This window comes from Urocitellus parryii, chromosome 6 (genome assembly GCF_045843805.1).
Source record: "Urocitellus parryii isolate mUroPar1 chromosome 6, mUroPar1.hap1, whole genome shotgun sequence".
NCBI lineage: Eukaryota > Metazoa > Chordata > Mammalia > Rodentia > Sciuridae > Urocitellus > Urocitellus parryii.
Window position 1 is genome coordinate 3,543,672 of NC_135536.1, and position 122,618 is coordinate 3,666,289.

General features: G+C 42.2%; 2 protein-coding genes and 1 pseudogene across 12 annotated transcripts; 1 reads left to right on the forward strand and 2 right to left on the reverse strand.

Annotated features, from left to right (window-relative positions):
• The first annotated feature begins 699 nt into the window (after positions 1–699).
• On the forward strand, positions 700–4,102 carry Ckb (creatine kinase B). The gene is made up of 8 exons (XM_026405505.2): positions 700–761; positions 1,040–1,247; positions 1,447–1,601; positions 1,727–1,859; positions 2,196–2,367; positions 3,116–3,239; positions 3,437–3,626; positions 3,713–4,102. The coding sequence occupies exons 2-8, from the start codon at positions 1,055–1,057 to the stop codon at positions 3,889–3,891; spliced, it is 1,146 nt and encodes a 381-aa protein (XP_026261290.1). The 5' UTR covers positions 700–761; positions 1,040–1,054; the 3' UTR covers positions 3,892–4,102.
• Positions 4,103–15,824: 11,722 nt separating this feature from the next.
• Mark3 (microtubule affinity regulating kinase 3) lies at positions 15,825–117,287 on the reverse strand. Of its 11 annotated transcripts, none has more exons than XM_026405464.2 (18): positions 117,063–117,287; positions 98,749–98,940; positions 81,576–81,629; positions 63,216–63,264; positions 60,395–60,460; positions 55,715–55,785; positions 49,124–49,180; positions 46,735–46,971; positions 46,441–46,560; positions 45,878–45,977; positions 45,450–45,562; positions 44,811–44,916; positions 40,603–40,820; positions 33,602–33,705; positions 24,693–24,950; positions 19,659–19,685; positions 18,314–18,358; positions 15,825–16,368 (listed from the first exon to the last, which is right to left on the reverse strand). In XM_026405464.2, the coding sequence occupies exons 1-18, from the start codon at positions 117,111–117,113 to the stop codon at positions 16,023–16,025; spliced, it is 2,214 nt and encodes a 737-aa protein (XP_026261249.1). In that variant the 5' UTR covers positions 117,114–117,287; the 3' UTR covers positions 15,825–16,022. The 11 variants fall into 11 exon arrangements, with proteins under 11 accessions (XP_026261249.1, XP_026261247.1, XP_077656427.1 ...); XM_026405462.2 differs by having other exon boundaries at positions 44,811–44,964; positions 117,063–117,286; XM_077800301.1 differs by lacking the exon at positions 117,063–117,287 and adding an exon at positions 86,122–86,255 and having other exon boundaries at positions 44,811–44,964; positions 98,749–98,832.
• On the reverse strand, positions 38,135–38,747 carry LOC113194405 (AFG2-interacting ribosome maturation factor pseudogene; annotated as a pseudogene).
• Positions 117,288–122,618: the final 5,331 nt, after the last annotated feature.

The window sequence follows — 122,618 nt, forward strand, 5'->3', positions numbered from 1 at the left end:
GGGTTCGGTTCTGGAAACTCACCAGCATTCTCTCAAGACATAGGGTCCTTTATCTATCAGAAGGAGTTTGGCCCAAGGGTCTGCAGCTCGGTTCTCTGGGAGCCCTGAGACATGCCCAAGGTCAGGGCATCGAATGTGCAGCTCAGCTGGGCCACAGCCAGACTGCACCTCCCTCTGCAACAAGAACAACCAGGAGATACCTCGGGCACCTTGAGGAAGGTCGGAGGCTCCTGGCCAGCTCTGGGTTGGGGTAGGGGATCTGCTGCAGAGCCCTGGATTCTTTCGCCGGACCCCTGGCCGCAGCCACCCACTGGGGGATTAGCAGGACAATGGAAGACAGGAATCTGGGTGAGCATGAGCCCGAGAGTCCTAAAGTGCTTGGTGGCTTTCCAGACTCAGTTTCCCACCCGCAGGCACTGTGTAGGAGATGTGGGGTGTGTTTCAGAATGTCCAAGGGCCTGTGGTTCCAGTTTCGGTGTCCTGGGCGGGCGCTTGGCTGGGTGGCCTGGCTGCACTGGGTCCCTGCGACTTCGTGCTGTGGTGGGCGGCTTGGGGACTTCGGGGGCTACCCAGCGACGGACAAAGCGGAGGCACCACCCCGAAGCACGGGCCAATGGAATGAATGGGCTATAAATAGCGGCCAATGGGCGGCCCGCAAGGCGCCCCTTAAGAGCCCGGGGAGCGCCGAGCGGCCGCTGTTCGCCTGCGCCGCACTCGGAGCTGCTGACTGACTGAGCGCTCCCGCCCCTCCAGGCCGCCCGGTGAGCGGGCCCGAGGGCTGGGGGTGGCCGCACCGGGTGTGGGGCGGGGACGCTACAAGGAGGGGTGCGGGACCGCGGCATCACGCGCACGGGGCGCGCCTCCTGGAGCGCGCACTGGACCAACGGGGGTCCTGGGCTACGCGGGCGTCCCCCCACCCCGCGCGCCGCAGACCCCTCTGACCTTGGCTGCGTCCCCGGAGCACCGTGGAGCCCTGAGCGGTCTGCTTGACCCTGGAGGTCGGGTGCACCGGGCCCCGCTGACCCTCGCTTCCCCGCAGCCCACCGCCGCCGTCATGCCCTTCTCCAATGGCCACAACGCGTTGAAGCTGCGCTTCCCTGCCGAGGATGAGTTCCCCGACCTGAGCGTCCACAACAACCACATGGCCAAAGTGCTGACCCCCGAGCTGTACGCAGAGCTGCGCGCCAAGAGCACGCCAAGCGGCTTCACGCTGGACGACGTCATTCAGACTGGCGTGGACAACCCGGGTACGCGCATCTCTTATCATGGTCAGACTTCCAGAGTCCCCCCCCCCAAAGACCCCCTTGTGGTCAGGGCTCTCCGCCCTTTCCCTACCTTCTCCCGGGCCGGGGTCCCGGCGCCCCCTGCCCGCGTACAGCCACAGGGTCCTCAGCAGCCCTCTCCAGCCTGGCGGTGACGTCACTGTCCCCCGCACCCCTCCCCCAGGCCACCCGTACATCATGACCGTGGGCTGCGTGGCGGGCGACGAGGAGTCGTACGAGGTGTTCAAGGCACTTTTCGACCCCATCATCGAGGACCGGCACGGCGGCTACCAGCCCAGCGATGAACACAAGACCGACCTAAACCCGGACAACCTGCAGGTGTGGGGCGGCCGGGGGCCGGGCGGCCGGGGGCCGGGGGCCGGGCGGCCGGGCGGCCGGGCGGCCGGGCGGCCGGGGGAGGGTCTCCCGCCGCTCACTCCCTTCCCATTCTGCCGCGTGCCCAGGGCGGCGATGACCTGGACCCCAACTACGTGCTGAGCTCGCGGGTGCGCACGGGCCGCAGCATCCGCGGCTTCTGCCTTCCCCCGCACTGCAGCCGCGGGGAGCGCCGGGCCATCGAGAAGCTCGCGGTGGAAGGTAGCGGTCGGGGCGGGCCGGAGCGCGGTTCCCCGTCTGGGTCTCCGCTGGGCTTGTTTACCAGCCGAGCTGCTGCGCTCTTATCGGCGCGCGCCTGTGTCCAGTTTCCCCAAGAGACCCAGGGACCAAGGCCCAGACCAGCGCCCCCAGCGGCCTGAGGCCCAGGGAGGGCGGGTCCTGGCCCTGGGTCCCCGCCAGGGACCGCCGCCTGCTCTGCTCCGGCGCCCCCTCAGGGGCGGGCGTCGGAGACGGGGGAGGGGCATGCAGCACGGGGCTGGGGGCCCGGAGAGGTGGGGCTGTGAAGCCCCCGGATGTCCTGAGCGCGCCCCTCCGCAGCCCTGTCGAGCCTAGACGGCGACCTGGCGGGCAGGTACTACGCGCTCAAGAGCATGACCGAGGCGGAGCAGCAGCAACTCATCGACGACCACTTCCTCTTCGACAAGCCGGTGTCGCCCCTGCTGCTGGCCTCGGGCATGGCCCGCGACTGGCCGGACGCCCGCGGCATCTGGTATGAGACCCCTTCCTCCTCCCGCGGATTCCTTCCCTCCCCCCGCCCCCCCCGCAGATTCCCTCTCCTCCCCTCCCCCTCCCGCGGATTCCCTCCCCTCCCCCTCCCCCCAGAGGTGGGGCCCTCTGGGCAAAGTAGGAAGAGGGAGGGGCGGAGCTCCTGGTCCGTGTGGGGCCGCCCCAGACCTGAGCAGGTGACCTTGGCCGCGCAGGTGTGTGAAGGGCCAAGTCTGCTAGAGGCCTCAGTCTCCGGAGATTTTCAGGGTGGGGACGGGTCTCGTTGGCGTCTCTCCTCCACCCTCTTGGGAGCCAGAGCTTCTTGTTTTCTTCTTTCTCACCCTCTCCCCCGCCGGGATTCTGCCAGGTGCTTGTGACGCAGAAGCCTCCTCAGGAGTCTTGGCAGGGCTCCTACCCCGCTGTCTGCGCAATGTCTGCGCAGGGCGGGCGCTGCGTGGAGCTGGCTTACCCCTGGTGGGCTGGCCTGGCTGCCCCTGCCCCTTGCTTCTTAGGTGGGGAACTGTCCTCATAAGAAGGGATCAGCACTTGACCGACAGGTTGGGGCACACTCTATGAGATGTCCTGTGGCCCTGCCACCGTCTAGTGTTGTTGGGGCTGGGCAGCCCACATTCCCGGGCATAGCTGGAAAGAGCACCTAAAGATTTTGAAGTTCTTTTTGTCTGAGGACGCCAGGAAGGTTTTTCTGGTTGTCTTAAGACCACCAGCCTTGGCCTGACTGTGCCTTCTCCCAGGCACAATGACAATAAGACTTTCCTGGTGTGGATCAATGAGGAGGACCACCTGAGGGTCATCTCAATGCAGAAGGGGGGCAACATGAAGGAGGTGTTCACTCGCTTCTGCACTGGCCTCACCCAGGTCAGGCCTGGCTGCCTCCACCCTGGGCCTGCATGCTGGGTGGGGGCTTGGGGCTTGGTGCCAGGGAGGAGGCAGGCTGGGATGTGACTCCCCTCGGAAAACCCAGGTCTCCTAGGGTTCCAGCCCCACCTGCGCTGGTCCCTTGGGGCTCTCTGTCTGGCCTCCCCTCCCATGTCCCCTTCCTTCTCCACCTCCAGATTGAAACTCTCTTCAAGTCCAAGAACTACGAGTTCATGTGGAACCCTCACCTGGGCTACATCCTTACCTGCCCTTCCAACCTGGGCACAGGGCTGAGGGCAGGTGTGCACATCAAGCTGCCCCACCTGGGCAAGCATGAGAAGTTCTCTGAGGTGCTCAAGCGGCTGCGGCTTCAGAAGCGGGGCACAGGTGAGAGGCAGGTGTCACAGGCATCCATCCCTCCTAGGCAGACATCTTTTTCTGCCTTACTGACCTGGCTGTCTCCCCATCCCCAGGTGGTGTGGACACAGCTGCTGTGGGTGGGGTTTTTGACGTCTCCAATGCAGACCGCCTGGGCTTCTCAGAGGTAGAGCTGGTGCAGATGGTGGTGGATGGAGTGAAGCTGCTCATCGAGATGGAGCAGCGGCTGGAGCAGGGCCAGGCCATTGACGACCTCATGCCTGCCCAGAAGTGAAGCCTGGCCCATGCCACCACCAGCCTGCTGCTTCCTAACTTATTGCCCCTGGCAGTGCCCGCCATGCACCCCTGATGTTCACGGCCTGGCGGCTGAGCCCTTAGCCTCTCCGTAGAGACTTTTCTGTCGCCCTGGGTAGAGTTTATTTTTTTGATGGCTGAGCTGTTGCTGATGCTGAAATAAACTAGGGTTTTGGCCTGCCCTGCCTCGAGTCCTGCCTCTTGTTTCCCTGGGAAGCCAGTGGTTGGGGTCTGAGGCCCAGTTGCCTTTTCTGCTTCATCTTCTGAAGGCAGGACTGGAGCTTGCTCCTCCCTGGATCCCTCTTTGCCCTCCCCTTGGCTTCTGCGGGAGGGTGGGGGTGGAGTGGGGGAGAAGAAGGGAGGAGCTTGGAGGCCAGAGCCTCAGTCTGAGCATCTAAGGGCATGTGGGCCTGGGGGTGGAGCCTGGCACTTTCCTCAGCCCCATTCTGGGAGGGGGGTAGGGGTATGATGACTGGCAGGAGTCCAGAAACTTGATACATTTCCAGTCCCTCCCTGTTCCTTCTCTTTTCCTAGCAGTCTTGGGATCCAGGCATCTTCTTGCCTCTACCCCCAACACCTACTCAATTTCCTAAATAAACTTCCATCCTGCTTCCTTCCCTCTCAGTCTCCCCCCTCAGGCTGGACTGCCCCCTTCCTGCAGGCAGGTCCAGTTCTCTGGCCCCTTCCCAGCACTGTGTCCCTTGGGTTCTGTGCCCTTCACTTGCACCTCCACTGCAGGGCCCTCCTGGTAAGCACTCAGTCCCTTGGCCTCCATGACAGGTCCCATAATGCAATAGGGACACTGGAGCAAGAAGGCCCTGGGCTATCAAGGGCAAGATCTCCCTGGACTGTTTTCACAATCTCTGGTTCTGGTGACTTGTGGTTGGACGCCCTGAGCGCTTGGTCAGGGTCTGGGGCTAAGAGGCTGCCAATGGCAGCCAGGGCTGGGACCCCTGTCCCCTATCCCCTCCAGTGCCTCCTTTCTGACTAGTCTGTGATGCCACCTGCTGGCCAGGGCCTCCTCACACCTGGGGAGCGGGGACTGGGGGCACCCCTACCCCTTGTTCTTGAGCTTTGTGGGCTCACAAGCCCCATGTCCACCTTTCCTGGCCCACTGGACTGTGGGTTAAGCCTGCTTCTCATCTCCTGGGGCACAGGGGCATGTTGACCCAGAAATTGGGCTGATCAGCAGGTTTGTAGTTGGTGGGCAGTAGTGGGGTATATACACTGCAGGGGACATCCTGGCAACCATCTCCACTACCAGTGTCCAGTGAGAGGTCCCTTCAGGTGGTGTTGGGCTGAGGAGGAAAGGGGCATGGACCCAGATAATGGACTTTGTGTCTGGGGGGCCCTCAGGGCTAGACTTAGAGGGGCATCCCTTTCACTGAGAGAACACCTGGGGGGCGCTGGGCACCTGGGGGATCTCTGCATCCATCCTTTAGACCCTAGGTTGGCACCCCCACCCTCCCTGGGAGTCCAGGCCTGTTCCCAGCTTGCCCTTTTGCTAGGAAGTCCCTGGACCAGACCTGGATGGAGGCTGCCTCTCTTCTTCTGGCCAGGGAACTGCTGGGCTAGGCCACATTGTGGACTTCTGTCTGGTGACTCAGGGAAAAAGGGTTATGACAAGAGTTAGCCCCAAGAGCCAACCCAGGTGAGCATAGTCCCTCTGGAGGGGAGCTGTGGGCAGGGAGGGTAGAAAGCTGGCACAGGGGCTGGGGATGTGGCTCAAGTGGTAGTGCGCTCGCCTGGCATGCGTGCAGCCCGGGTTCGATCCTCAGCAACACATACAAAGATGTTGTGTCCGCCGAGAACTAAAAAATAAATATTAAAAAAAAAAAGAAAAGAAAAGAAAGCTGGCACAGTGGGAATATGGCTTTCCTGTCTTGCTGTCCCTGCCACACAAGGCTACCTGTGAACCACAATGGGTGGCACTGTCAGGACAGAAGGGATGGGGATGTGGGCTGGGGTGGGGGGATGGCGCCTCTGCAGTGAGATGAAGGCTTCCTGGCTGCCTGTCACAGGAGGCCGCGCCCACACTGCCCTCCCACCTGGGACCACCCTTCCCCACACCCTGGACTTTGGAATCCTGTGGAGAGTGAAAGGCCCTCCTGCTGCCTCAGCACTGGGGTGGTGCAGATCCCACCCTGACCAAGGTGGGCACAGCACCAAGGGGCCTGGCCAGGCAGGCCTGGCACTTCATGGCGGATGCTGTCAGGCAGGGAGTCCTGGGAACACAAGGTGCAGGAGCTGGATCCTCCAGCCCCCATCCCCCCAGCGGCCTTGGCCATTCCCAGGCAGTGAGTGCAGGAGGCCCAGCCTGCATTCCCTGACTGGTTGGGCAGGTGCAGAGCCCGGCTTGCTGGGGAGCCAGGGCGGGGCCTGGGGAGACTGCCACTCCTGGGCACCAGGGAGGTGTTTTCTCTGGAAGTTCTCCTTTGCCTCCCTTTTGTTTCTTTTTTTTACTTTGCTGCGTTAATGTTTGGGACAAGCCCCAACACACCTCTGTCAGGCAGCTTCAGTCCCACCACCAGTGCTCCAGGGGACTCCCTCACACCATCCAGGAAGCCCCCTTCCTTCCTCTATTCCAGAGGGCTGAGTGGGTATGGTCAAGTCTCCTTCAGATCATGATTAAGGCCCTGAGGGGCGGCTGCTGCCACAGCACCGGCACCTGCAACGCCAGGAATTTGGCATTGGTTTGGAGTGATCCCACACAGGTTCTGTGGTGGAGGTGTCCTGCATGAGCACGACAGGCCAGAAGTCTTACCCACACCTGGGGACCCTCTGGATGTTTGTAGACATTGACATATGAGTACCGTGGCCAAAGAAATAATAGGAAATGCGATTACTAAGAACAGGGAAGAATGGGTCAGCATTCTGTGTCAACAACAAGGGTGGCAACTCTGCTGTCCAGGGGGCCCAGGCAGACATCGCACCCGTGTGGAGAAGTCAGGGAGGTGTTGGCAGACCGGGACAGAGGCCAGTGAAAGCAGGTTATAAAACAGCTCGTGCCCTGAGATCCCACTCAGAGTATGTGGAAAAACCCCGCGACAGTTGTCGGCTGTGGGTGGTGGGGTAACAGGTGATTTCCTTCTTTATACTTCATTTTCCAAATTTTCTGCAGTGAACATGTATCCTTATATAAGCCAAGATAAAATTTTCTTTGGCAGTGCTGGGGACTGAACCCAGGGCCTTGTGCATGCTAACCAAGTGCTCTGCCACTGAGCTCCACCCCCAGCCCTCAAAATAGATTCTAAAATGGTATTTTAAAAAAAATAGTTGCCATGTGTCACAGCCCATGGGAGCTTACTGAGGCAGCAGCCACAGGACTTCACTATGCCCCCCAGCCTGGGAGACTGAAGCTCAGAGAGGAGAAGAGACTGGCTCTGGGTCCTCAGTGAGACAACTGGCTCCAAGTCCTGGGCTCATTTTGCTGCTCTATGACTTTTGAACATTCCAGACTTCTCATGGGTGGGACCCCTTCTCCTAACAGCAGCTTGGAAGGCTGCAATTGCCTGGTCTGCTCCTCATTCTGCTCTTCTATTTCTGGGCCAACCAGGTACTTACCATGTCTCCTAGAGTGCCCTGAGGGGGTGGGTGTGTACTCACACGCACTCCAACTGCATTTCCATCCATAGGTAAAAAGGAAACAATCTTCTGATGGATAGCAAGTCCTCCTCAGGCTGTGGGGTTTCTAACTCCAGGGAGGGCATTTCAGCTTAGAGAACAGGGCTTTTTATCTGTGGCCCAGACACCAAAGTACTGGTTTGCAAGTGTGGTCACAGTGACTGGCCTGGGCATCTCCTCCCCACGTCTTGGCCCTGCATACCCGGCTCTGCCTTGCTGAAGGGAGGAGAAGAGGAGGAGGAGGTCTTGCCTGGGTCCAGACGAGCTGACCACCACCCAAAACTTAACCCTAAGACCCAGCCAGACAGGGTCAAATTATGACTATCAGCAACTCACTCTTCTGGCACTGTTGGCTGATGTTCTGTGGCCACTCTGCCCTCTGCATTAGTCACAAAGCCCTAGTGCTTAGCCACCCTCGTTCCCAACACCTGGCCAGGTGGTGAAACCTCCAACAGCTTGAGAATTAGGATGAGGGGATATTATGAGCAGCAGGGTGCCCTGCCTGGTGGAACTCATAAGATGCCTGCACCACTCCTGGGGGGGGGGGTGTGAGGGACTGGGGCTGTGATCCTGCTCTGCCACTGGAAAGAGTGGGGCCTAGTTCTGGATCCTGTAGGGCAGGGAGGGGAATCTTGTCAGGAATTTAGGTGGAGCAGAGACCCAAGGCTCCAGAAGCACAGGCCAGCTCAGCATGGCTCCAGAGTCCCAGCCCAGCCCATCCCCTTGCAGGATGGCTTGGATGGCTGATGGCTCCAAGGTCAGGCTTGGTTTCCTTGGCCTTGTGTCTAACCTGGGCAGGACTCCATGTCAGCTCTCTCCTTCCCACAGTCTGCCCAAAAGCCCTCCGGGAAAGACTGCCCTGTTTGCCCCAAGCTCGCTGTCCTTGAGCTGTGTGCACTGTCAATTCTTCCTGCTTTTGAGACACTCTTACACTGCTGATCTCAGTTGGGCAGGAATTAGGTTCTCCTTCACTGCCCTGGCCTACCAAACTAAACTGCACCCATCATTGGTACAGGTGGTTGGTGTCAGCACTGCCAAGGTTTGTCCACAAAATCCAAACAGCAAATCCAAACCAACCCTTGCACACCTGCAGCCCTGGCTACTTAGGAGGCTGAGGCAGGAGACTGCAAATTCCAGGCAAGAATGGGCAACACAGGGAGACTGTCCCAAAACAAAAAAATAAAAAGGGTCGGGGATGTAGCTCAAGGGTAAAGGACTTGCCTAGCATGTGTAAGGTACTGGGTTCCATCCCCAGCACCACAAAAACTAACAAAAGTGAAGTCTAAAGTCTAGTTTTGTTCATACTTTTTTTTTTTTTTTTTTGTGGGAACTGAACTCGGGGGGTATTCGACCACTGAGCCACAGCCTCAGTACTATTTTTGTATTTTATTTAGAGACAGGGTCTCACTGAGTTCCTTAGTGCCTCACTTTTTGCTGAAGCGGGCTTTGAGCTTGAGATTCTCCTGCCTCAGCCTCCTGAGCTACTGGGATTACTGGTGTGAGCCTGGCAGCTCCTTAGTACTTTTGACTCATCAACTGCCCCAAACATTGAATAACACTTCAGATGTTTGACTCTCTCAGGAAGAAAGAACGTGGGGACTCATCCAGACCTGAAGCGCTGGCTTGACAGGGACCAGCTAAGCAACTGCCCCAAAGTCACAGCAACAAGGGTCCATCTTGGAGCAGCAGGAGGGGCCAGTAGTTAGCCCCTCTCCTGGAGACCAGGAAGGAGGAACAAGGCGCTACCTGCTTTCCTTTGTCCCCCTGGACTAGTGGAGGATTATATACAGGACTTTGTTTTTTCACCAAAGTCGGAGTTTGGTTCACCTGCAAGACACACCCTCCATAAACACTGGGACAAAGGATGGGCAGTGTGGCTGTCCTGGACCACAGGAACTCCCAGCACTCTGACTGGCGTGCACCTCCTCCCCATGTCTTGGTCCTCCAAAGTGCACAGAATGAGCAAGGACCCAGGCACACAGGGCAGTGGGCAGCAGGCTGGGGCTGAGGCCTGGGCCACGGGAGCTCTGTATAAAAAGCCTGGCCCAAGGAGGGAGGGGAGCAGGGTGAGGGATCCCGGAGTGCACAGCCCAGGACGCCGTGCTGTGTCTGCAGGCATGACTGCACATGCTCCTTCCCAGCTCAGTTCCATGCAGAACTTGGCTGCTGGGAGAATGAGCTCGCACCACCCACATGGGCAGCAGCTCCCTTGAGGAAGCGGGGATGAGGCACGCCCCTGCAGCCCCTGCTCCAGGAGGTGCCGTGGTATAGGTGAGACCCAGGACCCACCTATTCCACGCTGCGGGGTCTGTCCTGTACTGGCAGGGCCAAAGCCCTGCTCCCTAGATATTGGGTCGCTTCCTGGTGAGGTAATAGGGACTGAAGCCCCCAGCAGAAGTGCACTGTCTCGAACATGTTCTGTTGGGATGGCGACAAGATGGAGCTGCCTGGGAACTCAAGGTGTCACTGCCCACACAGCCCAAGTGGGACATGAGACAGGCCCTTGGCACTGCCTTCCACCTGCTGTTCCTGCCCTTTCCACTGTGCACCTGTCTCCTCTCCCCTGTCCCCACCTAGCAGGCCTCCCCCACAGCCCCCTGCTGCCCATGGTGCTCTGTGTTCCCCTGCCTTGGGTGACTGGGTGTCTCAATGATAGGGTTTTATACCTTGTTTATTTTTGTACTCCTAGCCAGCACAGGGTCCGCCAGAGTAGCAGTTAGCTTGGAGAAACTAAATTTCAGGGAGGGGATGAGCATCTTATTTTGGATCCTGGGATCAAACACAGAGCCTCCTGCATGTTGGGCAAGCACTACCCACTGAGCCCCGCCCCAGCCTCAAGGAGCACAATTTAACCTTCAAATACCTGAACCTCGACCAGTTAAAGCCCCCAGGATCAGAAGACCTCCAAGGGTAGTCCAGGAAGTGCAGTGCTTCAGGAAAATGCAGAACCAGCCCAACTTCCCAGGTCCCTGGGGTGCTGCTGAGTACCAAATAAGCTAAAGAGGGCCAGCTGGAGACTTCCCTTCTGCTTGGGGGAGGATCTGGAAGGCTGACTTAAAAACTCCTGGGTGGGTTCAGAGGATGGGGTATGAAGTAACAGGAAGTTGCAAAAGGCAGGGGTTTCTCACGATCAAGGATCATGTGACTTTCCTTTTCCATAAGTCTCAATCTGGTTCACTGACACCCCTCGATTCTTCTACTCACTGGGTAAGAAGACATTTATTTCCCCACAGCTGGGATTCATTGGTATAAACACCCAGGCTGCTTAAGTGCTTGCCAACCAAGCACTTAAGGTAGGCCACAGTCGGTCAGCAGAGCATCCAGCCAGGTTGACATCCACGTCCCAAGGTGAACCTCAGGGCCACCTTTCTGGTCTCTGGCAGGTGGTGGGAGGCATGCACAGGCTCCCCGACATAGCTTGGTTTATCCGAGAAAGTACTCAGAAGCAAGGCCACTGTGGGAGACCGCGGCCTGTTGGGCCCAAAGAGGCTGGCTGCTATTCTGTTCTTGGGTTGAAATCCAAACGCCACATGACAGTGACCCTCTGCAGTATGGGGCATAGACTAAAGTGCTAAGCCAAATGTTCTTAACCCCCAGAGGACTGCTGATGGCAAATGTCATCCCAAGGCAGGATCAACTACTCTATATCCACAGAAGTCACCGTTGGGACTTGGGTGGTGTGACTGACCTGGGCGGAAGGACTGTGGGCATCAGCGATACTGGCAGCTGGATGTACCCTGCTTAGTTCCTGTCCTGGCCTCAAGGCCTCAGCCTGTTACCAGACAGGAAGGGCTGGTGGAGATGGTGGCTGGGCCAGAAGCCAGACCTAATCCCCCACAGTTGGCGGCAGGGGCAGCTCTGACTGCCAGTCACCAAAGCTGTCCTGTGCTCTCCAGATATCTCTTGGGCCTGGTGAAGACTTCTGCAAACACAGTTGCTCATTTTATACTCAGGGCCAGGGTGCTACTCGAGGTACTCAGGATACAGAAGAGCTGAAGACCTGCCTCCCAGGGCTTCCTGATCCTGTGTTAGCCAGGGCTGGGGAGGGCGGTAGGCAGTCTCTAAGTTTACAAACAAAGGTGACTGCTTGTGGAAGCAAAGCAGCAGACAGCCCAGGAATCTTTGCCTGTCTTCACTCCTGCCCAGGCTCACTCTTTAACTGACCTGGGGCAGGGAGGGCAGCACAGTCCTGTTAGCAGGTTCAGACAGCAGGACTGTCCACCTTAGACACAGGGACATTCCTCATCAAGACTCCTCTCTGGCAGTCTTCCCCTGAAAGCCACAAGTGTGCCGCTCAAGACCTCAGTGCCTTGGCTGGGCTAGGAGGGAAGAGGTTGGCATGGGTCCCTGTTTCATGATCCGTGCAGTAGGAGATACTGTGGGAGCCTACTATCATCTGCCAGGAACTCTGCACAGCACATGCCACCTGCCTGGTGGACTGCCCAGCGGCCCTGGGTCAAATGTGATTAGTGTCATCCTGACTTTTAGAGCTGTACCTAGGGGGTTTCAGTCATGTAGGTGGTCTCCAAGTGGGCATCAGGAAACCAGGCTACCAAGGCCCAAGGCACACACCCCAATCACTAGGCCATTCTAATTCATTTGACTTTTGTGGTACCGGGACTGAACCCAGGGTAAACCCATTCACTTTAACAGGGTGAAGCATGTTAGTAGTGGTCCTGCTGCAGAATGGAATCACTGTCTGTGGCTTTCCTGCCACCCAGACCTAGCCACAGCAGCTGAGCAGAGAGGCATGGTGCCTCTGCTGGGCTGGGTCTCACCTCCTGCCAAGAGTGCCTTCCTGCTTTGAATTCACAGTAGCATCTGTGCAACATCCACTTTGCTGTCTCTTTTTTTTAAATTGATATTTTTTTAATAGCAGATGGACACAATACCTTTATTTTATTTTTATTTGGTACTGAGGATCGAACCTAGTACCTCATGCGCTTTAGGCAAGCGCTCCACCAACTATGTTACAGCCCCAGCCCCTCTGGTTTCCCTTCTGCCTCAAGCTGCCCTGAACACCCGCCTCCTCCCAGTAGTCCTCTGCATACTCCCAGGAAGCGCAACAACTTCCCCCACTTAAAGGTGGGCCCTGTGGTCTAAGGGACCCTGGATTGTCAAACTGTAAAACCAACAACTGACAGACAGAAAACACTAAAAAAAATGACAAGAGCAGCATATTGCGAGCCCTTCCTCCAGTCTGAAATGCGAGCTTGTGGGCTGCCAAGGGTCATTGGGTGGCCATTCACCAGGCAGCAACAGCCCAGGGCGAATTCCACAGCCATGGTCACTGTTCACACACTCCCCATGGAGACTTCACTGCTATCCACACCTTCTGGGCTTCTAGGCACAGGCTTTGAATGCTCACAGCAAGGGCCCCTCAGGTTTGCCTCAGGGTTCTGCCATCACCCCTAGTGGTGAGAGGAAGAGGCCCTAGAGCCCCACTTCACTCCCTTGCAAGAAAGCCATTTTGGCTCCTCTGGCTCACCTCACCTGGAGAGGAAGTCTGCATTCACTGGCCAGTGAGCACTGTTCTCAGGACTAGGACAGCACTCTGCTTGCTGGGTCAACAGAATCAGGACTATGGCTTGCTAGGTACCTTACTGCTGAGATTCCAGGGGAGGGGTCAACAAAGAAATGTGGCATTGTCTAAGTCTCAAATGACTTTTAATTTATTCAAGAATATTCTCTTGGGGCTGGGGTTGTGCCAGTGGTGGGAGCCACTGGGTTCAATCCTTAGCACCACATAAAAAAATAAAGTTATTGTGTCCATCTACAACTAAAAATATATTTAAAAAAATAAAATGCCATATTCTGATGTGCAATCTTAAGGCAAGCCTGGGCTCCTCGGTGATGCCAAAGGTGAAGGCCATAACCACCCTTAAAATCACACCAACACCAACTGGTAACAGACTTCAAGCAAGCTACAGACAGCCGAGGACTCCTCATGTGAGCAGCAACATACTGAAATGCAGCCACAAGGACAAGCAACCAAAGGCCGTGGAACACCTGCGTGCATGTGAGGAGGGGACACTTCACCAGGGCACATGGTGAGCACACTTCCTTCAAGTCTAGCTTCCAGTGTTCCACTGGCCCTGTGAATGGTAAGATGAAAACCATTCCAAACAAGCCCATTTCCACAAGTGTCCGTAGGGTGACTTCAGTGTTTTGGGGGGCCAGCCCCACAGTGCTGGATTTCAGAGTGGCTCAGAAGCCTCTGCCCTGAGGAAGTGATTTATGGCTGCCTGCCCAGAGGAAGGATAGTGATCAAGAAAGACTGCAGGGGGTGCACACTGCACGTGGACCTCCCAATGAGGCCCTGTGTACCTGGACAGCACCCTGTCCTCTTATCCAGTAAGTCAGTAGAATATATAAACATAGCACCAGGCCATGGTGGATAGTCCTTAGGTCAGAGCACTGAGCTGCTGCTTAACTTTACTGTAAAAGAGCAAATCTGGGGAAGGGCTTGGCATTCTCCATTAAGCAGGCTAGATAGTTCTGGAGACATGACACATTTGACCACTAGGTCATGGGTGAGTGGCTGGCCGGTTCAGCTTCTTCTTCCCATCGACCTGCAGAGGCCCTGGGTGTTCCTGGCTGGTTCACACAATTGCCTGCTTGATGTCTCTGAAGGCTCCACAAACTCCAGTGTGCAGACCTGCTGTCCTGAGACTCTTCCCTTCCTCCAGGCTCCCTCCAGTCACCTTCCCCCTTTACACTCACAGCAGCACTCTTCCTTCCTCTAGCTACTCAGACCAAAACCCACACGGGCACCCTTGTTCTTCCCTCTCACTGACCTCAGATCCAATCCAAGAGAAATGCAGTTGTCTCTTATTTCAAAGCACAGTGAGCGTCTGCAGCGGGCCCACGCTTGCCTGGACCAGCATGACCTCCCGCCCATTACTGCCAACAACCTCCGCAGGGCTTTCCTGGCTCTTCCTCGCTTGCCCATGATGAATTCCAAACATAGCTCCAGAGCAGTCCCTCCACCCTGAAGGCATGCCACTCTGGCTGGAATCCCCAGCAGCTTCCATGTAAGAGCATCTACAATGGCCCACAAAGCCCACTGACATCCTGGTGCTGTCCCAACATCTCTGCTCCAGGCCATGAGGGTTCTGGCTATTGGGCTCTGCAGTGCTCTCTGCCTTAGCCTGGACAAGCTGCTGTTCAAGGAGCCCTGCACCTACCCTTGGAGCTACTCATCACACGACAGCCTGAATGCGGGGCCCTCAGGAGCCTCCGGCCTGCTCTATGGTGTCCTTCTTTGCATTTTTGTTCCGCACTAAGTAGCTCATTACTTCTTGTTTGTTGACCAGCTGTTGGAATATATGTTGCAGTCCAACAGAGGTCTGTGTTTTCTGTTCACAGATGGGTCCAGCACAACAGTGCCCTGTCTGTGGCAGACAGTAAGTACCTGTGACCCAAGGGCCGTCCAGACTTTCATACTCCTGGCCACAACTAACCCAGGATATGAAACAGCACCCTGATTAAAGTGACAATTTCCCCAAGACACTAAAGCATTAAACTAAGTGACAAGTTCATTACCTCCTCTCCATGACCATGTAGGTGTTATAAAAAAGCTGTAGGACGGATGTGTGATCCATGAGGAAGGAAAGAGGGACATCATACACTGTACGACAATCAACCCAGGGCTGCCTGAGCCAGCCTCTCTCCACTGCGGGGTGTGCTCAAGTGCCCTCCCTCTCAGCGCATAGGGAAGGCTGGGGAGAAAAGGGGTTCAATGCCAGGATCCACGATGAGGACAAAGTGGCCCTGAGCCTGCAGATCTGTTCCTTGGCTTTTACCCACCTTGGTGATGGGGGCAAGGAATGTGATTTAGGGGCTACCTTAATCTAAGTCTTAAATACAGTATTAGGAGACAATGCAAGTTTTACTGAGAAAAAGTGAATTTTTAATTATCGTGAATCTACTTAGAAAAACACACACAAGCAATGTTCACAACTATAAATTTAAACCTTTTTGCACTAAAAAAAAAAAACAAACAAACAACAAACACAAAACCACAGGCATGAACTGTAAACCTGTATTAATATCAACTAGTCTTAAGGTTAACTCTTAGCAGTATTTCAGTATTTTCCTCCTTGGCAATTGTAATGTTTTAGCACCAAATGATCTCCCACAGAGGTACTAGTAACAACACTGGCTGCCAGTGTAAGGAGATGTTTCCACACACACTCCTTGTACACACACCTTCCACTCACACCAACAAGGAGACATGTGCAGATGGTGTCACACGCTGACTCCAGGGCAATGGAAACAAGACAGAGGCACGGGGTCACACGACTTTAATGTAGTGCATTTGTAGAAAAGGCCAGCCTCCGCTCCCAGGCGTGCGCTTGTCCTCAGACTTTAATGTCATGATTTAGAAGATGCAGACGTTATTGCCTAAATATTATTCTATACATTTCCATCAGTGTTCAGGAAAACACTTTAAATTGCTACTTAATTTACACCATAGTGACCGGGTTACAGCTTTAGCTCATTGGCAATTTTGGAAGCAATATTTTTGAAAGCTATGGATGTCCCCGATATCCGCTTGAACCGGACCCCATTCAGAGACAGTCTCGGCAGCTTACACACCTCCATCTCCCACTGCACCATGTTCTCTGCGTGCCCGTCGCCCTGGACACAGAAGAGCAGGAAGCGCTCCCTCTGCTCATAGTCGCAGTTATTGGCGTCCAGCACTTTGCGGATTTCCCGCATCATGTCACTGGGATCCATAGAACTAGTGGTTTTCATGCTCCAGGTGAAGCGCAGGGAGCGAGGCTTTGCTTCTTTGTTCTCATCCTTCGGCTCAGCATGGACGTTGCGACTGGAATGCACAGGGGCAGGGTCATTCTCTACTGTACAGGACAGTGAGCCCTTTCTACCATCAACACAAAATGACAATGACCTCCACCCTTTGCCTGTGCAGACTTGCATTTGCTAGGAAGTGTTCATCTGTTCCCATCATCCCAACCAGAAGCCATATGCACAAGAATCTACCTGGCTGAAAAGTCTTCACCAGCCCCTCTACTGACTAAAACTAAGAGAGTGATTTACTCAGCAGAGTCCTTGGAATCAGCACAATGAAGACAAGGCCCAGGCCTTTGCCTGGGAAGTACTGGTGGCCTGACTCCCACTCTGCCTAACCCACTGTTGCGCTGCTAATCTAGTCCTGCTCACCATGACTGTGGCAGAAACTGGTACTCAGGATTACCAGGGGACTCCACGCCTACAGCTCACAATCACTCTTCCCTGTCAACAGCCCCAGATGCTGAGAGCACGGCCAGGTTGGCCATCCTTATGGTCACTTCCATTCCAATGTTTTTCCTTCTCTCCATTTTGCTAAACTTCCAATTTCATAGTTAAAAACAAAAACAACATCTGGTGGCATGTGCCTGCAAGTCCCAGCTACTTGGAAGCCTGAGGCAGGAGAGTTACCTGAGCTCTGAGTTCTAGACCAGCCTGGGCAATACAGAGAGATCTCATCTCCTTATCCCCAAAGAAAAAAGAAGGAAGAATTCTTAGATGTCACAATCTTATTAATGGAAAAGATGGAAAAATGAAAAATTTCAGCTCAATCTGTGCCACACAGGAATGACCTACCCAGTGAGTGGATTATTCAGATCACAAGCTAAAATTCTGTGTTGAGATATTTGAAAGGTCATAAAAGAGAGCCCCAGCTCTCACAATTTGGGACTGTGATTGAGGAAACAGCACCAGCTCAGGTGAGGGAGGGCAAGATGCTGGAGGGTCACAGGAGGGGAGTCCAGCCTGGCAAGACAGTGAGACCAGGCAGGACAAGAAGAAAGGGCCTTCTGGGGGCAGCCTGAGCGCTCTGAAGAGCCCCTAAATGGGATTTCAACAAAATACCATTCAGCCAAGGATGAGTTTTGTTTTGAGCAGAAAAACCCAAGGTATGGAGGCAGGACGTATAGGATGTGTTCCTGGGGCAGAGTGCACAGGTTGCCTGCAACAGGCACAGTGGTACACCAGGACAGCTCGAGGCCCTTGCTCAGCAGTTGCCATGGTGGGCCTCATCTTGCTTGGCATAGGAGGCTGGTCCCATCACCCCCTTCCTATTGAGGATAGGCAATGAATTTGTACAGCAAGAATCTGATCCAGTCTGGGACAGCAGGCCCGGGGGAGGCTGTCTGGCGCTCACCCTAACTCTCTTCAACAGGATAGCCGCACCAGCACTCAGGGCCTGGAATTCTGTCACCAGAGCTCACCCTGGAAAGACCAGGAGGAGCAAAGGGGTTAAGGAGGTCCTGACATAGCATGGTGGTGACTGGTGTGAAGCAGGCCAAGTGGAGGAGACCTACAACTACAGAGACAGTCCTAGGCCCATCTGTGACTCCATATCCACGTAATGATAGCCACATAAAACCAAAAAGCAAAATATGACTTCTATAATCATCTTAAAAGAGGAAAATGGAAAAACGAAAATTCTACTCAGTGTTCTATATTTGTTCCTTGAGAAGAGAACCATGTGAGGAGCCAGGGAGGAGTCCAGGGCCACCCCCACACTCCCCACCAGGCACAGGGCCTGAACACAGCCATGCACTCAATACACAAGCAAATTCAAAAGGGGCTGGGAAGGCTTCTGCAGCACGCCAGCGCCCTCGTGTGGCTCTGCACCAGGCCCACCTCACAAGTCCTCTCCAAGGACCAGCAGGATTAGGCTGCAAAGCATTCAGAAAAGGTCACCTTTGCCACAGAAATGAGGCAAACACTAGAAAAAGTTTTAAGTAGATAGAAATCATTTCCCTCACCTTGAGCCCTCATATCGCCCGTTCCTCTCATACTCAGTTGGAAGCCTCAACGAACAGAGTGTGGAAGCAAAGAGAAGTGGGGAAGAGAAGAGAGATCTTACATAGTAGCACAACACTGTCCTGAACACACACATCATGCAGCGAACACATCTGAATACTTTCTAATCACCAGTGTGCCTTCGGCAGTGCTGTGTGCTTCTCTGGGAGGACACGGGCATGCACAGGGCTGGGCAGCATGCCACACTGTCCTCCCACCTCTTCACCTGGGCACCTCCATGCCTTGGACCAGAGTGGCTCTGGCTTTTGTACCTCACCCACAGAAGAATGGGTTTCCAATTGAAAGGAAATAAGGCTATCAGTTGAACTCTGCATTCAATTATAACATTTTCTGTCCAAGGGAAAATTTGACAACGAGGAAGATCAACTGAGAAATAGTCAAGGAGTGGAATTCCCAGCAGGAAGAAAGCACTTTTCCCACAGTTAAAAGAGCCTTCCAGTGACCAATCAGTTTTGTAAACACAAAAACTGGCAGCCTGGCCTTCCTGCTCTGAATAAGCACAGGCACACTGTGGTCCTTAAAGGCAGACTTCCTGCCTCATAAGTATGGATTCCAAAGGCAGCAGTATTTTTGGCCTCTTGATTGTCAACACCAAAAAACTTAATGAAATCAGAATGCCTCTTATTGCAGTGCTCTAGGGAAAACAGTGAGAGGTGCTTCTTCAGTGCTAGTAGGAAGTGGCTTTAGATAGAACACTGTTTACTCTTCAATTCTCCAAAAATATTAAAACACTTCTGTTCTGCAGCTGCTCACATCTTAATATCTGAAAAAGTCAAACGTAATGAGGCTGTAGGTTTGGATTATATGCTTGTCTCCTATATTGGAGTATTAGCCAATTTCTGTCATTTTTAAAGCCTTTCGCCAATCCAATCCTTAGTAAAATAAAAACAATGACTAACTCAATTACCACTTACCTTTTGCATGCTTGTGGCTAATCATTAATTGTACATTCATGTTACTGAACATCCCGTTCTTCAAACAGGAGCATGCTAAGTGTTATTAGTATAAAGACAGAATTATTTGGATGCTAAATAATTCTACCAAAGACAGGAAACGCAGAGCATGCACAGGCCTTTCGCTGCAGGGGTGCCACAATTCTTTCAAAATGTCTGACAGAGTTAATCTATTTCTTTCCAGTTTCCCCTTGAGGAAATAAGTATTTAGTTCTCAGCAGAAAGTTTAGTTTTTAAGGAAAAAACAGGGCCAGAAAGCCAAACCTGATGTTAATTGCAGGAGCCATTTGGTGGGATGAGGATTGAAAAATAAGTGTGCATATATAAATCCTACCTTTTGATAAACCTGAATGACATGTTTCTAAAAGAAATTAAGCCAAAAAAAAAATTAATAGAAAGGACTCGCACAATTTATATAGAAAATCTAATCAATTGTAGAGAAAAAAGAAAACAAAAACCAAAAACCTAAATAGGGCTCCTCTTCCAGCCAATAATCAATGAGACAATGACATTCATTGAAAAAGTAAAAAGTATTACAGGTAATTAAAGGAGTATGTTATCTTTTAATTAGAAATATATTAAAAAAAACTACTTGTAAGAAAAAGTTTAGAAGTAAATATTGACATTGGCTGTAATTAAATTTACTTAAAGTTGTTCAGATGGATAAACTTTTAAGAAAGAATTCAATGTCTTAGGTTCAAGAAATGATATGTCACTTGTAACATACTCGTAATAACATTTCTAAATTTTCTTCAGAACGTTATGAACAAAAATCTTGCTTTCTCATACATAAACACAAAAATCTCACTACAAAAGATTTAACTATCAAGAGCATCATTAATTATTTCAGGTAGATGACTTAACAGAAAGTTTGTTACAGTGGTATGATATAAATTGCTTTTTAGGCTACTGAGAGATTTAGATCTCAAAATGAAAATAAACTACCAAGATAAAACTGTATGGATTTATCTAATACACTGGAAGAACTGTATTTAAAAGGGGTCACACTAAGGTCACTGAAAGAAATTTAAGGAGATACTCAGGTTATGCTGAATAGATTCTGACAATACATTTTTCAAGCTATGGATCAGGTTCTCCTAGTCACATGATCAGCTGCCTTAGGCTCAGCTCAGATCCAACAGGACAGAGAGGCACTCAGGTGTATCTGCTAGAGACTGAAGTAATGAAATCCCTGTTTTTTTTTTTTTTTTTTTTGGGTACCAGGGATTGAATTGACCATGGAGCCCCATCCCCGGTCCTATTTTGTATTTTATTTAGAGACAGGGTCTCACTGAGTTGCTAAGTGCCCCGCTTTTGCTGAGGCTGGCTTTTTTTTTTTTTAAAGAGAGAGAGAGAGAGAGAGAGAGAGAGAGAGAGAGAGAGAGAGAGAGAGAGAATGAATATGAGAATTTTTTAATATTCGGCAGACACACATCTTTGTTTGTATGTGGTGCTGAGGTGAGGCTGGCTTTGAACTTGTGATCCTCTTGCCTCAGCCTCCCGAGCCACCATGCCCGGCAAATCCCTTGATTTTTTTTTTTCCCTTCTAATTTGGATTTAATGCTGGCATTGCTTCAGAGATTAACTGACAAAAATTGAACAATGTTTAACTACTATAGACAACTGCAAATCACCATCAAATGTGGCACACTGTAGGCTGTCTACTTTAAAGAAACACATGTGAAATATTTTAAAAATAACACTACATAACTATTAAGGTGGCATTACCTGAAAGATTATTTTAGTTGAAAAAATTGAAGATTAAAAAGAGCTTTTAAAATACATTTTCATATCTAAGTCTTCTGTCTGGGAAGTCAGAATTATTTTTCTGACCCGCAAGAAAGGTGAAAGGTGCTGGTTCCCTGAGGGGGAACAATTTTGTTCTGGACCACTGTAAATGGTCCCCAACTCTCCAAAGCCATGCACTTTTCACACCCGACCAGTGTGTTAAAGTGCCAGGGTCCACTGTTTTAGCTCTCCAGGCACTGCAACTTGAATCCTAGCAATTTTTGCCAAGAGGAGAAACAGCTTCAACTGCAGCGGCAAGGATTTTAACTATTTTTAAGAACAAGCTGTCTGTAACCGAAGTATAGTACTAAAGAAGATGACAGCCCTCAATTTGTGAACTTTCACACATTAGGATAAAGAACTTCCTGCAAAAATTTGGGGGTGAAAATAGCCTGGAAATTCTAAAATAAGAAGACTACTTAGTTTGTCTTTTTTTTTTTTTTTTAATAAGAAACTTTGATCTTTAATTTCAATTCAAATACTGTGTCATATGAAATAAATGTAATTAGAGGGCTGAGGTTGTGGCTCAGTGGCAGAGTGCTCACCTAGCACATGTGAGGCCCTGGGTTCGATCCTCAGCACCAAATAAAAATAAATAAATAAAAATAAAAGGTATTGTATCCAACTACAACTAAAAAAGAAAAAAAAAAAAGAAAAAGAAATAAATGTAATTAGAAAATAAGCAAGCACCAAGAATTCATGCCCCCTGTGGCCTTTTACTGAATTCTCCCAGGGGAGTGCAGGGCAGGGCAGCAAGCTCTGCTCCAGAGCCAGACAGAACTGGTTCAGCTGTGTTTTTGCTATAGAATATGTGCTCCGCCTTAACCTTGGCTTCAATTTCTTCTACAAAATTGGGAATATCACCTGGTGCGATGGCGCACACCTGTAATCCCAGCGACTTGGAAGGCTGAGGCAGAATTGTGAGTTCAAAGCCAGCTTCAGCAATGGTGAGGCACTAAGCAACTTAGTGAGACCCTGTCTCCCAATAAAATACAAAACAGGGGTGGGGATGTGACTCAGTGATCAAGTGCCCCCGAATTCAAGCCCCGGTACAAAAAAAAAAAAAAAAAAAAAAAAAAAAAAAAAAAAAAAAATCTACCCTAAAGGGTGGAATGTGAATAGAAAATATGAGAGGGTGGGGACTATATTACACAAATAGATATACTCTTTGTATACATAGAAATGTGTGTATATATTACTTTATAGAGAAAATACTCATACATAAAAAATCTGTGCACACTACACACACATCTCTGGATAAAATGAGTATATTTACATATCCATCTGAGCTCACAGTAGGCATTCAAATAATGGTAGTTCATTAACCAATGATAGTCTTAAGGTAACTACAAAATAAATTTAAGGGTTCTAATAGTGTGCAAGGTCTTATTTAAAAAGCCCATTACAGTCAGGCACAATGGTGCACGCCTGGGCTAGGGATATAGCTCAGTTCGTAGAGTGCTTGCCATATATGGACAATCTCTAGCACCACACACACAGACAAAAGGTGCACGCCTGTAATTCCAGCAGCTTGGGAGGCTGAGACAGGAGGACGCAAGTACGAGGCCAGCCTGAGCAATTTAGCAAGACTGTGCCTCAAAGTAAAAACCGAAAAGGACTGGAGATGTAGCTCAATGGTAAATTGTTGTGAGTTAAATCCTCAGTATCAATCAATATAAAAAGCCCAATATAAAAACCAGGTGTGGTAGCGCACATCTGGATTCTCAGTGACTCTGGAAGCCAAGGCAGGAGAATCACAAGTTTGAGATCAACCTGGTCTCAAAAATAAAAAGGGCATAAAGGTAGCTCAGTGGTAGAGGTAGAGCATGAAGTCCTGGGTTCAGTTCCGGTACAAAAAAAAAAAGTATATTACAGAACAAAGTGTATGGGCACCTTTTCTGAATTTTGACAGATTTTACTGCTATATATTCCTTTGGCCCAGAGGAGACAACACCTGCTCATATTATGCAGTGATGGGGAGGTAAACTGCCAGAAAATTATAGTATCTCCTCCATCTTGTGTCACTCAAGTTTTAGAGGCAGATTACATTTTAGCCTAGTCCTGAGGAAGGAGCTGGGGGACATACAGGTCTGGGACAGGCTGGTCCTTTCAGGGTGACCCCAGAAGGAAGAAAGAAGCTATCCTGGAGCCTCCTGACTGTGCTTGGACTGAACTCCCTACTTGGTCACTGAAGTGTACCCTTTCAACCATTCTCTTCTGCCTACTATGGAACAGGGTGTTTTAGTAAAGGGGCTGTGAGAAGAGTGAGAGGGTCAACTAAAGCCTCCAGCTCATTTGACTTGTAGTTAGAGCCAGCAGGCTTGGAAGTCCTCCCTCATCAAGTGACTGAAGTCCTGACAGACAGACAGACTTGACTGTTGAGCACAACTCACTGAAGTTCTAGGTGACTGATCTCAGATGAAATAAAATGACTGGAGGGATTAAGGAGACTGAAAAGTGACATCTGGCTCAAGTGTAAATAATGGAGATGGTATGAAACTGTGCACGGAGCTAAGGGACCAGAGGAGGAAGGGCTCTGACCACTTAGGCCCCTGAGAAGATCTTGTTGTTGCTCCCTAGGACACAGGCGGTAAGCAAGAGTGTCTGCACGGGAACACTTGCAAGAGACCCTGGTCACACTGATCACAGAGAGGCTGACTTCAAAGAATTTCCTCAGGGGACTTCAACTTGGGTTTCAGGGCACACTGCTGCCTAATGGTGCATTTCACTGCCTGCTTGTGGTGCAAGCAGCAGCCTTTCTTTTTCTCTTGTATCAGCCAATGTCATTATATTTTCTGCATATTCTACACTAGATTAGAAGTAAAACCACCTCTAGAGACCTTAGTTTCCCAAGCTCAAGGCCTACTGAACACATAAGCATTGAATACGCAATTAGATATTATTGAGAATAAGCTGGGGTTTTATCTAGAAAACTATCGCATTTAAGAAAGTTATCTTGGGCTGGGGATGTGGCTCAAGTGGTAGTGTCTTGCCTGGCATGCGCGCGGCGCTGGGTTCGATCCTCAGCACCACATACAAAAAAAATAAAGATGTTGTATTTGCCGAAAACTAAACAATAAATATTAAAAAATTCTCTCTCAAAAAAAAAAAAAAAAGTTATCTTGCTTTCAATGTTAACTTCCTGAGACCAAGAGAGAGAACAATTTCCTGATTTAGCCTCTGAAAAACTTAGTGCTCATTACTCAATGATGATGAAGTCAGAGAAGATAAAATGTCTCTGTGTCTTGGGATGATCACAATGGATCTGTCTTCTGTCCTGGTGACTGCTATGGAGTGCCAACCGCTTGCCCACCTGCCCTGAACGTGCCACATGGACAGATAAGTAATCAGAAAGAATAATAATTAAAGAACAATAACAAAAACCTTCCAAGTGCCAGGCAACTTGTAGGGCTATGAAAACCTAAAAGCTTGGAGCTCTATACTTTCTCTTTTAAAGGTTTTAAAGGACAAAGTTAAGACATATATGAAACAAAACCACCAGCACCAGCTCACCACATAGAAAACACATTCCTCTTTTGCTCTGTTTGCTTGAACACCCCCAGCACCACCTGGCACTTACCTTCTTGTGAGTTTTGAAGTTAATTTACTAAAAAGATTAGTGGAGCCTCTGCTTCGAGTCTGAGACAGTGGTGTGGCTTCGTGGGACAGGCTGGGAGAGGCAGGAGGGCCGTTGTATGTTGCAGTTCGCCTTTCCCGGGGCTGGCCATGGAAAGTGCTACGAATGGCAGTGCCTCTTGGGAAGCGGATTCGGTCCGGGGTGGTGGCACTGCTAATACTGTGGGTTGAAGCAACCGGAGTTCTCTGATCAGGAATGGTGCTAGGAGACCAGAAAAGAAGAGACTCTGACATCTTTGTTCACAAAATCATGGCACATGAAAATTTATAATCACTATGCGGAGAAAGTCAGGTATAGAGAAATCAGTGGAGAAAATCAGGTATAATGTATCCAGATCCAAGGGGAATTTTATAGAACTTAGAAGCAAAAGGTAAGTTCAGTGGGAAAGGGTACCAAAGGAACAGGACAGAATGGACAAGGCCTCAAAGAGATTAAGGGAAAAGTTTGAACACATTTTCAAGGACAAAATTAAAGCAGGGGAATTCCAGGACAGAGAACGGCTAACTCACACTCTTCTCCCCCTTCACTTCCCTCTCAAATTGCTCACACACAGAGAACCGTGCCAAAATGAAAGGAAGGACTGCAGGTCCTGAAGAACTGAAGAACAGGCAACTAAAAAGTTTGGAAGCACACAAATGGCATAAAGTTCCACATGCTGAAAGCAACTTGGGGAGGAGAGGGAATGTCTCACACCCTCTGTAATACGCAGACACACACAGATGACCAAGGACACCATGAGCAGGATGCGCTTAACTAAAACCAGACAGAGGAGGACATCTTGTGGACAACTGCAACAAAATCTTAACTATAGAATCCACGGCACAGAATTAAGCAGCAGCGGGTGACACTGGTTTCACGAGGAATGTGAGTTTTCTTACGTAGCCTTGAAGTTATCTCCTTCACTGTCTATTGGAGGTAACATCATCTTGGGATGCCCAGAGGCTGACATGGACATCGACTTCTGATGTCTCAGCCGACAGGTAGAAGATGTGGCACAGACTGAGGCAGGGCTAGCTGCATAAGCGAACACTTCCGTCAGGCTGGGGGGTGGGTCAGGCAGAGGCAGAAACAACAGCGTGCTGAAGCAGTGGCCACGGAGCAGCCTGCTAAGCACACGCCGCCCTCCCCAGGCCCCTTCCAGACACATTCTGGAGATTCTGGGGCGATTGCTGACCTGTTAGCTGCTTTTTTTCAAACAGTAATTTTAAAAGTTTATTACCTTAGAGAAAATAAGAGCTCTGGATATTCATGTGAGAGGAATGGTGTCTTTTGAGATTTGCATAAAATAATGTCTACTCTAAAAGAGAGATGTTTCAATACAGATCCAGATGGTAAAGTGAATAAGTGATAAGAATACCATGCTCTCAACCTAGTTCCCAAATGTAATGACTATTTTTTTTAAAAAAAATATTTTTAGTAAAAAAAAAAAAAGAAAAAAAAATATATTTAGTGGTAGATGGACATAATACCTTTATTTTTATTTTTACGTGGTGCTGAGGATTGAACTCAGTGCCTCCCAAGTGCAAGCACTCTACCACCGAGCTACAACCCCAGCCCACTGTAATGATCATTTATTTACTGCAGTCCTAGGGGTTGAAACCAGAAGTGCTCTACCATTGAGATATACCCCAGCCCTTTTTGAGACAGAATCTCAGTGAAAGACCTGGCTGGCCCTGAACTAGAAATCCTCCTGCCTTGACCACCCAAGTCACTGGGATTATCGGTATGTGCCACCATGTCCGGCTACAATGATATTTTTTGGTACTGGGGATTCAACACAGGGGTGACTGACCACTGAGTCATACCCCCCAGTCCTTTTTTATATTTTATTTAGAGATAGGGTCTCGTTGAGTTGCTTAGGGCCTTGCTAAGTTGCTGAGGCTGGCTTTGAACTCACAATCCTCCTGTCTCAGCCTCCCAGGCCACTGGGATCATAGGCATGAGCCACTGTGCCCAGCTACAATGACATATTTTCAATGGACGAATGAAGTCATGGGTATAGGGAGCAGCTGTTATACATCAAAATATTCTATTGCATTATGAACAACAGCTTAGACCCTCCTTTATAAGGAATAATTGAAACAATGAAGGAACTGTGATTGGGCAAAGGGGAGGGAAGGAAAGGGTGGGGGTATGGATGCAGGAAAGATGGTGGAATGAGATGGACTTCATTACTCTAGGTACATGTGTGAATGCACATACGGTGTGACACTATATCATGTACAACCAGAGAAATGAAAAGTTGTGTTGCAATTGTGTACAATGAATCAAAATGCTTTCTGCTATTATGCCTAATTAGAATGAATGAATGAATAAATAAATAAATAGTTGACATTCCTAATAAGTCAACAGTCCAGGGGCACTTAGCCACTAAGCCACATCCCTATCCCCTTTTTATTTTTGAGACAAGGTCTCGCTAAGTTGCCTAGGGCTTGCTAAGGTGCTGAGGCTGGTCTTAAACTTGCATCCTCCTGTCTCAGCCTTCCAAAGCACTGGGATTATATGTGTATGCCACCATGCCAGCCAGAGCCTCTTTTTTCAAGATGGTTTTTACCATCTTGATCAGAGCCAATTAACCATTTGCAGGAAGAGTGAAAGAGTGGCTGGTAGCCAGCAGTTTCTACTGGCATAGATGGCTCTAGACATAACTACCCATGGGAGAGACACAAGGATCACACAATTCCTCAATTTCAGCTCTGCCCCCGTGTCCTAGGGTTCCAAAGGGACACAGTTTCTTTCCTTAAGAATGGCAGGACTGGGATTCTGACACTATTCTTAGTGTCTTCCTCCTGGCACCCTTCCCATGTCTGAGCCCTAGCACCTAATGGTGCTCCCCTTCTGCCCCCGTATCCTATCACTGTGGTATCCTGCTGGTGTTGACATGGAGGATTCAGGGGGTCCTCCTCTCCACATCTACTTCTGTGGTTAGTGTGGGGCTGCCCCTTCCCACTCCCCTCTGGTCTCCATGCCTTTGTCCCCAAATCTCCAGTTTAGCTACCAGAGCTGAGACCTTCCTAAAACATAAACCCAACCTTGCAGTTTATCTGCTCATGACCTTTCTCAGGGGTCTTCAGGAAGTTCAGATCCTCACTTGGCAGAGCTGTCATGGCCCTGTCAGGCACTGCTCTAGCCCCTGCCATCTCTCCAAGTTCCACCTCCTAGAACTGGACTTCCAGGTCATCAGAACTTTCATTCTCTGTCTGGTGAGCTGCCATCTTTCTATTCCTGCTTCAAAGTTCGGTCTCCTCTTGAAGATAAACCTGACACTCCCCACATGAGCTGAACTACTTCTCCTTCATCGTTAGCTCAGGCTTGCACCTGTACTGTGGTGATTCCTTTCCTGGAAGAAGTGCCTGCAGGTGCATTTCATCACTGTCTCGAGTGCATCAGAAAGCCCTAACTGCAGCAAATCTCCCCCTAACAGGTTGGCCCATTAGCCACTGGAATTGTGATGGTCCCAACAGGAGGGAGACAGAGGTCTTTGAGATGAATGGCTCAGAAGAGCTGCTTGTCCCTATGTTTTGCTTGAGAATTTCTCTCTGTGCCTTGGGAGAGAGGCTCAGTTAGCTAAGAAAGAAATGAAAACAAATGCATTATAAATAGAAGAACCTATTCTGTTTTGCTTTTTTTTCCATTCAACATCTCTTCTCCTCCTGTGGTGACAGTACTTACAGTTTGTTCTGGGGGAAGCAACTCTAGGTGCCTGGGTTGCAGGTGATACTGATCCCACCCAGACCTCCCAGCTACCTTGGCCCATAGAGGCAGACCTATAGAGCTGAAGGAGACAAACTCAGGGCTCCTGTCTGAGTAGAGCTGTGTGGGGGCATTGTCAGGTCTGCAGCAAGCCCCATCATGGAACTGCTACAGGAGGCACAACTAGGAGCTGGACCTGACTAGCCGAGAACATTTTTTTGATTATTTTTTGGGGTACATTATAATTATATATATCTAATAGTGGGATTCACTGTGACATATTCATACATGCACACAACAATAATTTAAATAATTTCATTCCCCCATTACCCCCAATTCCCTTAGTCTTCCTTCTAATTTCATAAGAACCCCTCTTTTTTTTTCTCTTTAGCTTCCACATATGAGAGAAAACAAAATCTTTCATTTCTGAGTCTGGCTTATTAACATAATGCTTGGATGTTCCAATCATTTTCCTAAACTTTTTTTTTTTTTTTGTACCAGGGATTGAACCTAGAGGTGTTTAACCACTGAGCCACATCCCCAGCCCTATTTATATTTTATTTTGCTTAGGTGCTCGCTAAATTGCTGAGGCTGGCTTTTAACTTGTGATCCTCCTGCCTTAGCCTTTTGAACTGCTGGGATCATAGGCGCGCAGCACCCAGAACTTAATTTTTTTTTTTTTAAATTTTAAATCTTTTTAGTTGTAGATGGACACAATACCTTAGTTTTATTTATTTATTTTTATGTGGTGCTAAGGATAGAACCTAGTGCCTCACACATGCTAGGCAAGTGCTCCACCACTGACTTACAACCCCAGTTCTACCCAGAACTTTTAAAGATACATGAACCACTATACGAACTTTTTTGTCTTTATTAACCCAGTTTGGACTGTCACACACAAAAGAGCCTCTAAACTTGGTTTAAGTATTTGACAAAATGATTGGCTGTTACCTATACATGATTTATAGGCATACACAGACACACACAGACACACACACACACACATACACTCTCTCTCTCTCATTATTTTTCTAAGTCACAGATAAGCATCATTGTCTCTTGTTCTCTGATCTGTTCCAAGCAGGTCAGTGGTCAGTCAATACATTTGGGTGCCCTAGCCAGCTGCTAACATTTTTTGCCAAACTGGGAACTAGGATCAATGACTGCACTGAGGAAAGCAGGAAAGGAGAGGCAGGAGTTGTCTGGCATTTCCCCTGGAGAATATAAACAGCTCAAAGTTTCTGGAAAAGGGTAGGCCTTTCAGGCAGTGTCTGGCCCAGGAAGCATACAACAGATGCCTGGCTGAGGTGTAGGCAAAACCTAGAGGGCACGTAAGACAGTGAGAGTAGATGCACAGGTGCCTTGCAGCAGAGACCTGATCCTCCCTGAAGAGAGAGGACTTTCTAAAAATGGAAGTGTAACTTACTTGTGATCCTCCTACTTCAATCTCTGAGTAGCTAGGATCACAGGTGTGTGCTACTATACCCAGCTCCAATAATATTTTTATTTAGAAATTTAATTCACGTTACACCATGAATTCCACAAAGCAAGCAATGAAACAGGATATGTATTGCTGACTTCTGAAGCAGGCTTAGCATTCTGCTTTGGAAACGGTAAATTTTTGCTGCATTTCAAGCTCGTACAACCAAACTCACAAAACACTATCTTCAATGTATACACCCTATACAATAATGGGCTAATATATATTCTACAAGCTCATTAAGTTGGTTGTTGTGAGAGTTTAAACAATTTTCCCTTATGAAGAGTACTGAAAATGATGTTACGTTTCATAGTTTAGCCCATAATAATCCTCAACTGCAAAATAGTATATTGCATTTGCTTTAATAGATAATGGGTCCAAAGAGGAATTGTTTTTTTAAGTTGCATGAAGCCAAGTTTCTATGAGCCTTCCCAACTGTTTTGTATTTGTGACTGATAACTTCTTCTTTTTGAAACTCTAATCCACTTACAGCTGCTAAGGGACAGGCACTTTGAATTGTTTGCTATTCAGACTCCTCTCCCACATCAGAACATTTTGATGTGACATGTGCTCACTAAAAGCATACTCAGGTCAGGCAAAAGCAGAATTAAAACTATTCCTGTATAAAAGGCACATGTACTCACTGTCATTAGTCCTTTTCCCTGTGGCCCGATGCTAACCAAGCAGATAAAATAGTAAAATCACTTTACAATGAAAAATTTTAACCAATGATACCTAGTTCCCAAACTTCTTTTAGGACTCTGTTGTGTTTTACCTTAAGGGTACAATATTACTTCCTTAAATGAGAACATCCTTTTGCAGTCTTATGTAGCACGGGGGCTGATGAGCAGAGTGCCAGGGTAGGTTGCTCAGCAGCATTATTAACTTGCAAGGTTAGGCACAGTCTATGGAAACCAGGAAAAGTCTTCACATTCTTTCTGAGCAATTTATGATTCATAACAAGAGCTAAGATTTATTGAGCACCATGTGTTAGTGTTAGTGTTTTGCTTAGTGGTCAGGAGCAACACAGCAGAAAGCAGGCTGGCCATCAGCATGCCTGGCTCTAACATTAGTCCCACACAGAAAACCACGCACAGGAGCTTGTGCCAAACAAGAACCTGCCAAGACCTGTGCTTCCCGCAGACACCAATGACAAGCTCCATGTTTTCTCTTACACAGGAAAGCTGACAATCAAAGAAAGATTGCACTAGAATCAGTACATAAAGCTGATTTTAAAAAGGAAAGAAAAAATACCAAACTATATATATAAAAACCCACTTGTGCTGTCTTGTGGCAAAAGGAAAAATAATCTGTATTTGGTGAGCCTTTGAAATAACATCCTATTTTCAGAGTAGAATTTTGAAGGTGGTTAGGGCTTGTTAAGACAGGCATAGGCCTTGGTTTTGTCAGCCCCAATCACTTATGTTGGAATTCTGTATGAACAGCTGCATACAGAATAGAGTCCAACATATTTAAGGTTGAAAGTGGAACAATGTGCTTGTTCCAGAAGTTAACAGGCCCAGGCATCCTGCAGCTCACTTGCATTTTCAAGTAGTGAAGTCATAAGATGTGAGGTGGGAGAGGACAGGACAAAGCAGAGAGCTTTGAGTCAATGATGCAGAGGGAAACCTCAACCATCAATGTTAAGGGAGGGAAAATTGTCCCATTCATGTCTTCACAAAATGAAAAACATGACCACTAGTTAGCCTTCAAACTCAATACTTGTACAGTTTTTCAATTACTCTATAAAATAGAAAGAATAAAATACAGATATTTTGAAAACTACAAGCCCTGTTTTGTAGGGTGTGGTGCTAAGGTTCTGTTTGGCTGAAGACAACATCTTCCAAAGCAAAGTATTTCAATGACTGATGCTGAGAGAAGCAAGAAGGCCCAGGTGACAGTCAACCTCATCTGGCCCAGGTGATAGATACAGGGCAGTCAACCTAATAAGGAAGGTGTCTTTAGGGGATGCAGAAAGGAAATGACTCAAAGGAATTAAAGAAGTCTTCAAAGTACTTCCATGAATAAATGGAGTAATTTTAAAAAAGGTGAACTGGAGAAGGGCACGTGTGCACTTGGCCTGAGTGTGCAATGTGCACACACTCAGTCAAAAGGGTGGAAGCAATGAAAGACTTGCTCTAAACACTCTCCCGCAGCCCCCATTTTGGTAGTAGGGATTGAACCCAGGACTGCTTAACCACTATGCCACATTCCCAGCCCTTTTCTAAATTTTTAAAAATTTTGATACAGGGTCTCATTAAGTCACCTAGGGCTTTGCTAAGTTGCTGAGGCTGAGGCTGACTTAGATTTGCCTACCTCAGCTTCTGGAATCACTAGGATTATAGATGTATGCCACCATGCCTGACTCTTTAATATTTATTTTTCAGTTTTCAGTGGACACAACATCTTTATTTTATTTTATATGGTGCTGAGGATCGAACCCAGCGCCCCGCGAATGCCAGGCAAGCGCGTTACTGCTTGAGCCACATCCCGAGCCCTAAATAGTTTTTTGTCATAAGGAAAAAGACAATGTTAAGACATACACACAGAAGTCAGAAAATAGGACACCATAATGTAAATATTTCTTAAAATTCATTGACTGATTAATAGTCTTACATAACAAACAGCCTCTTATCAGTTCAAGCCTAAATTACCTATGAAACAGGGACATGATGGACAATTAGGGTTTGAGCAGGGGAGGGTCTTTCTCAAGGGTCACAGAAGTTATGGGTCACATGTCATCTGACTAATAGAAACAGAAACCATCAGTGCCATTTTAGAGAGTTAGTGTCAGAAGAAAAAAACAAAAAAACTTTGATGTTAGATATGACCAGATGATGTTTATGGCCCTGGGAGGCCAAGAGACAACAAAAGATGTGAACTTATTTCATGGATCTTCACTCCAGAACTCACTTTTATCTTTTCACTTGGAATTTGGATGATACACTACTTTTCCAAAAGTAAAGAAGGAAAATCCATACCAGTCTGGGAAAACTATTTTATATAGAACATACATTTAATTACACTCTATCAACTCAAGTTTCTTTTTTTTCCTCTCTCCCTAAACTAGTCCTACCTCATGGTCTCTGGACCTACTTAATCCTACTTTTCTGTTTATTTATTTTATTTCATAACCCAAGACAGTTGTTTGCAGTTGTCTGATGCTCCTCTTCTGCCTTATTGTCTTTTAAACCATTCAGAATATCAGACTCCCTTTCTTCTGGATGCTCCAATATGTCTGAGGGAGGGACTCTTGCTGCTACCATGGCCATTGGTGTCTTTGTGGCACTGGTACCCTTTCTTGAATACTCACTGCCCTACCTTGTACTCCCTGCTTCAGGCCCCCAGCCTCCCACTTTCAACCCTGCTTAAGTAACTGACATGTACAAAATCTGACCTCCCTCACCCCATTCACTGTTCTGCAACAAGCCAACAGCCAGCCACGCTCTATCACATGGGGAGGACTAACCTAGTCCTCTTCTCATCAGGCCCTGCCAGCCAGGAGGGTATACTTGGGACAGTAAGAATTTGGAAACCTAGCATCTTGCAATCAAATTTACTTACCTTCCAAGAATACTTACTATTATTTGAATTTTGATTATAAAAACTGAGAAATAAACAACATACTTCCATTTCTCTTAGAAAAAGAAATTTTTGTGCCAACAGGTCACTGTCATACCTGTTCTCCTTGCCATTCTGGATGACTGAATGCCTGTCCGCTGTGGTTCTCTCACTGCAAACATAAGTATTCCGCCGTGTCATCCCACCAGATGCTGTGCTACTCTGTAAGAAAAGGGCGTTTCTTTGTTAAACTATTAGGTTAACTACAGACCAATAAGGAAAAAAAGAACACATCTATGTAAGCACAAATACTCAGTCTTTAAAAACATGCTAAATTATCAACAGCAATGGCCAAAAGACAAAAAAAAAAGGAGACGTCAACTTGTATAACTCTCATCTGGCAGACCCAGTGAAAAGTAGCTATGACAGAGTGACTTTGAAAAGCTGGTCTATTAATAACAAATAAAATAATCATCCACAGATTACTTAAAATCAGGACAATAGGGTGACCCACTATTTTTTAAAAGCAAATACTTTCACAATAAAAAATTATATTATATATATATAAATTATAAAGTAAAAAACTCTTGACATAAAACATCTGCATGATATTGGATTTGATAAGATTCATAGACAGGGCACCAAAAACATGAACAACTTAAAATAAACAAACAAACAAACAAATAAATAAATAAATAAAATTAAGGCAGATTTTAGCAAGTGGATAACGTTATGGGTGCAGTGGTGCATACCAGTAATTTCAGCAACCCAGGAGGCTGAGGCAGAAGGATCAAATTTGAGGCCAGCTTTAGCAATTTTGCAACTTAGTGAGACCCTGTCTCAAAAAAAAAAAAAGGAAAAAAAAAAAAAAAAGACTGGGGATGTGGCACAGTGCTTAAGTGTCACCAATTTGATGCCAGGTACCAATCTCTACCCCCCAAAAACAGAATTGTGTGTATCAACGAACATTATCAAGAAAATAAAGAGAAACTCCTAGGCTCAAGTGATCTTCCTGCCTCAGCCTTCCAAGCAGTTGGGACTGTACAGGCACATCACCATGCCTGGCTTCAAACAACTTAATTAAAAACAGGCAATATGCTGTGCGGGGGGATTAAATGAACTCTAGATGGGGCAAAGAGGAAAAGGGGAGGGAAAGAGAGCAGGTACAGGGGTAGGAAAGATGGTGAAATGTGATGGTTATCATTATCCTAAGTATATGTATGAAGACACAAAGGATGTGACTCTACTTTGTGTATAACCAGAGATATGAAAAATTGTGTTCTATATATGGAATGTGAATTGTAAGGCATCCTGTTGTCATATATAACAAATTAAAATTAAAAGAAAAAAAAAGAAAAAATAAATAGTGAACAATAAAAAAAAATTACAGATTGAAAAAAAAACAACAACAAAAAATATCCCCAAAACGGGCAGTTGAAGGGCTGGGGGATATGCTAAGTTGGTAGAGTGCTTGCCTTGCATCATGCACAAGGCCCTGGGTTTAATCCCTAGCACCACCACCACCAAAAAAAAAAAAAAAGCAACTTGAGCTGGATTCACACCTGCAATCACAGTGACTCAGGAGTCTGAGAGGCAGGAGAATCTCAAATTCGAGGTCAGCTTCAGCAACTTAGTGAGACCCCATCTTAAAATAAATAAAAAGGGCTGGGGGTGTAGCTTAGCACCTCTGGGTAGCAAATCCCCAGTAACAAAAATAAAAATAAAATAAAATAAAAAGTAAAAAGGGCAACTTGAATATAAATTTATCCAAAGAAATTATACAAATGGCCAAAAAGCACAGAAAAAGATGTTTGATTATCATTGGTCATTAAGGAAATATAAATCAAAACCATGAAATACTACTTCATACTCACTAGGATGGTTATAATAAAAATGAAAATAGTGTTGGCAAGGATGTGGAGAAACAGGAACTCTCATATATTGCTGGGAGGAATGTAAAATGATGCAGATGTTAAAGTTTGGTAGCTCCTCAAAAAGTTAAACAGAATGACATGACCCAGGAATTTTATCCTTTGGTATTATGTCCAAGATAAATGAAAAGCTAAATAATCCACATGGAAATTTGCACACAAATGTTTATAACACTTTATTTGGGGCTGAGGTTGTGGCTCAGTGGTAGAGTGCTTGCCTAGCATGCATGAGGCACTGGGTTCCATCCTCAGCACCACATAAAAATAAAATAAAAATGCAGTATCCACCTAAAAAACTAAAAAATAAATATTAACAAAAGAATGTTTATAACACTTTATTGAACATAATCAAAAGGTGGAAATAACCTAAATTCCTATCGACAGATATTCAGACAAATTGCGGTCTCCATGTACCCAAAGGCATATTAGTTAGCTGTAAAAAGGAATAGAGTAATAATACATGTTACAACTCAGATGAATTCTGAAAACATGCTGACTTAAAGAAGGCAGACACAAAAGAACACACATTACATGGTTCCACTTATATGAAATGTGTGGAACAGGCAAGCCTGGAGAGAGAAAACAGACTGGTGATTGCCAGGGGAGGAGAAATGGGATGATATTTAATGGGTAGAGGGTACTCTTTGGGATTGTTGAAATCTTAAGAAACTGGAGAGAAATGGTGGTTGCACAACACTGAGCACAGTAAATGCCACCGAGCTGCATACTTTAAAATGGGTAACTATATGTCATGTGAATAGCATATCAATCTAGCTCTTGAAATAAAAAATTTTTAAAAAGGAACTAAAGTCAAAATGATGAATTTTATCATTTTCTCCCATCCTTCCCTCTTCCCTGTCTGTATAGGGGATTGAACACTCAGCGGGTGTTTGTCATTGAGCTACATTCCCAGTGGCTTTTTTTTTTTTTAATCATGAGACAGCGTTTCCCTAAGTGGTTAGGTCCTTGCGAGGTTGCTGAGGCTGGCCCTGAACTTCCAATCCTTCTGCCTCATCCTCAAGAGTCATTGGAATCACAGGCAGGTGCTGGCTTCGTATAATTTATTATTATTATTATTATTATTACTACTACTACTTTTTGCAGCACTGGAGATGGAACCCAGAGGTGTGCACATTTGGCAAGTGCTTTACCAGTTCTTTTTTATTTTTGAATTAGGGTCTCGCCAAATTGCTATGTCTGGCTTAGTCCCCTGAGCCACTGGGAGTATTACAGGTGTGCAACATGATGCCCATTCCAATCTATAATCATTTCTTTCTTTCTTTTTTATACCTTTAGTTTATTGATTTATATGTAGTTCTGAGGATCAAACCCAGGGCCCCGCACATGCCAGACAAGTGCTCTACTGCTGAGCCACAACCCCAACCCCCATTTTTTTCTTTTTAAAATATTCTTTTAGTTGGGCTGGGGCTGTAGCTCAGTGGTAGAGCACCACCTTGCATGTGTGAGGCACTGGGTTCGATCCTCAGCACCACATAAAAATAAAGATATTAAAAAAAAACATTCTAGGGCTGGGGATGTGGCTCAAGCGGTAGTGCGCTCGCCTGGCATGCGTGCGGCCCAGGTTCGATCCTCAGCACCACATACAAAGATGTTGTGTCTGCTGAAAACTAGAAAATAAATATTAAAAAATTCTCTCTCTAAAAAAAAAAATATTCTTTTACTTGTAGATAGACATGATATCTTTACTTATTTATTTATTTTTATGTGGTGCTGAGGATCGAACCCAGTGCCTCACATGTTCAAGGCAAGTGCTCTGCCACTGAGCCACAACCTCAGCCCTATAATCTTTTTTCTAATCATATAATTTCTGAACAAAGATAAAGCACTCACCCTTAATACAGCATGAGTGGACCATGTGCAGTAAAACATTGAAAACTAATGGGACAAATTATGATAATGTTGTTGCTATCATCTGGATGACTGTTCCCCAAGGTCCAGACATTAAAAGACTAGGCTCTAGTGTGGCAATATTGGAGGTGGGGCCTGGTGGTAGGTACTTAGGTCATCAAGGTTGTGGCCCTGAACCATCCACTCTCTGTTTCCTGGCTAATGAAGTGAGTGGTGTGTTCCACCACATGTTCCTGCCATGATGTGCTGCCCTCACTGGAGGCCCAAAGCCACAAAGCTGCCCTGTCCTGGACTGGAACTGCTAGAACTGTGAGCCAAAACAAACCCTTTCTTTTTATAAGTTACTTGCTTCAGGTATTATATTCTAGCAATGCTAACTAATACATGGCTAATTACTCTGCTATCTTATTTTTCATCAAAATCTCTTTTTCGTTCTTCAAGGTGTCAAGTACAGACACAAAGCCAGGATCCGATATCAGTCAGACTTGGTGCTTCAGATAATGCCACAGGTGACTTCTGCCCTTTATCTCCTGTCCTTTCCCTCCCTGCCGCTTGGTCCTTACGATACAGACAGGTTTATCAGTACTGCCCTTCCTGCTTTCTATCTCCTCCACTTCCCTGAACCTCAGGAAGGGCAAGCAATGGCCCAGGAACCCTTGGCAAAGTCTGGCATGGAGAAGCCCCAGAAACATTTATCATCAATCCTCTGAGGACCTAGTCCTTAGGTTTTAGGCATTAATATTTCAAACATGTTAGGTTGTTATGCTGATGTTTCTTTAGAAATACCACAATGCAGCAATGTCAGTCTTCAACTGTGGTGCTTCTGGTCTCCACATAAACGTGAAGTTTCCTTATTCTTCCAGGAAGAAGGAAAAATTCAGTAGGATATCTGGTACAAGATCTTGGTGTTCATCTGCTGAAATTTGGTCCCAGGCCTTGGGCAATGCTTGGATACCTGCCAAGTCTCCCCACTGGATAGAGGAAAAGAGATACTTTCTCTTCAGATACGAACTTCAATAATGTCTCTCAATATCTTGCAACCATTTCAACATGTCAGCCACAGAAGGGCTCTCAGCCGAGGGCTGCAGAACAGCATCAAGGCTGACCACATCTGTGTGTTGCTCATAGATCCGAAACACTTGCTCCACATGGCTGCTGACCGTGTCGCCCATCTTGAGGAGGGTGGCTAGCCTCTCTCCTAGCTTGTCCAGGACAATGTCCCCAGCCGCCAGCTGCTTGCGCCTCAGCCACTCCTGTAAGTCCGGGAAGGCCCGGAGTGCCAGCACATCTTGGAACCGCACACTTTGCGTGGCCTGCAACTACTCTACCAGGTTGCTGAGGGAGGCCAGGAGCAGCGAGCAGTCCCCTCAGGGTGCTCTCCCACAGGCCCTGCTGCTCCTCCACTGCTGGGAAGCACTTCTTCAGGGCCTCCTGCACAGCAAGTAAAGGCCGGTCTTGAGCCATCTTCTTCCGGAAAGCACAGCGGCTCGCACTCTCTATTTTATTTTTGGGTAGCCCAAGGCAACTTCTCTTTTATGAACAAATATAGGTAGCTGATAATGCTCAAGATGTCTTTTTGCAACAGTAGCATGCAGAAAGGTAAGAGCAATGACAATGGAAAAGGCATGAAAGCAGAGAATGAAGTCCTTCCTTGTCTTTTCTGCTAACAACAAAAGTCGAAGAATGAATTTAAACCAAAAGGCCATGGAATGACAATTCCGTTTTATGGCATTCAGAAGGCAAAATACAGCCAGGCATGATGGTGCATGCCTGTAATCCCAGTAACTTGAGTGGCTGAGGCAGGAGGATTGCAAGTTCAAAGCCAGCCTCAGCAACTTAGCAAGGCCTTGTCTCTAAATAAAATATAGAAAATGAATAGGGATGTGGCTCAGTGGTTACGTGCTCCTGGGTTCAATCCCTGGTTACCCCAAAAAGAATCAAAAACAAAAAAGCAGCAAAATACAAATATTTTTAACACAGGGTTTACTATGACTAAACACAATGTTGGAGGATGAAGATGAAAACCCTGGAGCTGGGGCTAGGGATGTGGCTCAAGCGGTAGCGCGCTAGCCTGGCATGCGTGCGGCCCAGGTTCGATCCTCAGCACCACATACAAAGATGTTGTGTCTGCTGAAAACTAAAAAATAAATATTAAAAAAAATTATCTCTCTAAAACAAAACAAAACAAAACAAAAAACCTGGAGCTCTTTTATGCACCTCTGTCCCATTCAGTATTTGATCAGAAACTTCCAAGGGAGAAGCAGCCTGCCTGGGGCTCCCTCACAGTTACCTTTGTAAATAAGACATGCTTGCTGAATAATCTTAACTTCACTCACTTCTCTGCAAATTATTTCCAAATAATACTTCTAGCAATGCTAAAAACAATTATCAGAGAGAAACACTTCAATTCACAGTAAAGTGTTCTGAATCAGAATGGATTCAATTTAATTGAACAAACACTACCTACTCACTGGGGATATTTTTATTAAGGGCAGAGATTAAGGTCAGCAATGTAACTTCAGGCAATTACCAACTGCCTTGCATTTTCTTTACGTTATAGTCTAGCTAAGTCATGGTCCCTGGCATAGGGCACACATGCCCTGCTAGAGCACAGCCTCCAGGTGCCATGCCCACCAGGCTTCTGATCACTGTCACCTGTCTGCACTGCAGTTTTTACTGACTTCCTCCATTAGACTGTGTGGTCACTCCATGTCTTAGTACCAGACACAATCTAAAACTCAGTTAATTGCAAAGAGCCTTTACACACAGGACCTGATCACTCATTCAGTGTGTGGGACATGTGCTATGTTTAAATGTTCGCATCCCTCCAAAATTCATGTTGAAGCGTCATCTCCAATGTAATGACTCTAAGTGGAGCTTCAGAAGGTCATCAGTGTTTTATGAATGGGCTTGTCAGCAGCAAATTTGCCCCTTGTGCTGTGTGTGCACAATGTTCTTCTCTGGAGGATATAGCAACAGGGTACCACCTTGGAAGCAAATGCCAATGAACCTGGTAATGCTTTGCTTTGCCCTGGGATTTTCTGGCCTCTAGAACAATAAGAATGAATTTCTGTTCCTTATACTCAGCCAGGTATTGTGTCATAGCAGCAGGAATGAAGTAGAACAGGGGGTATCAACCAGAAATACCTACAATGTAGCAAGTGGAATTTCTATAGGTGGAGATAGTATGCAGCCTAGTGGATGGATGTTCCAAGCAGAGGAGAGCACAGGAGTGAAACAGGTAGACTCAGAATAGTGGTGTCTAGCTGGTTCTAGCCCAACAATCCTAGGGACTACTCCTCAGGCCAGCAATACTTACACTGGGGACAGCGGGGCTTTTCTTGCGTTCAGGAATATCCGCCTTGTTGGGATTACTTGCATTCCCAAGCATGGGACTGGCTGGAGCAATTCCCTTTCCTCCCCCAGCACTGCCACCTGATTTCCGGGAAGGAATTCCATCTTCTTTGAGGTCACTATCTGCAGTGCTGGTCTGACTCCTCTTTGGATATGCCACAACTGAAGGAATAGCTGGTCCAGCTAAAAAAAAAAAAAAAAAAAAGTTCATGCTTTAAAAGACAGAAAGTAGCTGATGCAGTGGCACAGGCTTGTAATCCCAGTGACTCAGGAAGCAGGAATTGCTACTTAATGAGTCCAGTCTCAAAATAAAATAACAATAATAATAAAAAGAGCTGGAGCTGTGGTTCAGTGGTAGAATGCCCTTGAGGTTTTTTTTTTTTTTTTAAAAAAGGCAGTTTCACATATTATTCTGTGAAAAAATTTATAAGATAGTCTAAGATTCATCTAAAAAGTATAAAACAGTAAAATCCTTAAAATGGTTCCCATTTACATCTAATATTGACCCTGCCCTATAAAATGAATCTGATTGCCAGTCACAGTGGCACATGTCTGTAATCTCAGTGACTGGGGAGGCTGAGACAGGAAGATTTCGAGTTAAAACTCAGCCTCAGAAACTCAGGGAGGCCCTGAGCAACCTGGCAAGACCCTGTTGCTAATAAAATATTTTTAAAAAGAGGTGGGGATGTGGCTTGGTGGTAAGCACCCCTGCGTTCAATCCTTAGTACCAAAAAAACAAAAACAAAAAAACCCCACAAACAGAATTTGATTTTAAATTTCGCTTACTAGGGGTTGGGGTTGTGGCTCAGTGGTAGTGCATCTGCCTGTGACAGGCACTGGGTTTGATTCTCAGAACTGTATATAAATAAATAAAGGTCTATCAACAACTAAATATATATATTTATTTATATATATATATATATATTTTTTTTTAAAAAAGGAAGTACAAAAACCTTTTTTAAAATATGAGATTCTGAATGGAGATAGACACCAATCCACTCTACAGCCTCATTCAAATTTCCCATTTTATTTGCACTTGTGTGTCTAATACTACACACTTTATCATATGTGTACATTCCTATGAGCACCACCAGTCAATTGCACACGACAGTTCTATTTCAAAGACCTTGTGGGGCCACCCTTTCATGGCCTCAGCCATCTTCCAACCCAATTCCCTGATCTTTAGCTCTGACAACCAATAACCTGTGCTCCATATCTATCATTCTGTCATTTCAAGAATATTATATAAATATAATCAATAGCATGTGACTTGAGACTGTTCTTCCCACTCAGTATCCATCCACATCACTGTAGGTATCGAGGTTCCTTCCTATTTACTGTGCACCAGTTGGTGGTATGGAGGTAGCACACAGTCACATATATAAGTCTTTTCCTCATGAATTTATTGTTTGGTTATCATATTTTTTTTTTAAGAGAGAGTGAGAGAGAGAGAGAGAGAATTTTTTTAATATTTATTTTTTAGTTCTCGGCGGACACAACATCTTTGTTGGTATGTGGTGCTGAGGATCGAACCCAGGCCGCACGCATGCCAGGCGAGCGCGCTACCGCTTGAGCCACATCCCCAGCCCTGGTTATCATATTTAAAAAGACTTTTCCAGTCCAAGTTACAAAACTTTTTTTGACTTTTTTTTTTTTGTGGTGTTGGGGATTGAACCCAGGGCTTTATATATGCTAGACAAACACTAACACTGAGCTATACTTATAGCTAAGGGATTTCATTTTTTATATTTTCATATCATGAAGCCCAGTTGGAATTTATCCTTAGATAAGATGTGAGAAAGGGATCCAATTTTTTTTCTGATTATTTCCAAATTGCTCATTATCAAATTTATTAATTAATAAATCAATTTATTTTAAAACAAGAGAAAGAACCCTTTGAAAGTCTGATTGAGATACCCCCTTCTCAGGAAAGTGCATATATATACACACTGGGGTTTACACCTGGGCCCCCCATTAGGAAGCACTGGGGGTCAGAGTGGTCCTTGGTCCTGTGGCTTGTGGTACAGAGGCAGAAGGACCTCAGTGCTTTTCAGTGGGCCTGCTTCACTGGGAGGCTCCCTGGGGCCTGTCCTGCTCAGAGCACTTGAAAGACAGTGCTGGGGGCATTGTCAGAGCTTTCTTTTGCCAATTACTTCATCTCCAAAAAGAGTAAAAAAAAAAAAAAAAATGCCAGGAACATGGTCAGTGATTTTTCTCTATGAATCAATTTCTGGAAATAGTCCTGCATAAACTTCCTTTTAATATTAGAAGGTACAAGAAAGGATTCTGAAATCCTTTGAAAATTATTATTAAAAAGACCATTCCAATGAGGTGGTTTAGTGGACAAGCCACAGGACCAGGGACCAAGTGTCTTGGGTTTTGCCCTGGGTATTCTTCACTTGCTCTGTGATCTCAGGAGACCTAGTGACCTTCCTTGACCTACTTGTTTATTGAAAAAATGGGGGACTGGTGAGTATATGGCATCAGGTCCAAAGCTCTTTTTATTTCTAGCATTTTATGAGCAGGGGGAAAGGCATTAATACAGATAGAACCTATGGGCCTAAGGAAGAACAAACTTATTAAGGCAATGCCTAAAGAAATGAAAAAATTGAATTACTAGGTTTCTTTCAGCATTTAGGAACAATTCCCTTTAAATTGAATGATTTTAGGAAAAAAATGTGGGCATCTGCTAGCGTATTTCATCGGCAACTAACAAGAACACACAAGGCGACAGACCTGAATCCCTACTTCATTCATAGATGCTACAAAGCCTGGTGTCAGAATGGGTTCGGAGCTCAGTTCTACCCTGGCAGAGCAGACACTGCAACAGCTTCAGTCCAGCCAGGCATTGGCATGCACTGGCAGGAAGAGCAGTGGAAACCAAAGCAAAGCAGCCTCCCTTTATTTTATTTTAGGTGTAGATGGACACAATACCTTTTATTTTATTTATTTTTATGTGATGCTGAGATCGAATCTAGTGCCTCACACATGCTTAATTAAGCAAGCTCTCTGCCACTGAGCTACAACCCCAACCAGCATCATTTTTAATGCAAAACCAAAGCATGTCTGGAATGCTTTGTGTAGCTCAGTTTCAAATCGCAAGATCAAAGAATGGAGGTAAAAAATGTCCAGAGAAGGGAAATGAAATGAACAAGGGATTAATGGGGAGTCCCACAGGAGGTCATTCTTTTAAATAGGACCAGGTCAGCCTGGGAAAGATGGAGCACGCCCGTAATCCCAGGGGCTTGGGAGGCTAAGGCAGGAGGATCGAAAGTTCAACGCCAGCCTCAGCAAAAGCAAGGCGCTAAGCAACTCAGTGAGACTCCGTCTCTAAATAAAATACAAAAAAGTGCTGGGCATGTGGCTCATTGGTTGACAGCCCCTTAATTCAATCCCTGGTACTGAAAAAGAAGAAAGAAAAAAAAAATTAGGACTAGGTCAATATAGATTTACTTTCTGAACCCTAGAATACTGGAGTTAAAGGAATACCCACAATTTTTACATTTACAGCTACACATATGCTAGCATCTCAGGAACCCAAAAGAGCTGCCTTAAAGGTAGAATAACCACAGGGGTAGATCAGCCAACCCATCGGGGCCTTCAGCTTCCAGCTTCCAGTGAAGTTTAAGAGTGAGGGTGGCTTAACCAAACCAACAACAAGAGTGAGGATGAGAATGACACCATAACAATTAAAGCCAATTAAGACAAAACTGAGGTACCATGAACTCCCTAGGGTTGCTTTAACCAACATGGTGGCTACTGGCCACATGTGGTTCTATGTATTTACTTTAAGTGAGATTTAAAAACACTGTTAAGTCCACTTGATTGGGCTGCACAGATATAGAACATTGTTAGAAGCACAGAGAATTCTACCAGAGAATGCTGTCCTACAAAGTAAAAACAAGGCAGGGGTGGAGAAGAGATGGACAGAACTCCAGACTACTAAGTCAGGGGTCTCAGAGGGTGAAAAGCCTTGGGGAGCTTCTGCCCAGCTGAGCCTTACCCAGCCAAAGTCCACCAAATCTGTCAAGGAGATAAGAGCCTCGATTGTGCCAGAACCTGAGAAAAGGCAGGCAGGAAATGCCACGAAGGGACATCACACCAATTTCCACCCTGGCAGACCACAAGCAAAAAAAGGGTGCAGCCAGAACTGCTGAACAGCCTCAGACTTACCATGGTCACTGTACCGTCTCTGCTTCTGGCTGGAAGAAACACTTCTCTGCACTTTGTGGTGAGGAGACTGGCCAGTGCTGTTGCTGAGGTCACTGCTTGGCCGCACCTTAGCAAGTGAAAGGTTGCTGCTAGAACTGGAGTCGCTAGCGTCCAGCTACGGGAGAATGAGAAGAGCGGCAACCATACACGGACCCCAGTGGCTTGTCAGGAAGCTCAGCTTCTCATGACCACACAGCTCTCATGAACATTCACTTAGAGAGGGGGCACAGCGATGTACAAGGTGACAACCCTAAACTCAGGCAAAAGCATTTTTCTGACTGCTGGGAAAACTCGCAAAAGGTTATATATTAATGATCTTTCTAAGCTTTTTCAAACTAACGATGCTTTGTTTGCTTGATTTGACACATCATTTCTAAACTATTAATTACTACAGGTTAATTTATGAATACTCCTATATATTTTAAGGCATTGTTATTTTAAAGTTAAAATAGTAACTCATAATGGTCACAGGAGTTAAGATTTGTTATTTGTAGGTAAACTTAAAAAATATTGCATCAAATGTTTTATATATTAAAAAAATAACAAAACTGATCATTCATATAAAGGACATTTTAGCTCTTCCTCTTTGATTACTCTTACCTCTGAAGATTTTCTCCCCAACAACAAGTATGTAGCTGTGATTTCATCATATTTCATTTTACTGAGAGATTCTTGAATTTCTTCTTGTGAATATCCCATTCCTACCATAATATCTAAAAGAAGGGTATAATATGGTTTATGTGTTTTGTTTGCATAAGAAATCATCTGTTACAGAGTAAAATAATTTTCCTTATTTGACCTAAAAAAATCATACACTTCCTAACATAAACAAATGGTTGAATGTGTTTCTGTTTCTGGGTACTGATGCAGGAAACTACACGTGGTGATTCATGAATGGGGCAGAACAGAGAAGCCAGACAGTATGTCTTGTACACATTTCTCATTATTCATACTTGAGGTGCGCATATAGGAGTGAAGACAAGTCATGTAAGTAGACATACACAAACACGTAGGCACAGAGGAATTACCTATTCTCTTCTGGTCTGAGATGTCTAGTTCTGGTTCAACAAAGGGTTTAAGCTCATCTTCCTCATGTCCTGCATTGATCCACCTGTCCTTCATGATTTGCTGTAAAGGTGAACGATTCATTAGCAGCATAAAATAAAATATCCCAATGACCATAATTTAGAAAAATTTATTTTCAACATTTTATTGATTACAGTTCAAAAGGTAACTTAAGCCAGGCATGGTGGCATGCACCTGTAATCCCAGCTATACAGGTGAAAGGTTGAGGCAGGAGGATGGCAGGATCTAGGCTAGACAGGCAATTTTGCAAGATCTGCCTCAAAATAAAATAAAAAGGGCTAGGGATGTAGCTTAGTGGCAGACTGCTTATCTAGGATGTGTGAGGCCCTGGGTTTGATCTCAGGTACCACCCTCCCCTCACCAAAAAGAGGTAACTTAAAGAAAAGAAATATATTTTTTATTTCACTTCATGCTTGAAAAAAGCCCAGGAGAGATTTTGGTATGTCATACAAACCAAGCAAGTTCTGAAAATACTCATGACTCTCCAAGTCACTTGTATTATTACCTCTAGAGTGCCTCGCTTAATTGGGTTTAGCACCAGGAAGCGTTTGAGAAGGTTTTCACAGTCTGTGGACATGTAGAAAGGGATTCTGTATTTCCCTCGTAACACTCTCTCTCTAAGTTCCTTTGGGGATGTAGAGGAAAGAAAATGAGTCAACTTTAAGGTTAAAAAAAGAAAAAGAAAAAAGAAAACCCACTAAAGCCCCCATACCAATATAACATAAAAACATCAATTCATACAACTTCATAAAAATCCTCTTAGTTTGGAGAAGAACATGGCTATACCAAATTCTTATACCTTCAGATTTTGCCCGTCAAAGGGAAGTGACCCGCTGACTAGGGTGTACAGAATCACGCCAAGACTCCACACGTCGACTTCCGGCCCGTCGTACTTCTTGCCCTGGAAAAGCTCTGGGGCTGCGTATGGAGGACTACCACAGAATGTGTCTAGCTTACTGCCAAGAGTGAACTCGTTGCTGAAACCAAAATCTGCTATTTTAATGTTCATATCTGCATCTAACAACAGATTTTCAGCCTAGAGGGAAAACACCAAGATAAACATGAAAGTTAACCAAAAAACAATTCCAATTCTGACTCATTATGAGTCAGTATCCTCTCATGAAAACTTTTTGTAATGACATGAGATCATCAGTATCTCCTAATAATAAAAATGAGAAAACACTGCTTCTAGAGAAAAAGCAGGAGACAAATTAGAACTCTTAATTTTATAACATGAATAATCCAAAACACACATCAAATATAGATTAATTACAGCAGTAATTTAAACATTCAATATACTCCCAAGATCAAAAAAAACACAATAACCTTTATGATTAACAATAAGGCTTTTAAAAAATATAGGCTCTTGCTTTAAGTAGACAGCTGTATTTCATAAAAACTGCTAGAGTTGAGAAATGGCTATTATTGGGAAGGGAGAAATCTCACTCAAGAGAAAAACCAGCCCCTTTCATTTACTTCAATCAACATGTACCAAGCAGTTACCACATAGCAGGGGTTGGACTGGTGATGGAAGTGTAAGGATGAGCCAGACAGGGCCCTGCCTCAGTTCAGAAGGGGAGAGAAGAAGGGCTGTGGTTGTAGCTCAGTGGTACAGTGCTTGCCTAGTGTGTGTAAAGCATTGGGTTTGATCCTCAGCACCACATAACAATAAATAAAATAAAGGTACTGTGTCCATCTACAACTAAAAAAAGTGGGAGAGGAGGAAGATAAGCAGCTGCCAGCTGCCGGAGACTCATGCACTGTGGCAGAGGTTCTACACACCAGGGGCTCAGCACTGGTGGGCAGGCAGCTTCCCAGAAGAAGTCTGAGACAACTGATCGCAGAGGGTGGGTTTGCAGGTAGAACAGTCTGAAACCTATTCTTTCTAGAACCTGAAATCCTATGTGAGATGCACAGGTGGCCAGGCTGAAATGCAAAGGGCTGCTAAGTGACTTGTGCTTGAGAAGTATGGGTTTTCATTCTGAGGGAAAGAAGAAGCTGCTGTGGAGTTGTTAAGCAGAGATGTGACAATCTTATTTATGTTTTCTAAAGACTACTCTGGATGCAATGTGGAAATCATACTGGTAAGGAAGGGGCAAAATCAGAAACAGAAGACGTTAGGAAGAGCTCAGGCTTTGGATATGCTGAGATGCCAAGGGGTGCTCAGGTAAAGAGGCCTTCATGCCACCTGCATCCTGGGAAGAGACCAAAGGTCACTGGTACATAGGCAGCCACCGGAGCTCCTAGAATAAAATCAAATGCACTCAGGGTGGGCAGCAATAGGAGCAAGTAAGAGGACAACTTGCATGAGAAGGGCACAGAGAAGAGTGCAAAGTCAAGACTGAGTATCTAGTAAATAACTGGAGAATGTGCTGTGAAGGTGGAAAGAGAGGGGTATTGTATCTGGAAGGTACCTAACGGAGAAACTGGGATGAACTGCAATATGGGGTAAACTCCAGCATGTGGAATGCTCTTGGTGAGAAGGTGGAAGAGAAAGAGAGTAAAGGAAGAAACAGAGTGATGAGGCCGCAGACTGCACAGCCCTGCAGGGTACCACATTCCTGTAAAAAGGAGGGAAATGAAGGCTGTCTGTGGGTGTGTTGGGCAGATGGGCCTGGTGGGAAAGTGCTCTGCCAGCCACACAACCTCTTCCTTCTCTGAGTAAGGGCAGAGGTGCAGGCCCACAGGAGGCCTCTAGCAGGACTGCTGTTGGCAGGGGAGAATGCTCACTTGGGCAGAAAAGGTACAACACAGCACTGGAGATACTGTCCAGGGGCACCTGTGCACTTCTCGGGGATTTTTTTTCTCTTTGGTTTTGACCACTGTGCTCCAGAGATCAACTACTAGCTGTCACTAAAACAGGAAATACTTTTAATAAACTTCACTTTTTTTAAAAATACTTATTTATTTTTTAGTTATTGGCGGACACAACATCTTTGTTGGTATGTGGTGCTGAGGATCGAACCTGGGACGCACGCATGCCAGGCGAGCGCGCTACCGCTTGAGCCACATCCCCAGCCCTAAACTTCACTTTTATTTTAATACTCCTTTCTATAATTTGATGAATAGAATTCAATTGTCATAGGATTTATTTTTTCCTCTTTAATAACACATCTAATACATGCCTCATTTGTGAAATAGCCACTGAGTGAGCTGAACATCCACTGAGCAAGGACACTTGGACGTACCTTGAGGTCTCTGTGAACGATCCGCTTTTGGTGGCAATACTGTACTGCAGACACGATCTAGGTGGGTAAGAGGAGAAGATTAGTTACTCCTGGTACAGATGTGTAATTAAGAGGAAAGCTTTGTGGGCTGGGGTTGTAGCGGTAGCGTGTTTGCCTAGCACGTGTGAGGCACTGGGTTCAATTCTCAGCACCACATATAAACAACTAAAGGCCCATTGACAACTAATAAATAAATAGCACTGGGGATGTGGCTCAGTGGTTAAGTGTTCCTAGTATCAATCCCTAGTATCAAAAATAAAACAAAAGATGAAAGCTTCATCAATGTTCCCATGTTAAAAAAAAAAAATCTAAGCACTTGAATTGTGTGAATTTTTGAAAACAATTTTTAAAAATATTTTTCAGCTATAGATGAACTTTTTATTTATATTTATTTTATGTGGTGCTGAGGATGGAACCTAGTGCCTTACATGTGCGAGGCAAGTGCTTTGCCACTGAGCCACAACCCCAGGCCCCTGAAAACAATTTCTTATATTTTGAACTTTTCAATTTTGAGAATGTAAGGATGAAAGCAGGAAGGTAAATGTAAGGATTTTTTTCCAGTCTTCTCCAGTTTTCTTGGACTCTGTTAATATTCCACTTATTTTTCAGAGAGGACAGGCCCAGTGCTTCTGGGCACTTATCATGACCTGTGAGGTAACTCACCACCAACCAGCAGTGGCAGACCCTTCATCCGGGTGTCTGCTCAGCACCCCTCTTCCATGCTTCTCCCCATAATACTCCCTGTTCCTGTCAGCTAACGTTACTTACCTCTCCGGTGTTAGTTTCCTCTTTCTTAAAATGGAAGAATGGATGCTGATCGTGTGTGAACTATGAACTGTGATAATTACTACATGCATCAACAAGGGCTCCACTCACTTTCAGAAAAGATGTGTTTTTCTTTAGCCAACGGCGGACACAACATCTTTGTTTTTTTTGTATGTGGTGCTGAGGACCGAACCCGGGCCGCACGCATGCCAGGCGAGTGCGCTACCGCTTGAGCCACATCCCCAGCCCTAAACAACTGTTTACTGACATTTCACAATTACTGGTAACTTTAAATAGTCGGAAGCTTTATATGCTCATTAAGGAAATTTTAAAAAATATAAAAAAATACATGTAAGTGTATGCCTACACTACCATCAAATATTGAATACCTCCAGTTATTTTGTTGTATTTGCTTCTAGTCTTTTTTTTTTTTTTTGGTATTTTGCATATGCATTTGGATGTACATGATTTTGTATATACAAAACTGGGATTACAATGAAAATATTGTTTGTTTTTCCAAATCATCATCATTCCAAAAATATAAACCAAATGGACACACTTATGCTGGACATAAAAGCATAGAGAGGACTGTTGTATATTTTGGTTCAAAATAAGCAGAAAGGAGAAACTAGGTTGGGGTCAGAATGGGATAAATACCAAAATCAGGGCTTCATTAAGAAGCTTTAGTACTTTATTTTCTAAAATTTTTTCTTAATACTTATTTTTCAGTTGTAACTGAACACAATATCTTTATTTTTTTATTTTTATGTGGTGCTGATGATGGAACCCAGGGCCTGGCACATACTAGGCAAGCGCTCTACCACTGAGCCACAACCCCAGCCCCATGAATATTTATTTTAAATAAAGTACTAAAGCTTCATGGGGCTGGGGTTGTGGCTCAGCGGTAGAGCGCTCGCCTAGCATGTGCCAAGCCCTGGGTTTGATCCTTAGCACCACATAAAAATAAATAAATAAAATAAAGGTATTGTGTCAACTACAACTAAAAATATTTATTAAAAAATTTTTCAGAATATGAGATCCACTCATAATCAACTAAAGATACAAACATTCCAATGCCAAAACATGGGTTTCAGAGCATGTATTAGTCTGGATTAACACTACTGCTATTGAATTCTATCAACATGAAAACAGGGAGATGAAATAGCTTTGCTTTCCCAACAAAATCTACCTATGACACAGGTAAATCTTACCTTACTGCTGCCTGGTCCCATTCAGCATTTATATTAGTTTTCCCTCTTATTTTTCCCCCCTCATATTGAGATTTCTTTTTGTAGGTTATTTTTAAATTCTGCTTTTGAATCACATTTGATAATTTCCTGTCCATTCCCAGTTCATTTCTCTTTCTTTAGCTCTAAACATCTCAAAGCTAACCTGTTGACACAATCCCTAAAAATATGCAACTTAAACCCACTGTTTTCTTGTGTTCTGTTATTAGCTAGAGGCAGGCTGAGATTCTAGATGTTTTCTAGGTTAAAATAAGAATGTTAGCCTAATTCACTTTTGCTCACTCAAGAAAGGACAGAAACATCAACATTACCAGCCCACCAAGAAATAGATAAGAAAAGAAGATGTAGCCAGGAGTCTATTCCTTGTCTTGGAGAAGAGCAAGAGTGCAACCAAGCGACTGAGATGGCAGATGTAGTGAGGAGAATGGAAATGGTGAGCAGTGGGACAAGGGATCCTTTGAGAAGGAAGGTGGAACCAAGGGCCTCTGCATGGCACAAAAAGGATCACACCCAGCATCCTGTGGATGTAGAACACCTTACTCTTTGTCATAAACAGAAAAACTTAGACTTTTTTTTTTTTTTAGTCAAAGTTGTGATGATTTGTAGAAGGCACAGCAATTAGAAAGTAAAAACACAGTATTGCACCTGGTGCTGCCAGGTCTGAAGGAGCTGTCTAAGGCCATTAGCCACCAGAAGGGAGGACAGTCTTTCTATGTACACAAACAAACTAAAGGCACAAACAAATAAGCCATTTTTACTGGTCCAACTAATAAGAGGTTCCTCAAACAGGCTTCACAATTTCTGCAGGGAATTTCAAATAAAAATCTGATTAATTTTCGCAACATAAATGTCCAAGTCTCTCTGACAAATCTGAGGGCTGGAGGTGGGGTGGTAGAGGTGGTGGGTTATGGTGTAGGTCCTCAACTGCTGCCTGCTCTGGCTACCTGGACATGCCCTTTCCCTATAATCAGACTACCAGTGCAAATCAGATTCTCTTGGATGGAAAGAAATTTAAGTTGAAGGAGGGAAAATCTCTTGGCTTAATTTAGGTGGCCAGTTTCTATTAAGAATAGAGTTATGGGGGCTGGGGTTGTGGCTCAGTGGTAGAACGCTCGCCTTGCACTGTGTGAGACCCTGGGTTCGATCCTCAGCACCACATACAAAAATAAACAAGTGAAATAAAAGTTTAGTTGTGTCCAACTACAACTAAAAATAAATATGTTTTTTTTAAAAAAGAATACAGTTATGAAAAGGAACAGACTGGTTTTGTTTTCTAATAAAAATTTGAGTTTCCTTTCATACACAACAGAATGAAACAATATTAGAAATAGAAAAACTACAGAATTCATCAAGTGTAATTTTATCTTTTTATGGCTAAAAAAAGGATCAGAGGGCTGGGGATGTGGCTCAAGTGGTAGCACGCTCACCTGGCATGCGTGCAGCCCGGTTTCGATCCTCAGCACCACATACAAAGATGTGTTTCCGCCGAGAACTAAATATTAAAAAAAAATTCCCCCCCCCACTCTCTCTTAAAAAAAAAAAAAAAAGGACCAGAGAAGTTAAATGATAACCATAACCACAGTTAGTTGATTTCTTGATTTTTTTTTTTTCTTGGTGGTGACAGAGATAGAACACAGGGGTGCTCTACAAGTATCCCCAGGCCTTTCTGTTTTTTATTTTGACACAGGGTCTTGCTAAGTTGTCCAGGCTGGTCTCTAACTTGTGATCCTCCTGCCTCAGTCTCCTGAGCAGCTGGGATTATAGTACGCACCACTATGCCCAGCTCAACTTTGATATTGAAAAGATTTTTAATTCAAAGTACTATTAGTAGCACTTTTAATTTAAACTTTTAAATTAAATTTAAGCAACAGCAAAAGTTAAGAAACTTATAGATGAACCCTTAACTATAAACACGAGACTAGCAAATCAAAGGAGACACTGTTAAGAGAAAACTAGAAAACCAGCTAAAATCACCTTTCCAAACATATGAAACTTTAAATAAAATCTCCTATTCATCCTGACAAACTTATAAGTGAATAAAACAAAAATTTAAAGGTTCTAAGAGAAATGAGGCCATACTGCCTTTTAAATACAGAACTTTAACTGTGAGAGCACTGAGTTAATTAATTGATTTATTTTTGATACTAGAGATTGAGCCCAGGGCTATGTCCCTGCTATAAGCACATGCTTTACCTCAGAGTTACATCCCCAGCCCAGAATTAATTTAAAAGTAATAACGCACCTGTGCCCTTTCTTTTATTTAAGTCTGTTGGCAAATTATGGCCTATGTGCTCAATCGGCCCAGCCCTGTTTTTGCAAATAAACTTTCACTGGAATACAGTCACACTCGTTTGAGCCGTGGCTGCTCCTGTGCAACAGAGCAGAGTTCAGTTGCAACAGAAACCACATGGCCCATTGAGACTGAAATATGCATTGTCTGGTCTTTTCACAAAGAGCCTGCTGATCCCTGATCTTCACATTAGGACAATGCACGATGAACACATTGTGTCCCATCATCCCCTTAATGGAACACCTAAAAACTTAAACTATGCAACAAATATACCACTTTTCATAACTTTAAATAAATGCCTATTTTTTAGAGTTCTATTCTTTTGAGAATATTAACAGGTGAATAATTACTGAAAATATTCATTGATATTAGTAATGATAATACGTTAGATTATGATTTCCAACCTATTTTAATGCAACTGTGTCAATTTCATTGAAATATTCTCAATATTGAAAACTTAGTATTTAAAGAGTTAAGACTAGTTTTGAAGTGAGAGAGCCTGGGTCTGAATCTATATCAGGTCTGCCACGTGACAGACATGAAAATACAGGGTAAACTGTTAAATCTTTACATGTCTTAAGTTTTTTATCTTTAGCAAATGAGTATTATGCTAATCCTTAATCCACAAGGCTGCTGCATGATTTACATTAATTTATACAAGTGTCTGGGAGGTGATGGTCAATTGATAAATGATTATTAATGGAGAGTTATGTCACCTTTATACTTAAAATCAGTTAATTAAAATTAGAAACTCTTTAAAGTGTGGGGTAAAGAAAAAACTAAGTGAATTTTGGGACTGTGATATTCTTCTTGCTAAAAACTGAAATAGGGGGCTGGGGATGTGGCTCAAGCGGTAACGCGCTTGCCTGGCATGCGCAGGGCGCTGGGTTCAATCCTCAGCACCACATACAAATAAAATAAAGATGTTGTGTCCAATGAAAACTGAAGAAAAAAAAACTGATACAGTTTGCTTTTTAAAAATTTTTAAAAGGAGCACCCTACTATGCTTGGCTAAAATGGTTTTAATTAATGTAATCACAGGCATCTTCGAAAGATTCTAGATTTTGTTTTTGTTTTTTGTGGTACTAGGGATTTAACCGTGTATATGTGTGTGTGTGTGTGTGTGTGTGTGTGTGTGTGTGTGTGTGTGTATATTTACAAATTTATTATTTTTAAAATCTAATTTATAATATTTATTTATTTATTTTAAAATTAACCCAGGGGTGCTTAACTACTGAGCCATAACTCCACAGCCTTTTAAAATATTTTACTTAGAGACAGGGTCTTGATGAGTTGATTAAGGCCTCACTAGTTGCTGAGGCTGAATTTGAACTCACAATCCTTCACAGCCTCACGAGATGCTGGGATTACACAGGTGTGTAAGCACAGTGCCTGGCTTTATTTTTTATTTTATGTTTTTTATGGTGCTGGGGATTGAACCTGGGGCCTTGTGGAAGCGAAGCAAACAATCTATCAATTGAGCTATATCTCCAGCCCTTATTTTTTATTTTTGAGACAGGGTCTCGCCATCCTCCTGTTTCAGCCTCATAAGCTGCTGGAATTACAGGCATACTCCATTGCACCTGGCAAAGCTCTAGATTTTTAAAGTTAAACTGCCAAAGGTCAATGTTTAGAGATTGATGTCTCAATTACAAAGCTCTGGGGAAACACATGGCTACCACTAACACCTGCCTCAGGCATGAAAGGTACTTAATATATTTATATATATTTTTTTATGGTACTGGGGTTCAACCCATGGCCTTGTGCATGAGAAGCAAGCACTCTTCCAACTGAGATATATCCCCAGCCACTCAATAAATTTTTTTTTAATATTTATTTTTTAGTTTTTGGCGGACAACATCTTTTGTTTGTATGTGGTGCTGAGGACCGAACCCGGGCCTCACACATGCTAGGCGAGCATGCTACCACTTGAGCCACATCCTCAGCCCCATTAATAATTTTTTTTTAATATTTACTTTTTAGTTGTAGTAGGACATAATACCTTTATTTTACTTATTTATTTTTATGTGGTGCGGAGGATCGAATCCAGGGCCTCACATGTGCTAGGCAAGCACTCTACTGCTGAGCTACATCTCCAACCCCACTTAATAAATTTTTGTTGAACAAAATGGTCATCCTCTGCTCCACCCAATGGGTGTCATGAGCACTAATAGAGGCAAACACTTGTTTGCTTCAGGGTTTGTCAATATAAATTAAGTAAATTAATCAGCTAAAGACGTGAATTCATACCTGTCTAAATTTAGCTCTTGCTTCTTTTTCCTTCATTCTTCCATGTGCAACCAAATAGTCAAATACTTCACCTATAATTGAGAGAAATAAAAAGAGAAGTTTTACTTCTGAGCATTAATTTTCCCAGAAATTGTTAATGTTTCACTTTTAGTACTACTCTAAATTTTGTTGGTGGCAGGGAGACTGTATCCAGGAGTACTTTACCACTGAGTTACATCCCCAGCCCTTTTTGAGACAGTGTCTCACTAAGTTGCTCAAGGCCTCACCAAGTTGCTGAGGCTGGCCTAGAACTTGTGACCTTCCTGACTCAGTCTCCTGAGTTGTTCCGATTATAGGTGTGTGTTACCATCCACAAATAATTTTTTTTTTATACCAGTATGAAGTTAGCCAGAAATATGTGGAATGTGAATTAAGCTAGGATAAAGTTTCACTGGGTATTTAAGTTCACCAGTAAAATCTTTAAGCTGGAGAAAAGCCTTAAAATTAAATTCTCATATGCTTAAATTATACAACTTCCATTTAATAGGTTTTTTTTCATTTTACATGTTTTCAATATGCTTTATAAAAACTGAGCAATGAAAATGGAAAGTTAAAATGAATTAAATTATTTGGGTTAAAAGAAGCCGTTCTCCTTGTTGGATGATGGCCACAAAGTATTTACTGAGTGTGTTAATTCATTCAACAAACATTTATTGAGTGCCTAGTAACTGCCAGGCACTGTTCCAGGTTCTGGAAAAATGCAACAGTGACTTTTGGCAAAGCCCCTTGCCCCATGGAGTTTGCCTTTTAGTAGGGAGACAGTGAACAAGCATGCACCTAGTACATGAGAGGAACTGAAAGTGTGATGTAGAAAAGGTGGGAATAAACAGGAAGAATGTGAGCTTCCTTGCACTCTGCTGGGGACCTTAGAGAGTGAACAATGAATGTAGTTCTCTGAGAGGAAGAGTCTATGGTAAGTAGGAGAAAGAAGCAAGGCAGTCATGTGCCTAGTGAGGCATAAGCAACGGGGAGAGGGCAACTGTGGAGGACCCAAGAGGCTTTGGAAAAAACTCTGGCTTTACTGCAGATGAGACGAGAAGCAGAGATGAGAAAAATGACTGACCTCTTAAAAAGATCAATGGATATAACAAGGGGAAGGAGTAAGCCAAGAGGAAGGACAGGGAACCAATTGGAAGACCTGTGCAAAAATCAAGCCAGGCATGACAGTAACGGCCCAGAGTGGGATGTGCAGTGGATGAGCAATGGGGCTCAGGACATAATGCAGATGACACTGGCAGAGCTCGCTATCCAGCATCCAAGTGCATTTCCACACAGTGTTAATTCCTTGGGGAAGAGGAGGCACCTCAGAGAACACAGTATTAGTGTTAAGTGCTCATCAATTTAGAATGAGGAAACACCACCCCTGAAATCCACAGAAACAATCCTTATTTTAAAAATTTAAAGGATGATGCTTTTGGGAACCATGTCTACCTAATACGTGAAAGAAACATGGACCTACATCAGCTTAGTGACAACATTCAACTAAAACATTCCGAGACTTAAAGTCATTCTAAATTATACATGAGTATCTTTGGCTTTAAAACTATTTACCCTAACTCTGAATAAATGCATTTTAAATAATGGATGAGTAAAAATATTTCCATTTATCACTCAACTGTATGGTCTTTTAAAAGACTTTCCATATTAATTTACATTCACAATGCATTTAATTATGATGAATTGTGAGCTAAATGTCAATTCAGTAAAGTGTCAGCATTTTCTAAGTAAATGATCTTTCTATTTATAGAGAAGCATACATCATCAAACAAGTGGTTAGCAAGTAAAAAAAAAACTAAAGATGTGAAGATGCGTTATTATTATATATACAGAAGGCAGTCTGACTTAAAAAACAGCTCATTTGCTGTCATAGAGAAACAATGACAAAGTCCAAATATGTCAATATAATTTTTAAAAATTATATTGTTTTTATAAATTCCAAATGAATGGAACATAAACCTCTTATGAGATTTCTAGAATCACAAAGCAAATTTATAATTACTAAGTTATAAGTAAGGAATCCAACTTATAAGCCAGGAATGCAACCAAGATCTTTTTTATCCTTATTAAAAATGTATTAACACTCAGATTAAGCAGCTGAACTGAAACATCTAAAGGCTGTTTACTAGAGAAAAAAAGCTGAGTGGCACTCCTGCCCAGGCCAGGGAACACACAATTGGTAAGACACTGGATAGAGCAGTTCAGAACGCCCTTAGCTCTAGTTCACATCCTGCAACCAACAAGCTATGGACCCTTGGCACAGCACAACCTTTTGGAGACTAGACTCTATAAAAATTTTGATAGCTACCCTGAGTTATTTATTTCTTTTCTTTTGCCTTGGATGATTTCTAAGATTCTTTGCAGTTCTAAAGCTTTACAAGTCCACCAAATCAAAAGGTACCAAGCTGGAGGGGAAAGGGCAGTCAATTTATTTTTTAAAATAAAAAATAATAATTTTTTTTGCGTGTGTGCGTGTGGTGTGTGTGTGTGTGTGTGTGTGTGTGTTGGGGGCACCTCGAACAAGCCAAGCACTCTACCACTGAGCTACACCCCAGCTCAAGGGTAATCAATTTAATGAAGTGTTTGTGGTATGTCCTAGAGATTGACAGTGTTTGCTGAGGTGGTTACAAGAATGAAGTGCTGTTATAAATGCTGAGGGCTGTCAGCATGCCCACTGTGAAGCCCCCAGACGGATTACTCCTCTGGTCACAGAGCCAATGAGGATCACTGGCTTGACTCACAATTCTTTTCCAAAGTCCATCCTCTTTCTACTAAACATGGATGCTTCTCAAGACATGTTTGTCTTGATTATAGAGCAATCTGTGGCCTGGGCACCTAAAATAGGTGGGAACAGAAAGCCATGACCAACAAACTGGAGAGACTATATGCTGTCATGACATGTTTGCTCCAGGTGTAGGGGTGTGACTCTAGAGCCTACCCAGTTTCCATTCCTCATTGGTAAAAGCCATGGCTTACAGCTTGGTCACATCATGGAATTGCTGTGAAAGTCAAAGAGGCCAGAGAGAATAAGCACCTTGAACAAGACCACACAAACAAGGGAGGTTATAAGGATTATTCTGTATAGTTTGCCTGTGGGATGAGCAAGTGCTGGAACTCCATACAGAGTTCAGCTCTTCCTCCCTCCCACTCCTCAAATTTGAAAAATCCCAACTAATTTCCCAAACTGCAAATTTAAAATATAAAATACATGGGCTGGGGATGTGGCTCAAGCGGTAGCGTGCTCCCCTGGCATGCCTGCGGCCTGGGTTTGATCCTCAGCACCACATACAAACAAAGATGTTGTCTCTACCAAAAAAACTAAAAAATAAATAAATATTAAAAATAAATAAATAAATAAAATAAAATATAAAATACAATTCAATTAAGAGTATGAAAGAGTGGTGCCAGAGGTACGCTTACAATAATTCTTTCTTTCCCAAAACAGGTTTAGAATCTTTTAACTTAATGGTTAACTTGGTACAATGAGGCTGTGATTCAACCTTCCATCCCCAGATTTTGCAACCTTGATCAAAGAACAAACAATAAAATAAAACTATGATCCTATAGAGTACAACTGGATTTATCTCCAGGAGTTTATAATTTCACAAATCAGCCTAATTCTTATTTTTTAGTATCTGCTATGTGCTCAGCACAGTGCTAGAAGTAGGGAACACAAAAAAAGATGAATGGGAAAGCTTCTGCACTACATGGGCAGAGCAGCCCTATCAACCTCAACCCTGAAACCAGAGTCCTTATAAAAGACAGCAGCTGTATTCATGCACTGCTGATAGATACAAAATCTAGTTTTTACAACTTTGTAGGCAAATAATTACTTGCCCTTAATCTTCATTTTAAAGAAAATCTGTCATTTGTACTGTAACCATCATTTCTAGCCTTTGCAAAGATGGACATCAATGATTTGAAAATCTGATAAAGAAAAGGATCTAACATGTAGTACACATTTTTTCCCAACACACTAATGTGTTCATATATTAAAAAATTCAAAACACCTGTGATAAAAGAGGTATGGAGAGTGCGCGCACACACAAACACACACAAAGAACATTACTTGACCTTAAGGAGGAAGGAAACTCTGACACATGCCATGGTGCAGATAACCTTGAGGACATTATGCTAAGTGAAGCAAGCCAGGCACAAAGGACAAACACTGCATGATCCTATCATAGTGCTACCTACAGTGTCAAACTCACAGAATCAGGAAGTAGAAGGCTGGCTTCCAGGGACTGAGGAAGAGGGAAATGAGCTGTTAGGGTTTAGTGGGAAGAGGAATGACTTTAGTTTAGGAAAATGGAAAATTTCTGGAGATGGATATTCATGAGGGATGAACAGTAATGAGAATATGCCGAATGGCACTGAATCATACAGTCGAAAATGGTAAGACGTTATGTGTTGAATATTTTACAACAATGCAAAAACCCAACAACTTGGATATCATTATTGCTAATAGTGAAACACTTACTGCAATCCATAGAACTGCTAAGGGTCAGCTTTCTGACCCTATCCTAGAGTATTATAACTCTGGATGTTAAATAAAACCTTAACAATTACCTGCCTATGGGCAGTGTGCTGTGCATTCTTTTGAAAAAGAAGAAAAGCAACCCTGATTCACACAGATGTGCTTACCTCCACTTGCATACTCCATGATTAAGTAGAGTGTTTTTTCAGTTTCAATGACTTCAAACAACTTCACTGAGGAAGGGGAGAGGATGCAAGAGAAAAATAAAAAAAAAAAAAAACAAAAACAGAAACAAAAGTCTTTAAGCATAAACCATGCACATACAAACTCCAACTATGAGAAGCAATTTTTCCCTGTTAAAGATTTTAACAGCTGGCCTCTAAAATAATGTTCTCAGGAATTTTTCCCATACTAAAAGTTTTTACAAAAATAAAGAATTCTATAAAAATAAAGACCACTTCTGGGTGATCTGATGCTGTCAGGGTGCTGCCAAGTGTATGTGCTCTATTTCTTCTATCCCTGTCCCTGTTCCTATGTCTGTGTGGGCCAGCTGCACTCAGAAGCCTACCTTTCATACCTACTTCTCTCAGCTGGCAGGGGTGGCCCAGATCTACTCTGCACTGCAAGTGTGAGTCTGCTCACTTGTCACCACAGCCTTACAGAGGTGATTCCAACTGAGACTTGCTGCTTAGGGAGCTTAACTCTCAAAGAACAGGGGTTTCTTCATCACTATGCTGAGGCCAGTAATGGAAAAAGGTAGAAGGGATTATGAGGCAATTAACTGAAAAAAAATTTTTTTGTAAGAATGATTTTCAGGGCTGGGGTTGTGGCTCAGTGGCAGAAATGCTCGCCTAGCATGTGTGAGGCCCTGGGTTCAATCCTCAGCACCACAAATAAATCAACTACCACTAAAAAAATGAATAAAAAAAGATTGATTTTCAAGGGGATAGTATAATATTGTTCATTGTCACAGATTAAAATATACCTCTAAAGCTATCAAGTCATCATTTTACATATTTGCTTTGTTATACTGTCTTTAAAATTAAATTAATCCAAAAGAGAGGTATGCTCATCTGTTATAGAGCAGGTGATTTTTCTGATGCCTCAGTAGAGTACTAGGTCAAAGTTCACAATGGCATAATCAATAAATATCAGATGAACTGAAGAACAAAACCATCAGACCATTTCTTAGACTGAAATATGTTCAGATTTTAAGAAAAAACATTTGGGAAAGTTAAGGTATATGTGTTGATAAACCAACAAAAAAATGAAATTCTTTAATATTCTAATGCAAATTTTGGCTCTTATGGAGAAGGATTTTTATATTTTGGGTGCTGGGGATCAAACCAAGGGCTTCACACATGCCGGGCAAGCATTCTACCACTGAGCTACATCCCCAGCCCTGGAAAAATTATTGTAATACAATAGAAATTTTAAAAAATTTTAATATCAAAGATATTTATCATTTAATAAGTAGGAAATTCTATAACCAGGATACAATTTTAACTAATTAAAGGATAAATTAATATGTTAAAGTTAGTTCTAGGTAATAGTTTTGTTTTCTTGGTGAAAAATTGAAATGTGAAGCTCAGAACTGGCTGGCTAACCTCAAAGGGTTGAAATGAAAAGGGAAAAAAAGCAGCTTTCTTCCTGTTTTACCTTCCTTGCGATCTTTCTTCTCTTCAAGTATATTACTTCATTGATTTCTGAGCTGTGCATTTGTTTCACATTTTAATTACTATCCCCTGACATAAGGATGATGGCTTGGTAGCATTTTTTGTTCTTTGTATATACAAAACAACAATGCCCTTAAGTGATGGTAGCTGACTGGACGACACAAGGTATACTCCCTTTCTCAAGTCCACAGTCGAGTCCAGCTCTGAGTAAGGACTCTGTGGTTCCACGTTGTCCTTCTGTCCTTATGCCTAGCTGTGCACAGCCTGTCCTCAACACTACACACCAGCCCTCTCACTTAGACTGTAGTTGCTACTACTATATAAAATGGAGTAATATTATTTAAAAAGCCCTATTATGATATATATGACAACAAAATTTTCATTGGGATACATGTCAGTGTTAGATAATTTGCATATTTAATCCTGTTCCAACAATTACTACAAGGGCAGCAAAACCATATTACTTCATTTTTAAACACCTGGCAATGTTGTGTGTACAGAGGACACATAAAATAAATCTCTTTTTAAATAAAATTCCTATAAAAATGTCATTAGATAACAACTATCCCCCCTGCACCACCCCACTTTTTGGCAGTATTGGGAATTTGACCCAGCAGCACTCGACCACTGAGCTACATCCCCATTTTTTAAAAAATTTAAGTCAGGGATTCACTAAATTGCTGAGGCTAGCCTTAAACTTGTGGTCCTCAGCCTTATGAGTTGCTGGGATTATAGGCATGCACTACAGTCCCTGGCTTCTAGTACCCCATCTTTTTTTGTTTTTGTTTTTGTTTGTTTTTTTTTTGGTTGTGCTGGGAATTGGACCCAGGGCCTTATAATGCGAGGCAAGCACTCTACCAGCTGAGGTATATCCCCAGCAAGTATCCCATCTTCTAAATGTGATTCAGCATACAAGTATTTTGTAGTAACACAATCATAGCAAAAAAATATTATATCTTTGAAAATATTATTCTTTCTATAATTCCATTCTATTAATGAAATACAATTATATTTTCTAATACATTAAAAAATTAGAAAATTATAGTCTTGACTATGGATGTTTCTACTACATTAAAACTTTAAATTCAGATGCTTATTTAATGCCTGAGCTTTTAACCTGTCTTCAGTAATTTTGAAAGGCTAATACAAATGATCAACTTGTATACATAATTTATTAAAAGTGTACCTGGGCTGAGGATTGGGAAGGAGTGTCCTATCATGTCCTATCACTTTGGGAATACCTGTTTAGTTTTATGACATACTTTTCAAGAATGCATTTAGACCCAAAAATATTTAAGAAAGCAGAAAGTACCTATGTTTGGATGATTTAAAATCTTCATTATTCTTACTTCTCTGAAGAGCTAAAAAAAAAAAGAAAAAGAAAAAAAAAAAAAGAAAGACAACCCCCCATGTTATTAAACATACTTCACTGTTGCAAAAGAAATTTAAATTTTCTCTTAGATGCTGATTTGTAGCTAATATTTATTGTCCCATACCTAAGACTAACATAAAAGTCTGGAGTAACTCTGAAGTAGGTTTGTAACCTATTACCAAACATTATTTCCAAATGCTTTCATTTATGGACAACAGCAGTGATTCCAAAGGGGAGAGTACCAGATTCTTAAATTCTTTTTGTGATCTTGAAAACAGCTCGGACTTAAGTTTAATCGCAGGCTAAATCACAGGTTAAAGTTTAATTGCTAAGTTGCTGAGGCTGGCCTGTGATTAAACTTAGTTTGATTCAGCATCTATTCAGGAATTTCACTTCTGTGAATCAAACTCATGCAGTTCCAGGAACTACATCGTCAGCATGTGAGATTAACAATTCCAAGAGTTATATGACAATATTCTGAACAAAACCAACATGGGAATCCTCATTGGAGATGATGAGTAATGCAGCATGGAGGCTGCTATAGAGTGCAGTATTAGAAACTCTTGTGAGCCAGGCGCCTCCAGGAACATGCAGTTGTGGAGTACCCCTTTCATGCTGACTTAAGACTTGGCTCTATTACTTGCTGTGGCCAATGCAACATTAGCAGATTTGAAGCAAGCAGAGGGTGGATAAAATGCATGGGCATTAGGAACTGCTCTCTTGATGATGAAAGGTAGTACATACAAAGAAGGACCCAATGTCCTGAGTCCAACCCCTGCCAGCTGAACAAAGCCATACTAGTGAACCCAGGTGAGACCTCCAATTTGGATACCATATGGGGACAGCATGGGATGCTGCATTCAGAACTAAGCCCTGTCCATGGCCTGACAGCCCTATACTTTGCAGCTTCTGTCCTTCATTATTATCCTTCATTATGTCCTTCCAGCATCCACACCAGGCACCCTGACTCTTTTTAGTTGCTAGAACATGCTAAGTTAAAGTCTCTTCTTTTCACTGTTCAAGTCTTGGGCAGATTCTCAGAAGCTCTCTGGGTAAGTCTCCTTTGTTTTATAATAGAACCATCTATTCACTTTTTCCTTAGAATGTCTTTTTAGGTTGTGATTATGCATTTTTGTACACCTGTTTATTATAACCTTTTCATCCACAGGAGCCTGAAACCAAGCCTGGCACCTAACAGAACACAATTTGTTTGATAAAAGCCTGCAAGTAAGCACTAAATACCAAGAAGTGTGGTGTGAGCCTGCCTCCATGGCATTCTAATGGCCACAGGGCTTCAATCCTGTTAGAAGAATGGATGCTTGCTACAGAGCTGTTGCTACTCTGCTTGCTGGCAGGACAGCAGGTCAAATGAAGGCAATTATTTTTTAGTTCCTATTAGTAGTGCAGTATGATTGAAACAAAGTGAATCAAAGTCAAGACAAGGGGAAAGATGAAATGTTATAAAAATTCAAGGAAGGAGGGTCTTACTTCTAAGGATTTATGCAGACTTAAAAAGGATGTCTACCTCCGAATAAGGGGTTTATGTGTGCTGAGTAAGTGAAGATAGAGAGATGTGACTAGTTCAGGCATTTAAGGAAGACCAAGCGAACCCGTTCTGGTTAGAGTAGTGTTTCCACGTGGGAACTCCTGGCTACCCACACTACTCAACAGGGTGTTTGGGGCAAAGTACAGATTCCTGGTCCTACTTACCATTCCATGTGAAATGGGGTATGAGAATCTTACTCTGTGTGTGTGTGTGTGTGTGTGTGTCTCTCCTAGGGACTAAACCCAGGGCTTCGTGCATGCAAGTGCTTTACCACTGAACAACATACCCTGCCCCTTTTTTGTTTCATTTTGAGACAGGGTCTCACTAAATTGCACAGGCAGGCCTTGAATTTGTGATGCTCCTGCCTCAGCCTCCCAAGTAGCCACCATACTAGGTAGAATAATACTTTTCAACAAGCACTTCATTTCAAAATGTCCACAATTCCTCCCCTTAAAAGGTAGGGCTACCGGGGATGGCAGTGCATGCCTATAATCTCCTCTAATCTAGAGGCTGAGGTAGAAGGATCAAAAGTTCAAAGCCAGCCTGGGCAATTTGGCAAGACCCTATATCAAAAGAAAAGAAAAAGGGCTGGAGATGTAGCTCAATGATAGAGTGCTTGCTAGCATGCACAGGCCCTTCATTCAATGCCCAATAGGGGGTAGATGGCGGGGGTGGGGGGTGCTAACCTTAGTTACTTGCTTCTAACCAACAGAATGTGGCAGAAGCAAAGAAGGGGGGCCCTTTGAAGGCCAATAAGGTCCCAGAGAGTACTCCCTTCTTGCTCTCAGATTACTTGCTTGAGCATCATGAGAACATTCAAGCACCACTGTGGATAGGCCCATATGGCAAAGCAGTAAGTCCACATGCCCACAATCAGTGGTGAACTCAAGTCCCAGCAACAGCCATGTGAAAGCACCCTCTCTCGAAAACATCTCCCGGCTCCAAGCAAGCCTTCAGATGATGGCAGCTGGGCTAACGTCCAACCAAAACCTCTTGAGACAGCTGAGTCTGAGTTGTTAGACAACACATAAAAGTTTGAGAACCTCTACGTTAAAGCAGGAGCCAAGGATTCATGCTGTAAAACCCATCAGGAAGGGACCAGAGTTCCTAGCAGGGTAGAGTCAGGACATTACCACACTAACTTCACATATTTCTCTATCAGAATTATGTACTAGGTAGAAACTGGCAAGCGGAAAATGAGTTAATAAACTCTATGTCAAAATACACAAGGACAGTCAGGGGCAGAAGCTAACAGTCACCCAGTCCTTCCAGCGTGTGAAGTAGTTAGATACTTCACATCTATGATCTCACCTAAATTCTACAAGTTGAAGGGGGATATAATCATCCCTACTTCACAGAGAAGACAGACAAGAAAGGCTAAGCATATGTCTAGAGACTGAGTTGTTGGGACTCAAAGATCCACACTCTAAGGCTGTTGTCCTAGAAACTGACAACCAGAATAATTAAACAACTTACAAATATATGCTGCTGACACAGAAGATCAAGAGCAACTTGTGGTCTCTGGCACAGAAGCTTTTTAGAAGTTGATAATTTGTATACAAGTAAGATAAAAAGATGCCAGCTATTTCACAATCTGTGAACCTAATAGATCATTAAACGTGAACAGGAATAATTTATTAAACATTAAAGAATTCTTCCCTCACTGATTAATCTGCGTCCTCAACACATTTTCACATACCTTTGAAGAGAGGTACAGGATCCTGGTGAAGAGAGTATCAAGCACCCTAAGCCTATTGTGTCAGAGGAGTAAAGAAATGTCCCTACAGCCAGGACTTGATATGCACAGGTGTTATCTTTGGAAAAAGACAGTTTTAACCAACAATATGAAAATAAAATGGAATATAAAAGAACATGAGGGAATTACAGATACAACATTAGTCTAATTAACATGCCATGTATTTAGGTTCCCTTCTCTGGGTATACAGGTATGGGACAGAACAGAGGGCTGCTGAGTGGTAGGCTGAATGACACCTCAGGTGCTAGAAATCATGGCAGGAGACACAATGACAACAAACCTCTTCTTTGGAAGAGGAGATACCCAGAAGTAAAGGGAGGAGGAGGTGGCCCAAGCACACACCCTGTTCTGCACCTCAACTCCTGCAGCCTGCCCACTAAAGTGCCTTCCCCTCTTCTGCCCTGGTGGAAGCTGGCAGCCTAATTTTCCCAGAAAGCTGAATCAGAGCATCTAGGCATGGGGACCTTGTCCTGAAAACAAGAGCCCATGAGTGATGACATATCCTCTTTACCCATTTTCTTTGCTTGTCTCTCGGACTCCTCCAACCCTTCTCACATTGTATTGAAAAAGAGATCAGAGTGTCTCTTTACCCTTATTTTTTTCTGGGAAAAATCAGCTTAGGTGAAAGATATCTAGAAATGGACATTCTAGTATCTTCTAGTGGAATGACTTAATCTCTACCTAGTCACCTATGATCCAGTTCTTATGTACACGACACTCAGTTCTGTGCTTCTGTGCCTTGCTCTTGACAGCCAAGAGTCTTGGGATACTTGTGACAACCAGAGATTTAAAAAAAGGGAAGCCTGGTACAATGGCGAATGCATGTAGTCCCAGCAATGTGGGAGGCTAGGGCAAGAGGACTGCAATTTTAAGCTCAGCATGGGCAACTTAGTGAGACCCAGTCTCAAAATAAAAAATTATAAGGGCTGGGGGTATAGCTCAGTGGTAGAATGTCCCTGGATTCAATCCATAGTATCCCCCCCCAAACAAACAAGCAAACAAACAAATAAAAAAATGAAGAGAAAAAGGAAAACCAGAAGAAGAAATAAGATCACTTTAAACAAAAACAAATTACAGTTGGTGTTTTAAATATTTAGAAATGAGAAAGAAAAAATAACAGCAACCACCACATTCGCAAAAAAAGAACATGATTGCACTGAAGAAAGATCACTGGCTTGGGGATGAATTATGGTATCAGAAAGAAATTCAAAAAAAGGGTTGGAAAGCAGTCAGTGAAATCTTTCAGAAAGCAGTACAAATTCAGATATGAAAATTAAAACCTGAGAATTTCTATGTAGAAGGTATAATTTATGATACACAGGTCTTGAGCAGTAAATGAATAGAGGACAGGAGGGAACTACGAGGGACTAACCAGAGATTCACAGAACAGCACCATGTTAATTTCCAACTGTGAGGCTTCAGAGTGCTCAGTATAGTAAGTGTATCTGAACCTGCTGTATCTTTAACTCTTCTCTGACTTACTATGTCACTCATGGCCTGAAGAGTAAGTCATAAAGTCGTCTGTGTTTCTAATGTAGCTCAGATTTATACCTATATGTATTTTTTTAAGAGGGGGGGGGAAGAATATTTTTTAATATTTATTTTTTTTTTTGTTTTTCACAGACACAACATCTTTGTTTGTATGTGGTGCTGAGGATCAAACCTGGGCCGCACGCATGCCAGGTGAGCGCGCTACTGCTTGAGCCACATCCCCAGCCCCCTATATGTATTTTTAAAATATGAACATAAAATATAAAAATGGTCATTGTGAAGTGAACCAGAATAATCACTTCTGATGAACAAATGTGTGTAGGTGCTGTGGGAGAGAGTGTGTACAGATGGAAACTCCACACTGCAGAGCAGAGGAAAGGAGTGACAGGTCACAATGAGTACACAAGAAAACCCATGCAACTGGATCCCTACCTCTTAACACACACGACTGTCAGGTGATTTAAAGATCATAAAACTTTGAAGACAACAGACAAGGATCTTTATGATGCAGGTTGGGAAGAACTTCTTAAAGAAGACACAAAAAATACAAACCATAAGAGAAAATCAATTGCATGGAAACTAGGAACCTTTTTGAAAGTTTTCACCATAAAGAAATGATAAATGTCTGAGGTGATAGATATGTTTAGCCTTATCTAAACACTACAAAATGCAGACATGCATCAAAATATCCTATTAATATGTAATATTTTTGCTTTATTTATCAGTTTAAAAATTAAATTTTTAAAATGGTTAGCCTGGCATAATGGAGCACAACTATAATTCCAGTGACTCAGGAGGCTGAAGCAAGAGAATTGCAAGTTCAAGGCCAGCTTCAGCAACTTAGCGAGGCTCTAAGCAACTCGGTGAGTCCATGTCTCAAAATTAAAATAAAAAGAGCTGTGGTTGTAGCTCAGTGATTAAGCACCCCTGAGTTCAATTTTTAATTATCCACCCACCCCTGCCACAAAAGAAAAGGTTAAAAAAAGATAACAAACAAAACAAAACAAAAATAGGAACCTTTGCTTCATTGAAAATACCATCAAGAAAGTGAGAAGATAAACCATCAAGTGGCAGATATTTGCCACACACAACAGTATCCAGAATATAAAATGACCTAAAAGGAGTAAGGGGAAAAAAAAAAAAACCACTAGAAATTGAAAAAAAGTTGGGAAAGTAGCACGTATCTGTAATTGCTGGGACTACATGAGCCACTGCACTAGGCTTCCCTTTCGTTTTGGGTGGTTTTTTTTTTTTTGCTTTGATATGCTGGGGATTGAACCCAGGGTCTTGTGCATGCAAGACAAGCACTCTACCAACTGAGCTATATCCCATCCCTCCCTTTCATTTTAATCTCTGGTTATCAACAAGTATCCTAAGTCTCTTGGCTGTCCAAGGGCAAGGTACAGATACTCAGGAGGCTGAGACAAGGGGATCTCAAATTTTAGTTGAGAACTTCGTTGGGGGAAAGTAGAATGGGCTGGGGGTGCAGTTCAGTGGTAGAGCACCCCTGGTACCAACCCCTAGTACCACACACACCCCTGAACAAAAGACTTGAGCAGGCACTCACAGAAGAAACAAAGGCATACACAGATGTACTCTAACCAGTAATGCTGAATTAAAGTTAGAATCAGTTTTATACCCACCAGTATGGTGGCAAGATGTGGGAGGCCAACCTTACGGGTGACCCTTGCCCTATTTAGGATAGAATCTTCCATGGAAGTGCCTTGTGTGTGTCCCCTTCTCTTACTGTGCCCTTGGGTGTGGCCTACCCAGGTGTCAGTCAACCTGCTGAACAGTGGACATCATGAAGATAGACTCAGCCCCCTGAAACCTGACCCCTTGCCTCATTTGAATAGCTTCTCCTCAATAAAAGGGGTCAGCGTGTGCTCTCGCTCTCTCTCTTTCTGCAGACCCTTAAGGTCAGAGGAGCCGTCACAGCAACCCCAAAGAAAAAGGTATTTGTGTCTCTTGTGTGGTTATTTCGTGCAGCCCAGTTAGCCCAGTTTAACTAGAGTGACCCCTGAGCCTTTTAGTGGCGAGAACAGAAACCCAGCAGCAAGAATTCAGAAATCAAAGAAAATCAAACTGACAAGGATGCAATATTACTCACACCCTCTCTTCTATGCCTCTAGTGGGACTATAAATTAGCACAACAATTCTAGAAATAATTCTGTCCTTTAATGAATAAGGATGTGTACACTCTGTAAGCTAAGACTCAACTCCTGAGTCAGTGTCCTTAAGAAACTCTAGCACAATTGTGCCAAGGAACATAAAGAATGGCTGGCAGCATGTTTGTGATACAGACAGCTGTCAGCAATCTAAAGGCCCCTGAACCACAGTGTGAATAACACATATGGCTCATTCACATGTAACCTTTTGTATTTTTAAATTTTTTTCTTTTTAGTTATAGATGGACACAATACCTTTATTTTATTTGTTTATTTTTATGTGGTGCTGAGGATGAAAACTAGTTCTTTATGCATGCTAGGCAAGTGCTCTACAGCCCCATCCCCACATGTAATCTTCAGCATGGGCATAGCAATGAAAGGAGATTATAGAGTACAGTGCAGGAGGGCAGAGAAAAAAGCAAAAGCAAACAGGAAGAGAATACATGTAGCATGATTCCACTTATGCACCACAGGTACACTTAGAAATGTATTTGCATAGGAAGATTCCAAAGAATTCTCCTATATTCACTGTATTGATGAGGGAACCACGTGGTAAAACTGAAGAAAAACAAAGAAAACAGTAACTCAAAATCCTTGTTAGTGGTTACCTGGCAGATAGGAAATGAAGAGGAGGCTCAGGTTGGGGAGGGCTCAATATGGGACTGATTTAAGACAATGCTGAAGGTCTGTTTCTTGAGTCAGGTGGTATGTGGTTGCTTCATTCAGTATATATGTAAATGAACACATCTACATCCTAAACATGGAACATTCTTTTGTGCAGTACTTAATAAAAACTAAAAACTCAATTTTAAAAAGTTGCTTAGATTTATCTGATTAATATAATGAAGTTGTTTTTTTTTTTTTTTAGAGAGAGAGAGTTTTTTTTTTAATATTTATTTTTCAGTTTTTGGCGGACACAACATCTTTGTTTGTATGTGGTGCTGAGGATCAAACCCGGGCCGCATGCATGCCAGGCAAGCACACTACTGCTTGAGCCACATCCCCAGCCCATGAAGCATGTTTTTTGAACATTAAGAGTAGCAGTGCCTGGGCTTGGTGGCACAAGCCTGTAATCCCAGCAACACAGGAGGCTGAGGCAGGAGAATCCCAAGTTGAAGACATCAGCCTATAATAAATGAATTCAGCAAAGTGGCAGGATATAAAATCAACACACATAAATCAAAGGCATTCCTGTATATCAGCGACAAATCTTCTGAACTGGAAATGAGGAAAACCACCCCATTCACAATATCCTCAAAAAAAATATAAAATACTTGGGAATCAACCTAACAAAAGAGGTGAAAGATTTATAGAATGAAAACTACAGAACCCTAAAGAGAGAAATAGAAGATCTTAGAAGATGGAAAAATATACCCTGTTCATGGATAGGCAGAACTAACATCATCAAAATGGCGATATTACCAAAAGTTCTCTATAGGTTCAATGCAATGCCAATCAAAATCCCAACGACATTTCTTGTAGAAATAGATAAAGCAATCATGAAATTCATATGGAAAAATAAAAGACCCAGAATACCAAAAGCAATTCTAAGCAGGAAGTGTGAATCAGGAGGTATAGCGATACCAGATTTCAAACTGCACTACAGAGCAATAGTAACAAAAACAGCATGGTACTGGTACCAAAACAGGCAGGTGGACCAATGGTATAGAATAGAGGACACAGAAACCAATCCACAAAATTACAACTATCTTATATTCGATAAAGGGGCTAAAAGCATGCAATGGAGGAAGGATAGCATCTTCAACAAATGGTGCTGGGAAAACTGGAAATCCATATGCAACAAAATGAAACTGAATCCCCTTCTCTCGCCATGCACAAAAGTCAACTCAAAATGGATCAAGGAGCTTGATATCAAATCAGAGGCTCTGCGTCTGATAGAAGAAAAAGTTGGCTCCGATCTACATATTGTGGGGTCGGGCTCCAAATTCCTCAATAGGACACCCATAGCACAAGAGTTAATAACAAGAATCAACCAATGGGACTTAAACTAAAAAGTTTTTTCTCAGCAAGAGGAACAATAAGAGAAGTAAATAGGGAGCCTACATCATGGGAACAAATTTTTACTCCTCACACTTCAGATAGAGCCCTAATATCCAGAGTACACAAAGAACTCAAAAAATTAAACAATAAGATAACAAATAACCCAATCAACAAATAGGCCAAAGACCTGAACAGACACTTCTCAGAGGAGGATATACAATCAATCAACAAGTACATGAAAATATGCTCACCATCTCTAGCAGTCAGAGAAATGCAAATCAAAACCATCCTAAGATACCATCTCACTCCAGTAAGATTGGCAGCCATTATGAAGTCAAACAACAACAAGTGCTGGCAAGGATGTGGGGAAAAGGGTATTCTTTTACATTGCTGGTGGGACTGCAAATTGGTGCGGCCAATTTGGAAAGCAGTATGGAGATTCCAGGGAAAGCTGGGAATGGAACCACCATTTGACCCAGCTATTGCCCTTCTGGGACTATTCCCTGAAGACCTTAAAAGAGCATACCACAGGGATACTGCCACATCGATGTTCATACCAGCACAATTCACAATAGCTAGACTGTGGAACCAACCCAGATGCCCTTCAATAGATGAATGGATAAAAAAAAGTGTCATTTATACACAATGGAGTATTACGCAGCACTAAAAAATTACAAAATCATGGAATTTGCAGGGAAATGGATGGCATTAGAGCAGATTATGCTAAGTGAAGCTAGCCAATCCCTAAAAAACAAATGCCAAATATCTTCTTTGATATAATGAGAGCAACTAAGAACAGAGCAGGGAGGAAGAGCAGGAGGAAAAGATTAACATTAAACAGAGACATGAGGTGGGAGGGAAAGGGAGAAAAAAGGGAAATTGCATGGAAATGGAAGGAGACCCTCATTGTTATACAAAATTACATATAAGAGGTTGTGAGGGGAATGGGGAAAAAAAAACAAGGAGAGAAATGAATTATAGTAGATAGGGTAGAGAGAGAAGATGGGAGGGGAGGGGGGATAGTAGAGGATAGGAAAGGTAGCAGAATACAACAGTTACTAATATGGCATTATGTAAAAATGTGGATGTGTAACCGATGTGATTCTGCAGTCTGTATTTGGGGTAAAAATGGGAGTTCATAACTCACTTGAATCTAATGTATGAAATATGATATGTCAAGAGCTTTGTAATGTTTTGAACAACCAATAAAAAAATACAATTATTTAAAAAAAAAAAAAAAGAATGGGGCTGGGGATGTGGCTCAAGTGGTAGCGCGCTCGCCTGGCATGCGTGCGGCCCGGGTTCGATCCTCAGCACCACATACAAACAAAGATGATGTATCCGCCGAAAACTAAAAGATAAATATTAAAATTCTCTCTCTCTTTCTCTCTCTCAAAAAAAAAGTTAAAAAAAAAAAAGAAGATATCAGCCTAGCAATTTAGTGAGGTCTTAAACAACTTAGTGAGACCCTGTCTCAAAATAAAAGGACTGGGGGTGTGGCCCAGTGGTAAAGTGGGTTCAATCCCCAGTACCAAAAAAGAATAGCAGCAAAGTTATTTTATTTTATTTTTTTTAATGATCAAATAGTTCAAAGACAAACTATGCAGTTCTATCCCTCAAAACTGATGTTCTGGTGGTCAAGCTTCCTACAATCAGTGCAACACCAGGAGAATTAATTTAGTATGAAAATAAATTTGGTACTAACAAAACAAACAGATTTCAGTGGACATCTATCACATGTGAGCTGCATGTCAATTCAGTTCTGCCATAGGGAAGATGATCATGGCAAAGGAAGCTATGTGGAGTTAGGGTTAGGGTCTGATTCTGCTCAGTCATGTACTCATTGGGTACTGAACAAGCTTCAAAACTGTAGAGCTTAAACCTACCCATCTTCAAAACAGATTAATAAAATAACTATTTCACAGGACTACTGTGAAAAGGACATTCAGAGGGGCAGGTTAAATATATAGTTATGAAGAAGTTTACCTCTGGACCCATAGTAGCTGGTCCCAGCCTGGTTGCCACCACTCTCTGAATCTAGGTGACTGGACTCCATGATCCTGTCACCTGGCAGTGGAGGAATACACCATGCAAAGGGCATGGAACAGCATCTGCACACAAAGAGCCCTAGATACAGGATGGGGATTCTAGCTGATGTCACTGCTGTAATCTCCTGGTTCCAAAGTCTTACTCAGTGCCTGTTTTTCTTTTGTTTGTTTGTTTTGTTTTGTTTTGGTGGGGGCAGGTTGCAAATGGGTCCATGCTATGCTGTTCAACTCACTTAAAATAATTTGTTCTTTGATGACTTTTCTAAAATAATAAAGAATACTATCTATAAAACAAATTTTAATAATTTAAATTTCATAAACTATTTTAAATAGCAAGCTATATTATTATTATAAAATAAGTCTAGCAACCAATTTAACAGTTCCCTATAAAGAAGGGGCAACACTGAAGATGATTTTCTTCCATTTCTAATACCTCTTGAGAAATCCAAAAGTAATAAACCACACATTTTTATACTCAGTACTTTAAAGATATACATTTAAGGAGTGTATCTTAGCATCCCCTATTTGTATTACTTTGTCAGATTCACCACAATTACCCAAAGGCAGACATTGGATTGAAAATAATAGGCAGGGACTGTTTTAACTACTTCAGTTAACAATCTGAATTGTTGGCTTGCTAAAAGTCAACATAAGAAAAGGAAAGAGGGAGGTAAGAAGAAAGACTGAGATTCCCCAAATGACCTGAGCTTCAACTGATGGGAAAAGGCATCTAGGAGCCAGGTGTCACAGTGTTCCTGAGAGTTCCGGGAGGTAGGGAATATTTAGCAGTGGAGTGGAGGCAGTCTGTGAGGCTCAGGTCCCTTGGCTGCCTAGTGGAAGAAGTGAGGTGTTCAGATCTGGGGACTGTGGGCAGTTCAGGGGCCACTTTCACCTGACTGTGCACTGGTATCACCACACCCCTCCCAACTACCCAGCCAGGACCTCTAGGGAGGAAAGTACCAGAGCTGTGAGGGAAACACTTCTCCCCCCCCCCCCCCGACCCCCACTGAATTCCACAAATGATTCCAATGATCAGCAAGGGCTAAAAACTACTGGTTTAAGAAAACTGAAGCAACAGTGCCCTAAATACCCCAGAGGAGGCAGCAGTACAAGTAATTATACTGCAGACCCCAGAAAAAGCATGAACTGGTTCTCTCTGCCTTTAAATCAGACAATTCCCTAACTGTACCACAAATAAGATCCCCTAGATTTGGGCACAAGAATCATAAGTTCAAAGGCAACCTTAGCAACTTAGCGAGACCCTGTCTCTAAATAAAAAGGGCTGGAGATGTGGCTCAGTGGTTAGGTGCCCCTGGATTCAATCTCCAGTTTAAAAACACACACACACACACACACACACACAAAAAAAAAACCTAGAATGCCAAAAAAGGCCACTAAAGCTACAGAGCTCCAAACACCAACAGTGGCTCTAAAATATCAGCCTTAAAAAGAAGAGTTAAGTGAGTATAAGTACGCTCTCCCCACAGAAGACCCTGATGGGAAGAGAGCTATAGTCAATAATGCTTTAAAAAAAAAAAATAAAAACTACATATGGTACCCTACTGTGTATCCTGCATATCCTTATGCTTAATTGTAATTTTTTTCTTTAGTAAATTTGGTAACATTCTTAAAAACATAGGGATTTTTTCCTTTCTTTCTCACTAGAAGTTTAGATTTAAGAATAGTGGCGAAGGCCAGACATGGTGGCACATGCTTGTAATACCAACTACTTGGGAGGCCAAAGCAAAAGAATCTCACGTTTGAGGCCAGCCTGGGCAATTTAGGGAGACCCTGTCTGAAAATAAAATTTATAAAGGTATGGGGTTATAGTTCAGTGCTTGCCTATCATGCATGAGGCCCTGGGTTCAATCTCCAGCTTCATTAAAAAAAGAGAAAGACAGACAGAAAGAAAGAAAGACAGAAAGAAAGCCCTGCAGTGAGGTCTGCAGGGTCTTTTTCCTCTCCTGTTCACCTGATGAAAACTCTTTGGGTCTCCAAGGACCTAATAGAGTCTTACTGTACATCACATGGGCTGACCCTGAGCCAGATGCACTTATCTGACTCATCGGAGTCTCACACAACTTGGTTCGGGAGGACAAGGGCACTTCCGAAATGGGTTTCTAAGAGGATGCCCCTACTTTTCATCTGAGACTGATAGATCAGGGCAAGACTGTCATTGAAAAGACAATTTCTTATAGTTTCCAGAGGGTGGGGACCCACCATATCATGTAAGGAGCAAAAAAGCACCAAGGTGAGTCGGGAGGCAGAAGGTACCAGGGAAAAGCAAGGACAAGAAAGGGTCTTGCTGTGAATGGAACCCAGGGTCTCAGGCATGCTAGGCAAGTCTCTGGACAGGGCCACATCTCCCCTTAGAAGGCCTTTATTACAATTTCTGTGGGAAAGGCAAGGCAGAGTAAAACTCTAAGCAGGCTCTGGGGTGCAGGAGCTGTCTTTGGTTACCTGGTGCCTGGCCTGGGGTGATTAGGGCAAAGGAATACTGCCTTTTGGAGTGCACTAGCCAGATAGAGGACTGGTGCTTTGAGCACAGGCTCTGAATCAGCTGGTTTACATCTGAAAAGAACACACAGGGCAATAGTTTGTTATCTCTAGGAATTAGTTCTCCCTGGGAAGGGCCAGCAAGGCCCCAGACATGGAAACATTTAGACTACAGAAAAAAATTATATAGTTAATGCACCCTACTAAATTTTTCTTCATACCACTAACATGACATTGTATGTGTGTTTACTGCTGCTCCCTGTTGATATGTCTATTTCACGGAAGCAGGTACTTCATTTTGTTCAATGTTATATCCATAGCACACAGAACAGTACAGGGCACAACAGCAGGGGCTTACTGTCTAAATGAATGAGTGAATAAACAAACTTGGATAAAAACATGGTTTTTGCAGTGTTTAGAAGGGGAAGGGGACAAGCCCCTGTTAAATACTTGAAATATTCCCCAAATTTGATGTTTTTGTTCTTTTTATTAATGTTTTTGTTCTTCTTTTTTAAATAATACCTTTATTAATTTATTTATTTTGGTACTGGGGATTGAATCCAGGGTGCTGAATCACTAAGTTACAACCCTAGCCCTTTTTATATTTATTTAAAGACAGGGTCTCGCTGAGTTGTTTAGGGCCTCACTAAGTTGCTAAGGCTGGCTTTGAACTCACGATCCTCCTGCCTCTGCTTCCTGAGCTGCTGGGATTACAGGCATGCACCACCACACCTGGCCTACAATACTTTTATTCATTTATTTTTATGTCATGTTGAGGATTAAACACATTTGAGGCAAGCACTCTACCACTGAGGTATAATTATAATCACAGCCCCTTAATGAACTTCTTTATAGCTACTCAATAGGAAGCTTCAGGTCATTTCCCATCAAACTTTCTGTAAATCCTGAATTACAGAAATTTAATTAATTATGGTAAGGCAGCATAAGGGAGTGGAAAAAGTCCACATTTTGGAGTCAGTCCAAGATTTCTATTTTTGCTCCATCATTTACTAGCTAGAGGACTTGACTACATCAACTCCTTTGTCTGTTTCCCCAGTGGAAAATGAAAATGGCGATGATATCTACCTAACAAAGGTAGAGAAGAAAGATGTCTATCAGACTAATTAACGTGAAAAATCCAGGGTTTGTAAGAGTAAGGACAGGGGAGGGGCACATTATCTGACAGCAATCAGCTCCTATGCTAATGATCCAGCATGTCACTCACTGTCCGTTCTCTAACATCTCAACTGAACAAACCTGCTTGACTCAATGCCAACTTCACCTATCATAGGTGGAGTTCTATTTCAGAGAGGTTACTTCATCTCACTGGTTCCCTTTACTGAAGAACAGAATTGACCTCAAGAAGTTATAAATGAGTAATACAAGTAAAATAACAGTGCTCAGTCTGTACACAGACTAAATGTGCAAATGTTAACAACTGTTATTATTAGTACAGCTAATTCCTACAAAAGAGACCTAGCTAGAATCTACCATTCAATGATTAAGCTTTACTTACTTTCTATGAGGGGGAAATTTTTAAACAAAAAACATTCTCCATTCTGCAGAAACCAAGCAATGAAAACCAATTATTTAGCTGAGCACATGATAATGTCAAACACTCAGAGTCCTTATCATGTGCCAGGTATTATTCTAAGCTCTACTATGGGCTTAATATATTAACTTGCTTCTCACTACAACCCTCTAAGGCGTTATTATGAAGACAAAAGGAGGTCAGTGGCTTAACACACAGCTAGGCAGGCTGAAGCCTGGGTTTGTATTGATGCTTTGCATGCTCCTAAGCATCACTCTTGTGTTAACAGTCAGTCTACTCCCAAGACTGAAAGACATTATTAGGAACTTCAGATGGGTTACCCTAAGTGTTCTGACATGTCTTAATAAAGTCTAGCATTTTTGAATAGGTATATACATTTTCTTGAAATGAACCATAATTTGCTTTTTTTAAAAAAATAAATATTTATTTTTTAGTTGTAGTTGGATGGAATACCTTTATTTTATTTATTTTATGTGGTGCTGAGGATAGAACCCAGGGCCTTGCATATGCTAGGAGAGTGCTCTACCGCTGAGCGCCAAAACCCCAGCCCCCATGATTTGCTTTTTAATGAAACTTGGATTTAATAAGGTAATACCCAGCAAAAATACCTAGTATAATTAAATTGAAGCTAAAAATAACTTAGACTAATGTTTTTGTTATTCCTGATGTTTCCAAAACCATTGCAGGTATACAACATTACAGAGTTCTTTAAAAGATGGCTGAAAAGATGTTTATGAACAGAATAGTATCCCAGTAATAGTAGTCAGAAGTTGAAAAGTACAAAAACAGTGGGGGAAAAAGAAATCACATATAGAATCTACTGTTTATTAACTCAATAGCTGGAAAAATGGGAAAAATGAAAAGACTCAAGTGTGGGACAACATCAAATTGCAAATATGCTTCAACTCAGGTTTATTTATATGCTTTGAATAAAGGCACGATTCAATGTACCAGCCTAATATTGTGAACTTGATACTATTTTAACATGTATGTTCAAATATTGCCTGACTCAACCCATGCACATCCTCTAGTAGTAGTAGTGCAAATGAACTTCATGCTGTTGCTAGCAGAATGTTCCTTAAAGTCAATGTATCTTCTAGGGCTGCTCCAGGGCTTTAAATCACTATCTAGAGGGAGAAATGTTTCTGGGGCGAGTGAAATACAATTGTGAATGGTGCCAAGAAAAGAAAATAGCTGTCAGAACACCTGTGTATACTACCCTATTACTATTTTTCCTACGGAAAAGAAATTAATGAAAAAGAATTTGAGCCAGGCACAGGGGTGCATGCCTGTAATCCCAGCGGCTCAGGAGGCTGAGTCAGGAGAATAGTAATTTCAAAGCCAGCCTCAGCAACAGCAAGGTTTTAAGCAACTCAGTGAGATCCTGTCTCTCAATAAAATACAAAAGAGGGCTGGGATATGGCTCAGTGGTCAAATGCCCCTAAACTCAATCCCCAGGACCAAAAAAAAAAAAAGAAGGAAAAGAATTTGAAGTCAACATGTAAGTAATTTACAAGAGAAGAATGTACACATGATTTAAAATAATGCCTTATAAACTGAATATATTTTACTTATCAAGTTTATGACTTGAATAGATCAAACTTTGGGATAAGTCTTCTACTGATAGTTTGTACTTCAACTATACCACAAACTAATCTTAAAAGTTTTAATTACTAGATTATCATAAGCCAAAATTAATGTTGTACAAATATGCATAAACACACTATTGGGCTAACAAGATAACCTCCCACATACTAAAAATAATAATGGTGTAATCTAGAGTACTTTGCAATAATAAAGAATAACTGCAACTAAAAACTAGGAGCAAAAATAATGAAAAAAGCAAGCAAGCAAAGCATGAGGAAGGAAAGACCACAGCCAACCTGACACAACCACAGGATAGAACTTCTTGGAAAATTGCTATAGAGGTCCAGGTCTCTCTCCAGGCACACATGAGTTGGGGAAGATTTCTAACACCACAGAATACTGAGTTGAGTCCCCACTAAACCTGGTAATTTGAGTTCTGAATACTACATTTTAGTAGCCCTTAAATGACTTATTAATATTAAATTCTTAAATATATGAAGAAATTAAAGTTTGAGAAAACAGGTAAAATTTACTCTCCAAAACAAAGGACTAGGGTTGGGTTGTAGCTCAACAGTAGAGCACTTGCCTAGCATGTATGAGGTGCTAGGTTTAATCTTCAGCACTGGGTTTGATTTAAATTAAAGGTTTGTGTCCATTTACAACTTAAAAGACAAAAACAAAACAAAAACAAAACAAACAAACAAAAAAAACACCTAGAAAAACCCACAAAGGATTAGAATTTCAGAATCTGTCCCAGGGCTATCTTAAGAAACCTTAATGCCCACTCTGGGCTGCAGACCACAAAGAACTACTTGTTTTAACACTGTTTTTGTTTTTATTTCTATGTTCTGCAGTGCTGGGAATTGAACATAGGGTCTCATATGTACCAGGCAAATGTCCTCCCACTGAGCCACAGCCCAGGCGCCAGTACCATTTTTAGTGTAAGATCAAGTCTATGTCCTTCCCTACCTTCTACACACTAAGAACAACACAGCTTTAAAATTACCAGAATATAAGTAACCACTAGGAATTCATTAGTAATATATAGTAATATATATACACTTATCAAAATACCTTACAATAGAATGCTTGCAGTTTACAAAGCTCTTTTATATGCATTATATCATTAAAACGTCCATCTTGAGAAGACAAAATTATCACTTCTTTAATTTTTTTTTTTCCCCTAAGAAACAGGTTCTACCTATGTTGCTCAGGCTGGCCTCAAACTCCTGGGCTCAAGCAACCTTCCTGTCTCAGTCTCCTGAGTAGCTGGGATTACTGGTGCATGCCCGGTGTCTGGTGATATTTGCTGGCTTTAAAGATTTCAGTATTAGTTATAAAAGTATACAAAATCTGCATAATAGATGAAAATATATTTGTATGCTATTTTTAAAAAACTCTAAATTCTAATCAATATTTAGAATATTCTCTTTTAAATCTGAGCCTTTAGTTTGTTATTCAGCACATTTAAAATCACTATTTTCAAATGAAGATACCACTAACATTTTTATAAAACACTCCACTTAAACTGTATTCATTTGAAGAACAGAAGTTTTACTGTACTAACATAATAAACAACAATTGAGACTTAAGGAACAAATTAGATGGCAATTAACACCAAAAATCATTTTTAAAAACCTCAATACTTTTCTTACCTTTTGTAGACTTGTTGGATTCAACTGAGTTTTGTCAATTATTTTTATTGCAACCTAGAAAAAAAATATATATTTATGGATTTTAAGAATTGGTAAGCACAGACTACCTGGTAACAGTTTTATAAACACCCACATATATGGCACTGTTAAAAAGCAAGACAAACCTTGGCTGGTTACATCAAGCAATCAAAAATTTATAAAACTATATAACTGAAGACAGGGGCTTTAGGCAAGTAATGCTATTACTATAACACTTTATATTTAAGTTACTTATACAAACTAGGAAAAAAAAAATCTTCTGACTCCCTCCCCACAACAGGAAAGTGACAGATTATACAATGAAAATACTTCTAAAATATATGCAACGTAGGAAATCTCTTGAGTATTTGTTGGGGGAAAATGGGGCATGGGTTGGACAGTGCTGGGGATAGAACCCAAGGCCTTGTGTGTACCAGGCAAGTGCTCTACCACTGAATCTCAGCCCCAGCCCTCTTCACTTTACTGACACTAATTTCAGTTGACTCTAGGATCTGGGGGCAGCAACTGTACTTTGACAGGTATGTATAACTCAACATACCTCACAAAGCATCTTGCATACAATGAGGGCTTAATAAATAAATATACAAATAGGTTCGTGTTGAATCCAAAACTTTTTTAAAACATTACAAAAATAATAATAAAAGGCGGGCCTGGTGGTGGCTGTGCCAGTAATCCCAGCACTCAGAATGTTGAAGCAGGAGGATCACTTAAACCCAGGAGTCAGAGACCAGTCTGGGCAACCCAGTGGAGACTGGTATCAAAACAAAACAAAATCCCTTTAGGCAGTTAAAGAAAGACTAGTTCTAGACCAATCTGTGAGCTAACCATGTGCAGAGGCAACAAATGTGTCACCTGGTAACCTTTGTCCAGAAAGGGGTGAGCACACCCCTAGGTGATACAAAAAGAGCCAGTAGGACACATGAATAAAGAACCCCAGCTTCTATTTATGTACATTTCTTAACTTTAAAAAAGGAAATCAGTGTTACTAGTTCTACTAAGCGAACCTGCATAGGCATCCTCACCTGGTAGCTCATTACTTGTTGCATAAAAATGATCTCTCCAGGTGACATTGGGGAGGATAGATAGCTTAGTGGCAGAGCAGTGCTTAGCATGCACAAGGCCCTGGATTCAATCCCAGAGCGTGCTGCGCGCACACACACACACACACACACACACACACACACACACACATTACAGACAATGAAAGGGAACATAAGTGGAGAGAGGTTTTGCCATGACCTGGGAGGATAAATCAACTCAGTTGGCACCTGAGGTCCAGAACAGCCCATGGGCCTACCCCACTAGATGAGTAGGCCCTGCTTGCACATCCTGTAGAATATAGACCCAGTAGGACACAACACTTAAGAAAATGCCTAGAGCTAAAGTCTGGGGACAAGGGCTAAAAGATTTTCTATGCTGGGTTGGGGTTGTAGCTCAGTGGTAGAATGCTTGCCTAGCACACGTGAGGCCCTGGGTTCACTCCTCAGCACCACGAAAAACTGAAATAAAGATAGTGTCCACCTACAACTAAAAAATAAATATTAAAAAGAAAAAAAAAGATTTTCTATGTCAATGGTTCTCATGCTTTTTGGACCCCTTTACTCTCTTAAAGATTATTGATAACCCCAAATGTGGTTTATATATACATTGGTATTTGTAATATTACATACAAAAACTGAAAAATTGTAAAAAAATAAGCACTTATCTATTCATTACTTTTTTTGTAGTGTTGTGGATAGAACCCAGGGCCTCTTGAATGCTAGGCATTCTACCACTAAACTATATCCTCAGACCGTTTTATTCTTAGACAGAGTCTAAGTTGCTCATGCTGGCCTCAAAGTTGTAATTCTCTTGCCCCAGCTTTCTAAATCACTGGGATTATAGGCACGTACCACTACGCCCAGCAATAGAATACATCTTAATGATTTTTATTTTTCCTTCAGTGGTATTTGGGATTGAATCCGATGGTACTCTATCACTCAGCTACATCCCTAATCCCCAATCCCTTTTTTAAATTTTTGAGATAGAATCTAAATTGTCCACACTGTCCTCAAACTTGCAATCTTCCTGCTTCAGCCTCCCAAATGGCTGGGAGATGGTGTGTGCCACTGCACCCAGGTTAATATATGTTTCTGCATTCAATCTGTTGCGATAATATAGATCATATGGCCTCTGGAAAATTCCACTCCTCACTTGTGAGAGAGACTGAAAAAGTGAATGATTTAATAGTCTTAGAATATAAAAATAGTTTTGGCTTTGCAGCCTCCAACAGGATCTCAGTAAGTCTTCAGTGCCCCACTCCCGGCCATGCTTTGAGAATGGCTGCACTATATATGTTAATGCAATGTTATTTCCCCACCTCTGGGAGAAAGGCAAATCAGAACTGGAGGAGCAGAGAGTGAATGTGTATGATCTTGGGGAAAAAAGTAAAGTCAGAATTCTAGTTCTGTATTTGGAATAAGAAAATATTGGCTGCTAAAACATGTGAAAACTGACTACCAGTGTATATCTCAAATGGGAAGAAGGCATCTTTTCATCTTTACAGCACTGGCATAATGCATGGGCACAGTGCTAAATAAATGTTTGCTGAGTTGATCTGAGGGCCTGAACACTCATAATCAGTAACCAAACACACCTGAGAGAGACAGAATAGTGAAGAAGGAGGGCTTCTAGTGTTTTAACAGATAGGAAGATGGTTTTTAAAAGTTTACATTATTTCAAAGTCAAATGAATTAATTTTCTTCAAACTTTCTTTTTTCTAAATAATTTTATGTGGTGTACTTGGATCTTCCAATTTCTAAGAAACTCTTTACCTATGCTGCTCTTTTTTTTTTTTTTTTGGTGGGGTGAGAGGGTTATGGGGTATCAAACTGAGGGGCACTGAGCCACATTCTCAAACCTACTTTTTTATATTTTATTTAGAGACAATGTCTCACTGAGTTGCTTAGCACCTCGCTGTTGCTGGGGCTGGCTTTGAACTCACGATCCTCCTGCCTCAGCCTCCCGAACTGCTAGGAATATAGGCGTGTGCCACGGCGCTTGGCTACACTGTTCTTTTATGACCACCATTCTGTTTTCATCTTCCTTCCTGGGACCAAATACAACAGCGCTGCTGCCCTTCCCATTCCTCTTTCCTCTGATCTTCTGAGAGCCAGTTTCTAGAGCATGACTGGACTCAAGATCACTAGCTTCTTCTGATTCTATGCCATGTCCTCTTCCTATTCTAAAGATCCTACTCTGCTTCAGTTCTTACACATTTCTTCTTCAGGAAGCTTCTTCAAAAAGAAACTCAAAGCATTTGGCTTCTCCAAACTGTAGAAAAGTCATTCTATCAAGGCCATGGTATTCCCAGAGTAAAACACTATCACTTAGTGTATGTGCAACAATGAAGCCTGAGGGAGACATTTCTAATCCCTTCTTCCTCCCAACTCCCTGCTATGATGACTCAATCATCAAATTAACTTGGTCCAGACCTGGAGATCTCAGACAGAGGTGAAACCTTAATGTCACCTAAAGAGAAGGCGACTGTGGGAGCATCACTGAGGCAGTGCCTCAGAAAGGGAGATAAAAGAGAAGACCACTCATTTCCATGGTAATGGACAAGCTAGAGTATAGGGGCAAAGGGACACAGCGAAAGCCAAGGCGGTTCACTAGGTAAGGAAAGAGGAAAAAACGTCTCTGCTCTGGGAAATTCCATTTATTAACCCTGATGCCAGGAGCAAAGTGGAAAATTACAAAATAGGGATAAAGATAGTTCATGCATGAGAAGGGAATCCCCAACCTGCTTCAACAGACAGGATCTGCTGGAGAAAAATCCTTATTTTCCATTTCCTGTCAATTCATTGCTAGTCAAAAGATCCCGACTCCTACCCTTGAAAGGTATTAAAGCATCCATAATTCCTAAAAGAGCAGGTAAAAAAAGATCTCAAGTCCCTTAAAGGCACATGGTAGCCTGAAGAATGCTGTATTGGTCTGCATGGACTGCCATAACAAAATACCATAGATTGGGAAAATAAGCAGAAATTTATTTTCTCACAATTTTGGAGACTAGAAGTCCAAGATACAGGTGCCAGCCGGACTGGTTCTTGTGAGGGCCACTTCCTGGCTTGCAGACAATTGCCTTCTCACTGTGTCCTCACATGGTGGGAGAGTCAGTTCTCTGATGTCTCTTTTTATAATAAGGACACAAATCTTATTGATCAGGGCACACCCATGTAGCCTCATTTAACCTTCTATAAAGACTCTATTACCAAACATAGTCACACTTCACCATATATAAGGTCATGGCTTTACCATACGAATTTGAAGGATTACAACTTAGTTCATAATGGTTAGAGATCACACCAAACAACGATAACAGTTGGTTGCAAAATAAAATTTCAAATTAAAACCTAACAAAACCCAACATGGGAGAAGGTTATAAGCAGAAAGTATAAGTAGCAGACAAAAGGTAACATACTGTATGATTGCATTAGTATATTTAAATAGCCAAAGAGACAAAACTAACCTATGGTGTTAGAAAAGTGCTCCGTTGTACATGAGGGACTGTGAAGTGATCCGCAGGAGGCAAAGTGAGGCTTCTGGATATGGGTCATAGAATGTTTCTGCCCTGGGTCAGGGTTACGTAAATAGGCACTTTTTCTGTGTTACATTTCAAAAATAAAAGGTCTGTTTATTTTTTAAGTCAATGACTTTAAAAGTCAATAGCTTATGCCTAAACTGGAAAATGAACATGAATACAATGGGCATATTATTAAAGACCAGAAAGTAAAACCTGAAGAATCAGTTTAAAATACGAAAAGTGGCTGTCTTAGATGGGGATATCCAGGGCAACACTATTTTTTATATCAAGCCTGGACTCTCTAAACAGAACTTAAGTAATTAAATGCAAAGTTTTCCATAACCATATGAGGACATTCAGTTAAACATGGCATACTGAATGATCACATGCATCTCTCTCTTCTCCCACCTGATAGGTCAAATGAAGCCCTGACAGAATGACAAAGAGAACGGAAGAGGTGCCATTATTAGACAAGTGACTTCCAACAATTTCTATAGTGACACAAGTAGCAGACCCAGGAAGACAAGTGTACAGTAAGTTTAAAGAAGGAAAAAAGTAATAGTCCAGGGCTGGGGTTATGGTTCAGTGGTAGAGCACTTGCCGTGCACGTGTGAGGCACTGGGTTCGAACCTCAGCACCACATAAATAAATAAAGACGTTGTGTCCACCTACAACTAAAAATTATATTCATACACACACACACACACACACACATATATATGCATATTATTATTATTATTTTTAAAGTAACAGTCCAAGAAAAATAACTCTGGGTCATGAAGAATGAGGAAGATCCCAGTAGAAAGGCAAACATTCCTCCCAGCTACCATGAGGCTATCTGGGCACTCACTAACTCTTCATACATCCCACCTGTGTTCAGAGTTTCCTCAATTTGCTTCTTAGGACTCCAGTTTTGGAAACATAAACAGAATCAAAACTCTTCAGACAAATGAGGAAAGTCCATAATGTTTCCTAACACTTTCCTCCGTGTGTGGGATACTAAAGGAAACTATCAGAAATCATTAAGTCTCCTTTTTCAAAACAATACAGACAATTCATATTATTCACAGAAATGTTTTATGAAGTTGCTGTGAACACCAATTTAGTGAATGCTGAACCATTTGCTGCTAGGGACAACACAGGGTCCTAGGTGACAGTGCTAGCCTCTGGTCACATTTTCATCAATAGAGAGCACACAAGCCTCCCCAGGGACCTTCTATGCTACTCAGATGGGTAATGTTGAGCTCACACCTGAGTGAAGCTCATTAATAACACAAACATTTCCTCTGAGAGGAACATCACAGACTTGCACTTAGGCAACCGGACAGCACTTCAAGCACTATGACTGGGAACCACATTCAACAACAAAATCACCACCAAACAAATAAACAAACAAATAAATAAATGTGTTCCAGGGTAGAAACTCTACTGCCTCAGATCCATACTGTTAGATGGAGAGACACACAACATGAAAAAGCAAGGGAACAAATTGCTCCAATCGAATCAAGATATTCCAATAACAAAATCCATCAACACCACAGTGGAAGAAATGTCAGAGGAGGAGTTTAGAATGTACATAATTAAACTGATCTGTGAATCAAAGGAAGGTATAAGAAATGAAATCAGAGAGGAAATACAGGAAGTGAAAGATCAATTCAATAAAGAGGCAGAGATTATGTTAAAAAAATAAGCAGAAATCCTCTAAATGAAGGAAACAATAAATCAAATTAAAAATTCAACAGCCCTTGATATAGCTCAGTTGATAGAATGCTTACTTTGCATGTACAAGGCCCTGAGTTCAATCCCCAGCACCACACACCCAAAAAAAATTCAATAGAAAGCATCACCAACAAATTTGACCACTTGGTAGACAAAACAACAGGCAATGAAGACAAAATATATAATCTTGAAAATAAAGTTGATCACAGAGAGATGTTACAAAACCATGAACAGAACTCCCAACTACGGGGATAACATGAAAAGACCAAATTTAAGGTTTATCGGGATAGATGAAGGTACAGAGATACAAACCAAAAGAATGCACAATCTTTTCAATGAAATAATACCAGAAATTTTCCCAAACCTAAAGAATAAAATGAGGGGCTGGGGATGTGGCTCAAGCAGTAGCGAGCTCGCCTGGCATGCGTGCGGCCCGGGTTCGATCCTCAGCACCACATACAAACAAAGATGTTGTGTCCACTGAAAACTAAAAAATAAATATTAAAATTAAAAAATAATAATAAAATGAAAAATCAAATACAAGAAAGCTTACAAGTCGCCAAATGTACAAAATTACAACAGACCCACACCAAGGCATATTATAATGAAAATGCCTAACATACAGAATAAGGATAGAATTTTAAAGGCTTCAAGAGAAAAATTTCAGATTATGTACAGAGGGAAACCAATACAGATCTCAGCTGATTTCTCCATCCAGACCCTCAAAGCTAGGAGGTCCTGGAATAACATATACCAAGCTCTGAAAGAAAATGGATGCCAACCAAGAATCCTACATCCAGCAAAATTAAGCTTCAGATTGGAAGATGAATAAAAACCTTCCATGATAAACAAAAGTTAAAAGAATCTGCAACTAGTCTGCACTACAGTACATTCTCAACAAAATATTTCATGAGGGTGAAAAGAAGGGGGAAAAAGTGAAAACCAGCAAAGGGAGGAACTACACTAAAGGAATATTAATCAAAGGAGAAACTAATTCAAATTAAGAGCTAGAAATAAACCCAAATGACTGGGAATACAAATATAACTTAATAATAACCAACTCATCAATCAAAAGACACAGGCTGGCAGAATGGATTAAAGCTCAAGACCCAACAACATGCTATCTCCAAAAGACTCACCTCATAGGCAAAAACATCCACAGACTGAAGGTGAATGGATGGGGAAAAAATATATCACATGGAACGTGTAAACAAGCAGGGGTTTCTATCCTCATATAAAATAAAGAAGACTTTAAGCCAAAGTTAATCAGAAGGAACAAAATGGACATTTCATACTGCTTAAGGGAACTATACATCAACAAGACAGGAGAGCACCACCTCACTGGACATCAACTTGGGGATGTGCATTACTCACTACTCTGTGTATGTCCAAGAATTATTGCCAAAGCCCTGTGAGGACTGACTTTGGGTATAACTTCTATCAGATACATAAATTTGCAAATATGAAATGTGGAAAAAATGAGGACTGATTACCTGTTCTGGAGAGGATGGTGGAGACAGTTATTCAACAACTTCAAGTATTTAATGCCACTGAACTGTACACTATAAAATGGTCACTATTGGGAATGCTATGCTACGTATATTTTACCACAATTAAAACAGTGTTTCCCATGATTGTTAATCTGTAGGTTTTCATGTTCATTTTTCCCTGTACTGATAAAGTTTAATGCTTTTTAGTTATATCTGTTATGAGAATATAAAGCTTTCTTTCACTCTGTTTGCTTACTCTCAAATCTGCTACTAATAATTTTGAGCTAAAAAAACCTGCTGTATTAATTTTTTTGGTCTACTGATTAATAAGTGTCCACCACTGCACAAAGAAACTACTATTTGCTGAGATTTAACATAGTATTAAAGACAACACCCACAATGACCTGAAAGAGTATTAAGACCCTCCTCTATGCTTATCACAATAGTAAGCACTTATAATCACAGCAATTGGAGGCTGAGGCAGGAGGATTGCAAATTCAAGGTCAGCCTCAACAACCTAGTAAGACCTTCAACAATTTAGCAAGATCCTATCTCAAAACAAAACAACAATAACAAAAAATACTTGGGATGTAGTTCAGTGGTAAAAGCACTCCTGGGCTCTATCCCCAGTACCCAAAATAGGGAAGACATTCCTCCTTTTCTTGCTACATGTTTTTCCATTTATTTCAATGAAAACAACATATCCAAATAGTTCACATGCAGAGCAGATACAAAATCAAGAAAATCCTTCTGTTAAGCCAGACAATAAAGAGATTTGCAAAAAACTTAAACAATGTTACTCTTCTCATAATCTGTTTTGGTAAAGTTGTTTTTCATTAAAATATATTATACATTAACATATGACAGAATTGTTACCATATTTTAAGTTTCTTAGTGTTAACTTCTAATATAGTAAATATTAATAGGCTTTTGAGGAGTTCTCAATTTGGGGTTTGCAGGAGTTCTGGGAAAGCCTGAGAACAGATGTTCAAATCAATGGCATTTTGCACATGACCAGAGTGGAACACTAGGACAATTATGCAGCAGCACAGAAGACTACTAGGATAAAACAGGATCCAAGAGTATGACCAAAAGGATACAGAAGAAAACCTGCATATGAATAAGGAATATATAAAAAAAAATGAAAATAGTATTCAAAATATTATGACTCTGGGATTCCCTTCCCCTCTATTCTCCAAACTTTCTATCAAGCTGTTAACATATTCTTCAACAAAAATTTTGTAACTAAAAGATAAACCAGGGACGGGGCTGTGGCTCAGTGACAGAGCGCTTGCCTAGCATGCATGAGGCAGAGTTCGATCCCCAGCACCACATAAAAAAACTAAACAAATAAAATAAAGGTATTGTGTCCATCTACAACTAAAAAAAAAAAAAAAATTAAAGAAAAGATATAACCATTTATATTAAATCTCAAGACATTTAATATATCCCAGAATCATGGTTTTATCATTTTTTTAGTTGTTTATGCACCTTTATTTATTTATATGCAGTGCTGAGGATCGAACCTGGGCAGCACGCATGCCAGGCGAGCGCGCTACCGCTTAAGCCACGCGATCGCGCTACCGCTTAAGCCACATCCCCAGCCCCCAGCTTTATCATTTTTATAACTGAATTTAAGGCACAGAGTAAACAAGGTTCAAGACGTAACCCCACCCCTCTTCTCTCTCCACAACAGGACAGAAAAGTGGGAACAAGACACTTCCCCTGAAATGCTGAGGGCTGACAGCAATGGAACATAGCTGTGGAAGCACAAGAGAAGGTGGGAAGACAACAGTGAGAAAGCTGTGTCTATATTTTCTTAACAGAGAGAGAGAATGAGGAAAGGGCACATGGAGACAGTGTGGTCTGCCCAGCATTACTGGACGGGGCTCCAAACCTGGAGATTCAGGTGCAGAGAAAGTGTGAGACCACTGGGCTAACCACAAGGTCAAGAGTCATACACAGTGACTGGGCTCATTAAACCACCAATAACCTCTAGCTCTTAGAAAGCTGGAAACTGCTTCTGTGGAAATGGACAAGGCTCTGGGACTCACAATCACTGGCCAAGCAGCAGCCAGGAATGAGGCATGGAGACAGAAAATGAGCCTGACAGAATGCCACCAAGGGCTGGGACAACCAGATGCCCTACTCAGCTCCTGCTATGGAAAATAAAGGAGTCTAGAGAAACTGAACATTCCCAGAGAAGAGACCTAAAGATACAGGTATCTGGAGTCCCCCAATAAAAGTGGACAACCCTGAACAGGTGAGCACATCTCCTGTGCTGCAAATAGCTTCTGGGCAGTTTCTCAGGTCTGGCTTTAACACAGGCTGACAACTAGAGATACCAGACTTCCAAAGAAAGTCTCTATGAAGAGAGAAAACAATGGAAGGAGCAAAAATCTACTTCATAAAACAAACAAACAAAAAACATTTTCCTATCCTCGGGAAGTCAACAGAGGAAATAGCATTTAGAGGGGCTGGGGATGTGGCTCAAGCGGTAGCGCACTCGCCTGGCATGCGTGTGGCCCAGGTTCGATCCTCAGCACCACATACAAACAAAAGATGTTGTGTCCGATGAAAAACTAAAAAATAAATATTAAAAAAAAAGATTTAAAAAAAATAGCATTCAGAGACCGAATGGACAACAGAAAGAGAGAAATAATAAACAAATGAAATAAGCAGAGAAATAGGAAAACACACACATACACACCAGAAAGTTTGGAAGATAAAATTAAAGTCATCTCCCAGAAAGCAAAAATAGAGACAGAAAAAAAAAGCTTTTTTTTTTTTCTTCTTTTTAAAGTTCAAGAGTCTCCATCTCATTGGCTGGGTCCAGTGGCACACACCTGTAATCCCAGCCACTCAGAAGGCTGAGGCAGGAGGAGTGCAAGCTCAAGGCCAGCCTGGACAACTAACCAAGACCTCTGTCTCAAAATAAAAAATAAAAAAGGCTGGGGATGTGGCTCAGTGGTAGAGCACCCATGGTTTAACCCCCACTACCACCAGAAAAGAAAACAAACAATCCCTAAAACTGAAAAGACAAAATCTCCATATCGAAAGGGTCTAATGAGCACTAAAACAATGAATGAAGACCAACTCCATGGCACTTCACTGTGAAATTTCTATGAACCAGAGATAAACTTCCAGTAAAGAAAAAAAAGTTACATCTCTTAAGCCACTTACATGGCTATACCCAATCTTTGCCTTCACTAATCTCTGAAGTCCCTGTGAGCTCACTGTGGAACTGCCCAGCTCTCCAGACAAGCCCTCCTACCTCTCCCACTTGCTCAGTGCAGTCTCTCCTTCCACCCAGTCTGAGCTCACTGAATTTGTGGTCCATTGACTCCAACAACTTCTTGTGGTCTGCCTCTCACTTCCATTTCCTACCTCTTCCTGAATCCCTCCAGTGCTCCCTAACAATGCCCAGCTCCTTCCTCCATTCCTCACTTCTGTGTGACACAGCCCCAACTCTCTAAAAGTCCTCCCTGCAGCTGGGTAACTGACTGGATGGAGAGTGAGCGCTGGTGTGCCCATCTTCCCACTTTAGTACTTTGTCACCAACCCCAGGGAAGCCTGAGGGCTGCCTGGCAATTTATAGATTTCTCTACTCCCGTTACTCCCCTGCTTGTCTGGTAATTATTTTAGCCTTCTCAGATCTATGTCCTCAATACTCAGACTCTTAGCTGATGATTTGGCTTTCCAGTTTACTAAAAAAATAGCTTGGCTCAGAAAAGAATCTGTAGAAGCTACCACAAGGAGCCCTTCACCTGCACCATGGCCAGTACACCTGCCTTCCTCTGGTGTCTACAGAAGGACAGCTCTGTTACCCAAAGCTAATGACTCTACTGTCTCCTCACTCACTCCAGTGTCTTTCCCACAGCACTGTGTTTCCCCTTTCTGTTAGATTATTCCCATTATCAGACAAACATGTTGACATTTTGCCCATCTTCTAAAAAGTACCTTGACCTAACATCTTCCTATAGCCACCAGCCCATTTGTCTATGCCTTGGAAAGAACTATCTTGCTGTTTCTGATTTCTACCCATTAGTTCTCTATTGAACTAAAATATTACATGATATGCAAGGGTACTGTGTAAGATATTTGAAAAATATGCTAGAACATTTGGACCAATCAACAGTAAACTTATAGAAATTAAAGAAGTTTTTTTAAAAATCAACTAATCCTAGAAAAAATAAGAAATTATGTAAGAAAAACTAATTGATCATAGCTGACACAAGTATTTAACATACTCTTAAGCAGATAATCTAAATTTAACCAAATATATAATACTGCAGTACAGAATAAACCTTAAAACTGTGAAAAGTTGGCTAAAATCAAAACAGCAGATAGATATGATAGATGCTTTCATTACAAGGATAACAGGCAGCACTTTCATCTAAGGGCTAAATGAGAATTAAGAATTAAGGATTATCTGGGGGGGGGGGTGTATCCAAACAATCATTTTATCTAAAGGCCTCATTTAAAATAGTTTTAACATACGTATTAGAATCTTTGTTATAATACATTTTTAATAGTTTTCCACAAGTATCTTTTTTGTTATCAACATTCTTGTGACTTAAATACATGATATAAATTATCCCCACTGTCTCCTTTCAGGGAATTCCTTCTACTATGTAACTCTATTGTATTTCTTTTTCCACCCAAGCACAGCATTAAAACTGTTTCAGTGTAATATCCTTTTTCTTCTACTGACTCCAAGTAAATCCTGGAATCACCAACCTCATTTCCTGCAACTCTTTAGAGATCTTAGTTACTTCAAAATAGGCAAGACACGTGACATTCCCATCAAAGGGCTAGAAGTTTTAGGTCTCTATTTATTAGAACCAATGTTCTAATAACAATTCACTTAATTTTTAGCCATATAACCCAGCAATGTCATTAATGGATAACTACCCAAGAGAAATTAAAACTCATATTCACACAGAAACTTAACCAGGAATGTCTAGAGTGGCTTGACTCATAATTGCCAATGCTGGAAACAACTCAAATGTACCTCAGTGGGGGAACAGATATAAACTGTGGTCCCATCACACAAAGGAATTCTCGGTAGAGAAGAAAGAACTATCAATATATGCAATAATTTGTATGAATCTCAAAAGCATGATGCTGAGAATCTGTATAATCTCCTCTTCCTTCACACTCCTGACTATTTTTGTTTGTTTGTTTGTTCTTTGAGGTACTGGGGATTGAATCTAGGGCTCTGCACATGCTAGACTGAGCTACATCCCCTTACTTTACATTCTTTAAAAAAAAAAAAAGGCCACACTTGGAATTGTGAACACACAGGTGGTTACAGGAGGTGATGGTAGGGGAGAGAGACGGTGGGAGACCAACCTTGCAAGTGACTGAGTCACACTCCCTGGCTGGGTGCTGAGGCGCTCAGTCACAGAAATGTGGCAGAGCTTTCCCCACCCTTCTTGGGTTGGTGTCTCCGTGCAAGGGTGTGACTTGTACAGCCCCAGGGGTGAAGCTACACTCACCTGTTTCTTTGTAATATAACCCCTTGCCCTGTTTAGGATAGAATCTTCCATGGAAGTGCCTTGTGTGTGTCCCCTTCTCTTACAGTGCCGTTGGGTGTGGCCTACCTAGATGACAGTCAACCTGCTGACAGGGGACATCATGAAGATAGACTCAGCCCCCTGAAACCTGACCCCTTGCCTCATTTGAATAGCTTCTCCTCAATAAAAGGGGTCAGGGCTTGCTCTCTCTCTCTCTCTCTCTCTCTCTCCCTGAGGACCCTTAAGGTATTTGTGTCTCTTTTGCGCAGCCCAGTTAGCCCAGTTCAACTGGAGTGACCCCTGAGCCTTTTATCTGCGAGAACTGAAACCCAGCAAGAGACCATAAAGGGAGAGTTTGAGAAGTTTTTTGAATAATGGGGATTGTTCCACATCCTGACTGTGGTAGTGGAACATGAATCTAAAATTCAAAGAACTGAAAAAAAAAAAAAAAATTTTTTTTTAAACAAAGTTGGTGTTATTTTATTTGGATCTTTATTTTGTTCATTTATATGAGGTGCTGAGAATTGAACCCAGTGCCTCAGACATGCTAGGCAAGTGTTTTACCACTGAGCCACAACCCTGGCCCTGAAAAACAAAATTTTAAAAGTTATATAATTAAAAAAAATAGGGGATGGGGATTGTAGCTCAGTGAGAGTTCTCATTTAGCATGTGTGAAGCACTGGGCTCGATCCTTAGCACCATATAAAAATAAATAAATAAAATAAAAGCATTGTATCCACCTACAACTGAATAATAAAAATAAAAAAAGAGAATGGTTGTTTTAAAAAAATATAAGCTTATATTTTGATGTTCCAGATGAATGTAAGTTCAAAAGATGCCCAAGTAAAAGATGTTATATAACTATTGCAGCCTTCCCACATATTCACAATAGCTAGAAGAGAACATCCTATTTGTAAGAACAACAAAAATTACAAAATAGCCAGATGCAGTTACAAAAGCCTGTAATCCCAGCAACAGCCTCGTTAACTTAGCAAGATCCTGTCTCAACACAAAAGATTAAAAAAAGGTGGGGAGGGGCTGGGGATGTGGCTCAAGCGGTAGCGCGCTTGCCTGGCATGCGTGCGGCCCGGGGTTCGATCCTCAGCGTCACATGCCAACAAAGATGTTGTGTCCGCCGAGAACTAAAAAATAAATATTAAAAATTCTCTCTCTCTCCTCTCTCACTCTCTCTTTAAAAAAAAAAAAAAAAAAAGGTGGGGATATAACTCAGTGGCAGAGCACTCTGGGTTCTGTCCCTAGAACCCCAAACAAAATAAAAAACACTGGAACAAACTTAACAAGACTTATATAAAACCTAAAGAAAAAAAGATATGAAAACAAAATCAAGACACACTTGATATTTCTGGATAAAAAATCTGGTATCATTAAAATATCAAATTTTTGAGCTGGGGGTGTAGCTCAGTGGTAGAATGCTGGCCTAGCATGCACAGAGCCCTGAGTTTGACTGCAAAAACAAACAAAATTTTAAATCTAACTTAATTCCATCCGAAGTAATCTAATCAAAATTATGGCAAGTCTATTTTTAGAATGTGGCAACAAGATTCTAAAATTCATCTAGTAGTATAAATAACAAAAAGAAAATTTTGAGAAATAAGAATAATCAACAGGGGACTTGACCTACTCCAAAACATCAAAATATACTTTCAAAGCTGCAGTGATAAAAACACCATGGTATGGTTAGAAAACTAATACCTAGACTCTGATGTTCTGTTATAGCAGAAAAAATGGACCAAGACAACCAGACAAAAGTGATTTATAAGACTCTTAACGAAAGTACAGTTATGTTAAAGAATGCTTACTGCAGTTGTGTTTATGGCAAAAACATGAGAAATAACCCCCAGCTCACTGTGGTTCACCCACACAGTGGAAGACTATGCAGCCTTTAACCAAGTGTGAGATCTGTAAGTAACATACCCTGGACCTGTGTCTGGTCCAGATAATGTAAAAATATTATTATTATGTCCCATATGACTGCTTTTTTATTAAAATAAACAAAGAATTAATGTATATATATATATATATATATATATATATATATATATATATAAAACTATGGGAATATACACCAAACCTCTGTCTGTAAGTGATTCTCTTGGAAATTTCAAAGAACTTTCACTTTGTATATAATGAATTTCTGTAATGTTTACATATTATATGATTCTGGCTCATACCTACAACAGGGGTAAGGAAACAAGAATAAAATAACTTTGTTCAAAGATTAAAAAAAAAACAAAACCAAGGATATTTTAAAATTAAACCATCATGGTAGTAATATTCAATTATTTTTGGAAAGAGAGCCTTCTAAAAGTAAATATGGGCATGGGGCAGCAGTGGTGGAGGGGGTGTCTGTCTGTCTCAGTACTCTCCTGGCTTACCATCTGTGCCACACAGAAAAACTGGAGTAATCATTTGCAATTGGTGGGAACTAAACCAGAAGTTTTGTCCCTTATCTCAAGAAAGCTTTGATCAAGGAGAGCAGGGACAGCTCCAGTCCACTTTTTTTTTTTTTTTTTTTTTTACAGATTCCAAAAGCAGTCCAGGCAGCTTAACAAGGAATATTAACCAAAAATCCAAATGAATTTATTTTGTCATTGAGACAACTTACTGACAGAATGACTGGCCCTGGGTTCCTGCTCTAACAGCCCCAGGCCTGGTACGCAGCAGACATTAGAGTCAGGACATTTTTGTCACATGGTCAGCCAATGGGAGATCATTTCTCTTAGAAGCTTCCTTCAGTAGTATTACAATAATTTAACAATATTTATTAAGTACATAACTGGCACCAAGCACTCTGTTATATACTGTAATCTACCCTTACAGACTCTAGTGGAGACAAGTAAGCCAATTTCAATACAATACAAACTGTGTCACATAAGGGAAGTGTAAGTATCTTTAATAATCCCATGGATTCAATCTCCAGTACCAAAACCAAAAAACCCCAGATATTAAGTAGACAGTTTCTTCTATGATTCAACTTTATTATGGTACAAAATGACACACATTCACTAGAAACTGTACTTGGGATTTTGAGTTGCCTGGGGGGAAGAAGACTGCCAACAAATATTTCACGGAAGTGATCACCACACAGAAAGGTGAAGAGTACTTCAGACACCAACATCAGGTGCAAAGATGAAGGAGTGTGCTGAAGCAGCAAAAATAGGCTCTGATCACAAAAGACTATGGAGTTAATTCCATAGTTTTAATGGATGTACTTTTGATAAGAAACACAGCTGAGTAGAAAGCCAATATCACAAACGCTAGAAAAGTGTGTGTCATCCTAAACAGAAACTTAGTCATGGGCTACCAGAAATATTCAGCTAAGAAAACCTATGGGAATAAATCTGTAAATAAAAACAATTCTATTGATTTCCAAGTACCATTAGCTCACATTTAAATGCATGCATAAAGTTTTGTCCAATTTTTGTGGTAGCAGACATTTCTATTGAAAAAGACCAAAACACTACTCTTTTTAAAAATGTATTTCTTTTAGTTATTGATTTACATGCAGTGCTGAGAACTGAACCCAGTGCCTCATACATGCTGGGCAAGCACTCTGCCACTGAGCCACAACCCCAGTCCCAACACTACTCATTTTTAAAGGTAAAGATTATTCACTCAATATTAATATTTACAACCTTAAATAAATGTAAATGGAAACAGGAAAGTAAAAAGACTCCTAGACAATTAAAACATTTTATGTTCCAAGAAGTTTAATTAACTTAGAAATAATCATAAATACGTACGTTCTCTTCCTTTTTCTCCCACGTGGAAATAAACAAAATAAGTGGTCATAACAGAAATAGGCACAATTCATATTTATTTACCTCTCTGCCTGTAAGGATGTGTCGTGCCAATTTCACTTTAGCAAAGTTCCCCTTGCCGATAGTTTTCAACAGTCTGTAGTTTCCGATGTGAGGCTGCTCATCCGCACAGGAAGCTATGGAGTTTCTACACCGAGCTCCAGAGCGCCCAGTGCGGGAGGTGACTTCTTGTCGCCCATCTCCATGTGAGGTGTGCTACAATGCAACATACACAAAGACAAGGAAATGAGGGAACACTTAGTGCCTGCCAAGTTTTAAGGGCTCCTAGCTGAATAAACAAAACATTACTGCTTTAATTTTAATCCTAAGGTATCTAGCACTTCAAAGAAATTTAACCACATAATATATACATTTATGAAAAACCAAGAAAATATTATAAGAAAAATACAGTGTTGCAATTCAATTGGGGGTTCCAAAAAGATATTACAGCCTGGGGTGGTGGCACATGCCTGTAATCCCAGTGATTTGAGAGGGTGAGACAGGAGAATCATAAATTCAAGGCCAGCCTCAGCAATTTATTGAGGTTTTAAGCACCTTACTGAGATCCTATCTCAAAATAACAAATAAAAAGGGATGGGGATGTGGCTCAGTGATTAAGTACCCCAAGTTCAATCCCTGGTACCAAAAAATATGTATATACATAACATACACACACATATAGACAGTTTGTGATCCATGATTCAACTTTACCATGGTACAAAGTGATACACATTCAGTAGAACCTATACTTGGAATTTTGAATTGAGCGCTTTCCCTAGGATAGTGCAAGCAGCATGAACTCTCACAAGAGCGCTCCCCAGTCCCCCTGGCAATCATGGGAATAAACAAGACTGCAGTGTACTATACTGTCAGCATTTTGGGAATGCAGGTATTCAATAAATTACATGATATATTCAACACTTTATTATAGAACAGCCTTGTGTTAGATGATTTTGGCAAATTATAGAATAATATAAATATACTGAGGACATTTAAGGTAAACTAAACTAAGCGATGACATTTGCTAGGTTAGGAGTATTAAGTGCACTTTGACTTAATGGTATTTTCAGTATTAATTCTTAATGGTATTAAGATGGACTTATTAGGATATAACACCACTATATATTGAAGAGCATCTATATTTTGAATATGTGGCCATCACATAAAATAGGAGTAACAGGACTGCCTTCTGGTCACCCAGAGTTTAACTCTTCTACATGCTAGCAATAGCACTTGCACATCTGATACTCACACCACAGCCCATATAAAGCAGCAAAAGCTAATGCCACCATTCACCATTCATCAGATGAGATTAAGGCCATATAACAGTTCAGTGAAAAATTCAAGGGGAGTCTAGATTCCCAATTTCTTTCTACACGATGCTAAAAATAATTTATTCCATATTCTGTTTTAATATTAGTTCTTAAAAACTTTGCTCATTACAATGTACCAATAAAAATAGGAAGAAAAAACTTTGTTCATATTTAGAAGAGCCACAGATCATAATCATTAAATAATCAGGAAACAAATTAAAATTTTACTTAAGTATATCTATTTTAAAAATCTTTTTAAAATAATCAATATGGTCCCCAAATTGTTTTACCTTTGTTCATATGGGACAGAGAACCAACCTGAATTTGAAAAGACTAAGTACCTCCTACATGAGAAGAAATCAGGTCTCCAAATTTAAAACAACTTTATATTTCATTCCTTCCTTAGTCTCTTCCCTAAAACAGAACATATGTGCCCATATATATGTCCTTTCTATAATCCTTAAAATAACAAGCCATCTCCTTAATACAGGATAGGTTTTGTTTTGTTTTGTTTTTTTAAGTATTTTTTTTAGTTGTAGATGGACACAACTAATTTATTTTTGTGTGGTACTGAGGAGCGAACTCAGTGCTTCACACAAGCAAGGCAAGCACTCTATACTATTGAGCTACAGCCCCAGCCAAGGACAGGTTTTTTGAATGTGATAAAAACCAAACTATAACAAGTGGACCTCCTCCAAGTATTCCATACTTCAGAGATATTAAAGTTAAATTTCACTTTTGAAAGAGCCAGGCAATTATTCCATGCACTTATAGACTAAATGATGTGATTAAAAAAATAAACTCTTATCCACCTAGGGGTAGAATGGAATTTCCTTACTTTGATAAAAATCATAGACCAAAGACACTTTGAGCAAATATTACACTAAATGGAAAATTTCATAATCATTTAAGAAACAAGGGGGATGGGGCTGTACCTCAGTGATAGCATACTTGCCTCACACGTTTGAGGCACTGGGTTTGATCCTCAGCACCACGTTAAAAAAAAATAGACATAAAAAGATATTGTGTCCATTTATAACTGAAAAAATATTTTAAAAAAGAAAGAAAGAAACAAGATAAGGTTGCCCATTATCATTACAGGTTAAGCATCTCAAATCCAAAAATTAAAGTCTGAGAAATAGGATACTCAGAAAATTTCAGATTTCTGAGTATTTTGGATTTAGTATGTTTGGGTTGGGGGATATTTAGTTGGTAAAGTCTATGCAAATATTTCAAAATCTTAAAAACTCTGAAATGCATTTCAGATAAGGGCTACTCAATCCACATTACTACTATTTAACATAATATTAGAGGTCAAGGCCAATGCTTTAAGGTAAGAAAAAAAAACTGTAATGAGACATGAGAATTGCCATGGAAGAATTATAACTATCATTTCTGTCCTCTTTTGATAGTTTTTCTGTAAATTTAAAATTATTTCAAAGTCAAAAGTTCAACAGAAGCAGGGTGTGGTGGTACACATCTGTAATCCCAAGGACTAGGTAGGCTGAGGCAGAAGAAATCAAAAGTTGAAGGCTAGACTCAGCAATTTAGCAAGCCCTGTCTCAAAATAAAAAATAAAAAGGGCTGGGGATATAGCTCAGTGGTAGAGTGCTTGCCTAGCAGATGTGAAGCACTGGGTTCGATCCTTATCACACATATAAATAAATATAATACAGATTCATTGGCAACTAAAAATTTTTTTTAAAAAAAAAGATACAACAAAGGGGAAGCCCTATTAAAAATAAAAGCCTCTAAGAATATGACTAAGAAATGGGACCTGTCCCAGAAGTTCAGTCAAATCACTTTCTTTCTTCTTTGGTGCTGGGGACCCAAATCCTTTATATGTGCTAAGCAAGCACTCTGCCACTGAGCTATAACCACCAGTTTCACTTTTTTTTTTAATTTTTTATTAAAAAAAATTTTTTTAAAGCTGTAGATGGAAGGCAGGGGATGTGGCTCAAGCGGTAGCATGCTCGCCTGGCATGCGTGTGGCCCGGGTTCCATCCTCAGCACCACATACAAAGATGTTGTGTCCGCCAAAAACTAAAAAATAAATATTAAAAATTCTCTCTCTCTCTCTCTCTCTCTCTTTAAAAAAAAAAAAAGCTGTAGATGGACACAATGCCTTTATTTATTTATTTTTTTATGTGGTGCTGAGGATTGAACCCATTGCCTCACACAAATGAGGCAAGTGCTCTACCACTGAGCCACAACCCCAGGCCCAGTTTCACTTTTAAAAGAATAATTGTTACTGATATAGCAGGTGAACTAAAGTGTAAAGAAAAATAATTTACTTGTCTAATCCTCAGAAGAACTATAAGGCGCAATGAATTGACCATATGTTAGGGACCTATTAAGTGCCAGGCACTACCAGGAGATGAAAACAGAAAAGTATGGTGCCAAGGCTTCAAGGCACTGGCAGTCGCAGTGGGGCACTAATAAGGGGAATGTAACCGAAGGTGGGGCAGACTCTGCCCCATGAGAAAATCTGAGTAAATATATTAAAGCTGTCCAATAGGCATATAGAGTAAATCAAACACATATAATTTTTAATTTTGTATTTGTCCACATTAAAAAAAACAAAAAACAGGTTAAATATATTTTTCTCAACCCAATACATCCCCAAATATTTCAACACATAATATAAAAAAAGGTAAAAATTATATGTAAGTTTTACATACACAAACACATATTTTTAAAAATAACACTGTCTTTGAAATCTGTGTTTCATGCTTACAGAATGTTATAATTCAGACTGGCCACATTTCAAGTGCTCAATAGTCATATGTGACTAAGGGTTACTATGTTGAATAAAGTAGCTTTAAACACCGAGAGGAATGATCACATATAGAAGAGGACTGATCACATGTAGGTGAGATGGAAAAAATAAGGTATCCTAGAAGTGGGCAGAAAAATAAGACTCAAAATGGCATTAAACCACTTAAAGCTCAAAGACTAAGCTTTAAGACAAAATTCTGAGAAAAAAGGCTACTCAGTCTAGAATTCTATAGGTAACCACAGTATCAATCAAAAGTGAAAACAGAATAAAGATGTTTTCAGAAATGCAAGGATTTTAAAAATGTATTTCCCAGCAACTTTCTCAAGAAATCTCTGGAGGAGCTGGGTGTAGTGGTGCATGCCTGTAATCCCAGCATCTCGGGAGGCTGAGGCAGGAGTTCCAGACCAGCCTCAGCAATTTAGTAAGGCCCTAAGCAATTTAACAAGACTGTCTCAAAATACAAATAAAGGGCTGGGGATGTGGCTCAAGTAGTAACGTGCTTGCCTGGCATGCGCGGGGCGCTGGGTTCGATCCTCAGCACCACATTAAAATAAAATAAAGATGTTTTTAACTAAAAAACAAATATTAAAAAACTCTCTCTTTAAAAAATATACAAATAAAAAGGACTGGGAATGTGATTTACTGGTAAAGCACCTCTGGATTCAATCCCCAGTATTAAAAAATTCAGTCTCTGGAGGAACTGCTCCATTGAAACTTGACAATGAACCAAAAAAAGAGGAGGATAGGAGGTCAAGGAAACAGGGTCTAACAGGAAAGGAAAAGGGAGTCCCGGAAAAAAAGGGTGAGGGGAGATTCCGGGATGACCACTATGCAGCAGGACTAGTGAGCACAACTAAGAATTCCTGACACCTCTAATACAGAGGAGGAGGTGCAGAAAGGAACAAGTCACAAAAACCTAAGCAAATCATTAACTCTGGGAAGGAGAGAAAGTGAAAAGAGGTCATCATGGCATACTACACACCTCAGCTGTGAACAGCTCCATACAGCCCCAATAATGTGCAGACTGGACAATGATCTAACTACAACAGTGACACAATTAGAGGTGGAGGCTAAAGACGGATGGAAGGACAGGAAGGAAGGGGACAAAGGGCTAACTGGCAAACTCTCATCTTCTTTAGTGGGAAGTCAACAGAATATGCCTAAAACTGGCAGGTGGTGGTGGAGAGGAGCAAGTAGTAGTAGCAGTATATTTAGTTGTTTAAAATTAGAGACATATATGTCAAACAACCGAAGGAATTTTTCTTCCAACTATGTTTGTCTGTCTGCATTTTATAAATTCTCACAATCACCTTGGACAGACAGTCTTTCTTGCAATTAAGCACACTTGGGGTCCTCATCCATTAAGCTGAGGTTGGACAAACTGATAAAAGGATGCATCTATATCCAGAAAAGAATATTATAATGGATAATATTATGAACACAATGCATGTTTTATACACATCACCCATACATATGAATTCATGAAAAAGTAAACAGTAAACTGATTAAAAACAAAAACCACTAAAAGATAGGTAAAGTTAGAAAATGAAAGGGCAAGGGCTAGAGTTGTAGCTCAGTGGTAGAGCACTTGGCTGACATGTGGGTTTGATCCTCAGCACCACATAAAAATAAATAAAAAAATAAAGGCATTGTGTCCTTTTTTTTAAAAAAGGGGGTGGGGGCAAGTAATAGTCCCAAAGATATTGAGACAAGGAGAAGGAAAAAAGGGAGGATTAGAAAAGCATCAATATAAACTAAAACAGACTGTCCAAAGGAAATGTCAACAGATGGGTTATAACTCAGTGGAATAGTGCTTGCCTAGCATGTGTGAGGCACTAGGTTCAGACTTCAGCACCACATAAAATAAAATAAAGGTCCATCAACAACTGAAAAATACTTTAAAAAGAAAAAAGAAAATGACAAAATACTGGTTACTAGTAATGAAAATATTTTCTGAATAATGAATATATTCATAGCTCCTTAATTTTCTCATGACCCTTAACTTTCAACAAATTTAACATTCCTCTTAATGAAAACAAATCAACTAAAGGGGCTGAGGATGTGGCTCAGGTGTTAGCGTGTACGCCTAGCATGCGTGAGGCACTGGGTTCAATTCTCAGCACCACATAAAAACAAAATAAAGATACTGTGTCCACCTAAAACTAAAAAATAAATATATTAAAAAAGAAAATAAATCAACTAGAACAGCATAAATCTTTAAAATCTGGTAAAAGTCTCTTTTAATACCAACTGTTGGAAACTTTCTAAGTAGTTGGTAAATCAATAAATTTGATTAATCAATCGTTTGAATTGGTCATCAGTATACTGGTTTTGAATGAACTGACTTTTTGGCAAATCAACTTTCAACAAATTGACCTAGATGAAGGCTTTAGGGTAGTGGGTCTCAATCAGGGACAGGATGACTTTGCTCCCACAGGGGACATTCGACAATGAATGAAGACATTTTTGGTGGTCATGACTGAGGGGATACAGCCAGGTATAGCAGCCCATACCTGTAATCCCAGCAACTCTGGAGACTAAGGCAGGAGGATCCTAAGTTCAGGGCCAGCCTCACAAACTTAGAGTAAAATTCTCAGTAACTTAGTGAGATCCTGTCTCAAAAAATAAAAAGGACTGAGGATAAAGCTCAGTGGTAAAGTCCCGCTGCTTCGGGACTAAAAAATAAAAATGTAAAACAACTGAGGGGATGTTACTGGCATCTGGTAAGTAGAGGCCAGGGATACCATTAAAATCCTCCGATGCATAGGACAACGATCCTCAACAAAGAACTGTCTGTCCCAAAGGCCAAGGTTCAGACAACCTGCTGTAGGGAAATAAAACTGATTATCCTCACCACCAAGCCTGAACCTCCTATAGTCTGTTGTTGTTGTTTTTTCTGTTAATGAAATCATGATCTATCTTGTGCAAATGAGAAACTTAAGGGTTCATCTCTCATTCCTCCCTTACCCTCTCCCCTCACTTCTAAATCACATTTGTGGTTTTATCCCCTAAATCTCTCAAATATCACTTCTCCATTTCTACCACTACCAGGCGTATCTTCCATAACTCAGCCCCTGCCTCTACTGTGGCCTCTTCAGACTACTTTCCAACAACAAGGCTCTCCCTAACCCACACAGCAAAGCCATTTCATCTTTCTCAATTCTCATTTCATGTGCCACTAAGAAGGCAGGGGGGCCTTGATATCATGATTGATGGCAATTTCTTATCATTATGTTTTTTTCCCTTGGCATCCCTTTTGCCTCGCTCCTCCTTTTTCCACCACTTCTTGCTTAGTTAATTCATAGTAGCACAAAACACAACTTCAGATTTTGGATTATTCTGTTAGCGCACTATAAAAGCTATCCTATGAAGGAAGGAACAGTTACAGAATCCCCTACCATAACAGGGTCAAAGCACTGTTATTTTTTTCCCTCTTTTTTTTTAAGCTACTGTCATCTTTTAATAGTTTTTTTTTTTTAGTTGTAGATGAACATAAACCTTTATTTTATTTTTTATTTTTATATGGACTGAGGTTTGAACTCAGTACGCCTCACCCGTGCTAAGCAAGCGCTCCACCACTGAGCCACATCCCCAGCTCCCTTTTTCCCTCTTTGAGTTGGGAATCTATGTTGCCCAAGCTAGTCTCAAACTACCAGGCTCAAGGGATCCTCCCACCTTAGTCTACTGAATAGGAGGGACTACAGGCCTGGGTCACCATGCCTGGCTTATTTTATTTAATCACAATGATGCTAAGGGACAGATGAGACTTTTTTTCTTTTTTTTTTTTAATAAATACAAAAGATGAGGCAGGGCTTGGGATATGGCTCAGTGGTAGAGCACTTGTGTAGCATGCACAGGATCCTGGATTGAATCCCTAGAACTGCAAAAATGAATAAATAAATAATATGAGGCATAGCATAAATCTGAAGACCTGTTTCAAAACCAGGTCTGCCACTCCTCTATCTATACCCAAAGGACTTAAAATCATCATGCTACAGTGATACAGCCATGTCAATGTTTACTGCAGCTCAATTCACAATAGCTAAACTATGGAACCAACCTAGGTGTCCTTCAACAGATAAATAAAGAAAATGTGATTTTTTTTTTCAATGGAATATTACTCAGCTTTAAAGAAAAATAAAATTATGGCATTTGCAGTAAATGGATAGAGTTGGAGAATATCATGCTAAGCAAAATAAGCCAATCCCCCTCCCAAAACAAAAGACAAATGTTTTCTCTGATATGCAGATGCTAATTCACAATAAGGGGCACAGGGTGGGGGTGGGGGTACGCGTGCACACACACACACACACACACACACACACAAAGGAAAAATAGAGTTAACGTAGATTAGGTAGAGGGGAGTGAAGGAAGGGGAGAGGAGGGAAAACGGGAATAGGACGGATAGTGGAATGAAACAGACATTATTATCTATCTATCTATCTATATATATGACTGCATGACCTATGTGATTCTACAACATGTACAATCAGAAAATATTATAAATTATATCCTATCTATGTATATCAAAGTGCATTCTACTGTCATGTATAACTAATTAAAACAAATTAAAAAAAAAAAAACAGGACTGTAACTCCAAATCCCAATTTCTCCCTTCTGTGTTGTTGCTCCTTCTTTTTGCTCCACCTTTTGTCCACTCCACCTCACAAGTGTTTTCAGATTTTCCCTCAACCACAGTCCCAGGCTCTCACCCCTCTCAGCTCCAGCCCAAACTCTTTCTATCAATGTGGCCTCTTAAGAAAGCAGACCAAGGTTTTAAGAAAAGAGAAAAAGGCCATCTCAATGGAGTGAACTGTGGAGACCTTGACACTAGGGGCGACCAACATTTACATATTAATATGTGTCCAGCACTGCTCTGAATGTTTTCTATTTGTTTCAATCACTCAATTCAACCAATATTTACTGATCACACACAGTAAAGTAGGTATTTGGAATAATATCAGTAAACAAAACAGTCATGCTTTTATGGAGCTTTTGTTATGCCAGGGGAAAATGACCGAACATAATAAACATAAGAAATATATAAATCACGTGATATGTTAGAAGGTAATAATGCAATGGAGAAAAGATCAGAGTTGGGAAGCTGGGAAGGCAATGAGTACTCAGAGTAAGCCTTAGCAAGATGGCAGTGGAGGAGTTAAGAACATCTGGCCATCTGAAGAAAGAGATTCCAGGCAATCAGCAGACCCAGAAGCTGGAGTGACCCTGGTGTATTCAAAGAACAGCAAGGAGATTCCTGGGACTTCCCATGCAGTAAACATGAAAGACAGATAGAGATGTGGACAAAAAGGTAAAGGAGACCAAATCATGGAAAGCTTCATTCCAGGGCTACTATTTCCAACTGTTTCATAGACTGAGTAACTAGGGCACAAGGAAGTTAATAATTTGCCTAAGGCCACATAATAAAATACTAGGTCAGATATAAAAGCAAACAGTCATTATTGTGGTGGTTTTAAAACCTGACACCAAAGTCTGTGACACACCTCCCACAAACAAAGTCCATGCCCCTTCCCCTTAAATGTGAGTAGGAGTGCTTCAACCAAAACAGAATGGCAAAAGTAACACTGTGACTTAAAGCTATTTTAACAGGCAGCAGTATAGCTGGGCACCGCCATATGCCTGTAATTCCAGCAACTCAGGAGGCTAAGACAGGAGAATCACAAGTACTACACCAGCCTCTGCAACTTAGGGAGGCCCTGAGCAACTCTGTGAGACCGAATCAAAATAAAAAAATAAACAGGGCTGGGGGATGGAGCTCAATGGTGAAGCACCCCTGGTTTAAAAAAAAGTGCACCCCAGCACTTAAAAAAAGAGAGAGAGAGAGAGAAAAGAAAAAGAAAAAGAAGAAGAAAAGGCAAGCAGCTTCTGCCTTGTTTGCTGGACACTGAGCCCAAAAGCAGCAGCCAACAGCATAAGAGAAGTATGGACAAACCAAGGCTTCCTGTGCAGCTAGCTCTGGCAAGAGTTCCGGCTGAGCCAGTTTTCTAACCATACCTGCCAAGGTGCCAGATTAGTGAGCAAAGAAAAGTCTAGAATGTGTTCAATCCCCCTAGCCTTTCAAGATCCTTGCAACTGAGGCCTCAAACATAGTATAAGAGAGGTAAGCCATCTCAGTTTGAATTCCTTCCACACAATCTGTGAGCAGAATAAAATGGTTGTCGTTTTACACTACCAAGTTGTGAGGTAGTTTGTTCCACAGCAATAAATAAAACTGTGTGAGCAGCAAAAAATAAATGTTAAGAACCTGAAGTATGGGCTGGGGATGTGGCTCAAGCGGTAGCACGCTCGCCTGGCATGCATGCGGCCCAGGTTCGATCCTTAGCACCACATACAAACAGAGATGTTGTGTCTGCAGAAAACTAAAAAATAAAAAATATTAAGATTCTCTCTCTCTAAAAAAAAAAAAGAATAATAATAAAAAAAAAGAACCTGAAGTTAATAAAAATGAAAAAAGAGATTGGAATACATTACCATGATATGTGCAAGTTTTTTTTTTTTTCGTTGAATATCTTCAATGTCTTTTGATGATTTAACAGAAGAGAAAATGAACTCCTAAATCTACAACTAGTAAAGCTAATAAATAAATGCCTGTGGGTACTACTGGCAGGCAGGCTTAGGATAGGTAAGGGCAAACAAGGAAAGAGTTGATGACAGAATGTGAAAAGAATGTTATAAAAAATAGCCTCAAATGTCTTCTATAACAAAAGATGCTTGCCCAGCTTAAAATTATCCTTCTAGGTAAGTCTAAGAGCAGAAAGCAAATACTCCTCATTTCTAGATCTACTCATTTTCAGGATTCTCATTCTAGAATCTGCTACAGTGAATGCAGTCATAAAAATACTGACTGCATAAAGGATGGTTATATACAATGCTGGGATCAAAATTCCTGGGTTCAGGTACAAAACTTCACATCAAGTTCTTCAAGATTTTCATGTCAAATGTCCATAACACAAACCCCACAATATTTAGACTCCACTCAATACAACAGCTTCGTTATTAACAAGAAATACAGAAAAAACATCTCCTGCTTTGAGCTTCAACTTTGAACACCAAGATCCCATATAACCCACAGAAACAATGCCTTAACTAATCTACGTAAAATTAAATAAGACTGAGCAGTTATATAAGGCTGAGCAGTTTAGTGGCTAGAGGGCAATGCTAAAGAACACTAGGTTGAAGAAAGAATTGGATTCTATTAGTTAGCTGTTGCTTAATGAAATACCTGAAATAACTAACTTAGAAAAGGTTTGGGCTGGGGTTGTGGCTCTGTGGTAGAGCACTTGCCTAGCATGTGTGAGGCACTGGGTTCAGATCCTCAGCATCACATAAAAAAGTAAATGAATAAAATAAAGTTTAAACAATGCACAAAACCAACATAATGAGAGAGAGAGAGAGAGAGAGAGAGAGAGAGAGAGAGAGAGAGAGAGAGAGGGAGGTTTATTTAGCTCACAGTCCTGGAGTTTCCAGTCCAAGACTGGATAATCCCATTGCTTTGGGCCTCTGGTGGGGGTGTGGGATGGCAATATCAGAGCAAAATAATCACCTCATAAGCCAGAAAGCAAGAGAGAATGAGAAAGGGGGGCAGGGTTCCACAATCACCTTAGAGGGTATGCCCTGAGACCTAAGTAAGGATCTCCCAATAGTGCCACCCTGGGGACCAAGCTTTAATAAGTGGATCTTTGGGGGGCATTCAATACCTAAACTACAATTCCAAAAGAGAAGTCCTTTCTTTTTCATGAGAAATATCCTCCCTTGCCAACATCCACTGTCCCCATTACTTCACACAGGAGGGTGCATATGGGCCAGTAGATCAAGTCCATGCATATTCTTTAACTTCTTGAAAAAAAAACAAGACATTAAAGATTTTTAATTAAGAAATTTATTTTCTCCTTCGAGTTTAATTTGAAATTGTAAAATGGATGAGAGAAAAGCTATGTCTATGTAGTCTTCCCCATGGTGATGGGAAAGGGCTGCATCCCTTGGCTCTTATCCTGCATGCGGATAAAACCCAGGGTTAAATTCGACTATCTTAGAATGTTAAAATTTTGAACAATCCTCTTTGAAATAAAGCTAACAGGCACTATTAGTTTATAGGACACTTTGCGTATCTCTTTAAGTAATTACAATGTAAATCAGGTGCTATGTAAGTCCAGTGTAAATAACTACAATGTACATCATGAGGTACATAAATAATCCAGAAGACCAATAGTTACTTACTATAAATTTCAATTTTCACCTGATTTACATAAAGATGAAAATAACCCTCAAATGAAAATTCATAAAATCTTCCCTAAATTCTCTGATCCAATATAAAATATGAATTCTTCTAAGGTAAACTTTCTTTTTAAAGGCTCAAACAGCTTGATTCAATAAATAGTGTGCTCAGAAATTAAAATGCATATTAAATGAAACTATTATTACTGTTTTAAATGAGAGTTATAGTACAGTTGGGTGCAACAGTGCTACCTGTAATCCCAGCAAACTGGGGAGGTACAGGCAAGAGGATAACAAGTTTGAAGGCAGCTTCAGCAACTCAGGAAGGCCCTAAGCAACTTACTGAGATCCTGACTCAAAACAGAAAATAAAATAAAAAGAGCTGGGAATGTGGTAGAGTACCCTGTGTTTAATCCCCAGTACAGCATGGGTGCACACACACTATCTAATTAGCAAGCTTCACTGAATAATAAGGCAGTGATTTTCCCCCCGCTTTGGGGGAACCTTGGATCAAACCCAGGACCTCATGCATATGAGGCACCCTCTCTACCACTGATCTATATCCCCAGCCCAGTAATGATTCTTAATCATAGATCCTGGACCTGCAGCATCAACATCACCTGGGAATTTGTTAGAAATGCAGTCTAGAGTGCCAACTGTAGAGTCCAAGGTCTGGGAGTGAGGCCCAGACATCAGCACTTTTTTTTTTAATTTTTTTTTAATATTTATTTTTCAGTTTTCGGCCGACACAACATCTTTGTTTGTATGTGGTGCTGAGGATTGAACCCAGTCCACACGCATGCCAGGCGAGCGCGCTACCGCTTGAGCCACATCCCCAGCCCAGAGACATCAGCACTTTAACAACCCTCTAGGTTATTCAAATGTTTGCTCACGTTTGAGAGTTTACAAACTAGTTTCACAGAGCTCTAGGTGGTTTGTTCTGCAGGAACTAACAGGAATGATCTGGTTCCCAGATAAATAGGATATCCTATGAAGTACCTAGCCCCATGTCATACACATAGTGGGTACTCTATTTGCTCAACAGGTTAATTCAGCCACACCCAAGTAACAAATGGCTATAGAATAACTTCATCAGTTTGTCTATTTCACAGAAGAAATTTTGAAGACTCTTTGCATTGACTAATAATAAGTACATAATGCACGCATATCCAGAGCTGTTAAAGAAATAACTGGAAAAGCTGTGGGGCCTCTGGTCCTTTAGCAAATAACCGAGGCATACAAAGTGTTATATGCTTTGAAATTTAAGTGAAAAATGTTTCTAATTTTGCCAGTACAGAAACAGATACACCATGGCTCTCTATACAAGCCAAATGTAGGACACAAACTAAAACACAAACTTTCTTGTTGCGTTTTAAAAGCATCCTATTTCCAATTGTAATAAATGAGTTCAAGGTGGACTCTAATTTGAACAATTTAAAACTCAGAAAACTGAGGAAACTTTAACACTGACTTTATATATATATATGATAAAGGTATTAATTATATTTTTTAAAGAGGTTCTATTCTAAAAGCTTGAGAAATGAAATGATATAATGTACTAAATTTACTTCTTGGAAGAGGAAGTAAATAAGACTGGACACTGAACTGCTGAATATATGGAGCTCACTATACACCAATACAAGGGTTTCTTAACTTTGGCACTAGTGACATTTTGGGCCAGATAATTCTTAGAGGGGTAAGGTGCTTTCCATGTATTCTAAAATGTTCAGCAGAATTCTTGATGAGCAGCAACCTCCCCTTTAGCTATGACAACCAAAAATGTCTCTAGACATGTCCAAATGTGTCCACTGAAGGGCAAAACTCACCCCAGTTGAGGATCATTATTAAATATCCCCATTGTCTCTACTTACTTGTTTAAATTTTTCCAAAGTAGGGCTGTGGTTGTGGCTTTGGGAGAGTGCTTGCCTGGTATGTGTAAGGCACTGGGTTCGATCCTCTGTACCACATAACCAAAAAAAAAAAAAAAGCAAGTCATGCTGTCTGTCCATCTACAACTACAATTTTTTTTTAAATTTTTTTTCCAGACTTAAAAAAAAGGTTTACTTTATTTATATTCTGGGAATTGGTACATCTACATCCCCTTTTTTAATAATCTGCATATGAGGTCTTAAGAAATAGCCTAGTACAGCAAAAAATCAACAGACTGAGTCAGAGATCTGGAGTCTAGTGGAGGATTTCCTTTTTTTTTTTTTTTTTGAGAGAGAGAGAGAGAATTTTTTAATATTTATTTTTTAGTTCTCTGCGGACACAACATCTTTGTTTATATGTGGTGCTGAGGATCGAACCCGGGATGCACGCATGCCAGGCGAGCACGCTACCGCTTGAGTCATATCCCCAGCCCCGAGGATTTCCTTTTAAACAGCCTATAGTCTCAAGCAGCTCCTGTGACCTCTCTTAGTTTCAGCATCCTTACTAGATTATTTGACTAGTTCTTTAGGCTATAAAATGTGATGACAGTGAATTTTTATATACCCACCTACTAAAAGTGGATATTGACATTTAAAAGTCAAATAAAAACAATTGTATACAAGGAAAAAATAATATTCTTGTTACAAATTACCTATTCTTTTTTTTTTTTTTTTAACTGTACTGGGGAATGAACCTAGAGACTCTTGTGTGGCAAGCACTATACCACTGAACCACACCCTCAGCCCTCTTTATTATTCTTGATCTAATAAGCAATATTATTATCATAAGTGTATATAATCATTTAAAATTTTAATGAGATTCCCAGGATAAGCAAAAGGGAATGTATTTCTATAAAATAAAAGCTCTAATAATCATAATAGCTACAATGTCCATCAACTGGTGAATGGATAAAACATTGTGGTATGCTACTTAGCAATAAAAAGGAATGAACCAGCTGGGTTAGATGGCCCACACCTGCAATCTCAGCAATTCAAGAAAGGCTGGATAGGAGGATGGCAAGTTCAAGGTCAGACTGGGAAACTGGGTGAAATAAAACAAAAACAAAAACAAAAAATGGCTGGGGATGTGCAGTAGTAGAGCACTCCTGGGTTCAATTTCTGGCATAGCAAAAACAACAAAAAAATTATGATAAATGAAAGAACTCAGACTCAAAAGATTATACACTACATAACTCCATTTATAAACATTACAGAAAAGGTAAAATTAGAAAGACAGAAAACAGATCAGTGGTTGCCAGGGGCTGAAGAAGAAAGGGAAGTGACTGTAAAGGGTCACAAGGGACCTTTTGGAGTGATGGAAAGGTTCTATATCTTGTTTGTAGTGGTGGTTACATGACTATACATTTGCCCAATTCATCAAACTGTACACTTAAAAGTGTGGACGTCATATCTCGATAAACCTAACTTTAACAAAAGAACTTCTCAACAGACTGAGAGCTCCCATTCATTCTTGAAAACTCACCACTCAACTGGCAGGAAGTATAACACTAGTTGTCCATGGGCTATGACGAATGTGAACCTGAGGTGTAACACTGACACATGCACCACAGCTACTTCCAGAACATGCCAACACAAGAGTTAAAAATGGAACATGGCACTAGACATGGAAGCACATGCCTGTAATCCCAGAGACTTATGAGGCTGAAGCAGGAGGTTCACAAGTTCAAGACCAGCCTCAGTAACTCAGTGAGGCCCCCCCACCAACCTAGCAAGATCCTGTCTTAATATAAAAAGAGCAGGGGATGTAGCTCAATGGTGGAGCACCCCTGGGTTGAATTCCCAGTACCAAAAATATAGAAATGGCACACGCCTATAATCCCAGCTGTTCAGGAGGCTGAGGCTATAGGATCTTAAATTCAAAGCCAGCTTTGGCAACTTAGCAAGGCTCCAAGCAACTGAACAAGACCTGGTCTCTAAATATTTTTTTTAAAAAGGGGAGGAGGGTTGGGGTTATGGCTCATGGGTAGAGTGCTCGCCTAACATGTGCGGAGCCCTGGGTTCCTCAGCACCATATAAAAATAAATAAAGGTATTGTGTCCAATTAGATCTAAAAAATAAATATTTTTTAAAAAGGGGGGGCGGGAGGCTGCTGAGGATGTCTCAGTGGTTAAGCACCCTGAGTTCAATCTCCAGTACCAGAAAGAAAGAAAGAAAGAAAGAAAGAAAGAAAGAAAGAAAGAAAGAAAGAAAGAAAGAAAGAAAGAAAGGGGCAAGGTGAATGAATGTAATGATTGTAATGATGTACTATGAACCTCTTGATTTTAACAGCATCAATACTCCAATTGTAAATACATTACATGATATTAAAGAAAGACACACACTGGAGCTGGGGTTGTGGCTCAGCAGCAGAGTGCTCGCCTAGCACCCTGGGTTCGATCCTCAGAACCATATAACAATAAATAAATAAAGGTTGTAGTTGGACACAATACTAAAAAATAAATATTAAAAAAAAGAAAGATACACACACACCCTAGGTTGTTTTTAAAGAACAGAGAGAGTAATTCTAACAACTTATGCAAAAATTACAAAATAATTGAACAAAATAACCAAAGAATAGAGGAAGAATGAACCAAGTCTGTCAATAATAATCACAAATACCAGCTAGCCATGTATTCCTAACTGAAAATAGCACATATCTTCTCCTACTGTCCCTCACTGAAATGCATACTGAAAGAAGACCTAACTGAAAATCTTTATCAGAAACCTGCTTTTATTGACGCTGGCTTCAGTTGAGCAAGTATGGAGCTCCTGCTCTGATTCAATGTAAGGTTTTTGACTAAGTGAAGATCAAAACTCAAAGCCAACCAAAACATCTTTTTGTTTGTTCCATTCATCAGGGTAGTCAAAGAACAAGAAAATGCTCAGGTCAGAAATGGGTTTCTTCAAAAAGGCCACATATAAAAGCCACATAAAGCCAGGCGTGTCAGTTCTCTTGAGCCCAGGAGTGTGCCACCAGCCTGTACTACACAGCAGGACCCCCCATCAGAAAAAAAGAAAAAAAGAACAAGGTCACAGACTGATCTAGTCTATTACTTTTTATGTAATTTTTCTAATCCACGTGGAGTAGGAACCTAGACCACTGCCAGATTAAAGAGCATTAAATACTATACATTATTGTACTGAGGGGATGCTTTAGACTACAGTTTACATAAACAGATTAAGTTACCCAATAGCTATCAACCAACCAAAAGGTATTTTGAATGAAGGCATTTGATGCCACTCTGTCATAACATCTCAGAACACTACTGAAAACATGAAATCACCATGAGCAAGGAAGCTTTTCCTAAGAGATGGCATTCTCCTGTCCCAACTACCTCGTAACACATGAAAGGCCAGTGCAATTTCTTTAAGAGTTATTTGCTAGATATTTTTACTTAAGATAACCAACACTTCTGAGCCTAATGCTGGAGAAAGAGTTCAGAAAACACTGGGTCAGAGCCAAACATTTCAATGTAATTTCTACTACAAGCTGTCACTCCTTAACAATGCTGTTCCTGGCAGTTTTTAAAGGTCCACATGAATAAAATCAAAGAGACCTTTTATAGACACACGGGATGTGAGCGCTGGAAGGGACCTGAGAGCTCTTCTAAGCCAAACTTTCTAGGATGGAGGAAAACGGGAAGCCCCGGGAGGGCCGTGCTTCAGCTGGGCAGCAAGCGCAGGCACTACACATCCGCCTTTCAAAACGCTTAGCCAACTTCTCGCCGCCGGACTGGTGAGGACTCCTCTCTCCCGGGACAACTCTCCGAGCAGAGTCGTGGAGCAACCAAGGGAGCCAGCCACAAAGATCCCACCTTGGGCATCTGGTTTCAGCGACTGTCATTAAACTTATTTCCGAACCATTTTAAAGGAGCAGAAAGGCCAGTCCACAATCCATCAACCAGATGGATTCCCATTAACCTGCACGGAGGACACATGCTTTTAACCTGGGTTCAAACGTGCACGGCCCGCAGCGGTGATCCCACACACACCGGGACAAGCCGCGGGCGGCGATGCCACTCCAGAGCGCAGGACACCCGCGACCCGCCCGCCGTGTCCGCACCGGCAGCGCGGGGCACTCACGTTTTCAGTGTCTCGTTCATTCACGGTTGGCAAGGGGGTCCTAGTGGACATCTTACTGCGCTTCGACTCTGCACCACGCGAGGGCGAAAACAAGACCGCCCAGCCCTGGGCGGCCGGCGAGCAGCGGCCGCGAGTCGCCCGCCCCGCGGCCTCGGTCTAGATCCGGGGCCTGGCCAGGGCCGTGCCCCCGCGGGCCCCGGGGCTCATTCTCCCCCGGCCCCGGCGGCCGCGGCCAGGAGCCCTGCGGGGCGCGGCGGGCAGCCGGCCGGCGTCCCCGCGCCTCAGGGCGTCCCGCGGGCCCCGGCCCGCTCGCCTCTTCCGCCGCTCCCGCCCGTCGCGCCGCGGAGCTCAGCGCCGGGGCCTCCACACAGCGCCGCGGGCAGCCCCGAGACAGGAGAAGCAGCAGGAGGATGTGAAGAAGGTGGAGCGCAAGACAGGCCGCCGCGAGCTGCGAGCGCCGACCATGGAGGGGGCCGTGGGGGAGGCGCCTGCGCCCGGCTACTTTCCCTTATCCCGTTCGCTTTCCACTTCGCCCCCACCCTGCCGGCAGCAGCCGCCGCCGCCGCCGCCGCTCCCCGGCACAGCCGAGCCTCACGGACCCAAGATGGCCGCCTCTCGGCTTCCTCCGCTGCATCCGGGTACCGGAAGTGACGACATCGGCGCCTCCAGAGTTCGCCAATCAGCGGGGCCCGAGACCGCCGCCCTGTTGCTGTTGCTAGGGGCGACTCGGTGCTGTTGGACTGGAGGGGGTGGGGCCGAAGGCTGGGACCGCGGGTTCCCACAATCCGGGAGCATTCGGCATCTCAGACAGAGCCGGGAAACGGCGCTGGGCGGCAGCCTGAGCCCAGCTACTTGGGGTGGCATTTACAGATTACAGATCCGGGTTGAATGGATTACAGATCGCCTACTGTGTGCAAAAGTTGCGGTCGCATCCCCAGGGCCCCGCTGCACCGGATGGAGCCACAGCAGCAATTGTAGGGTCGGGGCTTCAGGAAGGAGGTGGGCTCCTGTATCATTAACTGTGATCCAGGCATTAAGCTTTCAACCAACGAACTTTCTTGCCTCCAGCCCTGGGACACCAAGGGCTGGGCTGAGCATTCAAGGGTTGTGGGCGCATCTTTCCTGAAAGAACTGTCCGTCAGGAGGGACACAGACCCTGACGCAGCTAAATGTCATCCAGAGGGAAGAGTGTAATGAGAAGGGTGGCACACAGGGGATTGGGAAAGGGCCGGTTCCTAAATTTCCGTAGATGGTTTATAACCAGGTTCTTATAGCCAGTGTGCAGCTACTGGAGAGCTTGAGGCAGCCCTGAGTGCCAACCAGGGTCCAGGTTCAGAGGACAACTTCAGCTAGAACCTTGGAGATACTACATCGCCTGAAAATTTTCCTTACCCAGACACTCCTCCTGTCCTCGCTCGATGGAATCCAATGGTTCAGGGTTCCTGGAGGGAGGGCTGGGTGGGCTGGGGTAATACGAACTGTTACTGAACTGGTATTTGTGGGCACATTACATTTATAACTCATTGAAGCCTCAGGGTGACCATAAAAGATGGGCGGACACACCAGGTGATCTGAAGTCTAGACAAGTTAGTGATTTGGCCAAAACACCTGGTTGGTTAGCAACAGAATTGGGATCTGAACCCCAGTTCCTACAGCTTTGATAATAGGTAGATATGTCTTGTTTGCCTTTTCTTCTTGTCTTCCTTCTTTTTCTTTTGTTCCTCAGCATCCCAACATTTTGCTATGCCTGGAACATTTCCTGCTCTGTGAAGCGTGTATCTTTAAACACCAGAAGCATTCCCAGAGAGGCCAGATGCTCCCGATACAAAAATAAAAACTAAGGAGGGAGATGCAGTCAGATATGCCGCTGCTTGCTCACAGAGGAGTGTTGAATGGATCCACATGGCCCTATTTAAACTGTTACTGTCTTTCTCCCTGTTTGACCAAGCAGAAATAGTGGAATTCCTTTAAGTTAAGTGCGTGCTCCATGCAGCAGTACAACTGAAATGTAGGTTATGGTAAGTGGGGTTGAGCACATTTGTTGTGGGAGACCGTGAAAGGGCACGTAGCCCACCTACACCAAGGGAAACTCCCAGAGCAAAGCATATTTATGCTGAGTCTACATGAGTAGACAGCTAGGTGAGGATGGATGGCAAGGGCAATGCAAGAAGAAATCTGGCTGCACAGGGACACAGAGGTGAGAAAGAACAGGGTGGGTTTGGATAAATGTCAAAAGTGAGAGAGGCAGGAGCCAGGCATGTTTGGACATAGCATGGCACCCATTCTGCTCCTGACTCTGATGTGTTAGGAAAACACCCCCAAAAGATTATCAGCTGCAGGTAGGAACTGAAAGAAAGCGTATGGACAATTCAGAGCATTCCACATTAGCTAGAGAAGTAACTAGGGTATGAAGTTTCCACCCAGGAGCTTTTCTCACCAAAGCCATACATTAGTTAGTGAGTCAGTAAATGGCCAAGTTAGGAAATGAATATGACAGTACTTAACTCAAGATGCTTCTGGTGTTCATAGTGGTTAGAACTGAAGAAGAACATTGGACTTTTAATTGCACTTACATCAAATGACATCAAGGTCCCACAGAAAGCTGGGAATGGGAGGCAAGATATGCTGTGTATGCCATGCAGAAAAGGAAGGAGGAAGCAGGAGGAGGAAGAAAGCATTGTTCTGCCCAAAGACCTTATGTAGTACTGAATCATGTGCATCTATGATGTGGAAAGAAGAGTAAAAGCTGGAACTACCCTTCGATTGCCTTCTTCCATTCCCTTTTCATATTCCTTATGTCCTACCTTCATGTTAGAATAGTTTCTGTCTGGAGCATCTTAAACTGAAAAGATGTAGCTAAAAGTACCAAGCTGCAGATGTACACAGACCTTACAGATGCTCCTTGTCTTACAGTGGGGCTAAGTTCCTTCCAACAAACCCATCATAAGTAAAAAATGCATTCAATAAGCCAGGCATTAGGGCTGTGGGTGTAGCTCAGTGGTAAAGTGCTTGTCCATTGTGTTGGAGGCCCTGAGTTCAATTCCCAGCACTGTGAAAAGAAAAAATAAATAATCCAAGGGTAGTGGTGCATTCCTGCAATCCCAACAACTTGGGAGTCTGAGGCAGGAGGATCGCAAGCTCAAGGCCAGCCTCAGCAACTTAGTGAAACCATGTCTAAATAAATAAATGGAACTGGGCTCTATCTCAGTGATAGAGCACCCATTGGGTTCAATCCTCAGTGCAAAAACATACATTCAATATAGCTAACCTTCTGAACATCAAAAATTAGGCCAGCCTACCTTAAACTTGTTCAGAACACTCACATTACAACTACAGTTGAGCAAAAACATCTAACACAAAGCCTTTTTTTAAAATATTTTTTTAGTTGTAGTTGGACACAATAACTTTATTTTATTTATTTATTTTTTATGTGGTGCTGAGGATCGAACCCAGTGCTAGGCGAGTACTCTACTGCTGAGCCATAACCCCAGCCCACAAAGCCTTTTTTATAACAAAGTGTTGACTGTCTCATGTATTGTACAGCATTGGTGGTTGCCCTTGATTAACTGGAAGTGTGGCTCACTGTAACTGCCCATCATCACAAGAAAGAGTATCATACTACATACAGCGGGTCCAAAAAAAACATCAAAATTCGAAATTTGAAGTATAGTTTCTACTGAATGTGTATAGTTTTTTCACCATTGTAAAGTCAAACCATCATAAACCAGGGACCATCTGTACTGGCTTTCATGGCATCAGCTGATATAATTGAGTCCTATTCTATTCCTGAAGGACAAATGAGAGATTGATTCTCAGAGAGAAGTGCTACCTCACAACCATTAGGATGGCAACTATGAAAAAATGACAAAAGAACAATCCCTGGCAAGAGCATGGAGGGATTGGAACCTTAGTGCATGGTTAGTGGGAACATGAACTGGAGCGGGCGCTGCAGAAAACAGTATGGTGGCTCCTCAAAAAATAAAAACCAGGGGCTGGGGATGTGGCTCAAGCGGTAGCGCGCTCGCCTGGCATGCGTGCGGCCCGGGTTCGATCCTCAGCACCACATACCAACAAAGATGTTGTGTCCGCCGAGAACTAAAAAAAAAAATAAATATTAAAAAAATAAATAAATAAAAAATAAAAAAAAATAAATAAAAACCAGATGCATGCCAGCAACCCCAGCAACACGGGAGACTCAAGCAAGAGGATTGCAAGTTTCAGCCAGCCTGAGCAAATTTTTTTTTTTTAGAGGGAGAGAATTTTAATATTTATTTTTTTAATTCTCGGCGGACACAACATCTTTGTTTGTATGTGGTGCTGAAGATTGAACCTGGGCCGCACGTATGCCAGGCGAGCACGCTACCGCTTGAGCCACATCCCCAGCCCCAGCCTGAGCAACTTAAGGAGACCCTGTCTCACAAACTAAAAAAGGGCTGGGGCTGGGAGTCAGTGGTTAAGCACCCCTGGGTTCAATCCCAAGGACAGAAATAATTTTAAATTTTATCAAAAATAGAATTACTATATGATCCAGCAATTCACTTCTGGGTAAATATTCAAAAACATTGAAAACAGGATCTTGGCAGACAGTTGTGATGGCACACACTACTCAGGAAGCTGAGGCCAGAGGAGGATCACTTGATCCCAGGATTTGGGGCCAGCCTGGGCAACATAGGGAGGCTTCTCATGGCTGCCCTTCTCCTCTATTTCTAGTTCCTTCTTTCCTTGCACAATGTTCATTTAGTAACTACTTCATGCCAAGCAGTATTTGAAGTACTGGGGATGTAACTGTGGATAGAGAAGGTGCTTCTCTCACTCACAGGACATACATGAGAGAATTCATGAATGATGTAACTTCAGTATGAAAGAACTGTAAAGAAAAATTAACCAGGATAAAGTGATAGAGATGAATATCTTGTTTTAATTTAAATTTCATTATTTTTTGATAATAGATGCACATAGTACAAAATAAGATGCAAAGGGATATATAGTTTTTAAAATGCTCCCATGCCCCTTCAGCAATTTGGTTTTTTTTTGAATTTTTTTTTTAATATTTATTTTTTAGTTCTCAGCAGACACAACATCTTTATTGGTATGTGGTGCTGAGGATCGAACCTGGGCCGCACGCATGCCAGGCGAGCGCGCTACCGGTTGAGCCACATCCCCAGCCCTCAGCAATTTGTTTTTCAAAAACATCATTAGAAGCCTCAGACTGAGAGGAGTTATAAATCACAAAGCTTCAAGTCCATACTGTATAAAGGTTGTCTCCATTTAATCAACAACCTAATAGAAATATGGGGAAAAAGATAAGAACTGGCACTTGACGGTTGTTGATAAGCAGAAGGAAAATACTTAAACCTATCTGTTATTGCAAACCCAAGGTGTCTTGGTCCATCCAGCCTGCTGTAATAGACGACTGTAGACTGAGTGGTTTGTGAACAACAGGAATGCATTTTTCACAACTCTGGAACCTGGGAAGTCCAAGATCCAGGCATCTGAAGATTTGGTGTTTGGTGAGAACCCCTGTAGTTCCTAGATGTCTTTCTTGCTGTGTGTTGG

Excerpts from the sequence above, each read along its gene's own strand:
- Ckb (XM_026405505.2), top strand. The coding sequence starts at position 1,055 with ATGCCCTTCTCCAATGGCCACAACGCGTTGAAGCTGCGCTTCCCTGCC. Across the intron at positions 2,368-3,115 it reads CCGGACGCCCGCGGCATCTG|GCACAATGACAATAAGACTT; the intron begins GTATGAGACCCC and ends GCCTTCTCCCAG. Across the intron at positions 3,627-3,712 it reads GCTTCAGAAGCGGGGCACAG|GTGGTGTGGACACAGCTGCT; the intron begins GTGAGAGGCAGG and ends CCCCATCCCCAG.
- Mark3 (XM_026405462.2), bottom strand. The coding sequence starts at position 117,113 with ATGTCCACTAGGACCCCCTTGCCAACCGTGAATGAACGAGACACTGAA. Across the intron at positions 55,786-60,394 it reads CATGGAGTATGCAAGTGGAG|GTGAAGTATTTGACTATTTG; the intron begins GTAAGCACATCT and ends TCTCAATTATAG. Across the intron at positions 46,561-46,734 it reads TTGACGGGCAAAATCTGAAG|GAACTTAGAGAGAGAGTGTT; the intron begins GTATAAGAATTT and ends ACATCCCCAAAG.